General features: G+C 46.3%; 1 protein-coding gene across 2 annotated transcripts; it reads left to right on the top strand.

The window, feature by feature from the left end:
- The first annotated feature begins 29,495 nt into the window (after positions 1-29,495).
- PRKCH (protein kinase C eta) lies at positions 29,496-123,571 on the top strand. Of its 2 annotated transcripts, none has more exons than XM_060271350.2 (14): positions 29,496-30,581; positions 56,875-56,938; positions 67,891-68,041; positions 70,374-70,408; positions 72,331-72,419; positions 73,913-74,042; positions 77,219-77,346; positions 80,080-80,223; positions 81,027-81,200; positions 84,398-84,552; positions 110,111-110,249; positions 112,878-113,066; positions 120,575-120,718; positions 121,832-123,571. In XM_060271350.2, exons 1-14 carry the CDS (start codon positions 30,234-30,236, stop codon positions 121,976-121,978), a joined length of 2,037 nt encoding a protein of 678 aa, XP_060127333.2. In that variant the 5' UTR covers positions 29,496-30,233; the 3' UTR covers positions 121,979-123,571. The 2 variants fall into 2 exon arrangements, with proteins under 2 accessions (XP_060127333.2, XP_060127328.2); XM_060271345.2 differs by having other exon boundaries at positions 29,500-30,581; positions 72,331-72,425; positions 121,832-123,231.
- The last annotated feature ends 20,608 nt before the right edge of the window (positions 123,572-144,179 follow it).

The raw sequence follows: 144,179 nt of genomic DNA, 5'->3' as shown, positions 1-144,179 counted from the left end.
ATTTGGGAATTTAGCTTATATGCCAGGAAGATGGAACACGTTTGTCAAAATGTGGGGGTTATTTATAAAATATTGGAATAATAAGGTGCAAGACACAACCAATATACTTTACTTTGGGGGAAATACAGTGGTGCCTCGCTTAACGAATGCCCTGCTTAACAAAATTTCCGCTTAATGAAAGGTTTTTTCTAGCGGAGGTTGCCTCGCTAGACGAATTCATTTTATGAAAAATTCGTCTAGCGAATTGCGGTTTCCCATAGGAATGCATTGAAATTCAATTAATGCGTTCCTATGGGCAAAAAAAAAAAATCAAAAAAATTTCAATGCATTCCTATGGGATTCGCTAGACGAATTTTTCGTTATAAGAAAAGACCCGTGGAACAAAATAAATTCGTCTAGCGAGGCACCACTCGCTAGATAGAATAATGTAGATAGAATAATTGATCATTGCAGTTTAGTTTGCAAGAATATCCTGTGGGAGTTCCCCCCTCTTTCCTTATGGCAAATAGTTTATGTGGCTACATAAAAATATTATGTATTAAGGAAACACAAGGCTACTAGCTGCAATGGCTAGGTTCTAAGTTCGCCACTGGGACCAAGGCTCACCTTATGTTTATGTGATAATTACTAATCCTCCTCCTTCTCAGTATTATTATTATTATTATTTTTATTATTATTATTATTATTATTGCTATTACATTACACAGAATTGTGGAATCTTAGAGCTGGAAGGGACCCAAGGGTCATCTAGTCCAACCCCCTGAAAAGCAGAAATGTCAGCTGAAGCACCCAAGACAGATGGCCTCCCAACCTCTGCTTAAAAGGACTCTCCATGGAAGGAGAGTCCACCACCTCCCAAGGGAAACCGTTCCACTGTCAAACAGCTCATACTGTCAGAAAAATTATTCATACAGTGGTACCTCTGCTTACGAATTTAATGCGTTCCGAACGCACATTTGTAAGTTGAAAAAAATTGTAAGTCGAATCCCATAGGAATGCATTGGGAGAAAAAATTCATAAGTAGAAGCAACCCTATCTAAAAATTCGTAAGTAGAAAAAAATCCTATCTAAACCGCATCCAAGATGGCGGACGGAGCTCCGTTCGTAAGTAGAAACATTCGTATGTAGAGTTATTCGTAAGTAGAGGTGCCACTGAATATGTTTTGTTAATACGTGGGAGAAGAAAACCGCTTTCCTGCTTTTTTTAAGCTGTAGAGGAGACTCTGCATAATGTCAAACAAAAGGGAGAGGGATGGATGGCACCGGACTTCAATGCAACATGAAGCTTTCTCTGCCCTCCTGGGCAGGGAGAAATTAATGTTTGACAGCAGACAATTCCACGGGGTGGGGGGGAATGTGTAACGTAACACTGTAAAGTATTCAGCGGGAGGGGGCTGGTTGCAATGGGGGTGGGGGTGGGGGGTTGAAGGCTCTGCCTCCGTCAGGGCACAAGCACATGCCTTTGATTTTCTCTTTACGGCCCCCATGTTGAGTGATCTGTCTTATTGGCACCAAGTTGACTATTTTTAAATGATGCAGCAGCTGGCTCAACACATATTTCAAAGATTTATGCTCCGGCTTCTGGCTGGAAGGGGGGAAATTCTGGACCAGTTACTACCGTTTATCCCATATACAGATATGGGCTTCGTAAATTCGTCCCAGGCCATCCAGAGGGCAGAGTCTCCAGGAGCTAAAAACGGGGCAATGAGGTAACGCAGGCAGGCAGGGCAGAAGCAGCCGCACTGGTAAAATATAGGGCAGGTTTGCATTTAAGAACATTAGGAATTGCTATGCAGAGTCAGGCCCGCCAGCCACTGAGCTCAGGGTTTGGCCAGCTGAGTTTGCACAGGTAAGGCAAGATGTGGGGGCCCTCCCTTTTGCTCCTCAATACTTTGGGCATCGTGCCCCAGCCAAAATCCCCGAAAATTGTGCTCTTCTCTGCTAGGCCAGTGGCCGGAGGACATCACTGTAAACTGCTCAGATTGTGGTGCAAATAATGAAGATTGCAATCTTCCTGGTTTTCCAAATCATGTAGTCTTAGAGGACCAATCCTGTTGCAGCGCCTGCTATAGGTCCAAGACTTTCCACACTCCTTCAATATCTCCTCCAACGTTTCTCCAATGAAAATAGGGACGTCCCATTCCATAATGATATTTCCCCCCCCCCTATTTATACCCCACACATCTTACTGGCTTGCCTCAGCCACTCTGGGAGGCTTCCAACACATATAAAAACATCATTGAACATTCATTGAACATAAAAAAGAAACCCTTCCCTATACAGGATTACATTCAGACGGCTCAGGGGTTGGATAACTCCATACCTTCCAACATTTCTGCAATGAAAATAGGGACGTCCTAAGGAAAAGCGGGACAGTCCAGGATCAAATCAGAAACCAGGACGGCTTCTCTAAATCAGGGACGTCCCTGGAAAATAGGGACACCTGGAGGGTCTGCAATCTGGCCTGTGAAGCCTTAATTTATTTTATTACTTGTTTCGTAAAATTTATCCACTGCTTGATTGGAAAAAAGAAAACCACCCTCAAAGCTGTTTTCAAAGAGAACAGAAGAATGAAACTATCAGTGAAAGCAATTCTTTAAAACATTCAGAAGATTAAATCGGCAATAAACTAAAAGCAGACTGAAACATATGCCAACATTCTATTAGTCTTGGAAGGCTTGCCTAAATGAAAATGTTTCAAGCAGGCACCGAAAACAGTATAGTGAAGGAGGCCTGCCTGATGTCAAGAGGCAGGGAGTTCCAAAGTTCCGTCAGCAATTGTGCTGCAGCATTCTGCAAAGACTGCAGCTCCCAGATCAAGCTTGAGAGAAGTGCCACACTAGACAGACAGTTCTTTTCATTTCTCTCCCACGCCATTTCCTCATTTCCTATGTCCTGTTCAAGCCAAGGTTGTTGTTGTTGTTGTTGTTGTTGTTGTTGTTGTTGTTGTTTAGTCGTGTCCGACTCTTCGTGACCGCATGGACCAGAGCACGCCAGGCACTCCTGTCTTCCACTGCCTCCCACAGTTTGGTCAAACTCATGTTCGTAGCTTTGAGAACACTGTCCAACCATCTCGTCCTCTGTCGTCCCCTTCTCCTAGTGCCCTCAATCTTTCCCAGCATCAGGGTCTTTTCCAGGGAGTCTTCTCTTCTCATGAGGTGGCCAAAGTATTGGAGCCTCAGCTTCACGATCTGTCCTTCAAGGTTGTTCTTGAACCCCCGTTAAATAAAGGGACGCTTAGCAGCTGATGTCTAGCAAGTCCGCCCTGGCGCCGTGGTGTGGAAATTGCGCCGGCGCCCCCGCCCTAGTGGGCGGGCGCAGCTTTGCCGCGTGGTGCCCCCCTGCCAGCCCGGCGCCACCCAGCCTACCCCTATAGCCGGCCCTGAAGGCCGCCTCCTTATGCTGAGGTCCTGCGAGGCTTGCAGAGAGAGGATTGCTGCGAAAGGGATTGGCTTCAAGTTTGCAGTAGGCTGGTGCTCTCCAAGCTTACTCGGTGAGAAACAAAGGCCACCAAAGTTTTCAAAGCTGCGGGTTGCGGAGGCAAGAGTCAGAAGAACGGGGGAAAGGCCTGGAGGCAAAAGGTTTCATTCTGGGAGGCCTCTGCAGAAGGAGGCCCACAAGTGGTAAACAACTTACTAGTTGCCAGGGTATGTCCTCCGGAGCGGGCATCATTCTCCCCCCACCCTTTGGCACAAGGGACGTTGAAACCCTTCAAACTGCAAGATAATCTGTGGAGGGTTAAGAGCCAGAGCGATGTATTTGTGATGAGATGAGGGAAGTGAAGTGCCCAGTTATTCATCGCTCCAGCTTCTATTAATGTTATTGGCATCTCAACAGGTAAATTCACTCGGAAACACTTGGCCCATGAGGTCAAGCGGAAGGAATTGACCAGTCTAATTTTAAGCAAAGTAACGTCAGGAATAAGGACCTGCCTCCGCTGTGTTTTTACATTAGTTTGAGAGTCAAACAACACATGTTGAATTCTACCACCTCTCAATAACCCTCTCCTAATCTGATCTTCATATTTTTACTCCTTTGCCCCACAAGCTGGTGCATGTGCAGTTTGAAAATGGAATTAAGTTGCAATAAGCCTTCTAACTAGCGTTGCCGTATCAGGAGAACATACCACCCAACATTTATCCAATGAAAATAGGTACTAAATAAATAAATAAAGTTAATAATGTTAATACCCCACCCATCTGACTGGGTCATCCCAGCCACTCTGGGATGCTTCCAACATACAGGTGAAACTCGTAAAATTAGAATATCGTCGAAAAGTGCATTTATTTCAGTAATGCAACTTAAAAGGTGAAACCAATATATGAGATAGATGCATGACATGGAAAGCAAGATATGTCAAGCCTTTATTTGTTGTAATTGTAATTATTTGTCATTAATTACATTACATTAATGTAATTAATGAAATGTAATAGTGATGTTTATTTTTGTATTATTGTAACTATTTGTTTTATTACTGTGGAATTTCCAAAAGAAATTAAAAGAAAAATATAAAACAATAAGTTGCATTACTGAAATAAATGCACTTTTTGATGATATTCTAATTTTCTGAGTTTCACCTGTATATAAAACATGACAAAACATTAGACGTTTTGAAAAAAACTTTAAACATTAAAAAAAGGCTGCCTTCAGATTTCTTCTAAAGGTTGTATAGTTACTTATCTCCTTGGCTCAGGGGTTGCATAACTCATAGAATCATAGAATCATAGAGTTGGAAGAGACCACAAGGGCCATCCAGTCCAACCCCCTGCCAAGCAGGAAACACCATCAAAGCATTCTTGACATATGCCTGTCAAGCCTCTGCTTAAAGACCTCCAAAGAAGGAAACTCAACCACACTCCTTGGTAGCAAATTCCACTGCCAAACAGCTCTTACTGTCAGGAAGTTCTTCCTAATGTTTAGGTGGAATCTTCTTTCTTGTAGTTTGAATCCATTGCTCCGTGTCCGCTTCTCTGGAGCAGCAGAAAACAACCTTTCACCCTCCTCTATCCCCTCCATCCCCTCTGATGAAAATAGGGACATCCTAAGGAAAAGCGGGACATTCCGAGATCAAACCAGAAACCGGGATGGCTTCTGTAAATTCGGGACTGTCCCTGGATTCTCTCAGCCCCTGATGTTTCAGGACCCAGGCCTAATGATGTCACGGGGGAAGCCCTTAGTCACATTACAGAGTGAGCCCAGGAGATGGAGGTTAATTGGGAGAGAGGAACAGAGGAGGGCAGCCTCCCACCTCAAGTGTCTATCTTTAGCCAGCTTCTGCCAGGCCTAAGCTTATAAACTTCATGCACTTTCTTCTCCATGACATGATTATCAAAGGCCCTCTCACCCACCTGGAGATTCAATCCTTTCACCTGCCACCTGGAGGGGATCAGACAAACCTGAAGACTGCAGATCAGACCTACTTCCAAGTGGAATTTCTTATGCCACTCTGTATATTTGAATTTATTTGAATTTTTTGTGCGCATATACAATTGTGTGCGTGCACATGTGTGTGTGTGGTAAATACTTGTTTTTAACTTTTTTATGAAATTGTTTTGTGCGTTGCTTTCATCATGGTGTGAAATCGCTTCAAGATGCTTTGCAGGAAGCAATGCATAAATTAAGCGATAAAGAAAAACATGCAAACGGCGTTAAAATGCCATGCAAAAGCCATGCGTTGAACGTCAGGTGTAGCTTGGCCCCGAGCTAGTCGTTCTCTAACTGGGAGGATTAAAGCCGGAGCGGGTGGATGAATGAATGAGTTGCATGATCTAAGGCTCTTGTGAGCTCAGCGTAGCCATGCACCGAGGAGGTTGCCCGCTGCATCTCTGAATGCTTTGTTCCAGCTTTAATTCAGAAAAGGTGTCATGATTATAGTCATCAGGAGCTGCACTCTACAATACTGCTGGATGGTTGTATGACCAAATACCCTCCCCACAATCTCACAGGCTTGGGAGAAGTGTTGTTCTCTTCCCTGACCTGCTAGCTTTCTTGAGAGGGAGCCTTTTGCTCTTGGTTAGGTGGATGCAGAGTGGGTTTTTCCTACTCAAGACTCCTTGTGCTCCACTCTGCTCCCCTTTTCATCCCATCCAGGGTGGCCCTGCCCTCTGCTTGCCCCTCAGAGCTGGCACACCATGCAGGGCTGGGCCTTGGCAGTGGCAACCTCTCCTCCTCCTCCTCCTCGCCTGCTCTCCAGCATCCGCTGCAAGCTGCCCACAAGAAGGAGGCTGGCAGCAGCGGCCATGGAGAGGCAACAAGACGTCCCCCCACCGCTCCTCCTCGGGACAAGCACCGGCTCATACTCCTCTCTGAGCTCAGTGGCGGCAGCACTGGCAATAGGGGAATGGGGATATTGCAGGATCAAAGTGGAAGCTGGGATGGCTTTCGTAATTCTGGGGCTGTCCCAGGAAAATCGGGACGCTTGGAGGGGATGCATCAAGCCTGGCTTGTGGGCTTCCTGAAAGCATCTACCATCGGAAAAAGAAAGTTGCACTCAGTTGGGGATTTTCTCATGGGTACCAACGGATGCCTGAGCCCTTTCTGAGCGCGACAGGCGCAGCCTCAAGCTCTGCTTAGATACCAGGTAGTTTTGCAGTTGAGCAGGCCCCTCTTGTAAAATGCTTTAAAGCTCCTTCCTTTAACCTCACCCCCAACCTCTACCCTGTTGCCAAAACGCCCTTCATACTCCCCGGAGTCCAATTCAGCGTTAAATAGAGAACATTGCAACTTGCTGGTAAGCCTTTGGGGGAGCCTTTTTTCTTTCTTTCAGGCTAACAGGGGTTGTGCTAATAAAACGAAAACACAAGGAATGTTTAAGAGGCTGCAGACCACACCGGCTACCTTTATTATTCAGGCGCAAGCTTAAGAATGCTGGTAAACCTGATGTGCTGGCAGGGCAGCCGGCTTGCGGCTGATTCTGCTAATGGCCTCCCTGCTATCTACCATACGGGAAAATGCAAACCACACACACAGAAGGGCTTCGTTTTGATCTGGCCACGAATTCACACAGCTCCCAAGAGGGGTGTGTGTGGGGGAAATAGCAGGGCGGGGAGATGCCCTTGGAAAGACAGCATTATTCCTCTCCCCTGAATGTGCACACATGTGCTTGTGTGCTCAGTCTTTCCTCCGGGGGGGTTCAGAGGAGACTCTGTAAGACAGAGGGATAAGGAACTTGGTGACCCTCAAATGTTGCTGAACAGCAACTCACATCAGCTCCATCCATCAGTTGCTTAGACCAAGGCTGCAGGTTTGACCCCCCTTATGGGACAGCTGCGTATTCCTGCATTGCAGGTGGTTGGACTAGATCAGGGGTCCCCACTAAGGCCCGGCGGCTGGATGCGGCCCAATTGCCTTCTATATCCGGCCCTCAGATGGTCCAGGAATCAGCATGTTTTTACATGAGTAGAATGTGTCCTTTTATTTAAAATGCATCTCTGGGTTATTTGTGGGGCATAGGAATTCTTTTTTTTCTTTTCAAAATATAGTCCGGCCCCCCACAAGGTCTGAGGGACAGTGGACTGGCTCCCTGCTGAAAACGTTTGCTGACCCCGGGACGAGATGATCCAATTGCCTTCTCAATACGGGACGTGGATGGTCCGGGAATCAGTGTGTTTTTACATGAGTAGAATGTGTCCTTTTAGTTAAAATCCATCTCTGGGTTATTTGTGGGGCCTAGGAATTCATTGACCCACCCACCCCAAAATATAGTCCGGCCCACCACAAGGTCTGAGGGACAGTGGACTGGCTCCCTGCTGAAAACGTTTGCTGACCCCGGGACGAGATGATCCTCGTGGTCCCTCCCAACTCTACAATTCTATGATTCTGTGATTCTATCCAGCATGGCCAACGGTCTGTTTCCTGTGGGCATCCAATCAGTGGGATAGCGGGGGTTGCCAGTGCCCGGCAAGGGCATAGCGAGGCGGCACGACACCCAGGGCGGCAAATTGCCATGCCCCCGGGGGGCGCGGCGTCACTTCGTAACGGTGCATGCGTCGCTACGTAGAGGAGGATCACGCCCCCCATGACTTCTAAACGGAGCCTAAACAGAGCGTCCAGGCTCCAGGTAAATAGCCCACTGGCGCAGCCGCTACACATGCATCACTACGTAGAGGGGGATCGCCCCCCCCCGCGGCTTCTAAACAGCCTAAACAGAGCGTCCAGGCTCAGGCGCCAATCGTGGGGTGGGGGCGCAGCCACCCCCCCTCCAGCAGGCAATCACACCTGGCACACCTGCAGCTTTTTTGTTTGTTTGTTTGTTTTCCCCGAGGCTGCCGTGCAGAGGCGAGGGGCGGGGGTGCGGCCCCGAGTGACACCCTCTCCAGGGCGGTGCCCAGGGCACACCACCCCTGCCCCCGCTTGCTCCGCCCCTGGTGCCTGGGGCAGCACAGAGGGAGGGAAACCAACAGAGTGCGCATGAGCATTCAACTGCCTAACAGCGTCTGTGTCACCCAGGAGATCACAGCCATAAGGAAAGAAGAGCCATTGCCTAGAGAGGTCACTTCCTGGTTCACATGGAGAAGCCATTTTCAATGGGGCATGCAGCTGTTTTTAGACAGCACTGGGTGTTGAAATTTTGCACCCCTAAGAATTTTGCACCTGGGGCAACCGCCCCTGTGCCCAACCCCCCATGCTACGCCGCTGCATCCAACAAAGCTGAATGTTGGGAGATTTGGGGTGGACAGAAGAAAACACTTCTTCACACAGCCCATAGTGAAACTGTGGAACTCATTGCCACAAGGGGCAGTGGTGGCCATGAAGAAAGGATGAGATGAATTCACGAAGGACAACTTGCCAAGGTGGCTATTTCCCAACAGCCTTTGAATGCCAGACACCACGGGAGGCGAGAGTGACGCTCTTGTGCTCATGTAATCTGGTTGGCCACTGTAAGGACAGGATGCTCAACTAGGTGATCAAGGGTCTGGAAACCAATCCAGCAGAGGTGAGCTGACCTGAGGGCAGAGCTGTAGCGGTCATGCGCGAGAAATCTGCTCCATGGCATCTCCCTTGCGCTCTGGAGCCAGGCTTCAACAATGGAGCCTGTCAGGGGGGTGCCTGATCTCGCCCCATCCCAAAAATGTGCCTCCCCCTATGCTACACGGAGCAATGGATTCAAGCTACAAGAAAGAATATTCCACCTAAACATTAGGAAGTAATGACAGTAAGAGCTGTTCGACAGTGGAATTTGCTGCTAAGGAGTGTGGTGGAGTCTCCTTCTTTGGAGGTCTTTAAGCGGAGGCTTGACAGGCATATGTCAAGAATGCTTTGATGGTGTTTCCTGCTTGGCAGGGGGTTGGACTGGATGGCCCTTGTGGTCACTTCCAACTCTATGATTCTATGATTCTACACCACTGGGAAGAAATTTCTGACAGTAAGAGCCGCTCAGCAGTGGACAGACCCTTAAGAGAAGTGGCGGACTCCCCTTCCTTGGAGGTTTTTAAGAAGAAATGGTTGGATGGTTGCGGGGTTGGATTTTATTTTATTTTTTGCCCAAAGAAAACATTTAATCTTCCTATTGAAAATATTTAAAAATTATTTAACAATTGAATCCCCCCCCTCCGTAAGTAAGAAACAAAGCAATTTAAATTTAAAGCGTGCTATTTTGGCAAGGATTCTATATGTATTCCGCAAACATTCTCACTCATTTCGGTATCTGGGGAGAAAGTCAGGATGTAGGCATTTTAAATCAGCTGTTGCTCCCCCCCTCTCTCTGCCCCCCCATCCCGGTATTTTAGCTGCCCACAGCATATTCTCTGCCCTCGCTTGCACACACAACGGATTGATTCATCCTGCTTTACAAGTGTCTGCATCTGGTTTATGGATTTTATTAGTCACTGCAGAAATATTTAAGCTTGCGGTGAGCATTTACAAGTGTTATTGCATGAAAAAGTTGAAGAATCAAGGCGAGACGATGGGTTTGCCAGACAAGGGTAATGAGACATAATCACCAAGAGCGAGGGGTGGAGGGTCGGGGGGGGGAAGGTTAGCAATGCCCCCCCTCTTCCAGATATACATCTCCTACAATTCCAGCATGAAATCCAAGGGATTTAACTTCCAGAAAGTTTGGAAAGGGTGCTACGAAATGGCAGCTATTTAGAAAGAAAGAAAGAAAGAAAAGAAACCCCCCCCAAAACAAGCAAGACTTTTCAGATCAATGGTACGCAGGAAGTCACAGACTGCCTATACAGTGGTACCTCGCAAGACGGAATTAATTCGTTCCGCGAGTCGTGTCGTATTGCGAAAACGTCGTCTTGCGAGAGGCACCACTGTATTCCCACTGTATATCCACTAGGTGGCGCTGTGGCTTTAGAAAAAAAATCGTCCTGCGAAGCACGGCCATATAAAACTTCCTTTTGCGAGACAAAACGCTGTCTTGCGAGTTTTCCGTTGCGCAAGGCATTCGTCTTGCGAGGTACCAATGTACTGCTACATCATCTTTCTGATCCATTATCACAATTCACAGTTTTATCCTTGTTATTGCACTTAAATCCCACCTTTCCTCCGAGGAACTCAAGGCTCTTCCACCTCCACAACAACCCTGCGAGGTAGGTAAGGCTAGGAGGCTGTGGCTGGCTCAACTTCATCCAATGGAGGTTCACAGACGCAGACCTAGAATCGTAGAGTTGGGACCCTGAGGGTCATCTAGCCCAACCCCCTGCAATATATGAAAATGCCTTCTTATGTCCTCCTTTTTGGGGGTGGGGGGGTGAGGAGTGGAGGGTGATATATATCCTCGTATTTGGTGACGCCCTACCAGCAATGAAGCATCACAAAACAGGACATGATACTAAGGTTTAATATATACCGGTACATATATATTTAAAATAGTTTTTATTGGGATTGTATGATACAAGACAACACCAGGAACAAGGCAAAAATTAACCAATAAAGAACAGCAAAACCAGATGGGATCAGAATGGAAACCGAAAGTAATCAGTAGGAAGAAATTGTACCAGGTATGCCCTATGGTTTAGGACTGGGGTGCAAGGCTGTGGTGGGACATAGATAACCCTTTAGATGCTCTCTGTCCACATTTTTGAGGGAGGGAATGACCCTTTGTCCAAATACCAGCTTCTCTGTTCCAGGGAAAGACTTGTCTTGCCCTGCAGGCTAGAGAACCAACTGGCGAAGTGTGGAGGGGGATGCTGCCCTCTGCAGGATAATAAGGAGAAGCCTGGCTATCTCAGGCCCCATTTGCACGACAACTTATAATTTTATTTTTTCATTTTCACCTTTTAGAAATATTTTAACAACACACACACCCCGCCAAAACCCAGAATCTTTACAAAATCTAATTTACCTTCCCCTCAACTCCCCTCCACTCCTTTCTGTGGTTATTTATTTTTTAAAAAAATTCTTACTGCATATCCAATTCAAATATATTTATAATTTCCCCCTTATCTTCCTTTTAATTGTCTCTTACTGTGTGTGTTTATTTCAGTCCTGCTAGTGTTTTTATTTGTCTTCAAATAGTCAATAAATTTTCCCCCTTCTATTTTTTAAAAAAATCTCTTTTCTTGATTTCTTATTCTTCTGGTGAGTTTCTCAATTTCTGCGTATTCCATTAATTTCAATTGTCAATCTTCCTTGATGGGAACGGTTTCTTCCTTCATCTTTGGGCAGAAATCATTCCAGCATCTGTAGTAGCATACATAAACTCCCCCCCCCCCAGTTCGTTAGGTACTTCTCCACCCGTTATACACCTAAAAGAAAAACTTCTCTCCCCCCCCCAAAAAAGTTATCTTCACCATTTCTTTCAACTCATTATAAACCATTTCCCAGAAGGCTTTTGCGGGTATCTCTTCAGATCGTATAAATCTTGCGCGACAACTTTGAAACAGGTGATGGTTATGATTATATTGCCCTTCACCTGAAGATCTCAGGGCAGTTCACAAGTACAAATAGCCACAGCTCCCCTGCAAAGAATCTTGGGAATTGTAGTTTCCAAAGGGGGCTGAGAGTTGTCGGGAGGCCCCTAGTTCGCTCACAGAGCTACCATTTCCCAGAGTTCCCTGGGAGGAAGGTTAGAAACACTGGGTCCCCTAACAACTCTCAGCATCCTTAACCTTATCCCATGTCTTCTAGTTACAGGTAGGTAGCCGCGTTGGTCTGAGTCGAAACAAAATAAAAAAATTCCTTCAGTAGCACCATGGAGCCACCTGGAATGAACAGAGACATAGGATTCTTATCTCATTATACATGATCAAGCTTTCCTTAGCACCTCAGCCCTTGCTTCCCCCCCCACAAGACCAATTGCAGTCATTAACAGTCGTTAACAGTCATCTACAGGTTTACCACTCCTATCAGCCCATCACCCATTCCCATCACCCCCCCACCCTCTGAATATACATAAGGGTCTGGTTTCTTCTGTTTCAGTGTATCTGATGAAGTGTGCATGCACACGAAAGCTCATACCAAAATTAAAACTTAGTTGGTCTTTAAGGTGCTACTGAAGGAATTTTCTTATCCCATATGTGTTCTGATTGGCAGAATTGGCACTACTACAGATGCCACACAATACCCGTCCCACATTTGTAAGAACCTGGTTGTTTAGTTTGGAACTCCCCGCCCATTGCGATTAAGCAGGCCCCCTTTGTTGTACTCTTTCCCAGAGGCGTAGGAAGGTCAGGTGCTACCCGGTGCAGAAATTTTCTTGTCAAAACCCCCCCCCCCACTATTTTTTTTTTTTAATCCTGCAAAAATGGTTTTACGTTATTTCATATTTTCTTACAAAGGAATGTGGATTCCGGGCCTCTGCTGACAAGTAGGCGACTATGGACAGATACTTAAATCTACAGGGTGGATTTTGTTTTGGCTTGTGTTATTTTATTTATATTTCTTGTTTGTTTATTTAATAAAATTTATTTTAAAAAACCTGCAAAGTGGTTTACCAAAACAAAAAGCAAAAAACAAACAAACACCACAGCAGTAAAATCAAGAAAAATTAGCATTCCTACCTTGAAACATACAAAAGCTAAAATATTAAAATTAAAATTACTTCACCTTCCTAAGCATCCAGGTATGCTTGCCTAAAGAAGAATGCTTTTGCAGGTCCCCAAAAAAAGAGTCTAGCAAAGGCACGTGCTTTGTTGCAATAGGCGGGGAGTTCCAAAGTGCAGGTGCTGTCACAGTAAACAATCCTACGCACCCCTTGCATACAACTTGTACCTAAAATTCTGCACGAGCCTGCACCAGAGAATTGTAGAGTTGGAAGGGACCCCTGAGGGTCATCTAGTCAAACCCCTGGGGCAATGCAGGAATCTCAACTAGACCATCCCTGACCGATGGCCGTCTGTCTTTTGTTTTCCCCCTCAGCCAGGACACACAACAACAGAGACTGGAGGTGGGGGAAAGATAACTTTTGACAACTAGACCATCCCTGACCAATGGCCATCCTTCTTCTGTTTCCCCCCTCAGCGAGGACACACAACGGATAACGACACAACAATGAAGACTGGAGGTGGGGGAGGGAAGCCCAGCGGAGTGTAGGGAAGTAGGGCAGTTCATAAAAAACATATATTTTTTTAAATGCCTGCTCCAAAGGTCTTATCTTACTAAACGGGATTATATAGCTATATCTGAAATTTCATGCATATCAGTTAATATCTTGACCCTGCTCCACTGAATGGAAATTTCAGCCTTCACGACATAGGAAAATGGCCAAGTAAACAGCTATTTTCGTGGAGGAGGGTCAAGTTATTAACTGATATGCATGGAATTTCAGATATAGCTATATAATCCCTAGTGTAGTAGAATCATAGAATCATAGAGTTGGAAGAGACCACAAGGGCCATCCAGTCCAACCCCCTGCCAAGCAGGAAACACCATCAAAGCATTCTTGACATATGCCTGTCAAGCCTCTGCTTAAAGACCTCCAAAAAAGGAGACTCCACCACACTCCTTGGTAGCAAATTATACTGTACTGCCGAACAGCTCTTACTGTCAGGAAGTTCTTCCTAATGTTTATGTGGAATCTTCTTTCTTGAAGTTTGAATCCATTGCTCCGTGTCCGCTTCTCTGGAGCAGCAGAAAACAACCTTTCTCCCTCTTCTATATGACATCCTTTTATATATTTGAACATGGCTATCATATCACCCCTTAACCTTCTCTTCTCCAGGCTAAACATACCCAGCTCCCTAAGCCGTTCCTCATGAGGCATCGTTTCCAGGCCTTTGACCATTTTGGTTGCTCTCTTCTGGACACGGTCCAGCTTGTCAGCTTGTAGTAAGATAAGACTGTTGGAGCAGGCTTTTTTTCTTTTTCTTTTTAAAGATTTTTATGAACCGCCCTAGTAGGGCAGTAATTGTTCCTCGATAATTTGTCACCCCCCTCCATGATGGCACCTGGGGCAACCTGCCCCCCGCCCCCCTTCCTACGCCCCTGCTCTTTCCTGCACCTGCTGAAAACATCCTTTCTAAGAGGAGTCTACTCGAATGCTTAGAAAGTTGAAGGGCTTTTAATCTCTTTTGGTACTCTAACCCTAGTACTCTAGGGTTGTAAACTGCTTGCAAATCTATATCCGTTGGGCAAAATTGCATGCAAAATGTGCAGCAAAATATTAGTTAATGTTCACAAGAACTTTTTTTTTTTAAAAAAGACAAACTGATGTGCAGCTATGGCAAAAGGAACTTCACATTGGAAAAAATGAGAAACCCTAATTGACAGATCAACCATCCTTTCCTTGGCCCTGGGTTCCTTGGGGAGATGTGGCGAGATATAGATTTAATAAAGAAAATTTGGAGGGCCTGTACGTGGGTGTTTCTTGGTTTTCTGTTTTGGGTTGTGCACTAATAATAGAATAGGACCTACGCATTTTCATTGGAGAAATGTTGGAGGGTAATGCCCTTGGAACTACAGCTCTCATAATTCTTTGGGGGAATCCATGACTGTTTTAAACAGTATGGTAGCACTTTAATTGTATGGTGTGAATGGGTTCCTGGTGGCCATGGGCCTTCATCATGCACAGGACAACATCCAATATGGCGGCAACCGAAGGAGCCATGACAGAGCCATGGAAGACAGGGTCACTCTGAGCATATTGGCTGCGCTCAGTGAATAACTCTTGTCACGGAGAACCGGGTTTGGCCTCTTCGTCTGACTTCCCTGAAGTCAAGAGACTCCAGTATCCAGCGGTGGAATAAACCAGATTCCTTCACTTTGTTTGTTTTGGCCTACTGTGCCTCTTTATGAGGAAAATGGTCAAAGCGAAGTACTTCCCTTGTGTATTTTGACAGGAAGCCCCAGTAATATGCTTTCCTTTTGTTGTATATCTTACTCTTTCCCCCCCTCAATCTTGTTTAAATATTTTCAAGCACAATGACATATTTATTAACCAACCAGCCTCTCCATGAGGTAAGTCTTTGATTGGCGCTTTTTTTTCTTCCTGCAAAGACTCTCTGCAAAGGTGGAGATCTTGCACTCTCTCCCTCTCCCTCCTGCTGTCTCCAATGAGAGTTAATATTATTACTGCTATTTGTGTCGAGCTCTTGAGAACAATCTCTGTAAAAAATGGAGGACGTTTATTTAAAACAGCTGGGCGAAAGAGCATGCAGGCCCAGCTAGAGTCGCCGGGGTCAGCGTTCAAGGCTAACACCAATCTCTGCAGAACTTTGAAGCTGACATTTTACAGATTATATGTGTCCCACCGCACAGTGGGCATGGCGTATAAATTGGGCTTAGAGGCCCCTTATTTGTTCTTTTGCATTTTTATGAGCCCGCAGCGTTCCTCTTTGAAGCGGCACACACAGAAAATAATAATAAAAAAGAGAGAGTTGTTTTAATGCCGTGGAACTATTTGCAGTAAATCATGTTATAGCATCCTGGAAATATATCTGCTGCACTGCAGGGTTATGTTTCAAGTCCTCTTGTTCCTTGCATTCTCGCCCCCCCCCCTTTCTTCTTCCCTCACTTATCAATCATCTTGTGTCTATAGGCGGGAAGAGAGGCCGGCAGATACGTTACAGTTATAATGAGGAGATTAGCAATGGCTGATGCCCCCATCTGAATGCCATTTCTCCGGTGAAGGTCCTATTGTGTGGTGGTGGAACAAGAGGGAAACACACACACACACACACACACACACACACACACACACACACTGCAACAAACACCTCGCCACCACGTGTTCGGGAAGCATGAGATCTCCGAGGGCAGAGAGCCAGAGGTGGTTCCTTGGAGGGCGAGATCCAATGTCTGACACCCCCTTCCCTTCATGGAAACTTCCGCAGTCCTTGCCCTACCAACTCAGGAACTCCTACATCCATACTAGGTGTGCTAGGGGCATCTTGGGTGTGCATTTCTAAAGGAATGCATATTTTCAGCCGAAGGAGATGGAAAAAGGATGGAGGATCATAAGCATGCTGGTATTTCTTTAACTGGCTCCCTTGCTGCGAGAAGTGAGGTTACAGGCGACCAGGCAGAGGGCCTTCTCAGTAGTGGCGCCCTCCCTGGGGGACGTCCTCCTATCCGATGTCAAGGAGATAAGTAACTATGCAACCTTTGGAAGACATCTGAAGGCAGCCCTGCTTAGGGAAGTTATTTTTTTAATGTTGACTGTTTTATTATGTTTTTATATGTGATGGGAGCTGCTCAGGGTACAAATACAGTAGTACCTTGGGTTACGTAACTCTCTGGTTACGTAAACTTCAGGATGTGAAAGCGGCAAACCCAGAAGTATTTGACCAGGTTTCGCTGCGTGCGCATGAGCAGAAGCAGTAGGTCACTTCTGTGCATGCCAGAAGCGGTCTACAGCCACACGCGCATGCGCAGAAGTGGTCCTCAGGTTGCGGAAACCTTGGGATCCGCCTTGACCTCCAGAATGGATCCTGTCCGCAACCGGAGGTATCACTGTCCAATAATAATAATAATAATAATAATAATAATAATAATAATAATAATACCCTGCCCATCTGGCTGGATTTCCCCAGCCACTCTGGGCGGCTCCTAACATAATAATAATAATAATAATAATAATAATAATAATAATAATAATAATAATAATGCGATAAAACATCAAACATTAAAAATTTCCCTAAACAGGGCTACCTTCAGATGTCTTATAAAAGTCAGATAGTTGTATATTTCCTTGACATCATAGAATCATAGAGTTGGAAGAGACCACAAGGGCCATCCAGTCCAACCCCCTGCCAAGCAGGAAACACCACCAAAGCATTCTTGACATATGCCTGTCAAGCCTCTGCTTAAAGACCTCCAAAGAAGGAGACTCCACCACACTCCTTGGTAGCAAATTCCACTGCCGAACAGCTCTTACTGTCAGGAAGTTCTTCCTAATGTTTTGGTGGAATCTTCTTTCTTGAAGTTTGAATCCATTGCTCCGTGTCCGCTTCTCTGGAGCAGCAGAAAACAACCTTTCTCCTTCCTCCATATGACACCTTTCATATATTTGAACATGGCTATCATATCACCCCTTAACCTTCTCTTCTCCAGGCTAAACATACCCAGCTCCCTAAGCCGTTCCTCTTAAGGCATCGTTTCCAGGCCTTTGACCATCTGATGGGAGGGTGTTCCACAGGGCAGGCGCCACTACTGAGAAGGCCCTCTGTCTGGTTCCCTGTAACCTCCCTTCTTGCAGTGTGCCATTTTTTCAGGAAATGCAGTCTGCCATATTTCCAGGGGCGTAGCAAAGGGGGGCCGATAGGGGCGGTCTACCCCGGGTTCCACTCTGGGGGGGGGGGAACAGTCGGTGCCCCACCCAGCGACTCCCAAGACGAGCCCCTCCAGCCTCCTGGTAAAAAGCCCGCTTGGCACGATGCAGCATACAATGTAGAGGGGATTGCACCACCCCGCAACTTCAAAACGCAGCCTGAACGCTGCGCCAGCGGACTATCTGCCTGGAGCCTGGACGCTCCGTTTAGGCTCCATTTAGAGGTCGCGAGGGGTGCGATCCCCCTCTATGTTGTACGCATGCGTCATTTCGTAGCGATTTTCCGCCCCGGGTGACAAAGCGGCTTCCTCCGCCGCTGCATATTTCACTACGAATGTGAAGTCCTTGTGAAAATTCACCAGCAATTTCCACAAGCATATGCACATTTTAAAATGAATGCATTTCGGTATGTTGTTTGCACTAATAAACACTCTTTTTTTTTTTGCACGCGCTCTTCCGCTGGAGAAGTGCGATGACAATTCGGAGAAGTGTGAATTTCAGAGTACAGCTGTGTTTTGGGTTCATATCGGAGTTCCCTAAGTGTGAACTTAATTGGTTTGCATTAAATGTGAATGGAACAACCCCTGCCGAAGCAAAGCCCTGCCACATATGTATACCAAAACACCCGAGGAGATGTCAGGCGCAGCTTTCTCGGCTTAGCCTTCACTGGCAAACGTCGACCGTTTCAGAAACACACTTCTCTTGGGTTATCGGCATTAACGAGTGACGACATCTGCTTTGGCATGCGTCCATATTCACCAGCGTATATCCAGAATATGGGTGGGTGTCCACAACGCCCTGAAGGACTGTTACTAATCCCAGACATTCGTAACTAAAGGTGGCAATGTTTTAGTGACATTCGGGGCAACGTCTCCTTTCATAATACATATGTATGCATTAGGGTGGCCGTTTAGTCACTGCCAAAATAGAGGAAATGCAAAAGCAAAAAGAAAAAGAAAGCACTGCTCTGCATAAGATTTGCATATGCAGATTTAAAAATAGCTGTGCGATTTAAATAGGAACACACCTACATCCTGCAGTAGCGGGAAAGCTGTAGGCAACAGTTGATTTGTGGGCTTGCACAGTTTCCTACTCAGGGTTCTTTTTCATTAAACAGGGCTTGGACCGAACAGCCCTTCAAATAGAAAAATGCTCTCTGGCAGCCTTTGGGATAGGACCCCATCCACAGTTGGCTGCTCTGAAGACAGGATGCTGGTCTAGACGGGCCATTGGCCTGATCCTGCAGGGCTCTGCTAAGGTTCTTACGACATTCTTGACATATGCCTGTCAAGCCTCTGCTTAAAGACCTCCAAAGAAGGAGACTCCACCACACTCCTTGGTAGCAAATTCCACTGCCGAACAGCTCTTACTGTCAGGAAGGTCTTCCTAATGTTTAGGTGGAATCTTCTTTTTTGTAGTTTGAATCCATTGCTCCGTGTCCGCTTCTCTGGAGCAGCAGAAAACAACCTTTCTCCCTCCTCTATATGACATTAGGTTGAGCAATTTCTAAGTAATCGCTCTCTGCCAGGGAGGTTTCCCTATCTATCTATCATCTACCTACCTACCTACCTACCTACCTATCATCTACCTATCTACCTACCATCCATCTATTTATTTATTTATTTATAGTTAATAATTAACTAGCTATTTATTTATTTATTTATCTTGAGGCCATTGTTCTCAGTAGAAATCCATTTTGCACTGTCCCCAAACATTTCCATCCTGCCCGTAAAGCAGGCAGTAGGTGTTAAAGGGGTTCACAGGCTCACAACTCATTGTCAACTAATTATCTTTAAGATGGTGTCACCACATATTTAATCGCTGAGTAATCACTGGTGTGGCTCTCTCTCCGGCAGGGAGGTTTTCCTACTACCCCAGAGCAATTTATTTCTGGCGTGGTCTCCACCTCCCATCTCCTGCCCCCCCTGTCCCCCCCCCTGGACTCCAGATAAGTTCATTAACCTAAACTGGCCACAAATGCAGGCATGCACACATAAGGCTTTTTAGGAACTTTCATCTTTTTTTATATTTATTTAAAGGGCACTGGGAGAAAACCGTGCAATAAACTGGTAGCCTGGCTAGCAGTAGGGGAGAGCTTAGGACACCATGGGTGGCTAAGCAATATGAGAACCAGATGTATGGGCTTTGGAGGGGCAGACCTGCTCTTTCTGTTTACTGACAAATGGAGTGGGCCGTGGAAGGCAATTAAAAAGCAATAACTGTACATTAAAGGCACGACTCATAATAGCAGCAAGAAACACCGTAGCCAGCTCGGGTGTGTGTGTGTGTGTGTGTGTGTTGGTGGAGGAGAGTGCATATTATGTAGCTGAGACAGATCTATAAATTGCCATGAGACTTTAAAATACAGCTAGCTAACTAACTAGCTTTGTAGCTGAGACAGGTAGCTGATTTTCTATGAGATACAGTGGTACCTCGACATCCGAACGATTCGACTTCCGAAGATTTCGACTTCTGAAGTCGACAATCCCGGAAGCCTTTTCGCCTGCGCGAAGCGGTGTGTGCGTTCGGCGCATGCGCAGAAGCAGCGCTTCAACAACTGAAGACTTCGACTTACGAAGACAGCCGCGGAACGGATCGTCTTCGTAAGTCGAGGTACCACTGTATAACTAGCTTCATAGCTGAGCTAGGTATTTGCCACGGGACTTTAAAGTCTATCTAGCTAACTGACTAACTAACTAACTTTGTTGCTAAGACCGAAAGATGATTTGGAATGATACTTTAAAATACAACTAGCAATCATGCAAAATAGTTGCAAAGCCATGTGGCACGGTTTTGCCTTGGGAAGGTCAAAGTAGGCTGGCCACTCTCAACCTAATTTGCCTCATGGAGTTGTTGTGAGGATAAAGAGGAGCTTGTTTGAGGAAGCGTTGAGATACATGTGTTCTAATTGCAGAATAAGTTCTACGAAAGAACATTTCTGCAATTTTGCACGATGCATAGAAGATACAGAATCCAGCCATTCTTAGCAAAGAATTTGTATTTCCTGGACAGAGATTTTCCTTAAATGAAAATTAATTACTCTAGAATCCTTATTGCCCATGAACTCATGCTTGATATTTGAGATTCTGCTGCTTCAGCATGCTGCCTGAAGAAGGCGCTGAAGTATAATCCCAAATTGCAAAATGGGGAAGTGGGGAGATATATATACTTATATATATATATAACATCAGAATGAACAAAGCTTCACAGAAACAGAAAAGGATGAATTTCCCTGACCTTTGCTTGGAATTGGCCATTGCCTGAGTTTTGCTTCAAATCGTGTCTGGTGTCTCCATCTAGTGGTATGTATAAAAACCACAGGCTAGAACCATGCGGCGTTGCAAAGACCTTGCAGAAAAACCTTGCAGGGAATAATGGCCCGACTCCGCATGCCACCTTCGTGGCAACACACCTACACCTGCCCATTCAGAGCCACGTGTACAATCACCACCATCCAGATTTTCCTGTTCTTATTTAGGGCAGAGTATTATTTTTATTATTCTTTTCGGCTACATAATTAGTCTGGAAGGACTGGTTTCAAAGTGGCTCATTAAAGCTGGGAGTGGGCGGGAGTTGAAAGATTTCATGTCAAGGCGCCAACCTCCGTTCAGCATCTTGTTTTACAGAGCTGCTCGACCATGTTTTACTTTGTAGGGATGGGCATATTAGTGGATTTTGGTCTATCTCAGCTTCTCATGATTCCAAATCTATAATAATAATAATAATAATAATAATAATAATAATTTATTTACACCCCGTCCATCTGGCTGGGTTTCCCCAGCCACTCTGGGCGGCTTCCAACAGAAATATTAAAATACACTAATTTCTTAAAGATTAAAAGCTTCCTTAAACAGGGCTGCCTTCAGATGTCCTCTAAAAGTCTGGTAGTTGTTTTTCTTTTTGACATCTGGTGGGAGGGCGTTCCACAGGGCGGGTGCCACTACCGAGAAGGCCCTCTGCCTGGTTCCCTATAGCTTTGCTTCTCGCAGTGAGGGAACCGCCAGAAGGCCCTCGGAGCTGGACCTCAGTGTCCGGGCAGAACGATGGGGGTTCAGGTATACAGGACCAAGGCCATTTAGGGCTTTAAAGGTCAGCACCAACACTTTGAATTGTGCTCGAAAATGTACTGGGAGCCAATGCAGGTCTTTCAGGACCGGTGTTATGTGGTCTCGGCGGCCGCTCCCAGTCACCAGTCTAGCTGCCGCATTCTGGGTTAGTTGTAGTTTCCGGGTCACCTTCAAAGGTAGCCCCACATAGAGCACATTGCAGTAGTCCAAGCGGGAGATAACTAGAGCATGCACCACTCTGGCGAGACAGTCCGCAGGCAGGTAGGGTCTCAGCCTGCGTACCAGATGGAGCTGATAGACAGCCGCCCTGGACACAGAATTGACCTGTGCCTCCATGGACAGCTGTGAGTCCAAAATGACTCCCAGGCTGCACACCTGGTCCTTCAAGGGCACAGTTATCCCATTCAGGACCAGGGAGTCCTCCACACCTGCCCGCCTCCTCTCCCCCACAAACAGTACTTCTGTCTTGTCATGATTCAACCTCAATCTGTTAGCCGCCAATTTAAGTTCAGTTCTCTGCATTTACACACCAGCTTTCAGATTTGTTTCTTTTTTTTTTAAAAAAAAAATGTCCTCATGAAAATTCATCAGCATTTTACTGTGTTTTTCTCCTACTTAACACACATTTGTGTGCAATTTTGCCTAACGTATGCGTTTTGGTAAGCCGATTTACCCTAACAGAATGCACCTTTGCATGTTATTTGTAGCAATATAGGCACATTTAAAATGTGCACATTATCCTAGCAGATGCATTTTTCTGCATGTTATACGTGGCTGGAAGACTGCATTGAAAAATTCAGAGAATAGCAAAATTTGAAGAATTTTCAGACCCCTATTCTCCCACATCTACAGTTTTCAGAGTGGTTTTTCCAATCAATTGCTTTTCCCAGGGAACTCTGGGAATTGTAGCCCTGGGAGGAAAAAATGGCTGATATCCTTCTGAGAGTAGATCTGTTGAAATCAGTGAACCTGAGATAGCCCATGGGCCGACTTTGAATATAGGCAACTTGGATACAGCCCATAATTTCTAAATTCGCATGAAAATTAGCATATGCAAATGTTATGCCGACAAACCTTTTGATCTCTTTTTGGTGCTATGTTTTCTCCGTTTTGGTGATGTGTTTGTGGCCACACCATGCCGAGTACCTTTTAACAGAGCACTCGTGCACTCAGCAAAGAGGTTCAAACGAGGTCGCCACATCTCATATCCTGTTCTGCTGTGTGATATCAGTCACATTTTGGAACACACAGGAGTCAAAATGAGATCGAGAAATAAGCAAGAGAAAAAAGTCCTTTCAGACCAGCAAGGTAGATATTACTACATTTGTTTCTCGAGGTAGCTTTAATAAATTCAGGCAGCTCCACTGATGTTAGCATTTAATGACCACCATGTTTATTAATGGCTGTGAACAAACGAGAGCCCTTGCAATGTAATTTACTCTCCCGTTAGCTGCATTAATGATTAGCCAGTAAGAGGGCGGTTGTTGCTTATTTTAATAAACAACGGCCTACGATTTATAAAACCACATGATATCTATGTTATAAATAGTTTGTGATTTATAAAAAAACCACTTCAGAATCTGAAGTGCCACAATCAGATTTGCAGATGACACTCAACCTTGAAAGATTCCATCAATGGCGTCTCTGAAAAATTCCACACATCACTTGGGAAGACAGGCGAACTAATGTCAGTGTACTGGAAGAAGCAAAGATCACCGATGTCAATCCTTCAACATCAACTTTGTTGGACTGGTCATGTTGTTCGGATGCCTGATTATCATTTTCCAAAGCAACTACTCCAGGGGTCCCCAGACTTACCGCGCGGCGGGCCGGTGCCCACTGCGCCGACCGCGCGGTGGGCCGGAGGGTAGGGGAGTGCGCGCGCAGCGGGCCGGAGGGCGGGGGAGTGCGCGCCCGTGCGCATGCGCACACGCACACGGGCGGGAAAAAAATCGCCGAAAATCGCTTGTGCGCATGCGTATGGGCCTCCCCCGACCCGGAAGTGCACCAGAAATGACCTCTTCCGGGTCGGGAGAGGCCCATACGCATGCGCACAAAGGATTTTCGGCGATTTTTTGCCGATTTTTTAGATCGTCGCTGCGCCGCGCGCCGTGAGAGCGGGCGGCGGCAGCGGGCGGCGGGGGTCGTCGCGGGCCGGATTGGAAGGCCGATTGGGCTGCATCCGGCCCGGGGGCCGTAGTTTGGGGACCCCTGAACTACTCTATTCCGAACTTAAAAATGGAAAGTGTGATGCTTCTGGTCAACAAAAGAGGATTATTATTATTATTATTATTATTATTATTATTATTATTAATTGTTTATACTCTGCCCATCTGGCTGGGTTTCCCTAGCCACTCTGGGCGACTCTCAACACATTAAAAACAGAATAAAACTTCCTCGAGGCAAATCTAAAAACATGTAGTAGAAACACAGACAATTGGGAAACACTGGAGATTGGAGAACAGCCTTTACCAAAGGTTTCGTGGGCTTTGAAGATGCTCAAACTCAGGACGAAAGGGAGAAACGTGCTAAGAGGAAGGCACGCTTGGCAAACCCTCACCGTGATCAACTCCAACCTGGAAACCAATGTCCCCAACTGTGGAAGGACGTGTGGATCCAGAATTGGCCTCCACAGTCACTTACGGACTCACTTTTTAAGCCATGTTTATGGAAGACAATCTTACTTGGCTACGAGGGATCGCCAAAGAAGAAGAAGAAGACAATTTCAACCTCACACAAGAAGAGCCTTGGTGGATCGGGCCAAGGGCCCATCTTGTCCAGCATCCTGTTCTTACAGAGGCCAACCAGGTGCTTGTAGGAAACCCAAGAACATAGCTGTTGTAGCCATTGCTAGCCCCCTCCTCCATGAATTTGTTTGATCTTCTGTTAAAGTTATCCACATTGGTTTCCACCATTGCCTCCTTGGAGAACGAGTTCCATTGTTTAACCATGCAGTGCGTGAAGAAATGCTTTCTTTTACCTGTCCTGAATCTTCCAACATTCAGCTTTGTCGGGTTGAATAATTTCATTTGGGATGAATAATTTTATAAACGTCTAAATACCTTAGAAGAAACAGAATCCAATATACTCTCGGCAGGGTGGAGAACTGGGCCGGAATTAACCAAATGCATTTCATCGCAGGATAAAAGTACAAAGTTCTGCATTGAGAGAGGAAGAATCGGTTGCACAAATGCAGGATAGGTGCTACTTGGAAGAACTTGTCAAAAAAAAAGGGATCAAGGGGTTTTAGCAGATCACAAGCTCAGCATGAGTCAGCCTAGAGGCACAGAAGATTAAAAAACAGAATTCAGTTCTTTGCTGCATAGCACTCAGAATGCAAAAATTAACAATAACACTCTGTTCTGGAACATGTCCAGGGGAGGACAATGAAGATGGGGGGGGGTCCTCACTTGGAGACCAAGACCTATGAGGAAACAGGGGCAGACCTAGGTAATATGGCCCCCTGAGCGAGGACAGAATTGGGCGGGCCCCCCATTTATATATATATATATTATTTTCACAATCGGAGTAGTTGGAAGATTGCGGGGCGGTGGCATGCGTCGCATGTGTGTGACATCACGCGTGTGTTGCATGACTTCACACACATCTCTCGACACCGTACAGGCCTTCTGTGACATCGTGCTGGGCGCCCTCAACATTGTGGGGACTGGGCCCCATTCAAACAAACGTTGAGGGGACTGAAGACACCTCCACCCCCTAGAGTTGGCAATCCTGTTCACAAGAATTCCTTTTGATACAGTTGCTTTTAAAATGGATCTTCTCAGTATGTACCTGTATAAGTACCTGTTGTTGTTGTTGTTGTTGTTTTGCGCCCCCCTCGACTACCTTTTGTGCTGCACCTGCACTTTAAAGCGCTGTGTTTGTTTTCTTTGCCCTGCCGCGTTCCCTGCAAAACCCCGCTTTTCAATGCTGAGTTGGAACCAATGGCAGTTCAGGTTTCCGGGAAGACCCCTGTTCTGTTCACAGAGCGATAATTTCAGATTAGTTCAACCACCAATCCTTCTATAGGGAACTCTGGGAATAGTAGGTCTGTGAGGGGAACAGGGGTCTCCTGACAAGCCTCAGCTCCCTTAACAAACTTCCAGGATTCTTTGGGAGACTGCTGCTTAAAGTGCTTTAAATGTTTGGTGCAGACGGGGTCTCGGTGAGGTAGCTTGATGTACAGAGCTACCACATTTGAAAAAAATACTGCTTCTTACAAACAAAACACTTCTTACGAGTAACACCTCCCCCCCTCTCCCCTGCAAGCCGCAGTTCTGCAAAGCAGGAACTATTCTTTACCAAGTTTCACTATGGGGGCCTATTTATATCTCTTTCCTCCCACACATGTGTCTATAATGGTTCTTAAGAACTCCCCGTTTCCTGGGAGTACTGCACATTTTGAATTTTCGATTATTTACACCATAAAATCTGCCAGGGGGGAAGTTGGCAACCTTACATTGCCAACCTTGTCGCTAACATTTTAGAAAACTGGAATTACTCCTGTGCCTTTAACAGGAGCCTGATGTCTTAGCCTTATCTTTTTTCCAGTTTTTCCTAAGTCCACCCTCCCCGTTTTCCCCCCTCCGGTGTTGAATCAGAGCAAACAGCAGTCCATGGGAAACCCAAATTACTGTTTGTTCCAATTCAGTTTTAAGGAGCCGGTGCGATCACAGACCACACATCCTTTTTGATCTTGGTATGTTTTGTCTTATAGTACTTTCTCCCTTCATTCCTCTCATTTAATATTTTCTCATTATGTTAAGACTCTATTTAAACTCCCCCCCAACAAATTCATTGGAGAATGCTGATTTGGTCGAGGAATAGGAGAGATTACGGGAGATGTTTATTCCTGATAGCTTTCCCCCTGTTTTTCACCCAAAATATATTTAGAGGAGCTTACAGGATTTCAAAGACATAAATGCAATACAGTACTGTATCTATATTTTGGTAAGCTGTCTGCTTGTCTTTTCTCTATGCATTCAGACACCTCTTAAAGTATTGCAACCCAATTTGGCACAATGGTTCCTGAGACTGAGAAGCAGGTTTTCATCTATGTTTGGATACTATTACTATTGGACATGATTCGGAATCAAGATGGCAGAATGAACTGTTGAAAACTGCACACATCTCAACAACATCCTGTCCTCTCAATGGCCAACCAGATGTTGACAGACCACACCTGGAATACTGTGTCCAGTTCTGGTCATCACAATTTATGAAGGATATTGACAAGTTGGAACCTGCAAAGGAGGGCAACCAAGTTGACACAGGATCAGGAAACCAAGCCTTATGAGGAACGGTTGAGGGAACTGGGTATGTTTAGCCTGGTAAAGAGGAGATATGAAAGCCATCTTCAAATACAGTCATACCTCTTGTTATGAATGCTGTGGGTTGCGTATGACACAGGATATGTACGCGCCGAACCCAGAAGTACCCTTACCTTCCAAGTTCCGGACTGCAGAATCCGGGACCGGCAGCCATTTGACACCGGAAGTTGCGTCGATGTAACTTCCGGTGTCGCTTTGCCCTTCTATGGGCACCAAAAATGGCCACCGCTGGCTTCGAAAGTCACTTGTACGCATGTCAGGAAGTGCGCCGACGCAACTTCCGGTGTCGCTCCGCCCATCTATGGGCACAAAAAATGGCCACCGCCAACACCGGAAGTCACGTCTATGCACTTCCGGACATGCGTAGATGCGACTTTTGAAGCTGGCGGTGGCCATTTTTGTTGCCCATAGAAGGGCAAATTGGAAAGAAAAAAAATGGCCGCCGGCAGGAGAAAATAACGGAGAAAAACGGGAGACGAAGTGATACGGGGGACCACCGGGAAAAGGTAAGTTTAAAAGGGGTTTTCCCGGGGAAAACGGGAGACTTGGCAGCTATGAGAAGTACCGGAACGGGTTACTTCCAGGTTCAGCGGTTTGCACATGTGCAGACACGACGAATGACATCATGCACATGTGCCGAATCATGCCACGCACATTCGAAGACGCGGTGCTTCATGTTGCGTACTGCTCATGTTGCGTACGGCGCTCTGGAACGGATCCTGTACGCAACATGAGGTACCATTGTATCTAACGGACTGTCCCATGAAAGACCCAGCAAACTTGCTTTCTCCTTCTCCAGAGGGTAAGACTCGAACCAATGGATTCAAGTTACAAGAAAGGAGATTCTGACTCAACATCAGGAAGAACTTTCTGACGGTAAGAGCTGTTCAACAGTGGAACGGCCTCCCTCGGGAGGTGGTAGACTCTCCTTCCTTGCAGGTTTTTAAGCCGGGGTTGGGTGGCCATCTGTCACGGATGCTTTAGGTGAGATTCCTGCATTGCAGGGGGGTTGGACTAGATGACCCTCAGGTCCCTTCCAACTCTGAGCCCACATGCATGACCTGAGCACAAGAGCACTCCTCTACTTGAGATCCTGTGTCTGGCAGTGGAGATACAACCTAGACATCTGTTGCTGTGTGTTCTGGCCAACAATAACTCTCCAGGGAGTTTTCCCAATCTCGGTGCTTACAGCCATTCAATGGGAGGTTTCTGGGACTGATTAATCCTGGGATTTTCTGAATGAAAAATGTCGTGATGCCTTGCTGCCCCCTTGTTTATCAACCTGTTGTTAAAGCTCTGAACAGCTGGCAAACAGAACCCTCTCCCGTTCTTATGAAATACACTAAACACAGCCCAAACAATCTGCCAGCCGAACCCAGTCTTATGACATGACATGATGGGCGTGTGACTACAATCATAGACCGCACCTCCTTTTTTCACTTGGTATGTTTTGCTGTTGACTCAGTAGACCGCATAGCAGTATCCTGTGGGCGACTGTGTGACAACTTATTGTTATTTTAAAAATGATCTTTCTTTTATTTCTACCCCACTTCCCCGTAACCTGTCTGCTATTAAAGCTTAAAATACTTTGAGGTATTTGATAGTTTGGGGGGTGGAATCAAGGCTTTTTCCGGTATATGTGTGTGTGTGTGTGTGTGTGTGCACGTGCAAAAACCCTGGTTATCAGGGTAGCTAGAAGCCTGACACCTGGGAACTTAAAAGAACAAATGAATTATCTTGCTGGGCCTGACCAAAGATCTACCTCGGCCATCATACAATGATGGACATTGCTATTGTTTATTACATTTCTTACTCAATAATAGGAATTTCTTACTTGAATAGGAATGAATATGGGATGGTTCTTATTTGTTATGATGCCTTACTTATTGTTTTCATGTTTAGCTTTGTAAATTTATAAAACCCAATAAAAATATGCTTAAAAGGGGGGGGGGTAAAGAAAACAATTTTTTATTTTTAAAAAAATGCAAGATGCGCCTCCATATGGGTTGAGGTGTAAAGGAGTTGAGAGGAGGAGAAATTTCACCCACCTTTTCCGGCTGGTCCTGTCCTCTGAGGCAAGATGTTAATTTTGCTGTGGCTCCTCCCCCAAGAAAGTGGGAGGGAGCGAAGTTGCCAACAGAGATTCAAATAAGTGGCTTTGGAGACACGCCTTCCTGGAGGAATCTGAAGGTGCAGGAATTGGCCAAAGACCTTTCTCAGCAAAAGAGCCAGCAGGGGGCGAGAAAGAGAGCTCTTTGCACTACAAGGGGTTTTTTTTAGTGTGTGTGCTTGTGATAAAATGACAGCTGTAGTTCTGAAGAACAGGTTAGAGCTATAGCAGCAGTAGCAGCAGCAGCCGGGACAAGTCCTTGCAGGGTTAGCTGGAAGCTCCACCCCTTGGCCTTCCCTTCTCGTGGGCTAGTCACATCCCTCAGGTGTTCCCCTTGCTCAACAACCACTTGTGTTGGGTTGTTCTCTCTCCCTGTCTCTCAGGAGGAGGAGGAGGAGGAGGAGGAGAAGCTCTTCTCAAACCACCCGGGCAAGAGAAGGAAGGAAGCAAAACCTGAGCAGAGAGAGAGAGGAAGATTCTGCTGAACTGAAGCCAGCTCTCTCTTATCTGTGGATTTGTGGCTTGTGGTTTGGGTGAGCGGCTCAGGAAAGGGGAAAAAAGAGAGGTGTTTTTTTTCCCTCCTCTCTCACTCCGCTGCAGTTTCTTCCTGAACTAAAGGGAGGGGGGAGAAACTGAAGCGGTTTGTCTGTGAGAACCAAGAACAGCCAAGGGTGTTCGGTTGCTGATGTGCACACAGCCGGGAGCGCTGGGGTGTTTGGCACCAGACGGTGGGGCTCTGGGAGGCTGCTTTGCTCCCCCCCTCTCTCTTTGTGTTTCCATGCTCCTGTTATCTCCCAAAGGAGGTGAAGGAATCAGCTCCTCTCCACTGTGAAGAAGAGAAGTGATTCAGCAGCTTGGTTCGTCTCCTTCTTTCCTGGAAAGGGAAGGCAGGGCAAAGGGCTGGGTTTGGGTCGGTGCCCTTGAGACAGCATGGCCCAGAGACCAGGAGCTGCCACCGCAGGCTGCCCTGTCCCCTGAGGACTGTCACGCTACTCTCTGGGCTACCACAGACTCAGTAGTACAGCACCTTCCTTCTCTGAAGAGGACGCATCCCTCTGTTTCTCGGAGCCATGAAGTTCAACGGCTACATGAAGGTGCGCATCGGGGAGGCGGTGGGGCTGCAGCCCACCCGCTGGTCCCTCAGGCACTCGCTCTTCAAGAAGGGGCAGCAGCTCCTGGACCCCTACATCACGCTGAGCGTGGACCAGGTGAGGGTGGGGCAGACCAGCACCAAGCAGAAGACCAACACACCAACCTACAACGAGGAGTTCTGTGCCCCGGTCAACGACGGGCGGCAGCTGGAACTGGCCGTCTTCCATGGCACCCCCATTGGCTACGACGACTTTGTGGCCAATTGCACCGTGCACTTCCATGACCTCCTCCACGGCACCGGGTCCTCGGACAGCTTCGAAGGCTGGGTGAGTCACTGACCTGGGGCTGTTTGGCATCTAAGGGAGCTTGGCACCTGTGCCCATTTGTAATGGGATGTGTGATGTGTCTACCAGGGCTGGGGGAACCTGTGGCCCTCCAGATGTGGCAGGACTACTAAAACTCCCCTTCTCCCTGGCCATTGGCCATGCTGGCTATGGATAATGGAAACTAGAACATCTGGAGGGCCATAGGTTTCCCCATGCACATGTGTATGCTCAAGGACTCTCTTCCCTGCTTTGGGGTATTTGATGCTTTGGGGGGTGGAATCAAGGCTTTTTCCGGTATATGTGTGCCTGTGTGTGCGTGTGCGTGCAAAAACCCTGGTCATCAGGGTAGCTAGAAGCCTGACACCTGGGAACTTAAAAGAACAAATGAATTGTTTTCTGCTGCTCCAGAGAAGCGGACACAGAGCAATGGATTCAAACTTCAAGAAAGAAGATTCCACCTAAACATTAGGAAGAACTTCCTGACAGTAAGAGCTGTTCGGCAGTGGAATTTGCTACCAAGGAGTGTGGTGGAGTCTCCTTCTTTGGAGGTCTATAAGCAGAGGCTTGACAGCCATATGTCAAGAATGCTTTGATGGTGTTTCCTGCTTGGCAGGGGGTTGGACTGGATGGCCCTTGTGGTCTCTTCCAACTCTATGATTCTATGATTCTAATTATCTTGCTGGGCCTGACCAAAGATTTACCTCGGCCATCATACAATGATGGACATTGCTATTGTTTATTACATTTCTTACCCAACCTTCACCATGAGCTTCCAGGAATCAGAGAATCATAGAGTTGGAAGGGACCCCGAGGGCCAGCTAGTCCAACCCCCTGCATTGCAGGAATCTCAGCTGAAGCATCCAGGACAGATGGCCACCCAACTTCTCCCCGAAAACCCACAAGGAAGGAGAGTCCACAACCTCCCGAGGGAGTTCGTTCCACCGCTGAACAGCTCTAACGGTCAGAAAGTTTTTTTTCTGATGTTGAGTCGGAATCTCCTTCCTTGTAACTTGAAGCCATTGGCTGAATTCCTACCCTCCAGAGCTTGAGAAAACAAGCTTGGTATTCAGGCGATGGGCATCTACCAGAGAATGTCCGTATCTCAGTGGTAGAGCGTTTGCTGTGCATGCAAAAAATCCCAAGTTCAATTCCAGCATCTCCACATCAGGCTGGGAAAGGTTCCTGCTTGAAGCCTTGGAGATTAAGATGGACCATAGGTCTGAGGTGGCCTGAGGCAGCTTCCTGTGTTATCCTGCCCTCCGATCATGTGGTATTTGGAGGTTCGTCCTCTTTGAACATGCAAGTACCATCCATACAGTGTGAGTTTTGAACCAGTGGAGGTCCTTATGAGTCCCAATGGGCAGCAGCCCCCAATGGTTAGTGTACTGGGCTATGCCAGTGAGTTTTTCCTTTGGATCACACCATCTTCGGCTGAGGTCTGCTAAATGGCAACATGAGAGGCGGCCTTCTCAGTGGTGGCACCCCAGCTTCAGAACCCCCTACCTTCTGTGACCTAGTTGGCACCTGCTCTTTTAAGTCTTGGGCACCTGTCTTTCAGTAACATCTGATGCCAGTATCGTTGTTGTTAGATGAGGTGCTGCTGATTCGCCTGCCTCGATTTTAGCACCTGTGTTGCGAATTTGAGAGTATTTGAATTGTAATTGCGGTGCAATGAAGAGCACATAGGAAATGCTTCAAATACACGAATCAATAGCACATTTCACCATACTCACCAAAAAGAAGGCAGAAGCCTTGATAGGCCTGTTCCCCCAGGACTTTTGCCTGTTTTTTCCAAAGCCATCAAACCTAATGGCTATCGCTGCACCTTGTGGCAAGGCGTTCCATCAGTTAATTACGTGTTTTCAGAAATCCTTCCTCTGCTCCTTAACCAATCCCAGCGTCTGGTGTTTTTCGGGTGCACCTGTTATCTGGCATTCAAAATACCCAAAGGTGGTGCCTACCATTCTTGTAATATATATATATTTTTCCTGGGTAAGCCAATGTTTATTTCTCCAGGAAATGTGTCTGATTGCTTCTCAGCAGGATCCGCAGGCTTCTTTTTGAATAAAGTCGCATCCAAGTCTATGAGCTACAACATATTAATGAAAAGAAATTGGAAGAGAAATGAATCAGATGAATGGGTTTTTCAATCAGGATTCCATTTCCGCCGAAATCCTTGCATTTTAATGGCTAAAACAAATGGGGCTCATTTGATGGGGGTGGGGAGGGAGGGAGAAGAGAAAACAGTAAGTTTGAGAGTCACTGGAAGCACAATTCAATATGGGTTTATTCAGCTGTAAATATCATTGTTTCTATGGGATCTCGCTGCCAGGTAAGTGTGTGTGGAATCACAGCCTTAAAAACTTTTCAAAATGATTAGCTCAGTCCTGTGAGTGGCCAAGCACGATCTATTTCTATTTTATCTTTTATCCTGTGCAGTTCAAAATCTCGCACGTTTGCAAAAGGTGGAAGATTTGCTGTGCGAAGGCGACATATTTTTTTTGCCAACTATCTTGCACATCTAATCTTATGTTGAGTTTGCATCAGCTTGTGATTTGAAAAATTCACTAGTGTCTCCGTGCGCATTCCTCCTAAAGAAGACATTTTGTGTGTGCATTTTTGCCAGGGCTGGATTTAGGTTTGAAGCTACTGAAGATAATGGGGCCCTTTATATGTCCAGCTGTCCTTTGTCAACAACAATTTTTTGCTGTTTTTTGTGTTGAATATATGGTAATTTATGGACCTAACAGGTATGTAAAGCCATTTGCACATAAATTTTTTTTAGAAATGCACATCCAGGTTTTTTTCCTTTAATTTTTTTGGGGGCCCCCAAGAGAGTGGGGCCCTAAACTATAGCTTGTTTAGCTTATACGTAAATCCGGCACCGATTTTTGCCTAATGTAAATTTTTTTGCCAGCAATTTCCCTTAACAATGCACTTTTGCATGTTGCTTCGAAGGAACATATGCATTTTTTAAAAAAACTACACTTTCCCCATATACAGTATATATTCTTTTTGCAGGGTGTTTTTTTTTTTTTTGAAAACCACATTGCAAAATTCAGAGGCAGTTTGAAACGTACCTGCATTTCGGTTTGTTTTGGGAAGTGTTAATTCAAAACTAGGTTTGCATTGAAATGAAAGCTGGGCGGAATTGTCCCCCATCTCTACGGGGAATCTGTGGGACCCCCCCCCCCCGATCAACACCCATCAGCTCCTGCCAATGTAGCCGGCAGTCAGAGATGATGGGAGTTGTGCTACAACGACAGCTGGAGGTTCACAGGTTCCCCATTCCATAGATAGAGTTGTAAGGGTACCCCAAGGGTTATCTAGTCCAACCCTCTCCAGTGCAGGAATCGCAGCAAGAGAATTCCTTGCCCTGGTTTTCTTATAATCTCCCAAGTCTTCTGCCAGGGCTGACTCCTTCATCCTCTTCCTCCATCATTTCCACTGACACTTAAACATGCCTTGCTTGCAGGCGGCTCCACTGCTGATGGAAGACAAACTTCCTCCTTTGCGATGTAAGTTATTTGCTGCATTTCATAGCTTATTTCGTGGGCCTTTGGACTGCGCCCATGCGACAGAAACTAACAAGGCTGTGAGCTCCCTGGTGAATTCTTCAAATGACCGCTGAGCCTACAGGGAAGGCGGCTGAGATATTCCCGAGGGGGCTGGACCACACAGCAGTCCTCCCTGCATCCAATAATATACACTGCAACGTAATGCCATTGACCTGATTCAGAGATAATGGATAAACTATGGCTTCACCACTGTTCCTGAGGCTTCCAGGTGGCTGTGTCCAAACAGTCCAAGGAGTGTGGTGGAGTCTCCTTCTTCGGAGGTCTTTAAGCAGAGGCTTGACAGCCATCTGTCAGGAATGCTTTGATGGTATTTCCTGCTTGGCAGGGGGTTGGACTGGATGGCCCTTGTGGTCTCTTCCAACTCTATGATTCTATGATCTCTCCTAGCAAACGAGCAGCAACAGGAGTGAGAAGGAGTCAGCTTTGAAGATTCCTTCATTGCAGGGGGTTGGATTAGATCAGGGGCCAGCAACCTTTTTCAGCCGTGGGCTGGTCCATTGTCCCTCAGACCTTGTGAGGGGCCAGACTATATATTTTTTTTGGGGGGGGGAATGAACAGATTCCTATGCCCCACAAACAACCCAGAGATGCATTTTAAATAAAAGGACACATTCTACTCATGTAAAAACACGCTGATTCCTGGACCGTACGAGGGCCAGATTGAGAAGGCGACTGGGCCGCATCCGGCCCCGGGCCTTAGGCTGCCTACCCCTGGACTAGAGGTCTCTTGGGTCCCTTCCAACCCCACAATCCTATGATATAATCTCTCCCTCTGGGCAGTTGTGTGGATTGCGTCCAGAGGGGAAAGCGAAAGTGAATAGGCCGTGACATAACGGCAGCGATGAAGAGGTTTACCCCAAGAAGCTGGCGGGTAGAAGGGTCAGACGAGTAAAAGGAAGTTCTTCTTTCTGCAGATATAACTACCTGCCTGGCACCCTGCCCGGGTATTCATTTACTTTTCCTTCCAAAAGAGCCCAGGATCCAGGATGTCCAATAACAAATCTGCAAAATGGTACACTGAAAAATTGTTGTTGTTTAGTTGTTTAGTCGTGTCCGACTCTTCGTGACCCCATGGACCAGGCACTCCTGTCTTCCACTGCCTCCCGTAGTTTGGTCAGACTCATGTTGGTAGCTTTGAGAACATTGTCCAACCATCTCGCCCTGTTTCGTCCCCTTCTCCTCGTTTCCCAGCATCAGGGTCTTTTCCAGGGAGTCTTCTCTTCTCATGAGGTGGCCAAAGTATTGGAGCCTCAGCTTCAGGATCTGTCCTTCCAGTGAGCACTCGGGGCTGATTTCCTTCAGAATGGATAGCTTTGATCTAATTGCAGTCCATGAGACTCTCAAGAGTCTCCTCCAGCACCATAATTCAAAAGTATTGATTCTTCATCAAAAATAAGAAACATCAAAAACCTCTGACATACCCTGACAGCTAATCATTCCAAGATTGCCAGGACAGGTACCTTTCCGTTGTAAAATGCCTGGGTATAACTGCAATGCATTTCAATTCTTCCTGAATGGTCATAATGAGGAGGAGAGAGAACCCCACAAATGGGGAAGACTCTCTCATGGGCCAGCATCAAGCAGGCAGCCCAAAATGCTGTTAACTTGTGGAACCCTCTCTTGCTACAAGACTGGAATGGTGATGATTGGCAGCTTAGATATCTGTGACAAGGAAGGGTTAGACATTCTCCTGGAAGACAGATTTACTGAAGGCTCTTCACCATGAAACTAAATTGGATCTTCACGTTCAAAGGTGAAGTATCAAGTGCTTGTGGATGACAAAGGGCTGGTTGTAACCGTCCTTCCCGCCCTGTGAGCTGCCAAAGCATTCTGGCTGTCCATCATTGGAAACAGAACACTGGGCTTGGTGGAATTGGTGTGATCTAGCCAGGCAGTGCAATTGTGCCCATACTTATAGATTCTTTCTGAGCCTTTGTCCTTAAAGGAAATGCCGCTATGGGTCCTGCACAGTAAGGAAAGAGTAAGCCATTAAATCATAGCTTTCAAACACAGACGGATGCCGGTAACTGTCAAAACACAGACAAGTGGCTTTGAGAGCTGCGTTGTGAAATTTAGAGCCATGTGAAATTCTGAAGGATGACTCTCCTTTTTGGGGGAAGTGTGAGTTTGTTTAGGTTCACCTTTAAGTGCGAAACTTAATCAAATTTCTCCTGTACTCAGATGAATATTGCAAGGATAGAACACTATGCCTTGATCAAGCCTTTGAAAAGGAGGATAATGTTCAGCGGCTTCCTCTTTTTCATGGCAGTCCTACAGGCCAGGGAGATGAGATAACACATTTATTGAGTTGTTTCAGGGTGGTTTGCCCTGGAGTTTTGCCTCCCCTGGAACTGCCTTACCTGTGGTTTTTGTTAGGGCATCTGTAGTTCCACTTGTGATCTTGCTTCTTGTGGCAGGTATTAGACAAAGGTAAACAAAACTCTTGGCCTCCCTCTGAGTCTCTCCATCCATTATGCAATGTGGGTGGAGTTTGTTTGAACATATTCGTTTCGGCTTAACAAATGAGGTTTTGCCTACACATGACCCATAGAGAGAGCCACGCTCCATGGGGAGATGTAGATCGGCTGGTTCTGTAGCAAGAGTGGGATCTTAGGAGGAACGTCTTTCGTTCTTAACGTTGCATCACGGACCGAGTTCAGTGGTTTCATTTCTGATCTTTTTCGCGTGGGTGGGATTCAATCACGTGCAGGCAAATTCAGGTTGCACGATTAAAGCAAATTTGGTACTGGTGCAGGTCAAACCCGTTCTCTCCCCCACCCACCCGCTGAACTTTTTTGCAGTAAGGTCTATGACGGGGGAACACACTGGAAAGTGTGGGGTGGAAATTTATCGATGCGACATTGTATATAACCTCTCTGCAACCAAATCAAGGTCAACGCACGATAATCAGGTCAGGTTGCCTGGAAGCGATCCAAGTCTCCCTGGTATTCTTATTGCATGGAGGAGCTCAGTGCGCATGTGTTGGCACATGTGTGACATCTCTTCACATGGCAGTTGGATATGTGCCTGGCATGGGGCATAACGAGTGCATGTGCATCACTAGGGTCAGGGACAGGCAAATCTGTCCATTTCAGCTCCTCGTTTTTCCATTCTTGACTTCAGCTCTTCTCATTTCCTCATTTGCAAGTATGCGCATGCGTGTGTCCTCATGAAAATTCACCAGCATTTTAGCGTGAATTTGCCTTAACCAGGGACGGATACCCCTGCTTGTTTCGCTTGCCAATCTCTGCTAACCCCCCACCAAACTTCTTCTTCTTCTTCTTCTTCTTCTTCTTCTTCTTCTTCTTCTTCTTCTTCTTCTTCTTCTTCTTCTTCTTCTTCTTCTTCTTCTTCTTCTGGATCCCCAGGTCCTTCCACAGTGGGGACATTGGTTTCCAGGTGGGAGTTGATCACGGTGTGGATTTGGCAAGCGTGCCTTCCTCTTAGCACGTTTCTCCCTTGCGTCCTGAGTTTGAGCATCTTCCAAGCCCATGACACCTTGGGTAAAGGCTGTTCTCCAACTGGAGCGCTCGCAAGCCAGTGTTTCCCAGTTGTCGGTGTTTATACTACATTTTTTAAGATTTGCTTTGAGACAGTCTTTAAACTTATTTTGTTGACCACCAGCATTATGCTTTCCATTTTAAAGTTCGGAATAGAGTAGTTGATTTGGAAGACGATCATCAGGCATCCGCACAACATGACCAGTCCAACGAAGTTGATGTTGAAGAATCCTTGCTTCAACACTGGTGATCTTTGCTTCTTCCAGTACACTGATATTAGTTCGCCTGTCTTGCCCTATGCTGTTATACTTCATTATGTTATAGGTAAAGGTAAAGGGACCCCTGGGGTTGCGCGCTCATCTCGCATTATTGGCCGAGGGAGCCGGCGTATAGCTTCCAGGTCATGTGGCCAGCATGACAAAGCCGCTTCTGGCAAACCAGAGCAACACATGGAAACGCCGTTTACCTTCCCGCTGTAGCGATTCCTATTTATCTACTTGCATTTTGACGTGCTTTCAAACTGCTAGGTTGGTAGGAGCTGGGACCAAGCAACGGGAGCTCACCCCGTCACAGGGATTTGAACCGTTGACCTTCTGATCAGCAAGCCCTAGGCTCAGTGGTTTAACCACAGCGCCACCTGGGTCCCAATGTTATAAATAAATATATGCAAAAAAGTTAAGAAACTGTTGCATATATAAAAAACAAATTTGTGAACAGTCATAAATATAAAAAGTAGTTTTAAGCATGTGCCTAAAACCAATTCAAATCTAAGACAGACTCCAGCTGAGATAATGATTTTCAAAGGCTCCTTAGAAGACGAACGCCTTTAAGCAGCACCGAAAAAAGCAGGTGCCTGGCTGATTTGCAGTGGCAGGGAGTTCCAAAGGGTGCCACATTAAAGCTCCAGTCCTGACGCCGTGAGGAACATAGCTCCGGATAGGCTGGTGGATGCAGCAATCAATTAGGGGATGAGGTGATCTCTTAGATCTTTGTCTCAAGCTGTCTTCTTCATACACCAATACCAACACTTTAAACCTAGCCTGGTAGCTAATCGACAGCTAATGGCCTGGCTGTATTTAAAGCAAGTTCCTTCTACTTTGGGCTTGCTTGCTTCCAGAACTGAGGCCTTACCAGGTCCGTGACTCATGCAAAAATGCAGGGAGTGGGCTCTTCCGAGGAACAGGTAGTTCTGTTGTTGCACATGCCTCTCCTTTGATAGTCCCCCACCCCCCCCACCCCCCAGAAAGAAGCAGGAAGAGATGTTGCATCAAGCCTGGCTCTCCCTGGGAAGGGCTCCTCTCCCAGACACAACCCACTGGAAATTCCACGAGGCACAACCACAAGGACTTAGTAAATCTCTCCAGCCTTCGACCCAGATCCTTTGCTTTCTTTCCAAAACGAAACCAAAGCAGCAACGAGGCAGTAAGGAAGCAGACATCTGTAATAAGGACTCCACGGCTGTTGTAATTACATCGCAACCTCTTGGTGCCAGAGGGGCATGTCAGATTAGCACAGCTGTTTTGACATATTTTGGCAGAGGTTTTCGTGCGCGGCAGGTGCAGGGCAAAATGTGCTTGGGCTGCGTTGCACGCTTAAAAAAAATTATTTGGCTTTTCAGATTAAAATTTTACAGTCACATATCCAACATACAACATTAAAACAAGATTCCAAGGAATCTCTTGGCCTCCCCTTTGTGGGTCCTATTGCTAATCATTTCCTCCTGCATTTATATTTTATGTTGATCCAAATCATTTTCCTCTACACTGTGTCCAAAATTCACCATTAAACTACAAGTGGTAGTTCGATCCTACTAAGGATTTTAACACTTTACAATGGTTTTTAAGCTATGTTATAATTTCCCCCCATTCCTTATTACAATTTTGGTCTTCCTGATTTCCGATTCTTCCGGTCATTTTGGCCATTTTGCATAGCTGCCAAGTTTTCGCTTTTCTCGCGAGGAAGCCTATTCAGCATAAGGGAAAATCCCTGTAAAAAAGGGATAACTTGGCAGTTATGCATTTTGGCACAATCCGTCAACTTGATCTGCCATTCTTCTCTGGTAGGGACTTTATTTTCTTGCACACTTTAAATTTTGACGCGGGTTTCTGAATTTGGGATTTGAGTAGCGGCGGTCAGAAAACCCTCTCCTTGCGGCCGATCTCCTGTGCTTCACCCGGTCTTTCATGCTGGTCACCCACCCAGGCTCAAGATGCCGCAAAACAGAAAATGGTTCCCCGCCTCCTCATCGTCAGCCTTCCTCCTGTCACACCCCACAGACACTGCTTGAAGTGACTGGAGGTGGCCTGGGTGCAATGAAGGCTGAGGCTCTGGATCTGCTGCGCCTCCTGTCTGTCCCCAGCCTGCCACCTGAGGTGAAATCCTAACCTGGCGGTCACTTGAGCTGTCCCTGAGTGCCATTGCTCTCTCCCATGCACCTAATCTTTCCCAGCAGTTGGGAGAGGGCAGAATTAGCCACGTGGAGCAGTCTGCACACAAGCCAGGCCAGGGCCCAATGTTTGTCCAGGACAAAGCACAGATCCTTCTGGTGATGCAAAGTTCTGTGCCTTGGGGCTGGGCAATATATTGATATATTGTCCAAAACAGGTTTGAAGTCCATAATTTTTGACCTGGCAACATGATGAGAGTGTCTGTGTGCTATGCAGAAATCACAATGTTGGGGGAAGTGCGGAGCCAGCTGATGCCTCTACAGAGCTCCATCCTTATTTCAGACATTGTGATATACCAGTATATCGTGATGCTTAGCTGGTGATATATTATGAAGTTGAAAACCAGATATTGCGCATCCCTCCTGTGCCTGTTTTAAGCAATGAAGCCAAACAGGCAGTTAAGGTCTAAATCCTCACCAAAGGCTTTCCTCTCCTCTGGCCTCTGGGCTATCTCTCACCACTAGATCACATCCCCTGGGATAGCTCAGTCAGGAGAGCATGGAACTCTCAGTCTCAGGGTTCTGGGTTTGAGTCTCACATTGGACCAAAAGATTCCTGCATTGCAGTGGGTTGGACTAGGTGATCCTCGTGGTCAACTCTACAATTCTGTCATTCTTCTGCTTCCCCTCTGCGAGTCACGATGCAGCTGCAAAGGGCTCTTTGACCTGATCCTTCCGAGTGGGAGCAGCAACAGAGTCCGTGGAAGAGCCTTGCCTTTATGAATTTCACTTGCTCTCACCTCCTTGATATGCTAGTCTTCTTCATACAGAGAATTCCCCCGCCCCACTGGTGCAGAGCAGCATTCAGTCATGTGAGCAGCCCCCAGTCTGAGGTGCTGCAGTCCAGACACCATTTCATGTTGTTGTTGTTGTTGTTGTTGTTGTTGTTGTTGTTGTTGTTGTTGTTTGTTGTTGTTGTTCCTCACCCATCTGACTGTAAACCAGGTGTCAGATGTCCTCCTTTACAGAGGCCGCTCTATTTGAAGCAGATGCCTGCAGAATGCAGGATTGAAATCTCCACTCATGAGTTCAATCCTGCTGGGTGCTCCTTCGCCAGTGTGCTCTCTGCCCTCACCCCTGAAGGTACAGGCAGCCGGGGCAACCCAACCTATCAGGCACGTGGCGCCATTATTTGTTTATTTATTTATATTTATATACCACCTTCATCTTCCACGGAGCTCAAGGTGGTATGCATGGTTTTCTCCTCCTCCTCCCCATTTCACCCTCACAAGAACCCTGTGAGGTAGGTTAAGCTAAGAGATGGTGACTGACTCCAAGCCCCGCCCAGTGAGCTTCATGGCTGAGTGGGGATTTGAACCCTGGTCTCCTGGGTCCTAGTCCAACACTCTAACCACTTGACCTCACTGTTGCTAGATGGTGTTTCCATGTTGTTGTTGTTGTTGTTTAAGAAACCGGTGTTGAAAAGTGAAGCATTTAGAAGTCAGTAGATGATAAATGAGTTTTTTCACTGACTTCATGCTTCTGAAGCTTGTGTATCTGGCACCTCAGGGTGTTCAGCGACTGTTTCCCACAGGAACTAAGCTCCGCGCAGCCAAGCGCCCCTGTGGCCCGTTGAGAAACCCACACTGCAGACGCGTGTGGGTGTTTCTCGCGCCTCGCAAGCTTCTGAGATCTTTCCATTTCTCGGCTCTTAATTTTTCCGGTCGGTCATTAGTTTCTTGCACTATTTACCACACAGCTATTTATAGCGGGCGCGACCTGCAGTTGGCTGCGCTCGAGAGGAATCTCTGGCAGAAAGAAAGTGCGTGGTGTGAGGGGGGGAGGAAGTCACTTGGAACAGATGAGGCCTAAACCTGGACAGCGCCTTTTCTCCGCACTCTGGCCCCTATGTGTGGAGGTGGGCGTGCGTATTTATTCTGATTATGATTAAATTTCTTAAATTTATATACCGCCCTTCATCGAGAGATCGCAGGGCATTTCACAGAACAAAATACAAGATAAAACACAAGTAAATGATTGAACCAAAACAATAACCCCACCTCTGACATTGCCAGACGTTCGCGTGGGGGCACAAAGTTTGGAGCACAGCACACGGTGGAACTGTGGAACTCCCTGCCACAGGAGTCAGTGATGGGCCCCCAACTTAGATGGCTTCAAAGGAGAATTGGGCCAATTCATGGAGGAGAATGCTGTCGACAGCTGGTATTATTTATTGCATTTCTATTCCACCTACCCCTCAATGAGCTCAAAGTGGCGTACGTCATTCTCCGCTTCCTCATTTAATCCCGACAAAAGCCCTGTGAGGTATCTGAAGAAGTGTGCATGCACACGAAAGCTCATACCAAAATATAAACTTAGTTGGTCTTTAAGGTGCTACTGAAGGAATTTTTTTATTTTGCTTCGACTGTAACCTGTGAGGTAGGTTAGACTGAGTGGAAGGGTCACCCAGTGAGCTCCATGGCAGAGTGGGGATTTGAACCCTGGTCTACTCTGCTTCCAGGGTCAAAGGCATACAATGCATGTGCCCTGATATGTCTTAATATTGTGGTGTCAGCCCAGGCCTGGCTCAAGAAATACCACCGCACAAGGCAAAGGAAATAACCCTTCTATGTATAAAAGCTCAACTGGTCTGACAACTGAAACTTCAAGATTGGTGATAGGATGGGATATTTCTGGTCAACCGTAGGTGGAAGACATCGCTCAGTATCTTTAAGGCTGCCCCTTTTATAGACACCCAAGCGATCACTCTCTGAAACCTTTGTTCACACAAGCAAGCAGATACACCCGGGCAGAAATGATTTGGTTTCCTTAGAGTGACAATAATAACTTTGTAACACAGAGACAGGCCCTCTACACACTGGCTACCCAAAATAATAATAATCATCGTCATCATCATCAAAACCAGGAAAAAGGAGTTAGATAAAATCACTATAAATTGTTGTGGCGATTCAGAGGTTTAATGTGAAATCCAGCTGGATTTGAGTTTGTTGGGGTCTCTGGTAACTTCTCTCTCTTACATCATTGGGCTTATATTATGGATGGATGTTCCATATTCTTTTTTAATCAATACTATGGCTTGTCATGGCCTTTGCTAAGTTTAAAAGGAAGAATTCAGGAGTTACCCTGTTGTTGAAACGTCAGCCTTTAATTGCAGCGCCAGGAGAAACCACAAGTGTCCCAGGTCAAGCTTGGATGCTATTTCTTTGTTCCTTTATCAGGAATGGCCTAATAATAATACAACAAGTTTACTAAGTGCTTTAAATTATAATGACTCTGTATGGTAGACCAAACATTACCATCTCATTAAAGGTGGAACGCTTTGTGTGCTGTCTGAAGTTGTGTGATTTGGTGAAGGGAAGGTAAACAGCGTTTCCGTACACTGCTCTGGTTCGCTAGAAGCAGCTTTGTCATGCTGGCCACATGACCTGGAAGCTGTCTGCGGACAAACGCTGACTCCCTCGGCCTATAGAGCGAGATGAGCGCCGCAACCCCAGAGTCGGACATGACTGGACCTGATGGTCAGGGGCCCCTTTACCTTTTTACCTTATGAGCTAAAAAACTAAGATAATGGCCACTGGTCCCATCACCTCCTGGCAAATAGAAGAGGAAGAAATGGAGGCAGTGAGAGATTTTACTTTATTGGGTTGCATGATCACTGCAGATGGTGACAGCAGTCACGAAATTAAAAGACACCTGCTTCTTGGGAGAAAAGCAATGACAAACCTAGAGAGCATCTTAAAAAGCAGAGACATCACCTTGCTTACAAAGGTCCGTATAGTTAAAGCTATGGCTTTCCCAGTTGTGATGTATGGAAGTGAGAGCTGGACCATAAAGAAGGCTGATCACCGAAGAATGGATGCTTTTGAATTATGGTGCTGGAGGAGACTCTTGAGAGTCCCATGGACTGCAAGAAGATCAAACCTCTCCATTCTGAAGGAAATCAGCCCTGAGTGCTCACTGGAAGGACAGATCGTGAAGCTGAGGCTCCAATACTTTGGCCACCTCATGAGAAGAGAAGACTCCCCGGAAAAGACCCTGATGTTGGGAAAGATGGAGGGCACAAGGAGAAGGGGACGACAGAGGACGAGATGGTTGGACACTTCTCGAAGCTACGAACATGAGTTTGACCAAACTGCGGGAGGCAGTGGAAGACAGGAGTGCCTGGCGTGCTCTGGTCCATGGGGTCACGAAGAGTCGGACACGACTAAATGACTAAACAACAAACAACAACAACAACTCCCAGTTGAATTGAAATTTAAACTAGGAATCTCTTGCACAACCATTTGCCTGTTCTAGCTGCTACACCTGCTCTGCATATTTCAAATACTTATTTTCTTTCTGTAATGCTTATACAAAGACATTTGAGCACCCCTTTCTACAATATCTTATGACGGAAGGGAAACACCCAGGATTACCGTAATTTGCCTTGTGATTGTCCATGGTTTCTGTAGGGGAACTTATATAACATACTTCCTGCATTCCACTTTTGCGTATTCACTTGAAAGGAAAGTTAGAAAGATGAAATAGCAACTGTCCGCATCTCCCGCCGAAGGAGACCTGTGCCAAATAGAGCAGTAATTTCGGAAGAAGGGCCATCTCTGCGACAAATGGGAATATTTGGATAAGCTGGGGAATTTCCAGAGTCGACAAAAACTAGGCCAGATACAGTATGAGCTGGAAACTTTTTCTTTGGCATTGTTCTCACAATGGGTGTTGTTGACACGTCATGCTAAAAACAGATTTCTCGCTTCTGTAAATTGAAACAGCCAATTTGATGTGAAGAGTCCCCCCCCCTTTTTTGTATAATACACACAAAGAGATGTTTTCTAGATCCATGTGTGCTTCAGCATCCTTTGGGGCGGGGGAAGAGAACGCCTTGCATCTCCGCATCAAAGGCTCTCTTCCTAGGATTCCCAACTGCTGCAAACGCCATCTGTGCCACCCTGGTGTGGCAGAACAAGGTGGTTTGTAAATCTCCTCCTTTTTTAAGAACCTTCCATGTGCTGAGCTTTTCGGCAGGGCTGGCCCACCCATGAGGCAAGGTGAGGTGGCTGCCTCAGGCGGCAGGATCCACAGGAACAGTCTCCTGGACTCTGAACGCACCTGGCATGATTCTGAGCAGGCCTCCCCCCCACCCCCCATTACGGCCTCTGATTCCCACTTCAACTATTGTGTGAGGTTGATTCGATTCCTTCTCCTTGTTCCTCATCTTCACTCACCCCCTTGTTCTCGATGTTAACCTTTATTAGGCTGCCAATGGCAACTAACTATGATGCCAATCTTTTATATCCACCGTGGGAGGAGTGTCACAATTGACAATTTTTGCTACCCCATCCCCTGCCTGTATGAATTAAGGTTTATTTCCCTCCGGTTTACATCCCTTATTCCTAGGGTTTCTGTTTATCAGGGAAAGAAGACCCTTGCTGTTACAAGTCGTTAGCAATTAAAGTAGTGCTGCCGTATGTCCACAGTTTTCTGGACATCGCCGGGATTCGTCTTTCAAGAATGGCGTCTGGGCAGAATTTCCGAATATCACTTTACATGTCCTGGAAAACCCAGGCATATGGCAGCCCATATCGTAAGTGTTGGGTGTTTTTTGTTTGTTTTGCAAATTTCCAGAAAAAAATAGCTCAAAAACTTTGGGCAAACCCCCTCCCCCTCAAAAAAATAAATAAACAACTTTTGTTTCCGGATTTTCACTTCTTGAAATATGGCAACCCTATAACAGAGCTTTGTAGCTTCGTTTCTGGTCTGGTTGTTTATCCTGGTATCTTTGCATTCCCTTTTGGCAGAGAAACATCCCTGAGTCATGTGTCTGGTTGGCCACCATGAAAACAGCAGGCTGGACTAGGTGGTTCATTTGGCCTGATCCTGCTGAGCTGCTCTTCGTATATTCAGAGGGAGATAGCTGCCCTGGGCAGCAAAAGATAAGGGCTAGGGCTGGGTGATTTTATTTTTTTGGGTTCCATGATCACTGCAGATGGTGACGCCTGCTTCTTGGGAGAAAAGCAATGACAAACCTAGACAGCATCTTAAAAAGTGGAGACCTCACCTTGCTGACAAAGGTCCGTATAGTTAAAGCTATGGTTTTCCCAGTAGTGATGTATGGAAGTGAGAGCTGGACCATAAAGAAGGCTGATCGCCGAAGGATTGATGCTTTTGAATTATGGTGCTGGAGGAGACTCTTGAGAGTCCCATGGACTGCAAGAAGATCAAACCTATCCATTCTGAAGGAAATCAGCCCTGAGTGCTCACTGGAAGGACAGATCCTGAAGCTGAGGCTCCAATACTTTGGCTACCTCATAAGAAGAGAAGACTCCCTGGAAAAGACCCTGATGTTGGAAAAGATGGAGGGCACAAGGAGAAGGGGACGTCAGAGGACAAGATGGTTGGACAGTGTTCTCGAAGCTACGAACATGAGTTTGACCAAACTGCGAGAGGCAGTGGAAGACAGGAGTGCCTGGCGTGTTCTGGTCCATGGGGTCACGAAGAGTCGGACATGACTAAACGACTAAACAACAACAACAACAGGGCTGAGTGATACATCCATATATCGCCCAAAACTGGTTTGAAGTCCATATCGTAATTAACTCTGCTGGCTCAGCTGTTCCTTACCTCATGCAGGAAGCAGCGAATCGCAGGCACTGACAAAAATCACAATGCCGGGGGAGGGCATGAAGCCAGCCGTTGCCTCTACAGAGCTCCATCCTTATTTCAGACATTGTGATATATCAGTGTATTGCGATGTTTAGCTGCTGATATATCACATTGTTGAAAAGACAGGGTGTGGAGTGATGGCAGCTATATGTAACATGGAGCCTGGACTGGCCTCCTGCCCTCGGGTGCGCTGTGCTGTTCGTTTCCTCGTTTCGAAGTAAGCTTCAGCTGCTTTTGTATGTGGAATTAGGGAACCTGCCATCTTGTCCTTTGCCTCAGGCAGCAAAATGCCTTGGACCTGGCCTCGTGCAAACAACCTGTGATTGGAATAGTTCTGCATCATGCAACCCTCAGCCTTTCTAAGAATCTGGCACCTCTACAGGCATTCACCTACATGCATGGGGCAGGCGGAGTCACTTTTTGCACCCTGCAATGCACTCCATGAGTCCTGCTTGGGACATGATGATGATGATGATGATGACGATAATTTATTATTTATACCCCACTCATCTGGCTGGGTTTCCCCAACCACTCTGGGCGGCTCCCAACAGAATATTAAAAACACCAAACATTACAAACTTCCCTAAACGGGGCTGCCTTCAGATGTCTTCTAAAAGTCAGATAGTTGTTTATTTCTTTGACATCTGATGGGAGGGCATACCACAAGGCGGGTGCCACCACCGAGAAGGCCCTCTGCCTGGTTCCCTGTAACCTTACTTCTTGCAGGGAGGGAACCACCCGAAGGACCTCAGAGCTGGAACTCAGTGTCCGGGCTGAACGATGGGGGTGGAGACGCTCCTTCAGGTATACAGGGCCAAGGCCATTTAGGGCTTTAAAGGTCAGCACCAACACATGATCGGTCACAATGGCAGCTTGCTTGCAGGACAACAGAAACGGCTTAACGATGGATGAAAGGTGCAACTTAATGACACCATGTCATGTGCTTCAGAAACTTGAGCTCTAAACAGGGTCAAGTTCAACGTGTTATCATTCATCTCTAAAGTCCTGAAAAACCTGGGGTGATTCTGTCTGCAATATTGCCTTTACCCATTTTTGTCTGCTCAACCACCCACTTCGGTCTGTGGAACTGGCACCGTTACAAGTGCCACAAAATGTTCATTCTGCATTGGTAAGGAATAAATCTTTGGAACTCCCTGCCTATTGATATCAGACAGGAGCCTTCACTGTACTCTTTTCAGCAAGGGCTGAAAACATTTTTGTTCAGACAAGCCTTCCCAGATACGGCGAACATTGACATGTGCTTGAATCTGTTTTCCGTCTATCACTATTTATTTATTTTTGGAATGTTTTAAATACGTAGATGTTTTAAACTGCTTTTACCATTAATTTCATTGCTTTATTTTTTTTGTAAACCGACGTGAGGGTTTTTCCTATCATCAAGCGGTGTATTAAATCAATACATTTAAAGCACATGACGAGGAACAGTAGTTTACTTCACAGCACCCTTAATAAACTACAGTTGTTCCCAGAATTCTTGTGAAATACCACATGCTTTAAATGCATGGACAAAGTCTATAGGGGCTATGGGTTAGAGCTTAGATGTAGGGTTCACCCCCTTTTTTTGCATTTCTCAGTGACCCACCCCATTCGGCATGAGATTTGTTCATTTAAAAGCTGAGGTGCGGCCCACTGCTGTGTCCATCCAAGTTTCACTGAATATCTGAACAAGTAATAGTACCACTGTATTCTGCTCTGGTCAGACCTCACCTGGAGTACTGTGTCCAGTTCTGGGCACCACAGTTCAAGAAGGATACTGACAAGCTGGAACGTGTCCAGAGGAAGGCAACCAAAATGGTCAAAGGCTTGGAAACAATGCCTAATAATAATAATAATAATAATAATAATAATAATAATAATAATAATTTTTATTTATACCCCGCCCTTCCCAGTCAAGACCGGGCTCAGGGCGGCTAACAACAAATAATATCAACACAAATATAAAAGAAACAATTCAGTTAAAACAACAGAATAATACAATGTTAAAATTCAATTTTAAAATTAAAAATCTACGAATAAGATAAAACCATTATAAATAAAACCTTAGGGGAGGGTAACCGTGGGGTCAGACTGCGTCAGTCCGAAGGCCAAACGAAACAGCTCTGTCTTGCAGGCCCTACGAAAAGATGACAAATCCCGCAGGGCCCTAGTCTCCTGAGACAGAGCGTTCCACCAGGTCGGGGCCAGTACTGAGAAGGCCCTGGTCCTGGTCGAGGCCAGCCTAGCCACCTTGTGACTCGGGATCTCCAATATGTTATTATTTGTGGACCGTAATGTCCTCTGTGGGTCATACCGGGAGAGGCGGTCCCGTAGGTACGAGGGTCCTAAGCCGCATAAGGCTTTAAAGGTCAAAACCAGCACCTTGAACCTGATCCTGTACTCCACTGGGAGCCAGTGCAGTTGGTAAAGCACTGGATGAATATGATCCCGCAGCCGGGACCCCGTAAGGAGCCTCGCCGCGGCATTCTGCACCCGCTGGAGTTTCTGGAACGTTATGAGGAACGGCTTAGGGAGCTGGGTATGTTTAGCCTGGAGAAGAGAAGGTTAAGGGGTGATATGATAGCCATGTTCAAATATATAAAAGGATGTCATATAGAGGAGGGAGAAAGGTTGTTTTCTGCTGCTCCAGAGAAGCTGACCCGGAGCAATGGATTCAAACTACAAGAAAGAAGCTTCCACCTAAACATTAGGAAGAACTTCCTGACAGTAAGAGCTGTTTGGCAGTGGAATTTGCTACCAAGGAGTGTGGTGGAGTCTCCTTCTTTGGAGGTCTTTAAGCAGAGGCTTGACAGGCATATGTCAAGAATGGTTTGATGGTGTTTCCTGCTTGGCAGGGGGTTGGACTGGATGGCCCTTGTGGTCTCTTCCAACCCTATGATTCTATGATTCTATGAAATCTCCCCCTTTGCGAGTTGTGAGTAAGAAAAGTGTCAGCTAACTGGCCCGGTCGGGCAGGATGTAGCACTCAGAGACGTGGTTAACACCCATGTGATTACACAGAGATGTCGCACGGTGACATGAAATGCACCTGGTCCCAGCCAAGACTATGCAACATCCACATTCAAGGCGGTTGGCTGCAAAGGAGGGAGAATTCACTTGATGCATTGCAGAGAGATACGCCTTTTCTTCTTCTTCTTTTTACACAACTGGAGAAGTGTCTTCTATGAAAGACAAAGGGGCCTGGCACTTGCAGAATTTTTGTTTATTTCATTCTTTCTGTAAAACTTATGCACCCCTTGACTGTAAAATGAAATTTAAAAACCCCTCAAAGAAGATAAAACAATAACACGAAGGAAAAACCTACCTGGGAATGCCGGGGATCGAACCTGCGACCTTCTGCATGCAAAGCAAATGCTCTGCCACTGAGCTACAAGTTCCCTGTCCCTGACTCATGATCTGATGCTTCAGTGTGCAACTTTTTTTTCCTGCTCATAGAAAACCAGCACCTCAGGAAGGACTCTAGCTTCACCACCCCACTGGCACGCTAGCTTTCTACATGTGAGGAATTTAAATTATGTATGGGAGAGCAGGTTAGCGGAGAGCTTTTGCCCCTGGCAGGCTAGTTTTCTACATGCAGGGATATTGCTTCGTACGCAGGTGAGCATATTGGAGCGCACTTAGTTTCGGTCAGAGGTGAGGAATACGGCACCTCTCTTTAGAGAGAGGAGGATTGTGAGAATCAGTTCCTCACACACAGGGCCTCTGTGTGTGTTTGAACAGGCTCTCAGTATAATCTCTGTTTCTGGTATTACCTATTGCTAAAGGCAACAGCTGCTGAATGAGACCCCATAATAAAAGCCTTTGGGGGGGGGGAATCTTGACTTCTGTTCCTTTTGAATAGGTTTCAAGGGGCCGATCAAACAGGTTTGTCAGGAGACACAAGTATTTTATATGAATGCTCTGGCTGTCTTTGTAGGGCGAAACTCACCCTGGAAGCTGAGGACAGACTTTTCTGAGTTACAACTTGAGTCAAAGCAAAATAAGACGGAGGGGGGGAAAGACAGTCCGAGGCCTCTTTTTGTCCATGTTGCAAATTCCTAAGTTACAGCTCAGGAGAAGCAGCAAAACGTAAGCAACTAGACAACTGGATGCCTCCATTTTTCCAGACTTAAAGCTGGGGATGGGGGGGGGGGGGAATTGGATTTAGTTCTCACTGAAAGGCAAAACTCCTTGACTGCAGCGGTTTTCATTGACATTGGGCTCCCAGCCCCCAGTTTGAATCAAGATGGCGACTGAAATCTCACTTTGGCATGACTCAGACTGGTTATTTCTCGAGATATTGTCACCAAACTTGGCATAAGTGACCCAGAGGTGGATGTTTGTGTGCCAGGTTCCATTTTCAATCAAGATAGCTGACCAAAACATGATTTTGCATTGACTTCGCTTGATTTTTTTGGGCACGGAACTCTGAAATTACACGCTCCACTTAAAAATCACATTATATTTTGGGTTTCCAAAATTCCTCGGCGTCAGTAGGCACTCCCCACTAGCGTATTATATCAGGGGAAACTGCATTACATAAGTTGTTTATTAGGAAGAATTGCATATAAACTTGCTTACAATGGGAGAAATCCAGCAATGAATTTTCATTAGGACTTGGAACAAATAAAATTTGCAAACTGAGCTGGAACATCGATAAACTGAGAAAAACAAAAATGGACACATTTAACCAGCCCTCCTCCTGGCTCTGAAAGCTGGTGGTTTGCTGCTTTAGCAAGACTCCCATATCCTCTGGTGCAAGCGAGGCTCCTTGCAGTCTAGTGCGACCACTTACGCGTTGCCAAAAAAGAGGTAATGCATCTTTGAAAAAATGCTTGTTCATATTTCACCTATCTTTGTATTCTAGAAACCTTCTCTCTCTTGCAAGGTCACCACACATCTCCAACAATCCTGGAGACAGTTGTTTGTTCAAAGGATGCTGGAAGTTGTAGCTCTGTTAGAGGTAAACTAGGCTTCCCAGGGGGACCCAGGTGGCGCTGTGGGTTAAACCGCAGAGTCTAGGGCTTGCTGATCAGAAGGTCGGCAGTTCAAATCCCTGTGACGGGGTGAGCTCCTGTTGCTTGGTCCCAGCTCCTGCCAACCTAGCAGTTCGAAAGCACGTCAAAATGCAAGTAGATAAATAGGAACCGCCACAAGCGGGAAGGTAAACGGCGTTTCCATGTGCTGCTCTGGTTTGCCAGAAGTGTCTTTGTCATGCTGGCCACATGACCTGGAAGCTGTAAACCGGCTCCCACGGCCAATAATGCAAGATGAGCGCACAGCCCCAGAGTCGGTCACGACTGGACCTAATGGTCAGCGGTCCCTTTACCTTTACACTTCCCAGGGGTTTTTTGGGGGGGCGGGGAGATATGTGCTTTAATTGTACGTTGTGGATGTGAGCGGGGTGCAAATGAAAGCTTAGTTTGCCGTCTTTCTCCTCCCCTTCTCATCACAGCAGTGAAGTTTCTTTTGGCGGAAAAAAAAGAGCCAAGCTTCATTTTCTCACATCAACCGGTCGTACCTGCTCTCCCACTTCAGTGAGTGCCTTGTTTGGTTGTCTGTGTGTTGCCCTATTCTCTCGGTGTAAGGTCTCTCTCTCTCTCTGTGTGTGTGTGTGTGTATGTGATGCTTTGAAACCCTCTACCGGTGATGACTAATCTGCAGCCAGCTGCTGTTACGTATGGGAGATGGGCCGGTTTAAAAGATCCCTCGGCGTTTCGGTCTAGCAACTTGTTTCTCCTTTGGGTTTTTAAGGGGCATCCTCGAGAGGTGGAAGAGGCAAAACATGTAACATCATAGAATTGTCGAGATGGAAGGGACCCTGAGGGTCATCCAGCCCAACCCCCTGCAATGCAGGACTATGCAGCTGTCCCATACAGGGATCGAACCTGCAACCTTGGCATTATCAGCACCATGCTCTAACCAGCTGAGCTATCCATGCATGCAGAAAGATCCAGGTTCGATCCCCGGCATTTCCAATTAAAAGGATCAGGTAACAGGTGGCATGAACGCAGGAAAAGGACTTGTGCCAGCCTGCCAACCTGGTGACCCTCCAGATATAAATGTAATAATAATAATAATAATAATAATAATAATAATAATAATAATAATACAGGGGACGCTCGGGTTGCAAACATGATCCGTGCGGGAGGCACGTTCGCAACCCGCAGCATTCGCAACCCACGTCTGTGCACATGCAGGTTGCGATTCGGCGCTTCTGCGCATGCACAAAGGGCGATTTAGTGCTTCTGCGCATGCGTGCATGCCGAAACCAAAAAGTAACCCGTTCAGGTACTTCTGGGTTCGACATGGGACGCAAGCTGAAAAGATGCAACCTGAAGCGCCTGTAACCTGAGATAAGGTAAAGGTAAAGGGACCCCGGTCCAGTTGTGACCGACTCTGGGGTTGCGCGCTCATCTCGCATTATTGGCCGAGGGAGCCGGCGTATAGCTTCCAGGTCATGTGGCCAGCATGACAAAGCTGCTTCTGGCAAACCAGAGCAGCACATGGAAACACCGTTTACCTTCCCGCTGTAGCGGTTCCTATTTATCTACTTGCATTTTGATGTGCTTTCTGAGATATGACTGTAATTTATTCCAGTGGTTTTCAACCAGTGTGCTGTGGCACCCTGGGGTGCCTTGAATGCTGGTCAGGGGTGCTGGGGCAACACTGGCCTCTGTCCCTCTTTCTTCCCTCCCTCCTCTGATGCCCTCTCACATCTCTGCCTCCCAAATGCTTGCATAGCTGTTCGTTGCAGCAGCCCTGGCTACAAGCTCCCCAGGCGAATGGCGCCTCTGGGGCTGGCCAGGGGGCGCTGGGTGCCAGGAGCTGAGGTGGCCTCAGCTGAGTTAGCAAGCAAGTGGGTGAGGGAGCCCAGCCAGCTAGTCCACCAGCCCTTGCTGTTGGGAATGGACAGACCAGTCCCAGGCCCCTGTGGGGCAGTGTGAGGAGGCACCTCTCTTTGGGGCAGCTCAGAGACCAGGGGCGGCAGCAGCGGCTGCCCAGAGGACTCCCAAGGAGAGGAGGCTGAGGGAACCCTCCACAAGGGAGGGTGTTTGAAAAGGGGTGAGGGGGCTGCCAGCTCTGCAGGCAAGGGGTGGCATAACTGGGCTCCTGAGCCCCACAGGGGGGCGGGCCGCAGAAAGAATGTAGTTGGTCAAGGGAGCCGTGGTCTCAAAAAGGTTAAAATTGTGTATTCAATGCTAGACCGACTCAGAGTAGACCCATTGAAATTAATGGGCTGAAGTTAGGACAAAGCAGCTTTCTCTGTGCATGGCCCACAGCTCAGATATACAGAGCACATGACTTGCTGTAAGGTGTTGAACTGGGCATTCTGGCAGCAAGGGGCAGCTGTCTTGTTCTTTACTGCATTTGCTAAGCAGACTGAGATTCTTGCATCTTGAGGTTGGACTAGATGACCCTCAGGGTCCCTTCCAACTCTGTAATTCTGTAATTCTATGAGCGAGATAGAATTCTGCCCACTTTTGTTCTCACCCTACATGCCACTAGTGTCAGCCCCCCCCCATCCGCCACTGATATGCATTCCCCAACAGATCACCCTTGTGGGGATGTAGTCCTCGTCAGAAAAAAAATATTTCCCCAACCTCTGCTTTATAAGTTTGACCTCAAACCATCTCCTGGAACAGCTGCACTTCTGTACAGCTGCACCAGAAATATGGCATATTTCCTTCCATGCTAAACTTCAGAACGAATGGGCAGAGTAGGTTGGGTTGGGTGCTTTTCCTCGTTATTTTTTTTAAATTGTGGCTTGTTAAAACAAAACACTTATTTTGGGTCTGCTTGCAAGTCAGGGCATGAGGACAGACTGTGGGAAGAAGCTGAGTCATCCCTCCAGAGAACTTTATTTTCAGAATCTTTCAACTGTTGCGAATATTGCATGCACCGTGAGGCTTATGTTTACATTTATCAGCTGTGATTAAAAAAAAACAAATTAACCGGGAGCCTTTTTATAGATAGCACGTCATGGGGTGACTTGAACTTTGCAGATCTCAGCAGAATTGCACTAAAAAGAAAGCTAAACAAAAATTTCCACAGATTGCCGACCTGTATTCTGCTCAAATAACAGCTAAAAACTAATGGAGTCTCTGTAAAGAACCTGTGGGAAATAAGCTAATGGTTTTATTTAAAACAGGGGTGAGCAGAAACTGGATTTGCAGGGTCGGGGTTTTTTTTAAAAAAAACCTGGGAAACAGAACTAATTGCCTATTACTAGTGCTTGGAATGCCTATTTTAAAAAGGAACTAGGTGTAGTTCAAGTTCATCCTGTTCAAAAATGAAATCGTTCTGGTTCCAGTTAGTTTCTAAAAGCTCAGTCTTGGCAATCTCAGACTCCCTTCCCAGCATTCAGATTGTTACAAACTGCTGTGCCGGTTTCAGAAAGTAAAACAGGGACCACACACAATTAATACAGTGTATGACAGGCAGAATATCAACAGGTGAAGCTTTCACCATAATCATAGTTCCATGCTAAGAAAGGGTTAACCTGTTTAATTTGGGCCATCCACACAAGGTGTCATTTGCTTTATTCCTGTGCTTCTTGTGACAAGCTGTTCCTTTTGGAAGAGACCAAAAGGGAAGATACAGGAAATGCCTCACATTCCTGCCTTCTGTTGCTTGGCAACAGTGATTTAGTGACTAAGCATCCTTAGCAAAAGTAGCACCTCCCTAGCTGCCTAATAGGTCTAAGAAGGTTGCCTCCACACTTTACTTTCTAACTTCCTTTATAGATGACCTATTTATTTGCTTGTTTGCTTTGTTGCTTTCTTTCTTTGTTTACAGTGAAAGCTGTGGGTCTGGGGGCCCTGCTGGGGTGCAAGTAAGGAGAAAATGATTGCGAAAATGACCAGAAATTGTTCAAAGGTGAACCTGATTCTCCTTTAGTTCACCCAGCCTAATTCAGAAATTTTTGAGCTTCAAAGAAGTGCCAGTTGGACACATGTTGTACAGCTATTGCCTGTCATTATTCCCTCTGTTTCTAGTGTTCAGGCTGTGAGTGTTAACTGGCTTATGTAGCCAAAATAGCACCATCCATGCCCAGGAAGATGGCCATCCAACCTGTGCTTATGAGCCTCCAAGGAAGGAGAGTCCACCGCCTCCCAAGGGAGACCATTCCACTGTTGAACAGCTCTTACTGTCAGAAAGTTCTCCCTGATATTTAGTTGGAATATATGTTGTGCATGCAGCCTTAGTTACAGACTCGGTTAAGCTAGGGCACTTCCTGGAACAAATACATGAACAGAAATGCTGCTCTCTTGATGATGATGATGATGATTTTGCTGCTCTTCTCTGAATGTTGTGCTTTGTCTCTCTATGCTAAAATATGTTCAAAAATACCTGTATATTCGTGAAAGCGTGCAAAATCCGTTGCAAAATTGTGTACAGGATGCAAAATTGCGTAGAAAAATCTACTTATTGGGAGAAATGCAGACGATTTCCTCTGAGTCGACTGGGAAAACCAGGGAAACTGAAACTGATTGATTTGTCCACCCTCCAATTAGCACTAAACTTGGTCTGGAAAAACAAAAGCCCTGATCTTAACTGGTGGCGGGGAGCTGAAAGCGATGGTCTGGTCCGTTCCTATAATGTGATGGTTGAGATTTTCACAGTGGGGGGGAAGCAGTCTACAAATATTGAAAATAAACCAATACAGTGGTACTTCGACTCACGAACAACTCGACAACTGAATTTTTCGACTTACGAATGGGGGTAATGGGCGCGCGCTTATGAATGTCTCGACATCTGAAAAAAAAAACCGTGGCGGTTTTAGATAGGGATTTTTCGACTTGCGAATTTTTAGATGGGGTTGCTTCGACTTACGAATTTTTCCGTTTCCAATGCATTCCTATGGGAAATCGCGTTTCCAATGGCATTTTCCGACTTACAAATTTTTCGACTTACAAAGGTGCCTTCGGAACGGATTAAATTCATAAGTCGAGGCACCACTGTATTGGGAGTGAGGAGAACAATATGCAATACTCTGAGCGCACTTGAGAAAAAGTAGGGTATAAAGGGAATTGCAATAAATAGATATCTTTCCGCATTATAGTAAGGGACGTTCCCTGCCTTTGGGCAGCTTGCATTCAATAAATTAATTTAATAATAATAATAATTAATATTTTCTCCCTTTTTTGCAGGTGGACCTGGAACCAGAAGGGAAAGTGTTTGTAGCAATAACTCTCTCAGGAAGCTTTACTGAAGGTAAATGGAATACCATTTCCCCCCTTGCCTGCCAGCTATATTTTTAGAGCTTACACAAAGCACACCATTAGCCTCTAGCTGCCGCAGTCAAGAGTCTCTTGTGGCCACTGAGCAGAATGTAAGGATGTCATAATTGCCAGGGGTTCACATAGCTTAAGCACCCTTGTCGGAATAAAAGCAGGGGATACCTGGATGGGAGCAAAGATCTCCTTTAACAAGCTCAAGCTGCAGAGCGAATTCGAAGGGCATATCTGAGCCCTGGTGGTGTCTTTTTAAAGAGCAGATTCAGAAGGGGAAAACTTAAGGTGGAATCTAGATGCGCTAGGAAAGGAGAGGGTGCGTAAAATCCTTTCAATCCTGCAGTCTCTCATGCCTTGGGGTGGATCTGGGGCCTGGAACAAGTCCTCTTCCAGGAAAATTAAGAACAGTTTGGTCTCTTTCTTTTCTTTTATAATTTTTTAAGTTTTCCATTTCCCCCCAATATTACATCCTAACAAATAGCATGATTCACAATTCCAAAATTTCCCCATCCCCCCGCCCCAGACTTCCCTCAACTTTCTTCTCTGGTTTATTTCAAAATAATATCATTTCCTGCGTATTTCCTTTTTCACTCCTTTAAAAAAATATTTTAACTTATAAATTATATAATTTTTGCTAATTGAAAATGATTACTGGATGAGTCCAATTCTTTGCATTGATTCTTTATGTAGGCCGGAAATGGTTCCCAGTCTTACTTAAAGGATTGTTTTGTCCTTATTTCGAAGTCTTTCAGTTTTGTCATTTCAGCGTATTCCCAAAGTTTTTCTTGCCATTCTTCTTCGGTTGGTATTTTATCGCTTTTCCATCTTTGTGCCAGTAGCATCCTTGCTGCGTTTGTAGCATACATGAAGAGTTTTTGTTTGGTATTTGGCAAATCTTGACCTATGGTTTGGTCTCTTTCATTCAGGAATAAAAAGGGCAAGTAAAGAGGAGCACGATAAAAGTTTAGAAAGTTACGCACAGCAAGAAGAATAATCGGAACCACAGTTACCTCCCATGAATGATGTTCAGGGGACATAAGAGGAAGAACTTACTGAGGCTGATCAGCGACAGAGCATTTGATTTGCATACAGAAGGTCCTAAAAATTAAATAGCCGACATCTCTCAAGTAGGTCACCCTGGAGAGATGCTTCCAGGCAGTGTGGGCACTACTGAGCTAAATAGACCAATGAGCTCCTTCTCAAAGCCCAGGAAGTGCTTGCCGGGCTTTGGGAAAGAGGTAGGAGGTCTCTAGGACGCCGCCAAAGCCTTGTGCCTCCTCCCCCAAAGTCAGGCGCCTTGTTTACCTGGCTTAAGTCGGTGCCGCTGGGACTGGTGGAGAGGGCGACAAATGCTGGCCTCACACAGGGCAGCATATTACCAAGGTCTGCCCCTTGCAGCACATGAAAACCAGGAAGGAATGACTTCACTAGCTTCCCAGAACAGTAGCTGTACTCAAGGGGGTGCGAGGGGAGCGGGCCACCCCAGGCGCCACCCTGGAGGGGGGGTGACACTCAGGGTGCCGCTTGCACGGCAGCCTATACGTCCGCCGTGCACCAGTGGCAGCCCGTACGGACTGCGCATGTGCGGCACCCCGTGCGGAGTGCACATGCGCGGGATGCCACACATGCGCAGTCCGTACAGGGCGCCACACAGGCGCCACACCGGGTACCACCTGGGCTTGGTACGCCACTGGCTGTACTGGGTTGAAAAGATAATCAGATAAAATTCTTTTATTTATCTGGCACTCCGTCAAACCCAGTGGGCCTTGCTTCTCAGTAGGCCTGCATTGGGTTGAAAATTCTCATCTGAGTAAGCCGTGGTTGAAAATTGAAGCAGGGTGGTTTTAATTCCATTTTAGCTAACCCAGAGCACTTTTGTCTAGGCTCTGCCCATTGACAGTATGCAAGCGCCTGGCAGATGAACCCTAAGGGTTCTGCCTCTCTTGACAGAATTAAGGTTGTCAAGAATGCTTTGATGGTGTTTCCTGCTTGGCAGGGGGTTGGACTGGATGGCCCTTGTGGTCTCTTCCAACTCTATGATTCCTGCTGACAGCATGGATATTGGCGATGGCGGTGATGTGTTTGGACCGTGCTTTGAACACTCTGAAGCAGCCTTGTGCAACCTGGAGCCCTTGGGATGTTTTGGACAGGAGCTGAAGTTCAAAACATCTGGGGACACCAAGTTGCTCTAAAGCACTAAGGTTCCTTGGTGAATTAATAGCGAAGGTGAGATTTGAATGAGGATCTTCCCAGAACACACTCCTTTCCCTGCCATGCTGTTTAGCCTTTCTCTGTGGCTTAACAGAGCAAATAATGTTATGCGTGCAGGGGAATATTGGCTCAGAGTCCCATCCCCAGTTTTAAGACAAAAACAAATGGAGGCTGTAGGCAGCACAAGCAGATCAAAGGGAGCAAATTCAGAATTTACTAATGCAATTTTTATGGGGTTGGTTGCTGAATATTTCATGCTCGGCTATATTTGCAGAAGGTGTACCTACCTCTGAAGTACAGACGAATCTGTCTGACACGTTGCTTCCAGTCTGAGCAAGTGAGATGTGCTTGGAAATGCTGACAAAGCCCTGAGAAGGGGGGTTGGTGGGTTGGTGATAAACAATATGTTTTGAGAAGGAGACAGACAATTTTCAGCTTGCCTTGGGTCCTGGAGTGTATCGTTCTTCCCTTCCGCAAATGCAGAGCATGTTTGTCACCTTGTGACTTTGGGCTGTGGGAAACTTCGGCCACTTGTTCCTTTCCGTTTGCAAAGCTTTTTGCCACTGCTAAAAATATGTAGGTCACATCCGCAATGTACATCTTTAACACGTGCCCCCCCCCCCGAATCCTGGGAACTATAGTTTAACCCTCACGGAGCTACAATTCCCAGTAAAATAATCCATGACTGTTACAGTGGCATAAGTGCAGTAAGAACTGCAGAGAGGGTAATTGGTGTTAGTTTGCCTCCAACAGAGATACTTTATGCTGCTCGAGTCAGGAAGAGAGCAGAGAGAATTGCAGTGTAGACCCTTTGCATCCTGGTCACCACTTGTTTGATTTACTCCCATCCGGACGTTGGTACAGGACTCTATATACAAAAATGTCTAGGCACAGGGATAGCTTTTTTCCTTGTGCCATCAAATTGTTGAATCTGTAGTTATGGGCGGAAGGGAGGCCAGTTGGTGGTATGGGGTCTTTTCGCTGTGCTGTTGTGTTGTAAGCGGAATAGTGTCTGTATGAGATACATTTTTTCTTTACATTGCAATGCAATGTAGTTGAAGCACAATTCCAAGTATGGTTGATACTTGGCCAATAAATTTCTATTCTATTCTATTCTATTCTATTCTGTTCTGTTCTGTTCTGTTCTGTTCTACAGTGGTACCTCGGTTTGCGAACTCAATCCATTACGCGGAGGCGTTCACTCGCCGAGGTGTTCGCTCGCCAAAGGCATGCTTCTGCGCGTGTGCGAAGCACTGATAGAGCGCTTCTGCGTATACGCACACTGCGCAGAGCGCTTCTGCGCATATGACATCGCGAAACCCGGATGTAAACACTTCTGGGTACGAGGCGTTCGTTAACGGAGGTAGGCGTAAACCAAGGTTCCACTGTATTCTATTCTATTCTATTCTATTCTATTCTATTCTATTCTATTCTATTCTATAGCACCCTAAATATGTGTTGTAGGTGATCTGCTCAAAGGCAGAACATGCTTAGCAACATGGGGAAACCTGAAGCACAGAGCCAAACACTTCCTCTCCTTAATCTGGCCCAACCTCATCCTTGCAAAAGAGAGTGAGAGAGAGGTAAAACTGGTGTCATATGCAATGCCTTGCCCAGAGATGCTGAATGACTTCTCTGCCTCCGTAATGACATTTTTTGGGTGCTCTAAGATGCCAAGCTTTCACAAGCTCAGCTGAAAGTTCCTCTCAAGGAGTCAGTAACCTATATGACCCTCTCTCTAGTAAGTGCAGACTTTCCCCATTAAATTGTCCAAGTGTTACAGCAAGTTATTTAGTTGCTTGTTTTATTTTTATCCTGCCTTACTCCCAGGACAGTACCAAAGGTGGCTCAGGGCATAAATTAAAACAGGTGTAAAACACGTAATTACAGATATGAAAAAAGGGGGGGGGGAACCACCAGTTAAAGAAGTGAATCTATTTTTTTAAAAACGGCACTGGAAACACTCTTTTTTAAAAAATGCAAAAACACACTCACAAAAAACCCAACACTCAGGGGTTCCTGTGACAACAAGCATCTGCTGGGCTGCTGTGAGAACAGGATGCTGGACTAGATGGGCCATTGGCTCGATCCAGCAAGCTCTTCAGGGCCAGCTCTAGGTAGAGTCCCGGTGGCGCGGTGCGCCAGGGCTGGTAGGCGGTGCGCTGCGCGGCAAAGCCACACGGAAACCATGCTGTGCCCTGCGAGGGCGCCAGAGCGATCTCTGCCCCTCAGCGCCAGGGCGCCCGACCTGCTCGAGACTGCCCTGAGCCTCTTCTTATATTTTCATGACATTTGAAATTTGCACCTTAGCTCAGCTTGCCATTCCAATTTGGAATTTCCACACATGCAAACAGGGCGGCTGGATTTGCCTGCTCATGCTGCAATAGATCTCCACTTTTTGTCGAGAGAACCTTTTGCTTAATGCTTTTCCTGGGGGAATGAGGCAGTTGTCTGGGCAAACCCAAGTGTTTCTACTCTTCTCCGTGTTTTCCGATTATATGTCTCCTGCCCATGTGAGTGTAGCAGTTCCAAAAAAGAGGCAGGCAGGTTGCTGCGCTTGCAGGCATCTGAGACATCGTTGTGTTATGTATTCAGTGGTCGGTGTTGCCTGAGCTTTGGTCTAGACCAGGCACCCCCAAACTGCGGCCCTCCAGATGTTTTGGCCTACAACTCCCATGATCCCTAGCTAACAGGACCAGTGCTCGGGGAAGATGGGAATTGTAGTCCAAAACATCTGGAGGGCTGAAGTTTGTAGATGCCTGGTCTAGGCTAAGGATTCCGAGCTCCTGTGTTCTGATTCACTGCATGATGTCCAATCACAGAACATTTCAAGATTTGGGCCTCTGCCATTGGCCCTTAAACTCTGAGTCATGATTCGCAGCTTGGATGTTTACACAGCCAATCACGCTGGGAGTAGGAGTGGTCCAGGCCCTCAGAAATGTATATTAGCAACTGCTTTGTCCCTGTTCTTCAGTTATGATAAAGGTTCTTGCTGTTATCACTGTGTCTTGCCTTGTGGGAACCTGCCTACACTTCAGTTGTTAGAGATGTTCAGGTATCTTGTGAGAAATAAGGAACTATTACTCCTATAATCATTGGCCTGGTTGTTGTTGTTTAGTCGTTTAGTCGTGTCCGACTCTTCGTGACCCCATGGACCATAGCACGCCAGGCACTCCTGTCTTGCACTGCCTCCCGCAGTTTGGTCAAACTCATGTTCGTAGCTTCAAGAACATGGTCCAACCATCTCGTCCTCTGTCGTCCCCTTCTCCTAGTGCCCTCAATCTTCCCCAACATCAGGGTCTTTTCCAAGGAGTCTTCTCTTCTCATGAGGTGGCCAAAGTATTGGAGCCTCAGCTTCACGATCTGTCCTTCCAGTGAGCCATTGGCCTGGTAGGTTTAGCCAAATGCACTTGTTCTGAATGTGAAATGGACTGGGGAGGGAATATTCCTGCTTCCCTTCCTCTACGTAGGAGTCAAGTTGGGAGAGGGAAGTGATAGAAGCACCTGACAACCAGAGGAACCCGTATTGTATCCTAGTTCCCCATGTGGCATGTGGAAATCACAGATAATCCATCTAAGGTATGCTGCTGGATCACCTTGGCCTACACCTGCTTAGGAATTTGGCTCCTTTGGGAAAACCCGGATGCTGCAGGAAGGAAGAGGAGGGCTGGTGTGAGTCAGGATGAAAGCTCTGCCATTTTCCGATGAAGTATAAAGCCTACTTTGTCCTCACTGAGGAAAATGGTCAAGCTCTTTAGCTGAAAACCAGTGGGTTGTGTGTGCGCGCGCATGTGTGTGTGTGTGCGCGCACACAGACACACACACACCCTTCAGTTCTGGGAGACAGGGAGGCATCTAGACAGCATTGACATGACAGTTTATTCCATTTCCGCGACATGTTGCGATTTCCACACTATATTTGAGCTTGTACACAATGTAAAAGGCTCTTCCACAACTATCGTGGAATATGATGGAACCGTTGTGGAGTATAGCACAATTTTAGTACTCATTCCCATATTATGTTCTTCATATTACATTTTCTACAGTGGCTCCCCATTTGTGGAATGCTCTCCCTAGGGAGGAGACTCGCCCGACGCCTTCATTATACACCTTTAGGCGCCAGGCAAAAATGTTCCTCTTCAGCCAGGCCTTTGGCTGATTGACATCCAATGCCCTTTAAAAATGTGTTGTGGAAGCGGGGAATATTGGTTAGCTTTTGTTCCTATATTTATTTTGCATTTTGTGTTTTTCATATTGTCATTTTACGTCGTGATCCGCCCAGAGATCTATGGGCGTAGGGCAGTATGCAAATGAATGAATGAATGAATCAATCAATCAATCAATCAATCTGAAAACAGATCCACCCCCCGGGAAGGCAATAACATGCAAATGAATATTAACCTTGCACCAGTATTCCACTAGAGTTCCAAAAGAGGCTTTTGCAATGTGTGAAAGCTCAAATATAATGTGGAACTTAACAGGTAGAGATATTGGGAGTGGAATGTTGAACAATCTCAGGACTGGGCAAGGCATATACGGTAGGTCCCAACACTTTGCAGAAGTTGGCTGTTAGCACCAGTGGACCAAAAGTAGGTGTGCAGCTGGAACCAGGCACGGATCAAGAACTAAAGCAGCAATTCAAATGCAGAATCATTGGCAGAGTTCTCATATGCAAAAAGACAAGACCTACCCTGTTTCTCATATTTTAAGACATACCCATAAAATAAGCCATAGCAGGATTTTTAAGCATTCAAGGAATATAAGCCATACCCCGAAAATAAGACATAGTGATAGGCACAGCAGCAATGCCGGCCGCAGCAGCAGGAGGAGGAAAAAAATAAGACATCCCTTGAAAATAAGCCATAGTGTGTTTTTTTGAGGAAAAAATAAATATAAGACATGTCTTATAATATGAGAAACACGGTAATAACACAGTTTTGTTTTGTTTTGTTTAAACACACACACACCTTGCAATACATTTCCATGTATGTACTGTCCGTCGTCTTCTTTCGCAATCACTCATAGCTGAGTAAGATTGTCTTCCATGAACATGGTATTAACAGTCAGTTGGTAAGTGACTGTGGAGGCCAATTCTGGATCCACACGTCCTTCCACAATGGGGACATAGGTTTCCAGGTGGGAGTTGATCACGGTGAGGGTTTGCCAAATGTGCCTTCCTCTTAGCATGTCCCTCTGGGACAGAAACTCACAATGGAGAATTTCATAGAGTTCCGATTTTAACTCTAGAGCGCCATCTGGTGTGACAACGCATTTATAATGTTTTATTTTTACTAATGTAGCTGAGTCCCTGGTATGTTGTCATGGAATGGATCGTTGACATCAGTGTGTAACGCTGGAAAATGTTGATCACTATCTTTCCACAAGAGGGACGTGGGTGGTGCTGTGGGTTAAACCACTGAGCCTAAGGCCTGCCGATCAGAAGGTCGGCGGTTCGAATCCCCACGACGGGGTGAGCTCCCGTTGCTCGATCCCTGCTCCTGCCAACCTAGCAGTTTGAAAGCACATCAAAGTGCAAGTAGATAAATAGGTACTGCTACAGCAGGAAGGTAAACGGCGTTTCCGTGTGGTGCTCTGGTTTGCCAGAAGCGGCTTTGTCATGCTGGCCACATGACCTGGAAGCTGTACGCCGGTTCCCTCGGCCAGTAACGCGAGATGAGCGCCGCAACCCAAGAGTCGGTCATGACTGGACCTAGTGGTCAGGGGTACCTTTACCTTTTTATCTTTCCACAAGGGCCGACATTGATGCCGAAATCCAGCATCACCTGAGCTCTGCAAGTGCAGCTTTCTCCCAATTGAAGTGCAGAGTGTTTGAGGACTGGGATATTTGCAGGGAAACCAAAATGCTTCTTTACAATGCTAATGTACTACCAACCTTACTATATGCTTGTGAAACATGGACCACTTATAAATGCCATCTCCAACTCCTTGAAAGATTCCTTCAATGGTGCCTTTGGAAGACAGGTGAACTAATGCCAGTGTACTGGAAGAAACAAAGATCACCGGTGTGGAAGCAATGATTCTTCAACATTAACTTTGTGGGACTGGTCATATTGTTCAGATGCCTGATGATCGTCTTCCAAAGCAACTACTCTATTCCAAACTTTAAAATGCAAAGCGTAATGCTGGTGGTCAACATAAGATGTTTAAAGACTCTCTCAAGGAAAATCTTTTTTAAAAGTACCGGTAGTATAAATACTGATAACTGGGAAACACTGGCCTGCGAGCAGTCCTGTTGGAGAACAGCCTTTACCAAAGGTGTCATGGGCTTTGAAGACATGCAAACTCAGAACGCAAGGGAGAAACGTGCTAAGAGGAAGGCATGTTTGGCAAACCCTCACTGTGATCAACTTCTGCCTGGAAACCTAGGTCCCCACTGTGGAATGATGTGTGGATTCAGAATTGGCCTTCACAGTCATGTATGGACACACCGTTAAGACCGTGTTCATGGAAGACAATCTTACTCGGCTACAAGTGATCACCAAATAAGAAGAAGGAGAAGATGTTGTCTAATTCATGGAATGGATCATTGACATCAATGGACTTGAGTAACTTGATTTCAGTTGGTCTATTCTGGGTAGGACTTAACTGGACGCAAACAATTATTGCTAAATTTGCATCTATGCATATAAATCAGCATATGCAACTCCTTTCCTTGCTCACTTTGGCAATACATAAGTGGCCACCCTAGACAAACAGATGTCAGTCCAAATTCTTCACTGTGCAAGAATCCAGTTCCCAAGCCCTTTTCCTGATGCGCGATGTCCAAGTGTGATCTGGAAATAGCTACCTGGCTCTTTCCTTGGCCAGTCATGGAGCAGAATGACAGACAAGTGGGTGTAAAGGCACTTATAAGAGCCGTGTGTCAGTGTGGAAACAGGAAGTTTGTGATGTGCAGTTTTAAAAATAGCCATTCTGAAGAACTGGAAGAAATTAATAGCAGGTTTTGGAAACCATCATTCAATGCCTTAACACTCCTCTTGGTGTTTCTGAGAACTCTGGGGTTTTTTTCTACTCATATGCAAATTTAATCAGTTAATCAGTTAATCATCTTGAAACTCAGTTAATCTGATGGTAGCCTTAATACAGTGTTATGTGCACTTCATTTCTCCAATATTTCAGGGGTGCGGTGCTTACACAGGTTTGATTTCCTTTGGAAGGAGGTCACTGGAGGCTTCCTGGTGTTTGGCGATGTTTGCATGTATTTACAAATATACAGGTTGAATATAGGTGGAGGCACACAGCTTAAAGACTGCAATACATCTTCCCCAATCCAACATGTTGCCCAGATGTTGCTTTCTGGCCCAACTGGTGGAGGTTAATGGGAGGTAGCCTCTGCCATCAACATCTGGAAGGCCACAGTTTCCATACAGCAGTGGTTCCCAACAGGTGGTCCGCGGACCCCCAGGGGTCCGCGAGCTATGCCAGAGGGGTCCGCAAGATGCTATTAGAATAAAAAAAATATTAAATATATTTCGTATGATAACAGATTTTTTGTTTTGGCCGCTTCCTGCATGAGCAGAGTCTAGCGCAAAACTAGAATTAGATAGAGGCAGTAGTTCTGCTGTATGCCGTTAGGTGGCGCTTTACAAACACTACTGTTTTGCAAAGAGGCAGCGCGCGCATTCTACTAACGCTCACCTCCCCAAGATGCTTTGCGCGCGTTGGCTTCATTTGTGCGCTACTGCGCAGGTACCCTGTCTTCTCCATTCCCCTCCCTCCTCCCTGGCGCGCGCTGCCTCTTTGCAAAACAGTACTGTTTGTAAACAAAGCGTTGTTTTTCGCGGAAGCTACAGTTTGCGTAGTTAAAAATGGACCGTTGGTTAAAAAGTGGTTCATCTCATTAAGAACTGAAAATTAAAACTAACTGTATACTGATGGAGTACTCTGTTGTAACTGTAAAAAACGTATAAATATAAAATATAAGAAGACTCTTAATTTGGCTCTCACTTTTTAATTTTAGGATTAGGAATTAATGGGGGTCCTTGTCACAATAGCGGCTCGATGAGGGGTCCTCGAGAAAATTTTGTTGGGAACCCCTGCCATACAGTATAGTATGATTGCATCTTGTGAGGGGGGGGGTATATTCCAGGGGTGGTGCATATACGGAAAAAGTGTATACTCGAATCTGGAAGTGCCCTTGCCCGGGCATCCTTACCTTCTGGCACGCTGCTCTCGCAAGCTCTTGCAGGGCTGTCCGAGTTTATGCATGATCTCCTGAGAGCATCCTAGAGCCTGGTAAGCAAGGTGGTCAACAGGGTGGAGAGCTTGAAAGCTTTTTCCTCTTAAAAGCGCAAAAAGAGCTTTTAGGTTCTCTGCAGTTAACTTGCACAATTCCAGCCGGCTGGCATCCAACTGCACAAGATTGAAAGTTGGGTGATCATACGATGTGATCACACTGCAGCGATTCAAACAGAGCTTTGAGACAAAAGGAAAGGATCTGCAAGCAAAAAAGACAGGATAGGGACCATATGACCGCAGAAGTGGCAATCCTGGGTTTCAGAAGATGATTGGGTGGCTGATGGAGCAGAGAGAATGAGGGGGAGGAGAGGAGATAAGGAAGAGCAAGGAATGAAGGTGCTTAAAGATAGTGTGTTTGAGATAACTTGCGGTTGAAAATTAAAAGAAAAGAGTGGCAAACGTGTACTGAGAAGCATTTGCTTCCCTGTTCTGTCTCCTTTATCTTTATCTTTGTACACACAGGAACTCTCCAGAGGGACAGAATATTTAAGAACTTCACCCGGAAGCGCCAGCGGGCTATGCGGCGTCGAGTCCACCAAGTCAACGGGCACAAGTTTATGGCTACCTACTTGCGGCAACCCACGTACTGCTCGCACTGCCGGGAGTTTATCTGGTGAGAGTCTTCCCATTGTCTCTTGCTAATCCCTTGCTTGCCTCTATCGGAGTGAAGAGGAGCAAGACACATGAATCCATTGGTCTTTAAACTGCTAAGAGGGGCCTCTGCCTGATGCAGTGACTCCTATGTGTATCTGAAGAAGTGTGCATGCACACGAAAGCTCATACCAATGACAAACTTAGTTGGTCTCTAAGGTGCTACTGGAAGGATTTTTTTTTATTTTGTTTCAACTACGGCAGACCAACACTCCCATGGGGGAGTCAGCTTTGAGCCGAGAGAGTATAAAAATAGCAAGCCTTCTTTAAATGTATGGGTTTGGGTTTTTTTACATACACGAGAGAAGCCTATGAACCTGCTATGTCTGTTGTTATGGAAATCACTGGGGGGGGCACATCTTTATTATAAATATTATGCATAAATTTATCCTTTCGACTTGACAGCTCAGGGAAGTTACCTAGCTTTAAAAATCATATAAAATCAACTCCAGTTTTCCCCATTCCAACACTATTTTGCCCTTGAAAAGGGACTCCAGGAAGTGCCCAGAGGCACTTTGCTGAGCTGATTTTTGGCCTTACCGTGCTGGAGGAGACTCTTGAGAGTCCCATGGACTGCAAGAAGATCAAACCTATCCATTCTTAAGGAAATCAGCCCTGAGTGCTCCCTGGAAGGTCAGATCGTGAAGCTGAGGCTCCAATACTTTGGCCACCTCATGAGAAGAGAAGAATCCTTGGAAAAGACCCTGATGTTGGGAAAGATGGAGGGCACTAGGAGAAGGGGACGACAGAGGACGAGATGGTTGGACAGTGTTCTCGAAGCTACGAACATGAGTTTGACCAAACTGCGGGAGGCAGTGCAAGACAGGAGTGCCTGGCGTGCTATGGTCCATGGGGTCACGAAGAGTCGGACACGACTAAACAACTAAACAACAAATCCCATAATCAGACCCACCCAGGTGACAGACGGTGCAAAGCCAGGACCTTATTGTTCTTTTTCTGTGGATACTCAAGAAGTTCCTCCCAGTACTTATCACACATTTACTTTTGCCCTAACCCTTATGTTAATTTTGTTTACCAGTATGTTAATATTGTATGTACCTCTCCTTTTCTGACGTTTAGCTATGTAACTAAATGTAGGAATGACGCTTTTGAAATGCCTTATGGGATTCAGGTGGGAAGTTTTAAAAGTTCTTGTAACCCTGTTCTCAGTGTTCAGTCTTGGCTTGAACCTATTGTACAATAAACCTTGTTGCGGTTCGAGGACCCGCCCCCCACGATAAATAAAGACACAGTGACACATGGTATTAGAGTTAGTTGGAAGAATAAGGCCACAACTTTATTGGTTAAAGCAAGTGAGAGGTATTGGCTTAGGCATTGGACTCGCTAGCAAGCGTGACTCCACCCTGCTCAGCGGGGGGTCATATCAGGTTAACACCCCAAGGAAGGAGCCTGTTGATGCAAATACAACTGAAAGCTCACCCTGGTGCCACCGGGGGTCGTGCCATGGCCCTAGCCCCCAGCAGGGCGTAGGACGGGATCCACGACTGCCGGATCCCTTAAGGGGATACCCCTATAAAAGGAGGGTTGGATGATGGCCACAACCAGTCCTCGAACACACCAGACAACTCCATATTCCAATGCCTACTGCCAAATACTGAAGAAGTTGTGACGAATTGCTATGAGGCAGGCGAAAAAACCAAGAGGCCGGTGCCAATTAGCCAATTGGATAAAAAACTCCTACCAGGCCCCTTGGGCAACCAAGGCGGCCAACCGAAGTCCATAGCAAGGTCAAAGAGAACACCTTAAGGGGAAACCTAAAGGGAGGGTGGGCGGGAGATCCGATGAGGTGCAGCTGGGCGAAAAGGGGCGATCTGGAGTCTGCCGCGCTCTTTTAAAACCCCGGTAGCCCCGCCCCCAGCTGGCCCTATTGGCCAGCCCAGAGCGCGGCAGGTAAAGGTGGAGCAGGGGGCCGGACACGCCCCCTGCTCGCAGCGTAGAGCGGGATCCTATTTTGCTCCATGTGGTGGCTGGACTCCTTCCTTTTCATTCCGCAGTGGACCGCGGGCTCATGCCCAACAAGCTGGGTGGCAGAGCAGCCTCGCACCCAGATTTTTCCGTAACACTGTCCAGGGGACAGGGAAGCAAAAAGGATTAGCCGTGATTGCATCAGTCTGCTCTGACTCTGCTCAAGGAGAGGTTGTTTTCACATTTGCATTGTAAACTCTGTCATTGCTGCTTTTCCAGCCACTGTGTTGTTGTGTACAAACATGACCTGATTCTGGCTCTTTTATCTGATCCTGAGTCATGCGTTTTCTCTGTTTTGTCTCCAACAGGGGAGTATTTGGGAAGCAAGGATACCAGTGCCAAGGTACCGTGGCTCGTCTCTCTCTCTCGCCGAAATGCACTTGCCACAAATATTTTCTATTGCCGCACAGACCCTGTTAAAATGAATGGGAGATATACGCAAGGCTGGTTCTCGGTGAATCGGGCCCATGTTGACATTGAGGCTGAGGTTATGCACCTCTCTGGGTGTGCTGGTAGCCAACATTAGTCATACCAGCTAAGGCCATTTTGATTTGAAAGGGTCCTTTCGGAGTCCATATGACGCAGGTGGATATCGCCAAATAATTTCTCTGCCTCTCTGTTGATATAAAATTTAAAAAAATGTCCAGTAGCACCTTAGAGACCAACTAAGTTTGTTCTGGGTATAATAATAATAATATATTATTTGTACCCCACCCATCTGGCTGGGTCTCCCCAGCCACTCTGGGCGGCTTCCAGCAAAGATTAAAATACAATAAAATGTCACAAATTAAAAACTTCCCTAAACAGGGCTGCCTTCAGATGTTTTCTAAATGTCAGGTAGTTGTTTATCTCTCTGACCTCTGATGGGAGGGCATTCCACAGGGCGGGCGCCACTACCAAGAAGGCCCTCTGCCTGGTTCCCTGTAGCTTTGCTTCTCGCAGTGAGGGAACCGCCAGAAGGCCCTCGGCGCTGGACCTCAGTGTCCGGGCAGAACGATGGAGGTGAAGACGCTCCTTCAGATATACTGGACCGATACAGTGGTACCTCGGGCTAAGAACTTAATTCGTTCTGCAGGTCCATTCTTAACCTGAAACTGTTCTTAACCTGAAGTACTACTTTGGCTAATGGGGCCTCCTGCTGCTGCTGCACCGCCAGAGCACGATTTCTGTTCTCATCCTGAAGCAAAGTTCTTAACCCGAGGTACTATTTCTGGGTTAGCGGGGTCTGGAACCTGAAGCGTCTGTAACCTGAGGCGTCTGTAACCCGAGGTCCCGCTGTACCTTGCATGCACACCAAAGCTTATACCCAGAACAAACTTAGTTGGTCTCTAAGATGCTACTGGACAATTTTTTAAATTTTATTTCGGCTGCGTCAGACCAACACAGCTACCTACCTAAATCTAGAATCTCTGTTGATAGTTATATTGGTTGCAATTGATGGTCAGTCTATTCTGGAGTAGTCCCGTCTGTCACTTCTTCTCACCTCTATGTGGTGGACAATGAGCCTATGGAACTCCTTGCCACAAGATGTAGTTAGTGGCAACTTAGAGGGTCTTTTGGGGGGAGAGCAGGGGAGGGATTAGACAAACTGATGGAACATAGACCTGTCATCAGCTATGAATGTTGCAATTGCCTTGATGTTTGTATCCTACCCCTGCCCCTGTAGTTAACAGGCAGCTTGGGGGGTTTCATAGAATCTTAGAATTGTAGAGTTGGGATGGACCATGAGGGTCATCTAGTTCAGTGTTTCCCAACCAGTGTGCCTCCAGATGTTTTGGGACTACAACTCCCATCATTCCTGACCACTGGTCTTGCTAGCTAGGGATGATGGGAGTTGTAGTCCCACAACATCTGGAGGCACAAGGTTGGGAAACACTGATCTAGTTCAATCTCGTGCAACGCAGGAATCTTTTACCCAACGTGGGGCTCAAACCCACAACCCTGAGATTGTGGTAGAGCAGTCTAATGCTCTACCAACTGAGCTAGGGTGCTGTTAGGGGATCTGCACAGGGGCAAATGGTTAAGACTACCCCTTCCTCCTGTGCTTTGACTCCAGTCCAGCACCTACCCACCACCTCCACAGCTCCTTTGAGAACAGGATAAAAATGTTGGTGCTTCCCTTTTCCAGGGCAACTAGTAGATGTCGACCCTGATTTGTGTAATACAGACCATTACCTGCAATGGGCTTCCAAGTGATTCTTGTCGATCTCATCTTCCTGTTCTCTTTCAACCCATTTCCCCCCCACGCCTGCGTCTGTTTTCCAGTTTGCACGTGTGTCGTGCACAAGCGCTGCCACCACCTCATTGTCACGGCTTGCACGTGCCAGAACAATAGTCACAAGGTGAACACAAAGGTAAAGGTAAACAGTTGCACATTGGGGGTTCTGTAGCTTATTGCAATGTAGTTTATTCACCTCTCTATCCCTGTTTAGGGAGGCTTTTAATGTTTAATAGATTATTGTATTTTATTTTTCTGTTGGAAACTGCCCAGAGTGGCTGGGGAAGCCCAGCCAGATGGGCGGGGTATAAATAATATATTATTATTATTATTATTATTATTATTATTATTATTATTATTATTGGGGGACCCAGGTGGCGCTGTGGTTAAACCACAGAGCCTAGGGCCTGCTGACCAGAAGGTCGGCGGTTCGAATCCCTGTGACGGGGTGAGCTCCCGTTGCTCGGTCCCAGCTCCTGCCAACCTAGCAGTTCGAAAGCACATCAAAGTGCAAGTAGGTAAATAGGGACCGCTACAGTGGGAAGGTAAACGGCGTTTCCATGTGCTGCTCTGGTTTGCCAGAAGCGGTTTTGTCATGCTGGCCACATGACCTGGAAGCTATACGCCGGCTCCCTCGGCCAATAATGCGAGATGAGCGCGCAACCCCAGAGTCGGTCACGACTGGACCTAATGGTCAGGGGTCCCTTTACCTTTACCTTTATTATTATTATTATTATTATTATTATTATTATTATTATTATTATTATTTCGCCTGTTTCTATATAGCAACACACTTTGTTCAATGCATTTTCGGGCTGTGGGTTTGCATGTGTACTTGGTGCCAGGATCTGTTGGTTTTGTGTGATAAAAGAGGAATGGGTGTACCCTGCGGGGATGGAGCAACTTCATCCTATGTTCCTATTCCACATCCACCTTTGTCCTGAAGCCCACCAACACAACCCCCTGAGGTCCATTCACTTCAATGGGCTTAATCCTCTGACTTAGGCAAAGTCTGACCCTTGGCCTATCGAGCAGAATTGCCCACAAAATTGTCCAGCAGTGACTTTCCAGGGTTTCAGGCAGAAGATATACCTGGTCCTTCCTGGAGATGCCAGGGATTTAACCTGGATACCTTCTGCAAGCAAAGCAGATGCTCTCCACGAGTGATGGCTCTCCCCACATTTGCGAAGTAGTTTGCCCTTGAGCGGCTGGTTTTATTTGCTAGTGTATATGGGAGAACAGACCGGCTTCAATCCTTTACCCTTGTCCCAGTTGCAATGGCGATTTGCAGTGGAAAGAAATCTCCTTCGTACCAGCTCATGGCGGATGCCGCATCTTGTTTGTCCCCCAGTTCCTTTCCCTACCCGTGAAATGGGCGTAATAGTTGTCCGCATCACAGGGTTGGAATTAAGACTTTAAAGACAGCCAATCTATAAAAAATAAAGGATGAAGTTAGAAAAGCATTGCATTGTTTCTGAAAGGCAATGGAAGTTGTAGTCCTCCATTGGCTATTAATGGTATTATTATTTTTTGCTGGGAGGGAGAGGAGGATATTCTTGTGTGTATTTTTACTTGATTTCCCATCTCCCCAACTAACCAGCCTTTCCTCTATTGCTGCTACCTCCTCAGATTTCTGAGCAGAGATTTGGAATCAACATCCCTCACAAATTCCGGATCCACAATTACAAAGTGCCCACCTTCTGCGACCACTGTGGGTCTTTGCTTTGGGGCATCATGAGGCAAGGTCTACAGTGCAAAAGTAAGCCAGAATTGATATCACTTTCTCACTTCTTGTTGTTTTTTTTGCAAAAGGCCAACAGCCCCTTCCTCATTTGATGGTTTGCATTTCCTGTTTGCTACGGAAAGCTGTTGAACATTCATTCAAGTTTGTACTTCCCCTCAAACAATGAAAAGTCCCTAGTCAGTGCTCCCTAGGGTTTGGTTTCTTTTGGCACCAGAGAACTACAGTGTCTTTGTAATAATTCTTTTATTTGCAAATATACAAACTGAGCATAAGTGGGAAGGGTTGTGGCTCAGTGGTATAGACCATTTCCAAGTACGGTTGGGAATATCTCCTGCTTGAAACCTTGGAGAGCCGCTGCCAGTCAGTGTAGACCAGGCACCCCCAAACTTCGGCCCTCCAGATGTTTTGGACTACAATTCCCATCATCCCTGACCACTGGTTCTCTTAGCTAGGGATCACGGGAGTTGTAGGCCAAAACATCTGGAGGGCCGCAGTTTGGGGGTGCCTGGTGTAGACAATACTGAGTTAGAGGGACCAATTGGTCTGACCCAGAACTAGGCGGCCTCTTCTGTTCCTATCTAAATCACTCTTCAGAACCACGAGGGCTGGAATCCTATTAAAATTGAGGGAGATGCGATGGTGTCAAGAGCAAGTGGACAGTAAATCACACTGTGCGAGTTGGAGTTAACTCTTTATTAGCCAAAACACAATACCCAGAGACTTGGCTGAGTGTCAGGCCTAATGAGCACAGCAACTCATCCCTGGGAGGTCTTGCCCCATGGATCAATTGCTGAGACTGAAAGTCCCTGCCTCCCCACAGCCGTCTAAGTCCCTGCCTCTCCAGGGTTCTTCCCAAGCAATGGTAGACTGCACTTGCAGACACCCGTGACTCTTCCCCAGCCAGACTCATCTCTGCCTCTTGGCCTCCTTCCTCTCCTGCTTCAGCTTCTGCTTCTGCTTCTGACCCCGGACTTCTCTCTGCCACAGACTCTCCCCGCTCACGAAGCCTTGTTGCCTCCCCAGCTTCCAACACTTCCTTCTCCCCGTCTTCTCCTTCTTCTCCCTCTGACCACTCACCATCCCACCACCAATCCCTGGGCTCTGGGCCTTCTTCTCTTGGAGGTTCCCCAGCTGGTTCCTCCTAGCATTCCTCTGCATCCAACCAGTCCATGACGCGTAGCTCAGTAGCAGGGCATCTGCTTTGCATGCAGAAAGTTCCAGGTTCAATTCCTGGCATCTCCCAATAGGACTAGGATTGTCAGCTATCTGAAACCCTGGAGAGATGTTGCCAGGTCAATGTTGGCCATATTGAAGTAGACAGTCGCAGACCAATAGTCTGGCTCAGAATAAGGCAGTTTCCTCTGTTCCTATGAAACATCATCTTTCAGTATGGGGAACCAGAAGAAAACCTTATAGTAGGGTCGTTGTTTTTTAAATGCATCGGCCAGGAGTAAGCACCTGCACTGGAACAAATGAGACCCCCATACTTGTCCTTTATAAGGTGGGGCTCGTGTCTCTTGTCTGAAACCTGGAGAGCTAGTCACAGCCAACAGCGCTGAGTTAGCTGGGCCGATATTCCGATTCCAGATAAGGCAACTTCCTATATGTTCTCCAGGTGGTTTGCTCTCTCTCTCAACTCACATTCTATACAAGATCTCAAAGTAGCTGTTTTATTACAGAAAAATTTCAGAAACAGACTGGAAAGAGAAGTTGCTGAATTGCAACTCATTACCAAGCTTAAAACCATGGAGAGACCTGGTCTGAATAGAGACATTGGATTCTTATCTCATTATACATGATCAAGCTTTCTTTAGCACCTCAGCTTTTTCCTGCAAGACCAATTGCAGTCATTAACAGTCGTTAACAATCACCAACAGGTTTACCACTCCTATCAGCCCATCACCCATTCCCATCACCCCCCCACCCTCTGACTATACATAAGGGTCTGGTGACTTCTGTTTCAGTGTATCATAGCTGCCAAGTTTTCCCTTTTCTCACGAGGAAGCCTATTCAGCATAAGGGAAAATCCCTTAAAAAAAGGGATAACTTGGCAGCTATGCAGTGTATCTGAAGAAGTGTGCATGCACACGAAAGCCCATACCTATGACAAACTTAGTTGGTCTCTAAGGTGCTACTGGAAGGATTTTTTATTTTTATTTTGACTGCGTCAGACCAACATGGCTACCTACCTGTCTCTCAACTCACCTCAGTTTGAAATTGGGTAAGAGACAGACAGACAGGCAAATTCAGGTTCTCATAACTGGCTGACAATGAGAAGTCTTCAACCAGGCCTTTGGCTGATTAACATCCTATATCCTTCGAAATGTGCTTTTTTGTGGGGTCTTGGTTTGTTTTGTTCTTGTTTTTATTATGTATTTTATGTTTTTATCTTGTATTTTTACGCTGTGAACTGCCCTGAGATCTTCGGATGAAGGGAGATACAGTGGTGCCTCGCTTAACGAACGAAATTTTCGCTTAAAGAAAGGATTTTTCTAGCGGAGGTTGCCTCACTAGACGAATTCGTTTTATGAAAAATTCATCTAGCGAATCGCAGTTTCCCATAGGAATGCATTGAAATTCAATTAATGTGTTCCTATGGGCAAAAATTTTTTTAAAAAAAATTCAATGCATTCCTATGGGATTCGCTAGACAAATTTTTCGTTATAAGAATAGACCCGTGGAACGAATTAAATTCGTCTAGCGAGGCACCACTGTGTATACGAATTTTAAAAATCACATAACATAAACAGCTGGGCAGAGGTGCCTGAGGCAGATGCCATTGCCCTTCTGCCCTTCTAATTCAGGTACAGTGGTACCTCAACTTACGAACGATTCGACAACCGAATTTTTCGACTTACGAATGGGGGTAATGGCTGCGTGCTTACGAATGTCTCGACATCCAGAAAAAAAACCGTGACGGTTTTAGACAGGGATTTTTCGACTTGTGAATTTTTAGATAGGGTTGCTTCGACTTACGAATTTTTCTGTTTTCAATGCATTCCTATGGGAAATCGCGTTTCCAATGGCGTTTTTTGACTTACGAATTTTTCGACTTACGGAGGTGCCTTCGGAACGGATTAAATTCGTAAGTCGAGGCACCACTGTATATGGAAATATTACCTTGTGCATTGCTCAGTTTGATTCTGCCCCTCTCACTCTTTGTCCCCTTTCTTTCTTTGTCCCTCTTTCAGTATGCAAAATGAATGCACATATTCGTTGCGAAGCCAACGTAGCACCGAACTGCGGCGTCAACGCTGCGGAGCTGGCCAAGACGCTGGCGTGTATGGGCTTGCAACCAGGAAACATTTCTCCAAATGGGGTAAGGCTTTGTTTGTCCCTTCTCTCTGGCCCTTCCCTCTTCTCTACGCCAGGAGCTCAAATCGAATCCCGCAGCACAGAGGAGCACACAGGCCAGATGAATAGTCACTCGTTGTGTTGCTTTTTCTAAAGAGCTGTGGCTCTGAAGGTGTCCTTGGGATACAGTTCCCAATAGCCTAAGCCAGGCATAGGCAACCTTGGCTCTTCAGATGCTCTCCAGATGCTCTCCAGATGCTTTGGAACTACAACTCCCATGATCCCTGACCACTGGCCCTGTTAGCTAGGGATCGTGGGAGTTGTAGTTCCAAAACATCTGGAGAGCCAAGGTTGCCTGTGCCTGGCCTAAGCCAGCATGTCAAGGATATTGATCTATTGAACATTAAAAGCCTCCCTAAACAGGGCTGCCTTCAGATGTCTTCTAAAAATCTGGTAGCTGTTTTTCTCTTTCACATCTGATGGGAGGGCGTTCCACAGGGCGGGCGCCACCACCGAGAAGGCCCTCTGCCTGGTTCCCTGCAACTTGGCTTCTCGCAACGAGGGAACCGCCAGAAGGCCCTCGGTACTGGACCTCAGTGTCCGGGCAGAGCGATGGGAATGGAGACGCTCCTTCAGGTATACTGGACTGAGGCCATTTAGGGCTTTAAAGGTCAGCACCAACAGTTTGAACTGTGCTCGGAAACGTACTGGGAGCCAATGTAGATCTTTCAAGGATGATGGGAGCTAGAGTCCAAAACTCCTTCAAGGCACCAGGTTGGCAGAGGCTGATGGCAACACCTAGGCAGTGTTCAAAACATCTAGTGAAACACAATTGGAATCATGCAACACAATAAATCCCAAGGGAGCAGAAAAGACTATTTATGTACCGTGTTTCTCATAAAATAAGACGCACCTACAAAATAAGACATGGCAGGCTTTTCATGAGTTGATTAAATATAAGACATACCCCAAAAATAAGCTGTAGTGGGGGGGCAGGTCTGGCAAGGAAAGGAAGGCGTTTAAGCGCCTTCGGAAGAGCTGGCAAGAGGCAACAGCATGCTTGCTGGCAGCCTTCTTTTCATGCCACTCGCAGTGGCCGCCTCCGCCACCACCGTGCTTTGGCGCTGGGCACGTGCCCACATCCACCTCCGCAGCTGCTGGGATCACTGTCGCTGTAGCCACGCTCCTGGGCACTCTCGGCGCTTCCCCCGCCGCCGCCTCACTGTGTTTTGCGGGGGCGGGGGCTTCCCGACGATCAGCCGAGAGGTGGGCTGATCGGGCGCCTCTTTGCTGCCGCCGCAGCGCTCAGAACACTCGCCCACGGAGATCACGGGCTTTACCTGCAGCCGCAGCTGCCTCTCACCAGGCTCTTTGCGCTGCGCTGCGCTCCCCGAAGCGGCTCCCATGCAGCCACCTCTTGCCGGACCCTCCGCCGCCGCTTCTCTCACAGCCGCCTCCACGGCTGCTTCCTGCTCTGCCAACATAGCCGTGCTCCTTGGATCACGGTGTTTCTTCTTCTCCTCAGCAGCACACAAATGGGGAGGGCAGCCTTGCCGTTTTTATTTTCTGCTCCCCGGCTCTCCCCGGGTCCCGCGCGGCGCGTGCTGCTGGCTCTCACTGGGTCCCGCTGGGTCGGGGCTCGGCGCAGCGCACTGTTGCTAGCTCCCACTCGAAAAAATAAGACATCCCCCGAAAATAAGCCACCGTGGGGGGTTTTTTGAGGGGGGGAAAAATATAAGACAGTGTCTTATTTTATGAGAAACACAGTATGTGACCACGGCTGTGCGGATGTTATTGGCCCAGAGATGGAAAGAAGATAAAAGTCCATACCAGAGAAGAATGGCAGTTGAAGTTGAAGGACTATGCCGAAATGGCTAAAATGTCTGGAAGAATCAGAAATCAGGAAGACCAAAAATTTAATAAGGAATTTGGGAAAATTTATAACTTATCTTAAAGACCATTGTAAACAGTTTAAATCGTTAGTAGGATTAGAATAACACTTGTAGTTTAACAGTGAATTCTGGACACGATGGAGATGTAAAATATTTGGATCATCATAAAAGATAGATGCAGGAGGAAATGATTAATAATAGGAGCCACAAAGGGGAGGAGGAAAGTCCAAGAGATTCCTTGGAATCTTGTTTTTATGTTGTATGTTGGATATGTGACTGTAAAATTTTAATCTGAAAAACCAAATAAATCTATTTATTTTAAAAAAGAATCAAACAACACAAACACACTTTAAAACGACGCCACACTAAAATATATAATAGCAGGCTTGATAATCCCACTGGAGATCCTTGTTTTTAGAAGTATTTTTTTGGGGGGGGGGAAATATGGGTGCCCCCTTTGCCTGAAGTGGCAGCAAGGTTTTCTTTTGCAGGAGTTAAAAAACAAATGAAGGGGGATTTTTTGGGCCACCTTTTGTGCTAATTTCGACCCTGAAAATTCTAAGAATGTGCCTCCCCCAAATGTCACCAAATACAGTATCTTTGTGAGGGACAAGTGTTTCCACAAAAGTTGAGGGCGGGTATTCAGCCCGCCTCAACCGCAAAGCCTCCAAACAGTCCCCACAGTTGCTGTTAGATTACTCCATCGGACGGAGCAAGTTTCTGTCCCTCATTGTTACAGAGGAAAAAATGCAAACGTCATGTGGGTGTGAATACATCAGCTATGGCACTTCCTTGAAAATAATAATAGTAATAATAATAATAATAATATAAGTGATGGCTTGCTGCCTTCTCTCTCCCCCTCCCAGAAACTGGTTTCCAGGTCAACGCTGAGGCGACAGAAAAAAGAGAGTGGAAAGGATGGCGACGAGGTGGCTGAAGTCTCGGCGAGCAAGCTCAAAATTGAGGATTTGCTGTTCATTAGAGTTCTGGGAAAGGGCAGTTTTGGAAAGGTAAGGGTTCTTCGTTGACACCTGAAGTATGGGCAGAATGTGCTCCTCAGTTGCTTCTGTGCAACTTCCATTTCATTTCCACAGGGTTTGCATGTGGGGGGAAGGAGAATTGGGTTGCACCCAACTTCCCGGCCATTTGGTTCCACCCTTGCTTAGTTACTTATTTAAGGACATTTGCAACCCAGTTAAGATTGAATAAAGATATCTAAATCGTGTACGGAACTCAATATATAAAACAACAACAATTAAAAGCCATTCTTCTTTGCATCACTACTTATTTAATTAACCTATATCTCAGAAGGTCGGCGGTTCGAATCCCTGCGACGGGGTGAGCTCCCGTTGCTTGGTCCCAGCTCCTGCCAACCTAGCAGTTCGAAAGCACGTCAAAATGCCAGTAGATAAATAGGAACCGCTACAGCGGGAAGGTAAACAGTGTTTCCATGTGCTGCTCTGGTTTGCCAGAAGTGGCTTTGTCATGCTGGCCACATGACCTGGAAGCTATACACCGGCTCCCATGGCCAGTAATGCGAGATGAGCGCGCAACCCCAGAGTCGGTCATGACTGGACCTAATGGTCAGGGGTCCCTTTACCTTTACCTTTATTTGCGCCCATATTTAATTATTTTTAAGGTGAGAGAAAAACAGAAGAAATCAGAAGCCCCTGCCCAGCACCAAATGAGCTCAAATTCTAGCATTCTAAAGATTAAAAAATCCCTCTACCCAGTTCCCCCACAGCGTCCATAGTTTTATAAACTCGTGTCTCCTTTCCCTGCAAACTAAAAACATTTCTTTCTGCCCGGTTAGGTGATGCTAGCCAAAACAAAACAGACGGGATTCCTTTATGCCATCAAAGTCCTGAAGAAGGATGTGATTCTGCAAGACGACGATGTGGAATGCACTCTGACGGAAAAACGGATCTTGACCCTGGCCAGGAACCATCCATTCCTAACCCAGCTCTACTGCTGCTTTCAGACACCTGTAAGTGTATTTTGCAACCTCCACAGCAATGTCAGCATTAGGGACGCAGAGGTCCTCCCTTCCTAAATGAGCTCTAAGTCTTCCTTATAAAACAGGCCTGGGGACCATAGAGTTTTCTGGGTATCCGGGAGTTATTCTCAAATAAGCATAGAGAGGATCCCGCTGGGATAGCTCAGTCGGTGGAACATTAGACTCTTAATCTCAGGGTCGTGAGTTCGAATCCCACATTGGGCTAAAGGTGATTCCTGCCTCAAATTTTTTGTGATTCTATCTGCAAAAGGCCGACAGCTCTGGAGATGAATCTGCTTGTGTCTCGATTGCAATACCGTTTCTGACTTTGTAAGGAACGGCTGCGTTTTCCTGAGAGTGAGCACTAGGTGGCAGGCGTCGCAAGTGAGAAATGCATCCCACGCCGGTCACATGGCCCTTAAAAAAAAAAAAAATTCCCAGGAAAGGTTAGCTGAGGAAACGACTCACAACCACAGACCATATTCTTGCCAAAGGACAGGCTTCTGAGTCCCTCGGCATTAACTTTCCTCACAAGCCTTTCAATAAAACGGGATTACTAGTTTTCCCTCGGAGAGACTCAGTTTTTGCTGCATCGTTCCCCACGATGTCTGCCAAGGCTGCCTCCATGCCATACCTTTAAAGCACACAACTTCCCCCACCCCAGGGCCGGCCCACCCATGAGGCAAGGAGAGGTGACTGCCTCAGGCGGCAGGATGCAGAGGGACAGCAAATCCAAGGAATGCAACACTCGCTGCCGCTGTTCCCGATGTAGTTCCTCACTCGCCCCTTCTTCCCTGGCCGGGGGAGGGGGGGATGAGCCGCCATTTTGTGGTTCGCCTCAGGTGCCAAAATGTCTTGGGCCCCAAAAGAGTTCTGGGAGATGCAGTTTGCCACTCACACAGCCACAACCCCCAGCACCCTTAACAAACTACAGTTCCCAGGATTCTTTGGGGTAAGCCATGTGCTTTAAATGTGTGGTGTGTACGCAGCCGTGGTTGTTGCTCACGGTCAGCAAGGCTGTTTTCAAAACTTGCGCTGTTGATTCCTGGGGGGTCTTTGGGCAAGACAACTCATCTGGGCCCCCACCCAAATGAGTCCATATTATAACGTTATAAGTGTGTTATAAAAATGTGACACCAGATGGCGCTGTAGAGCTCAGTGACAAATTCCATATACAGTCGAACCTCCGGTTATGTAACCCTCTGGTTACGTAAACTTTGGGATGCGCACGCGGTAAACGCGGAAGTATTTTACTGAGTTTCGCCCCGCGCACATGCGCAGAAGTGGTCCTCAGGTTACAGAAACCTCAGGATCCGATGGGACCTCCAGAACAGATCCTGTCCGCAACCGGAGGTAGCACTGTATATATTATAGAAGATTTTTTCATAGCGTTATAAAATATCTGTGTAGATCCAGCCCACATCTTACAGCAGGGTCATATCAAGAGGGGCTTGTTCCCCATAGTGTTGCGCCCCTGAAGCCAACACATCTCTCTCAGCTTCCCTTCAGCCAGCCTCGGAGAAACTCCTGGGCTGAATCTAAACACAGGGGTGGTGGAGGAAATAAGTAAGAAATTAGATCATTTTAACAAAAGAAAAAAATCTCTATGAAAAATCGAGTTTTAAAACTTTCTGCTCTCTGGCACCACCTGGTGTTGCAAGTTTAAAGCTCATTCAAATCGCTGTTTCTTTACTAATGTAGCTAAGTCCCTACCTGAAACCCTGGAGAGTCACTGCCAGTCAGTGTAGACAATACTAAGGAAGATGGACCACGTTCCTCTGTTCTTCCTGTTCCTCCTGCAAAGTACTGGCAGCCTGGAGGGAACCTTAGAGTGTCGTGTGAACATTCATTCATTTGTGACTTTCTCCCTCATTGTTTTTTTTAATGAAACACTTTCATGAATGCCAAATTGCAGAGACTGGGGTGGGGATACGGTTTCTTGGGCTGTGCACACACAATGCATTTAAAGTACAAGAATCTTGGGAACTGTAGTTTGTTAAGGATGCTGGAAATGGTAGCTCTGGGAAGGGTAAACTACAGTTCCAAAGAACAGTTTGATTTAAGTGTATGGTTGTATACACAGCCTTGGTTATGTCATGGGAGCTAGCCAATCCGTGCTGTGCACAGCCACTGCTTTGTGCAAATGTGCAGAAGCTCCACTTTGGAAAAGAAAGGTGTGGTTGGGTTGAATGGGGCGAAAGTGCTTCCACAGCGGCTCCCACCACCCTACAAATGTTGTACCCTTCTTCATGCACAAGTTGCAGTGTAGTTGTGACCTTCTTAAGAAGCCCATTGTGGGTAGAAAGGACTGTAATGGAACAGCTGCTGTGTGTGATAAAACTGAGATAAAACTTAGCCATGTGGTGATTTCAAATATCTGCGGTGAATTTTTAGGTGGCTGGACTTGATGCCTAACTTTGGCTCTTTGTGTTTGAACTTGCAGCGGACGGCTCTCTCAGGGTGTGGGAACGCTGATCACATTTGAATTCCCTTCTCATGTGCTCAGGTGCCTACCATGAGATAAAAGATCCTTGCCTGGCTGGCTTTCGTTTTCTTCTGCAAGATAACAAACAAGAGTAGCTCTTTTTAGACTGAGGCAGTGCCAGATTTACGTATAAGCTAAGCAAGCTATAGCTTAGGACGCCACTCTCTTGGGGCCCCCAAAAAAATTTAAAGGCAAAAACCACTGGATGTTCATTTCCAAAATATAAGATAAAAAACAAATAAATTAAAACCTACATACAGCAACAGTGTTTTGTGTTGTGTAGGCTTCAATGATGTAAGTAATGGGCCTGCCTGCTAGCCTGCTCCCTAAAATATCACTGGTTTTAGATACCTATTAGGTCCATAAATTACCATATAGCATGTATTAAATACCAAAAAAGCAACAATTGGTTGTTGAGAAAGGACAGCTGGACATATAAAGGGCCCCATTACCTTCAGTAGCTTAGGACCTCATCAAACCTAAATCCGGCCCTGGACTGAGGGAGGGTCTGAGAGCAGCCCATAGGGGCTTTGCCGATGCTTCTCAAGCATTCAACACTTCCAACACTTCATGATTATTTAAAATGAATTTAATCAAAGCAGCATGTGAAATTTCAGAATGCGTGTGACGTGGTGCCTCAGTGCATTGCCAGAGTTACCAAACGGGCTCCCGTTGAACATGGTGTCTCAATGTCTCCTGTTAGGACCGCCTCTTCTTCGTCATGGAATTTGTGAACGGAGGGGACCTGATGTTTCACATCCAGAAATCCCGGCGGTTCGACGAAGCCCGAGCCCGGTTTTACGCCGCGGAAATAATTTCGGCCCTCATGTTCCTCCACGAAGGAGGCATCATTTACAGGTGAGCAAGAACACCATGCAATATTTTGTTGTTGTTGTTGTTGTTGCTGCTGCTGCTGCTAATTAAATTAAATGAATAAATTACATTTATACCCTGCCCTTCAACCAATGATCACAGGTGTGTTCACAGCATTAAAACACCCCAAAAATGAATAGACATGGGATAGCACAATCAGTAAAGCACAAGACTCTTAATCTCAGGGTCATGGGTTTGAGCCCCACATTGGGCAAAAGATTCCTGCATTGCAGGGGTTTGGACGAGAGGACCCTCGTGGCCCCATCCCAACACCTCCTGCCAGCTTTTTTTCTTGAAGCTATTGTACTACCAACCTTACTGTATGCCTGTGAAACATGGACCACTTATAAACGCCATCTCCAACTCCTCAAAAGATTCCATCAATGGTGTCTCTGAAAAATTTCCCACATCAGTTGGGAAGACAGGCCAATTAATGCCAGTGTGCTGGAAGAAGCAAAGATCACCAGTGTTGAAGCAAGGATTCTTCAACATCAACTTTGTGGGATTGGTCATATTGTTCGGATGCCTGATGATCGTCTTCCAAAGCATCTACTCTATTCTGAACTTCAAAATGGAAGGCAAAATGCTGGTGGTCAACAAAAGAAGTTCAAAGACTGTCTCAAGGCAAATATTTAAAAATGTAGTATAAACACCGACAACTGGGAAACACTGGCCTGCGATTCTCCCCAATTGGAGAACAGCCTTTACCAAAGGTGTCATGGGCTTTGAAGATGCTCAAACTCAGGATGAAAGGGAGAAATGTGGTAAGAGGAAGGCACGCTTGGCAAATCCACACTGTGATCAACTCCTGCCCGGGAACCTATGTCCCCACTGTGGAAGGACGTGTGGATCCAGAATTGGCCTCCACAGTCACTTATGGACTCACTGTTAAGACCGTGTTTATGGAAGACAATCTTACTCGGCTATGAGTGATCGCCAAAGAAGAAGAAGTTGATGGCAGTCCTCAGAGCAGGTGAGCGTCTGGAAAGCAGAAGGGCAGAAGTGGCTCATCCTGACCTGTCATGGCCGGCTATAAATCAACAGAGACAGAAGCAGAGCTCTAAGGAGGTGGTGCTGCGAATTACCCAAGTTCTTAAATACTGACGATGCATTTATCACTCCCATCATACCCAGCTAGACCAAAGAAGGGAGCTACACCAGCACAGTGTTGGGTGGTGCCCATTGCAGCTGGCAGGGCACAAAGCCAACCGGAGGTGGAGCCAGTGGCAGGCAGAGGAAGCTGATTCTGGCTGTGTCCCCATCTTCCTTCTGAGTTTTACAAGTGTGACACAGAGAAGGAAGCAGGCAACCGTGGCCGCCCTCTGGTCTGGTTGCAATTCAGATGATAGGCAGGTTGGGGCTTGTTGAGGGCTGTTGGAGGTTGATGGGGCAGTGCCCCTTCACCCTGTTAGACTAGCCTCCATTCCCCCAGCAGTTGCTGACTCTAGTGCTGCAGCTCAACATTGCATCGGGGGCCACTCATTAGTGGGCAAAGGCCCCACTCATCAGGCTTGTCACAGGCTGGTTGGTGGCTTGGAGCCTGGGGAGCAGTGGTGAGTGGTCAGAGGGAGAAAAGAGAGAAGACTTGGAGGAGGAGTGTCGGAAGATGAAGAGGTAACAGGGCTTAGTGAGATGGGAGAATCGGTGGCAGAGGGAAGTCCAAAATCAGAGGCAGAAGCTGAAGCAGGAGAGGAGGGAGGCCAAGAGGCAGAGACGAGTCCTGCTGATGTCATGGTGTCTTCCCTTTCTGCTGCGACAAGTACCACTCCCCCTGGTCTTGCAGAACCAAAAGAGGCATGAAAAGGGCGGAGGAGAGGTTGGCTTCCTGCAGGCACAGTCTCCAATTGTTTGGGGAAAACCCTGGAGAGGAGGGGACCTTGACAGCTTTTTAAGGCTGACATATTCCTCAGTCTGCATGGGAAACATTGTCAGAATTCAAGGGCACAGCATGTTTGCAAAACTAAACAGGGTCAGGCAGGGTCTCAAATTGGATGGGAGACCAGAGGTTTGATTCCTGCATTGCAGGGGGTTGGACTAGATCAGGGGTCAGCAACCTAAGGCCCATGGGGCACAAGCGGCTAGCCCACGGGGGTTGTTTAACTGGCCCACAAGCCACCCCCAAATTGAGCTGCTTGCTTGGCAAATCCCCGTGCACTGTGCTAAACTTGCGCAGAACGGTGCAGGGACTCGCTTCGGCATCACCAAAAATTGCGCCTGCGCAGACAGAGACGCCGGAAATCGGGGGGGCGCTTATGCGTGCCCACGATCCAGCCCACAGAGGGGGCTTAGCAGCAGTGAACTGGCCCAGGCAAGGTAAGCCTTGCCGACCCCTGGACTAGATGATTCTGTGATCCTAGACAGGCCCAAACATTCAATGAGGTGTGAATCAGGGCTGGCAAGAGGCATGACTCAGGAGGCTGTATGGCCTGCAGAATGTCCCCAGGGTCAGGCAGAGAGGCCTGGAGGGTCATATTTAGTCCCTGGACGAAGGTTCCCCATCCTTGTTCAAGGACAGTGATGTTTTTATAGTATATTTGAGTGAAAAAACAGACACATGAGAGATGTTTGCAGACTGGATGAATGCAACGCACAGAGCCTTAGAGAAAATACCATGAGGAGCTGCAAGAGGGGAAAGAGATCAGGTGTGAGAGCAGGGGCCTTTCAGGAATGCAAGCACATCCACATTTTCACTGGCCAAGTGTTGTTGGCCATACAGTACAGATCTTCCTCCCGTCTGCAGCTCGAGCAGGCGCCACGACACTCTCATAGCAGCCAGACTCTGAGACTGTTTTTACCAGGGAAATTGCATAAATAATTCTCCCGCTCCAGCATAACATTTTGCCTGTAAATATGGAAGCAAAAGCTGGTTGCTGCGGGCACAGGCCCCCTCTGGCAAGGCGAAAGGAAGGAAGAAGTGTCCTGTTAATACAGCACTCATGTCTCGTTGTCACTTCCCCTCTCGCGCTTGATGCCAAAGCCCGAAGGAGAGGAGACGCCAAATGATTACGCAACCGAGACCCCGTTTCAAACAGCGAAGAGCGATAGCCATTGACATTCATTCAGTCCTCCAAAGAGATCTGTTTACACCAATCGGAGCGCCTCCAGGCTTCTGCCTGCTCTCGAATGTATTCTCCCAGAGACTGCGGAATAAATTATTTTATGTCTAGGAGCCCTTCAGCGCATGCAAACACAAACACACACACTTGCGCCAAGTGTCACAATAAATATTTGAAGGGGAACTGATGGCAGCAGAGAAATAGGCCCTCCTACTTTTATGCACACCCAGAAACAAACTCACATACCAGATATTAAGCCATTCCGAACACAGAAGGGATGGGTAGCTGGCGGTATTGTTTTGGAAAACAGCTGTGGAGTTGCCTGAGAGTGAATGAGGCAGGGTGGGGAGGTTGTAGGGTCAGCCGTATATTTATTTATTTATACAACAAAAAAAGGGGAAACGTAGGTACAGAATTACACACAAGAATAACAATAAACACAAAATTTTCTTAACAAACAATAAAACATAAATTGGTTGTAACACTATAGACCCGACCTCCCGCCTATTCCTTATTTCAATTTCCTGTTACTTATTGCCAATACACACTTTTACCATAATTTAACTTCTTCTTAATATAGCTTAACGCTTACGTCTAACTTGCAACTATTACTGAAATTCCTCAAATGCTGCAACATTTGAGTTTAAACTACTGTAATTATATTTCAAATATTCTTTGAAAACCTCCCATTTTGAAACAAATTTCTGTTTGGGTTCATTATTTTTTTCTGGTAGGCCATCTAGTTCAGCATATTCTGTCAGCTTTTGGATCCATTCATGTATAGAGGGAATTTCAATACTCTTCCATTTTGCCGCGATGAGAACTCTTGCTGCCGCCGTAGCTTATAGAAATATACCCTTCATTTTTTGCCGAATACCAAAATCTGTAATTCCCAGGAGATAGGCCTCTGGTTTTTTTATTAAACTTTAGCATTTTTTTGCAGTTCTCAGAATACCTGTATTTTCTTACATAAACTAAGGCCCATGGGCCATGGGGGTCGTTTAACCCAGTGTTTTTCAACCACTGTTCTGCGGCACACTAGTGTGCCGCGAGATGTTGCCTGGTGTGCCGTGGGAGAATTACTTTATATATAGTCAATATAGGCACAGAGTTAATTTTTTAAAACATTTTCTATGGTGGTGTGCCTCATGATTTTTTTCGTGAAACAAGTGTGCCTTTGCCCAAAAAAGGTTGAAAAACACTGGTTTAACCGGCCCCCGAGCTGCCCCCGAACTGAGCCGCCTGTTTGATGAGTCCCCGCGTGCTGCGCTAAACCAGCGTGGCATGGGGACTCGCTTCCATGGTGCTAGAAATCACGTCTGCATAAACGCAGATGCCAGAAATCACGCACACGCGTGAAGAAGAGAAGAAGAAGAGTTTGGATTTGATATCCCGCTTTATCACTACCCGAAGGAGTCTCAAAGCGGCTAACAATCTCCTTTCCCTTCCTCCCCCACAACAAACACTCTGTGAAGTGAGTGGGGCTGAGAGACTTCAGAGAAGTGTGACTAGCCCAAGGTCACCCAGCAGCTGCATGTGGAGGAGTGGAGACGCGAACCCAGTTCCCCAGATTATGAGTCTACCGCTCTTAACCACTACACCACACTGGGTGTGATCCAGCCCACAGTGGGATCTCCGCTGGAGTGAACCGGCCCAGGCAAGGTAAACCTTGCCGACCCCTGCCTTAATGGCATGCTGCAGAACACACCTGCTGTGAGACTCTTAAGCACAGGGTCGTGGGTTCGAGCCCCACGTTGGGCAAAAGATTCCTGCATTGCAAGGGGTTGGACTAGATGACCCTCATTTAAAGAAGACTGGGAAACGTTCATTAACTGTATGGGAAATAACTGTGTACAGCTGAAAATGCTGGCAACATTAAGATAAATTCAACAGTATAAGCAAGTTTTGATGGATGCAATAATGGAATACTGAATGGTATAGTTTTTTGTAAAATATGCAGGGATTTTTGTGATATGTAAACTGAACCATGGAAAGAGAAGAAGGGAAGTCATTGATATCTTAAGGATGTAAAATGAGTATTTTAAATTGTAAAACAGAACATTTAATAAAAATTAGAGGGGGGGAGGGAGACGCGATGACTCTCGTGGTCCCTTCCAATTCTATGATTCGATGAAAGTCTGGAGAGACCCTTATAGCACATTTACCCTGCTTTTCAGACCATGGTTGTCTCCCAAAGTGGCCCTCGCAGACCCTGCCATCAGGCATAGAAAATAAAAGGCAGGACACACAAGGAAAAGTGGAGTGGAGGGAAAAGTTAGATCAGCAGGTGGGAGGTCAATTTTTCATGGCCAGAACAAAGTGGCGAGTTCTAAGCAAGCACATTTATTGAGTTTGAAGCAGGCTAATCTCCCCTTCCTTGTATTCTTGCTCGCATAGCACCTGGCGACTCTTCTTAATAATATTATTAATAGTAATGATTTTATTATTTATACCTTGCCCATCATGGCTGGGTTGATTTGGTGAAGCAAGCTTGTTTCCTGCTGCTGCAAAGGATAAGACCCAAGCCAATGGCTTCAAATGTCAAGAAAAGAGATTCTGACTAAACGTTAGGACGAACTTTCTGATGGCAAGAGCTGTTTGACAGTGGAACGGACTCCCTTGGGAGGTAGTGGACTTTCCTTCCTTGGAGGTTTTAAAGCAGAGGTTGGGTGGCCATCTGTCATGGATGCTTTCAGCTGAGATTCCTGCATTGCAGGGGGTTGGACTAGATGGTCCTTGGGGTCCCTTCCATCTCTACAATACTAGATTCTAAAATGGTCTCCCATCCCTTTTGATCGGCTCACCTTTTAGCAGATTAATCTGCCAGCGAAATGGTGCTTATAGTTATGACCTTGATTTGCACACTTTGAAAAAGATTCAAAAAGTTTCCTCCTATTTTGTTCCTGCATTTTGTGGGTTGGCAGGGCACAGATTTTGCCTTAACCTCTTGCCTTGAATGGGTATCTCCTCCCGACTGAGGTTTACAAGCTCAGGGCTTCAGGGTTTATTCTCTTCTCCTTCTTCTTTTATAGCTTTTTTTAAAATACAGGACATGCTTTTTATCAACATGTTCATAAACTTGATGGCTGAACTGCAGCTGCTGACATTTAGAAGGTGCCTTATATAACAATCCTGGTTGTTGTTGTTGTGTGGGGGTTCTTTTTTAAGGCAGAAGATTTGTAATAAAGGGCAGATAGGACACAGTCGTGGATTTCTTTCTGCTCGGGGAAAGGCAGTTCATAAGAAAAAGATATTAAATGAGAGGAAGTAAGTTTGCGAAATCCTTTCCCTGAATTTATTCAGTCACCTTTTCTGTTTAAAATGACAACAGCAATCTTGCTTCCCATCCCCTTTGGGTGCAAATGAAGGAGCAGAATTAGCAGTCCGATCTGATACATGTTTACTCAGAACTAAATAACCCTGATTTCAAGAAATTCCATGCTTGTCTTATGCCAGGCTCCAGCACTGTCTTTAGCATATGCGCCGCTGGGGTGCAAAGATCCGCCCAGCACCCCTAAATTTAGTTTAGCCCCCAAATTAACTTTTATTATGCTTATGTCAGACACCATGCTTACACCTTATCTCTTGTTTACGAAAGAACGGAGGAAAAAGAATCAAACTTTTTTATTTGCTCATTTATTTACAATACAGTGGTACCTCGGTTTACAAACACAATTGGTTCCGGAAGTCTGTACTTAACCTGAAGCGTACTTAACCTGAAGCGAACTTTCCCATTGAAAGTAATGGAAAGTGGATTAATCCGTTCCAGACGGTCCATGGAGTACTTAACCTGAAGCGTACTTAACCTGAAGCAAACTTTCCCATTGACAGTAATGGAAAGTGGATTAATCTGTTCCAGGCGAGTCCACGGAGTACTCAGCCTGAAGCGTACTTAACCCGAGGTATGAGTGTAATTGGTTCCGGAAGTCTGTACTTAACCTGAAGCGTACTTAACCTGAAGCGAACTTTCCCATTGAAAGTAATGGAAAGTGGATTAACCCGTTCCAGACAGGTCTGGTCTGGGGAGTACTTAAACTGAAAATACTCAAGCTGAGGCGTACTTAAACCGAGGTATGACTGTACACTTATACTTAAGCATACTAGACCACCACACTTAAACTTACAAGTATTGTTTAGGCACCTACTTAGGAGAAACATCAGTTGTGTCAAATGTGCCGCTGACCCCACTGCCGCATAGCAGCTCGATACAATACATAACACATTATTTTGATGTAAGAGTTAATTCCGCGTGCATGGTGCCGTTGAGAATGACAAGCGCCGTCGTTGAGAATGACAAGCGCCGCCGCTGGCGCAGCGCATCTTTGGTAAATCAGTGCACAAAGTCGAAAGTCCTTTAGTGAAACAGTAGGCATACATTTCGGTAATACCGAGGTATATACGTATTTTGTTTTCCTAGCTTGATCAAAATTATTTATTATTTCATAACAGGTAGATAGTTAAGAGCTTAGGCGGCTTCAGTGGCGGGCGCCTAGGCTGCCCCCCCCAGGAATTCTGCGCCCGGGTGCCCTGCACCCCTTGCACCCCCAGGTAAAGATGGCCCTGCCAGACCCGGAGATACAGATCTGCTACGAATCTTAGGCTCTCTCAGCCCAGGAGGGGAAATATTGCTTGGGCTAAACCAAACCAAATTACACTAGTTTGAAGAGGGTGTGATTTTGGCAGGGAGGAGATGGGTTGGGTGAGGAAGCTTGGATTCCCCAAGAACATAGCTGTCAAGTTCTCCCCTTTTTTAAGGGAAATTCCCTTATGCTGAATAGGCTTCCTCACGAGAAAAAGGAAAACTTGACAGCTAAGCCCAAGAAGCTGTCTCCCCCATGAATTTGTCCAATCCTCTTTTACAGCCAGCTGAGTTGCCTCCTCTGGAACTGAGTTCCATAGTTTAACTATGCGCTGTGTAAAAAAACAAAAAAACTTTCTTTTATCTGTTCTGAGTGACTCCACTCAGGACCTAGGGTGGAGAGCACCACACCCCGGACATGTCCTGGGGAACAAAGTGGTAAGAGTGGAACATAATATATAATTTGAATAGTGAAAAAACCAGAGAGGTACATTTTGGCCTCCTAACATTTTTTTAAATTCTTATTCATACTTACCAAAAGATATACATACCCAGTACTAAGTATCTTTTTATAATACACCAGAATAAAAGAAATCTAATCTAAAAAGAAACAAAAGCAAAGACAAAGGAGAAGAGGGAAAGAAAAGAAAAGACAAGGGGGAAAGAGAGGGAGAAAAGATAAAACGATGAAAAGACTTCTGATTTTCTATCTATAGCAACTTGCTCAAAGTATTCACTCAAACTGATATCCAACTATTCTATTTTCCAGAAGCCAGTATTTTTTCAATCTTCAAATCCAGTTATTATATTTTCTTTTTCATGCAAAAAGTCCACAAGAAGCTTCCAATCCTTAATAAATGTCAATTATGACTAGAGAGGGACATTTTGGGTCGTTTGAAGAGTGATGATTCCGCCCCCCCCCCCGGTTGTGTCTCAAGATTCCTGCAACATTTGCAAGACTTGTTTCCAGCCCGTGTTAGCCGAGTGCCTGATAGCTGCGAATGCTTCCAGATTATATTTTTACACACAGGCTTCAACATGTGTGAATCGGTGGCTGAGTTGAAAGCTGGCATGTAATACAGTGGCTTTGGGGAGGAGGAGGAGGAGGCGTGAGGTTGGCACCGCACTCATTCTGGCTCCTATGAGCACCTTTTCCTTTGCCGCTTTAGAAAAACCAGCGCCGAAGAGGCTCGTTCGGCTTGTCATGCAATCTGAATTTATCACCTTCTATTGCTCTGAAAAAGTTTGCACCACTCTCAATATTCTTCTGCCCGCCTCACCGCCTTTCCCTGCTCCAGCTCAGGCGTCTCACCTGCCTTGGCAAGCTTCTCTTAAGCTCTTGGCACCACTCGAGCCTTCCCTTATTCTGCTTAGTCTTTTAATGTTCACCCTCCCTTGTTTGGGCATGTCTGTGCAATGTTTTAATAGCCCTTCTGGGTCATAAGCGCCGTGGACATGGCAGGCAGAGCACAGCAAGTCTCGCAGAGCTCACTGTGGAAGAGGAAGCTTAGGAGAAGCAGGGTTCATGCCCTTGGTGGATCATGTTGGCTCAGAGGCTGCAAGGGGAAGTGGGTTTTTTGCTCAAGAGCTCTCAACCCACTTTAATCCACAGGCTTGATTTGCCGGTATGTGACCGAATCCCACTCAAAAATTGCGACAGTCCAGAAGGGCCCTGGTTGGTGTCAGAAGCGGACTTGGTTGTTCCAGCACTTGGTTGTTCCAGCATGCTGTGCACCGGGGGGCAGGGCCATGGGGGCAGGGTCAGCATCCCTGGGGGGTGCCGCAGCGAGCGTCCCAGGAGGCGAGACAACCCATGGGGGGGGGGGAGGATGGATGGAGCGAACACCCATGGCAGGGTGTTTCCTGGGCGGGCGGAGGAAGGAGCCATACCGCTTTGCCATCAGCTTTCCTTCCTTCTCTCTTTGTTTTGACAGCTTGGGGCAGGCCCCCCCCCCAGGAAGCAGCCCAGGAGCGGGGGGACGGGACGGTGCACCTCCCGCCCACAACTCCCAATCCTCTCCCGAGCTGTCTAAATGAAGAGGGAAGGGGGGAAGGCCGCCAGCAAGGCGGTGGAGCTCTGCCCCTTCCCCCAACGGCTCGGGGTAGGCTTGGGAGTCACGGGCGGGCAGCGCTCTCACCCCCTTCAGTGATGTCACCCAGGGTGGGCTGCCCCCCACTGCACCCCCTTCCTCCGCCCCTGGACGATGTCGATTTTAGCATTTCAGCTGGAAGATCTACTGCATGCATTTAAAGCACATTTAAAGCATGTGATTCCCCCTGAAGAATCCTGGGAACTGTAGTTTCCCCCCTTACAGAGCTACATGCCACAGCACCCTTTGGAAAACTACAGTTCCCAGAATTCCTTGGGGAAGTCCCGTGCTTCAAATGTGTGTCGGGTGTCTTGGTGGAAACCTTTTGGTGTGCCTACTGATGAGTGCTTTGGAAACCATGACTGTGGGGGGAGAAGCTGGTAAAGAGAAGTGGAGATGGGCATTTGAAGCCTCCTTTGGCATTGTAATCACAGAGCCAGTGTCCGAGTCACAAGTGGAAAAGGTTCCTGATCCATCTCCACACACACACCGGGACCTTGTGATCTGCTAACAATCCACAATTACTGTAAATACAGCTGAGTAATCTGTGTCCTGGGAAATATGCGTGTTTGTGTCTGTGAACATCTTGGAAAGAGGACTTTTCAAATGACCTTTCCCCTGCCAGCTGGCAAACTGCAGAACGCTTGGCTTGTGGCAGAGTTAAGAGGAGGCCAAAGTTCAGCCTGAGAGAACAGGCTTTGCCCATGCAAGGTCCTGGGTTCAATTTCCCATCACAGGTTCTGCAGCATCTGCACCTTTACGTAGCTCCTGCTAGACAGCCAAGAACCAGGACTGGCCAATGTGGTGTATTCCCTCCCCAGATATTCTACAGCTCCCATCATTCTTGACCATTGATCATGCTGACTAGGGATGCTGGGAGTTGTAGTCTGCCAATGTGGAGGACATCACATCGGCTGTCCCCAGGGCAGACAACGCTGGCTGGATGAACCAATGGGCTGGCAGCAGAAGGCAGTTTTGTGTGCTCATGGGTACCAATAGGGCATTTACAGGCCAGTTTCCCTTCACTGAAATCTCGGGTCTAGAGTTATAAGTTGCAAAGTGAACCCAGAGCTCAGCGCCCTTTGCAACTCTGCTCAGCTTGTTTGTGTTCTAATGGGCTGCATGTTGTATCTCCAAATAAATTCAACCACACTCTGCAGTGCAGTGCGTGGTGGCGGTCAGCTCAGCAGGATCCCACCTTCGTCGCCAGTGAAATATACTCGGAGTCGAGAGTGAATTTCATGCTCTTTATTCAGCTCATAGTCATCAAGGAGGAGAAGAGAAGACGAGTGGCTCTTTTCCCAAAACCATCTGCTTATATACATTATTTACACAATGGGCCTTGCGTGATTGGCTACTTCAGGGCTACACCTGTGGGCCAATTATATTGTGGATTGACTTCTGCCTGCAGCCTGATTGGCTGCTCCTACAGGCCAATCAGGTAGCAGATTCACTTCTGCCAGCCGCCTGATTGGCTGCTCCAGCAGGCCAATCAGGTTGCGGATTCACTTCCACCTGGAGTTGGATTGGGTAGCTCCCGCTGATTCTGAATCCTATTGTTCTAGGATTCAGCTCAGTACATAACACAGTCCTTTCCCGATAGGTGCTGGGTCAGGGTTTGAGCAGGAGCTGTTTTAGCAGTTGGCACCATGCAGCATGCTGGAAGCAGGGAGGCAAAATGATGTTATCTAGGACCTGGAAGAGCACCCAGTAAGCTCTCCAAACCTGCAGGTGCTGGGGGTTGTACCTGGGACCATGCAAAGCCGATGCTCTACCACTGCACTATGGACCTTCCCCTAACTTTTAAGCTGCCCCCATTTAAACCTTGCAGTAGCCCCAGTATATGTAATGGACTAGCTGGATGCAGAGGAGTGGATGGAGGAAACAACTGGGGAACCGCCAAGGGAAGAAGACTCAGAGCCCAGGGAGTGGTGGTCGACCATGGGTGGTCAGAGGAAGAAGCCTGAGAAGAGGAGATGCTGGAAGCGGAAGGGGCAACAGGGCTTAGTGAGCTGGGGGAGTCTGTGGCAGAGAAAAGTGCAGAATCAGAGGCAGAAGCTGAAGCAGGGGAGGAAGGAGACCAAGAGGCAGAGGTGAGTCAGGCTGCTGAAGAGGCATGGGTGTCTCTCTCTCTCTGGCTGCAACAAGCTCCCCTCCCCCCTGATCTTCCAGGACCAGGAGAGGCATGAAGAGGGAGGAGCAGAGATAAGCAGGTTGGCATGGTCTCAGATTGCTTGAAAGCAGTGGCATAGTAATAGGGGGCGGGGGGCGCCTCCCCGGGCAGCAAGCTGGGCGGGGGGCAGCAGGCTGGATGGGGCTGACCACCTCCGACGGCAGCCACGGCCGCAAACCGCGGCTGCCGCCATGGAGGAGAAGCCCCAATGCAACCAAGACTGCCTCACTCCACGGCTTGCTCGTGCCGCGGCGCATGCCTCCTGTGTGTGCATGCGCAGCGCAATGCATGCGTCGTGCATCATGATGCATGCATCGTGACGCATGTGCACAACAGACACCCCAGTGGGGTGCTTTCGGGTTTGCCGCCCCGGGCAGCCAGGCGGCTGGCTATGCCGCTGCTTGAAAGGTCAGCACCCCTGCAGTGCTCTCCAGAAGTTGTCATCCCCAGCCAGCATGTCCGGAGAGCCGGGGTGATGGTAGTCGGAGTTCTACACTCCCCGGAGGGCCACAGCTTCTGATTCACAAATGTATCTCAACAGGAAGCCCTGTTGAAGTCCATAGGGATTACTTCTGAGTAGGCCTGCCTAGGATCGCACTGTAATTCCGTGGCATGATTCTCTCTCCTGCAACTCAGTAATAGGAGTGAGTCACTTTTTTGGCACCTCTGAAGGGTGCCATCTCACAGCGCACGTTTCCAAAAGCGTTTCCACATCAAGGAGCGATGGTTTGACATGCAGAGGTGGCAAGAAGCAACAAGCAGCAAAGAACAGTCTGGCACAATCTGACCTTATGGTGCTCTAGGCTCAGATCCCCACACTTGCCATTGTTACACACATCAGACTTGCCTAATAGCTCAGAGACAGGGCATCTGCAATGCAGGCAGGAGGTGCCGAGTTCAAGCCCTGGCATCTCCAGGTAGAGCTGTGTTGGGAGCCGCCCAGAGTGGATGACATATAAATGTTGTTGCTGTTGCTGTTGCTGTTGTTGTTGTTGTTGTTGTTACTTAATGCAAGGCAGATGCGCCTCCATTGAGCTATGACCTGTTCCCATACTTTGTTGTTTAGTCATTTAGTCGTGTCCGACTCTTCGTGACACCATGGACCATAGCACACCAGGCACTCCTGTCTTCCACTGCCTCCCGCAGTTTGGTCAGACTCATGTTAGTGACTTCGAGAACACTGTCCAACCATCTCATCCTCTGTTGTCCCCTTCTCCTTGTGCCCTCCATCTTTCCCAACATCAGGGTCTTTTCCAGGGAGTTGTTATAAGGAGTCTTCTCTTCTCATGAGGTGGCCAAAGTATTGGAGCCTCAACTTCACGATCTGTCCTTCCAGGGAGCACTCAGGGCTGATTTCCTTCAGAATGGATAAGTTTGATCTTCTTGCAGTCCATGGGACTCTCAAGAGTCTCCTCCAGCACCATAATTCAAAAGCATCCATTCTTCAGTGATCAGCCTTCTTTATGGTCCAGCTAGCAAATCTAATTCTGTATGGGACTGAGGTGATGGTTTGTTTCCATTGGAGTCTACTTTTTTGGCTTCATAGATTCCCATCTGTAAAATGGGTACATTGTTTCCCAGAATCTCTCCATGCTTACCGTAATTCCTTCATAAGGCGCAGTGCATATATGTGCATTTATACATGTGATTTAACACGCAAATTGCATGTTGAAGGTAGAATTTACTGTGGTAAATCCACAGGATTTTGGGCAGGGGATGGCGTCGGGGGTGGGGTGGGGTGGGGGGTCTGACCCACCTAGTGCCTGAGAAGTGTGATTGTCAGTACTAGGCAAGCTACTTTTCCCTCTGTGACTTGGTTTCCTTCTCTTTCTGCTCCCGTTCTGATTTGACTGTTAACTTGCCCATTGTGGGTGCTACTCTGGTTAGCTGCTGCACTTGTGAACTGAAATTCAAGAGGCATAAAACTGTAGAGCTGGAAGGTACCCCAGGGATCATCTAGTCCAACCCCCTGCAATGCAGGAAACACAGCTAAAGTGATGAGCTGCCCTCTTCTTCTTCTTCTTCTTCTTCTTCTTCTTCTTCTTCTTCTTCTTCTTCTTCTTCTTCTTCTTCTTCTTTGGCGAGACCTCGTAGCCGAGTAAGATTGTCTTCCATAAACACGGTTTTAACAATGAGTCCGTGAGTGACTGTGGAGGCCAATTCTGGATCCACACGTCCTTCCACAGTGCTCTTCAATCTGAAAAGGCTGAAAGCAAAGAGTCAGGTTACAGTAACTTCCATGATAGAGCTTCAGTATGCTGATGACAACGTAGTGTGCGCAGAGGATCACCTCCAAACCATCCTAAATCTTTGCAGAAGCTTACGAAAAGCTTGGCCTATCACTCAACATCCAAAAATACAAAGTGCTGCACCAACAAGTACAAAATAACCCCTCTGCAGCGCCACAAATCCAACTCAGTGGTGTAACATTGGAAAATGTTGATCACTTCTCCTACCTAGGCAGTTACCTTTCCACAAGGGCCAACACTGATGCTGAAATCCAGCATCGCCTGAGCTCTGCAAGTGCGGCTTTCTCCCGATTGAAGTATAGAGTGCTTGAGGACCGGGATATTCACAGGGAAACAAAAATGCTTGTTTACAAAGCTATTGTACTACCAACCTTACTATATGCTTGTGAAACATGGACCACTTATAAACGCCATCTCCAACTCCTTGAAAGATTCCATCACCGGTGTCTCCGAAAATTTTTACACATCACTTGGGAAGACAGGCAAACTAATATCAGTGTACTGGAAGAAGCAAAGATCACCTGTGTTGAAGCAATGATTCTTCAACATCAACTTCGTTGGACTGGTCATGTTGTGCAGATGCCTGATAATCGTCTTCCAAAGCAACTACTCTATTCCAAACTTAAAAATGGAAAGCCTAATGTTGGTGGTCAACAAAAGAGGTTTAAAGACTGTCTCAAGGCAAATCTAAGAAAATGTAGTATAAACACTGACAACAGGGAAACACTGGCCTGCGAGCGCTCCAGTTGGAGAACAGCCTTTACCAAAGGTGTCATGGGCTTTGAAGACACTCAAACTTAGGAAGCAAGGGAGAAACATGCTAGGAGGAAGGCACGCTTGGCAAATCCACACCATGCCCTCTTACTCACAGTGTTGTTGGATTCCCAGCTCCTGTCATGGCCAATGGTCAGTGAAGAAGGGATATCGAGGCCCACATCATTCTTTTCCCCCTGCCACACCGGGAAGCATACATGGGATTATTCCACCCTGACTAGGAGGATTCCTGCCCATGATCCTGGAATCATGAGATTCTTAATTTCAGTGGTTGCGGTTTCGAGTCCCACGTTGGGCAAAAGATTCCTGCACTGCAGGGGAGTTGAGCTAGATCAGGCACCCCCAACCTTTGGCCCTCCAGATGTTTTGGACTACAGTTCCCATCAGCCCTGACCACTGGTCCTGTTAGCTAGGGATCATGGGAGTTGTAGGCGAAAACATCTGGAGGGCCGCAGGTTGGGGATGCCTGAGTTAGATGATCCTCATGGCCCTTCCAACTCTAGAATTCTATGAGCCATTCACATGCCTTTTCGAGTTGTGAATGAAGAGCTGCCGTGTGGAAATTTAGCTGAGGAAACATGCCCAAAAGCCCAAAAGATCTACTTTGTTCGTGCTGTCATCAATGTGCTTTCCATGAAGGCCTCCAGCTTGCGGATTTGCTTGCCCCCCCATCCCCTCCCCCGCTTGCCATGCATAAAATAGCAGCACTGTTAAGAGCAAATTAGCTCCCTCGTTGTTGTGTTATTGGATAGGCTAGAAAAAATTCCAGCAGCTCAGTCCAGTGGGATGAAAGAATTTGCTACATTTCTAGGTTGCTGGTTATTTGGTCAGCAGGAGGTTTGCCCAATCCGCATGCCACAGACTTCCAGGAAGGATTTTCCCCATCCCGGTTTGTGTCTGTTATACATTCAGTGAAATTGCATCCCCCACCCCCTAGCACTTCTGAGAAATGATTGCGTGTCTCAGTCTGTATGAAAGAAGCAATGATTTGACATATATTTAAACAGCAACCATTAGCAGAATGTGGGGTGTGAATTGCCCCTTGGTTGTTTTAGAAGCCATGGGATGGTTCAAGGCAAAGGGCCTGGGCCTGTTCACTCCAGTGGAGATCCCTCTGTGGGCTGGATTGCATGCACGCAGCCGTGATTTCAGGCATCTGCCTCTGCACAGACACGATTTCTGGTGTCTGAGCATGTGCAGACGCGATTTCTGGCACCACGGAAGCGAGTCCCCACGCCGCGCTGTGCCAGTTTAGCGCAGCACGCAGGGACTCGCGGAGCAGGTGGCTTGGTTCGAGGGCAGCTCCTGGACCAGTTAAATGACCCCTGCGGGCCACTTGTGGTTGCCTACCCTGGTTCAAGGCATCAGAATTCAAAACAGCCTCACTGCAAAGATCTGTTGCTGGTGGACAAGCTTGCTTTTGAGGAGACTGGGCTAGACTGACAAATGGTTTGTGTAGGTGTTGGGGCAGCTTTGTATATTCATAAGTGGAGAAGTGGGTGTTTTTTTTCCTTTGAGTGGGACTCTGAGAAGCACATTGCCAGAGATTGTTAGCAGCTAAACTTACTGCTACCACATTGGACGGAGGGCTTAATGGCCTCATGTCTTTCATCACAGGTAGGCACCATCCCTAGCTTGCTAGGACCAGTGGTCAGGGGTGATGGGAGTTGTAGTCCAGCAAAGCTGGAGACCCAAGTTTGAGAAACACTAAAGATGGACTTGTGTTCGTTCCTATTGCCTCCTTATTTCCCCTAAACTTTGAAGTGTTTCCACTCTCCCCGCGTCCCCATCTTTTGGTGTAGTTTCAGAATATTTGGAAGAGGCAATATGTTGTTTGACAAAAAATAGCTTGATGGGTCTGGGTTTGGTTACGTTTTCCGGGTTTTATGGCTGGAGAAAAAACAAGTTGTTCCGCTGCCAGCTGTCGTGAGAATAAATTGGGAAGCTTCTGTCATATTCATGTAATGGCCTGCTCCACAGAGGGCCTTTATTCCAGATTGGTTAAACATTTCTGCTTCTGGCTCTACCCACGATCAGTTCTGGCCCTCCCCTCTGTCAGAATGGGAATCCCCTGAAAGACTACCCTCAAGGGATTGCACCCCCTGGCATAAATAAGGTTTCTCGCAACCATCCTCCCATGTAACATCTTGTTATAATGGGTTGTACGCTGTAATTACTCTTCTTCTTTTTTTGCAATATTTTTGACAGCAGTCCGTACGTTTGTTTTGCAAACTTGCCGATTCCCACCAAAACTATCTAACCACATCAATGAAACAAATAGATTCTGCTGCAGTTTCATGCTCCCGTGTTTTGTTCTGGATGCTGTAGTTTGAGCAGTTCATAATAAACACGTCAGAAGACTTGAAAGAACCCTTGCAATTGCTTCAACCTGTAGGAATGTTCATTGCAATCCCTCCTCGGCAGCTGCCTTTTTCTATGGTGCTCTGTTAAATGGAATAGATTTGGGCAGTTGCAACACTAATATTCCACTTGCTAATGCTAAACAGATATTCCTTTCTTCTCCCTCTCCCTCAGAGGATTCGGGCTGGCCAGTCTTCTCATGACGGCTTAGCGGTTTCCTCCGGCGGTGTGGAACTTACCACGTTCGCCGTGTCCAAAGTTAGCGACCCCATTATCCAGCAAGCAAGGTTCTTCCAACTGATGAGAATGAGCGCTCCTCACATCAAATGGGGGGGGGCGTACTTTGCGTGGACGCGCACAGCACCCCTGATCCTACATGGCCCCTAGCAGTTTTGCCTGGCATCGCCCCCCCCCCCCCCCCGGCTGGACACCTGGAGGTTTCCGCCCAACCTCGGACAGTTAACCAATCTTGGTGGGGGAGGCATTGCAGGGGAGTTGGCCAGGTAGGGGGTGGAACTTCCCCACCCACACAATAGAGGATGGAACTTACCTGGGGGGGGGTCACAGTTGGCTCCAGAGCTTCTCCCATCCCGCCCGCCCTCATTTAAGCCTTCTTTTGCAGGTTAACTTCTTCTTCACAGGTGTGCTGGCACTGCTACGTACTGGTCACTGTTAAAGGGACAGAAAGGAATTTTCCTCCATTGGCAGGTTATGCCTTCCCCGGAGCAAAACGCTGGCAGTTTCAAGCCTTGGGTGGAATCCTTTAGTCTTTCTTCCCTAAAATTGGGGAGGGGGCGTGAAGCGGTGACCCATGCCCCCCCTGCGGCGGCAATCCCAGGGTTCCCCGTTAAAGGAGTTGTTCAGAGGGGAGTCATTGGCGATATGCCGAGAGGCTGTCATTGGTCTCCCCCGTGTTGTGGCGAATGGGGGGGCAGGCCAGTGTGGTGTAGTGGTTAAGAGTGGTAGACTTGTAATCTGGGGAACCGGGTTCGCGTCTCCGCTCCTCCACATGCAGCTGCTGGGTGACCTTGGGCTAGTCACACTTCTTTGAAGTCTCTCAGCCCCACTCACCTCACAGAGTGTTTGTTGGGGGGGAGGAAGGGAAAGGAGAATGTTAGCTGCTTTGAGACTCCTTAGGGTAGTGATAAAGCGGGATATCAAATCCAAACTACTCTTCTTCTTCTTCTTCTTCTTCTTCTTCTTCTTCTTCTTCTTCTTCTTCTTCTTCTTCTCCTCCTCCTCTGCTTGAACAGACGTTCTCCAGAGCCAGTTCAATCCCCACTCAATCTGGATAACCCTGATGTTCCCCAGATCCCCGGCTGGGGATTGGAGGGATAAATGCCCAAGGCCTAAGCCAAGGTCTCCCTACATCTGGATCTTAAATAAAGTTGTGGCCAATTTTAATCCCATAACGCAGTGTCGTGTGTCTTTATTCCACACGGGAGCCGGCCTTGGATTGGGTGTGTGTGTCTCCGCCTATCCACGCAATAGAACACAAAAGCCAGCAGGGACGGTTCTGCTTAATTTGGCTCCCTGGATTCACAGCTTCAAGGTCTGTGGTTTGCAAAGGAGCACGTGACAGCAACCTCTTTCTTCCTCCCTTCTTCCCATAGTCCCTCCTTCCTAGCATTGCTGCTAAAGAATGCCCAAAGCATACATGCTCCAAACATAAGAGAGAAATATAGCCTTGCAGAGCAGATGACTCCAGCCCACTGCCCGCTACAACCCAGCACCCTGGACAGCGTGCTGACCATTAGAACATAAGAAGGGGCATTCGAACATTAGGGAAGGGGGAAGGGTTGTGGCTCAGAAGGTCCCAGGTTCATTCCCCAGCATCTACAAGTAGGGATTGAAAGGTCCCTGTTTGGAGTTCCAAGGAAGACTCAGGTGGAATCTACACATATATAAAAAAATTCTGGGAAAATGTTTTTTTTAATATAAAAAAAAAGTTTAAAACATATATTGAATCTGTCATTAGCTCACCATCGCCATCTTGTTTCACATTCATATAATGCACTTAAAACATTATATTTGTAGCTGTATAGCTGAGTCCTCAGTATAACCTTGTATGTAGACTTCCGCTTGGATCGCCGTAGAAGATGGTTGAAAGTTCCATCTCTCCGACCCCCATGGGGAAATTTACGAGGCTGTAGAGGGGAGTATGCAGCTCCCGAAGTCTCCCCAGGTTATGGGGAGATGCAGTCTCATCCGCAGTTGCCTACCACCAGCTTCAACTTCGGAAGGAGGGAGAAGCTGGGGGCTCTGGATGGTAAGCCGCCATGGGAGCCCGGATCCCCCGGACGCCATCTATACAAGCGAAAACAGGCTCCACGACAAGAGAAAGATTGGATATAAGCTGTGGACATGCTTCAGACAAGGAAAGAAGATTTATACTGCCAATCTCAGCAGTATAAGAGAAAACAAAAGATAACAGAGGAATGCAATCAGCAAGGAATGGTATGTGGCGGACTGAAGGAGAGAGCTAGAACTTTATAATTCTGCTTTATTGTACTTTACAATTCACTTAACAAAACTCTCACCTGAAGAACCGTAAATAACATTTTTAAAGCAAGCAAGATTGGAAAGTGGGAAATTTACTGAATTAATATGGTCTTTTTAAATATATAAACTGTGTGAATTGAAAACATAAATAATCAAAGTTGTATTCTTGGATTCGCTTTGAATGTGGTTGGAGATTCCTCAACATATGGACATCAAAGAGAAGCTTTCTCATTAGCGGTTGGAAACTTGTCAATAAACTTTTGAGTTATGACGCAGCTATAATTTAGAGTCCGCCATGTTGGTAATAAAGCCGGCTACAATATTAGTCAAAGGGGGAGAGAGCCATAAATAAGACATTAGATGTGTGTTTATAGTTTTGGTCTGGCAAATCTCCCCTGAAAAGACTATATTGAGTAGCGATCTGGAGAGAAACATCACAGGAGCTTAAAGATTTGATTTATGGGGACTGCTCGAAAGATGGCTGCTGCTGGCTGTGAGAAGGATCTTTGGATTTTTGGACGGACTTGGCAAGATACCAGCGTGCAAAGAGACAGTGCTAATTTATAGAGGAATCATAGGCATAAATTCACACAGAAACATATTGGTTTAGTTAAACTTGCTTGCTCGAAAAAACTCAGGATTTTAACAGATTATTGGATAAGATCTGGATTTTTTTTATTAGAAAGCAGTGACTGTAAGAGGACTAGGCTTTCTGAGTCTGAAGCATGGGAAGTCAAATTTAAATTAGTATAATTTGGCAGAAGATTTGGATTAATTGTTTAAATGATATTTGTATAATTTGGAAATGGATTAGATGTTTAAATTGGAAAATCTAATAAATATATGTGTGTGTGTGTGTGTGTGTGTGTGTGTATATATATATATATATATATCTTTTGATCATTCAAAACATAAAATCAACAATAAACTAACAACAGGATTAAAACATCCACATTCTAAACATATGGATAGGCTTGACTAAACAAAAATGTTTTTAGCAGGTGCTTGACTTCAATAGGCAGGGAGTTCCGGAGGAACTAAAATATTGGTTTCTTACAAATGTTTGAATGGGTGTTACATGGCACCTTTAACAGTGCCAGTTCCGTGATCGAAGAGATCAAGTGGGCATATATGGGGTATGGCGATCTTGCAGGCAAACTGGTCCCATATTTTTTTAAATAGGCTTGAGGGTTCATTCCATTTCCCTGCTGAAGCAAAACAGGAGCTTTATGTTATCCTAGGGTTGCCATATTTTGAAGAGCAAAAAAGAGGACACATTTGCCAACTTCTGCTTTTAACTACGGATCGCTATGACAACTATCATTTTAAATACCCCTGCTATATGTAAGGCTATAGAAGTTGTGCTATATTGCTAGTAGCAATGTCCTTAACTTTCACAAAATAAGAATAATAATTGCTCCCTCACTTGCCACATGAAAGCATTTGGCCTCGTGTTCCCATCTTCTGTGTGCACGGAGCAATTTATTAAACCGTTTAACATGTACAGATGGACTCTCCTTAAGGGCAGGGGGATGTTAACTCTTCCCCTCCCAGACTCCTCCTCCTAGATTTTGTAGCTGAGCCAGCGTCCTTTTAGTTCAGTCGCAAGAGAAGGGATTTATACAGTATGCAGCTAGTTTAAGATGCTGTTCTGTTGTGATTCTCTGCTGCAGACAAGCTTACCCGGGTGCCTTCGATCAAAGTCTAATGCAGTAAAAAAAAATCATTGGGTTACTGTAAACAAAAAAACCAAACTAAAAAACCTGGACATTCTTTTGCCAAATTTTAAAAATCCTCCTGGATAGAAATTTTAATCCTGAAAAAAAGAGGACATGTCCGGGGAAAAGAGGACATATGGCAACCAGACCTGGAAAAGAGGATGTGTCCTGGAAAGGGAGGACATATTTCTGCCCATTACTGAGCCTCTCCGCAGAACCAGAGCACAGAGTCCATGTCATACAGTAAAGAAATAAGAAAGAGCAGTACAGGAAAGAGAATGAATTCTAGCTCCTCCAGAAGCACAGGGGAGGCATCTGAAGATGGATGGGAGCCAGTGTTTCCGTTGTCACGGAGACAGGCAAGAAACAGAGACAGGCCTTAGGCTGGCCATGCTTTGCCCTTTTCAGAGAGAAGGCGAGTGATGCCAAGCTGGACTAGAGGACTCAGGTGCATCACCTAAGCGAGCCTTGAAGCAAAGTCTCCCAGAGGCCGATGTGTCAGGAAGGAGATGGTGAAAGTTAAGAGAATGACAAAGCCAAGCAGAGAGGCACCCAAAAGAGCTGGAGGGGATAGGGGACAGAAAACGAAGCTTTCAAAAGAGGGAGGAAATTTTGGAAGCTGTCGTTTGTTGGGGGGGGAATAATAGTTAGGGGACCCTGTATTATCCCTCACAGAGCTCCCTGGGAAGAGGAATTGATTGTTAAAGCACTCTGGAAATTATAGCTCTGTAAGCGGGACTTGGGGTCTCTTAACATCCAATGACACTTCCCAGAATTCTTTGGGGGAAGCCATGCTTGTTTAAAGTTATATGAGTAACTTTAACATGAGGAAGCTTAGCATGAGTCCACAGTGTGATGCAGCAGCAAAAAAGCTAATGCTGTTTTAGGCTGCATCAACCGAAGTATAGTGTCCAGATCAAGGGAAGTAATAAGTACCACTCTATTCTGCCTTGGTCAAACCACAGTTCCCAGGATTATTTGAGGTAAACCATTCACTGTTTAAAGTGGTATGATACTGCTTTAAGCAGTATACCGTAAAAAGGTAAAGGACCCCTGGACGGATAAGTCCAGTCAAAGGCGACTATGGGGTTGCGGCGCTCATCTTGCTTTCAGGCCAAGGGAGCTGGCGTTGGTCCTCAGACAGTGCAACGGAGGACCGTGACGGAAACCAGAGCGCATGGAAACACCATTTACCTTCCTGCCGCAGTGGTACCTATTTATCTATTTGCACTGGTTATCCAGTGATGGCCAGACTTGGCCCTCCAGCTGTTTGGGGACTACAACTCCCATCATCCTTAGCTAACAGGACCAGTGGTCAGGAATGATGGGAATTGTTGTCCCCAAACAGCTGGAGGGCCAAGTTTGGCCATCACTGGGTTATGCTTGCAAACTGCTAGGTTGCTCGGGTTGCCATATTTCAACAAGTGAAAATCCGAACACAGAAGTTGTTGAGCTTTTTTGGGGGGGGGGGGGAGACACTGCTTCTGACTGCGGTATTCTGTGTATGTCCGGATTCGAACTGTCAACCTTCCAATCAGGAATGTGGCCCTCAAGTCAAGAATTATTCTCCCCCTCCTGCCCTATGGCAATGTGGGGCAGGGAGCAAGTGAGATCACTCCAGTCAGGAGTGGGTGACAATTCACCCCTTGAAATTTCAGGGGGGAATCTTAGGGCAATGGGTTAGAAACCGGGCAGGTGCAGGGGGAGCTGTTTTCCCCGTTTCCAGTTCTATAGTGTTGTTGTGGTTTTAAAACTTGCCTCTCGGAACAGGCTGTCACAACAAATAAGCTAAAAGAGGAACAGCAAACTAAAAATGACTGCGGTGCAGCTTTAGAAAAAAGCCTCCCCAAACGATTTGCTGTTGGAAACTTTATCTGTGAGCAAGGCTTGATCTGGGTGACTTATTGGGCGAAATTTCTTTCCCCCTTCCCTCCCCAGACGTAATGTATTGACTGGGGTGGTAATGTTGGTCTTCTTTTGCTTGTCATTAAGATCCGTCTCTCTTTTTCCTTGTTCCTTGTTCCTTCTCTTTTGAATTACTGGCTCTGCTTGGCTCATCTCCCCTTTTAAATCTTCTGCTAGTTGTTATTTGTCTCCTGCCTGGGCCTGTTTTCCAACCTCACAATGGATCCCATTGCTCTTTTCCTCTTCCCGAGATTAGGGTTGCCAGACTCAATAGAGGACAGGACTTCTGTGCCTTTAATTGCCCTGCTCTCTTTTGAGTCTGGAAACCTTAAAGAGAAACCAGCAGACCCTTTGTTTAATTTCCAAGCAAAGGGTCTGCTGGTTTCTCTTTAAGGTTTCCAGACTCAAAAGAGAGCAGGGCAATTAAAGGCACAGAAGTCCTGTCCTCTATTGAGTCTGGCAACCCTACCTGAGATTGCAGTGGAGGTCTCATTCACACCAGTGGCCCAGCTAGCTGCTGCTGCACTCAGAGCGGTGGCGCGATCACAGCGTGGCAGTGTGATCCTGGGGGGGGGGCGATCACAGTGATCCAACCAGGGGTGATTTTGTCACCTCCCTCTAGGATTGCACACGGGGCGAACCGCAACCACCGCCCCCGCCTTGGTACGCCCCTGATTCACACCACACATTTATAGCGCACGGAGGCCACCTTAAACAACCATGGCTATAGCTTACCTCCCCAGTGCTACAGTTCCCAACAGAGGAGCCTTTAATGGATGCTGGGCTATATTGTTTTTTTGCTGACGTTTTTATGTGTGCTTCCTATCACATTTGTTTTCGACTGCATCGTAGGGATCGATGGCTCTTCCCAAATGACAGTGACTCAAAGAACACAATAGGTGCTATTCAACTTAATTTTACTCGGAGCAGACTTACTGAAATTAATGGCCCTAACTTACTCATCTCTGTTGATTTCAGAGGGTCTACTCTGAGGAAAGTTGAGTACCACCTGCATGGTATTCATGTGACTCATGATAGGCTCACTGGTTCCCACCGTGGGCAGTGACACCCTCTGTGTGTGGGGGGGGGATTACCTGGGGAGGGCATTAAGAGGCAAGGGGGCACCAGGAGAAACTGTAAATAGCTATGACTCTGAAAAGTGGATATTGCTGGGTCAAGTCCATCATTTTTGTTGAATTAAACTAAATAGTTTCAACTGGATTTTGAATAAATGTGTGATCAATGGTCACTGTTTTGAACTTTATTGTGTTTTTTTTAATCTTCCTTGGTGGGTCACGCAAACTGCTATTTTGAATGATGCTTTTTAGGGGGTGGGGTAGGGGGCACTGGGGATGAGTTTCTGGAACCAGGCAGGGTGGCCTGGAAAGATTTGGGTACCACCAGTCTGGATGATTCAAGCATCACTTGGGGAGGGCAGGGGGGGGAACAACTGAAAACAGAATTTGTGGTAGCATCTATGTTGGGGTGTGTATAATTAATTTTTTGGTTTTACAATTATAAAAAACTCATCCTTAAAATATCAGTGACTTCCCTTCTTCTCTTTCCATGGTTCATTTTACATATCATAAAATAAAAATCCCTGCATATTTTACAAAAACTGAACCATTCAGTATTCCATTATTACACCATCAAAACTTATTTGCACTGTTGAATTTATCTTAATGCTGCCCGCGTTTTCAAGTGTACAGTTTTCCCCCATTGTTTCAATAAACGTTTCCCAATCTTCTCTAAGCATATGTTCTTCTTGTTCTCTTATTCTGTATGTTAAGTCTGCAAGCTGCGCATATTCCGTCAGCTCAAGTTGCCATTCTTCTTTGGTTGGGACCTTGCTCGTTTTCCATTTTGGGGCTAACAAAACACGGGCCACAGTTGTTGTTGTTTAGTTGTTTAGTCGTGTCTGACTCTTCGTGACCCCATGGACCATAGCACGCCAGGCACTCCTGTCTTGCACTGCCTCCCGCAATTTTGTACTTGTCCTCCGCTCTTCCTCAGTAGCATGTTGGACGGCATACATAAATATCCTTTTTCTTTGGTGTTGATCTTCAACTTGTTGTCGCGCTTCCTTTTTGTCTCAATTTACCACCTGCAAACTGACGTGTGTCTCCACTGTTGCAGGGATCTGAAGCTGGATAACGTGCTGCTCGATCACGAGGGCCATTGCAAGCTGGCCGACTTTGGGATGTGCAAAGAAGGAATCCGCGACGGGGTCACCACGGCGACCTTCTGTGGAACACCTGACTACATCGCCCCAGAGGTACAGGAAAGATGTCGCCTGGGCAGGACCCCTGCTTTCTCAAACCCTGCATTTCCCCACCAGGCTAGGCTCGGCAGTGCAGAAACCGAGCTAGGCCAGGTTATGTGGCAGAATAAATGATTCCAAATTAGAAATGTTTGCACAATATTTGCGAGGCGTTTGGATAGTATGCTTGCACAGGGTTTACATATGTAGTTGCCTCAAACCTGTGAGACTCTTCTGCATGCAGTCTGGATGTTCTACTGCCAACAGGGCAGTGGTTCTGTGCATGCCCCAGAAGCTCACTGCATGCAGATAAAGCATTGTGCATGAGTAATGAACATCTGCAAATGGGAGTGCATGAGCTGATGGGGGGGGGGGGGAACCCTGCACAATGGTTGCGCCTCAGCGAGGGCCAGTATGTTCCCCACCACAACAGTCGTACCTTGGATCTCAAATGCCTTGGCTCCCGAACAAATTGGCTCCTAAACGATCGAAACCCAGAAGTGAGTGTTCTGGTTTCCGAACAATTTTCAGAAGCTGAATCTCCGGCGCGGCTTCCAATTGGCTGCAAAATGCTCCTGCAGCCAATCAGAAGCAGCACCTTGGTTTTCGAACGGTTTCGGGAGTAAGACAGACTCCCGGAACGCATTCTGTTCGAGAACCAAGGTATGACTGTATCTGTGTGAATTTGTATCAAATGGACCCTGTGTCCCATTTTGCGCAGGTACCTCTGGATCAAGTCTAGGGTATTCTCATTGAACATTTCAGGGGGTTTTTTATGTCCCGTCCATGGGCCAGTTCACACGTTAAACTTGCTCTTTCATCGTTCACACATGCATCTGTAGTGCTCCTCTTGGTTTCTGAGCACATGATGATTCGCAGCCTAGGCTCTGTGGTTTAGACCACAGCGCCACCTGCATCCCGGAACATATATTTAAGCTAGTCTAAACCACTGAGCCTCTTGGGCTTGCCGATCAGAAGGTCGGCGGTTCGAATCCCCACAACAGGGTGAGCTCCCGTTGCTTGGTCCCAGCTCCTGCCAACCTCGCAGTTCGAAAGCACACCAAAAAATGCAAGTAGATAAATAGGTACCGCTCCGGTGGAAATAATAATAATAATAATAATAATAATAATAATAATAATAATAATTTATTTATACCCCGCCCATCTGGCTGGGTTTCCCCAGCCACTGTGGGTGGCTTCCAACAGAAGTATTAAAATACAATAATTTATTAAACAGTAAAAGCTTCCCTAAACAGGGCTGCCTTCAGATGTCCTCTAAAAGTCTGGTAGTTGTTTTCTCTTTGACATCTGGTGGGAGGGCATTCCACAAGGCGGGTGCCACTACCGAGAAGGCCCTCTGCCTGGTTCCCTGTAACTTGGCTTCTCGCAGCAAGGGAACTGCCAGAAGGCCCTCAGCGCTGGACCTCAGTGTCCGGGCAGAACCAAGGGGGTGGAGACGCTCCTTCAGTGGGCTGAGGACGTTTAGGGCTTTAAAGGTCAGCACCAACACTTTGAATTGTGCTTGGAAACGTACTGGTAGCCAATGTACGGTAGGTCTTTCAAGACTGGTGTTATGTGGTCTCGGTGGCCACTCCCAGTCACCAGTCTAGCTGCCGCATTCTGGATTAATTGTAGTTTCTGGGTCACCTTCAAAAGTAGCCCCACATAGAGCGCATTGCAGTAGTCCAAGCGAGAGATAACTAGAACATGCACCACTCTGGCGAGACAGTCTGCGGACAGGTAGGGTCTCAGCCTGTGTACCAGGTGGAGCTGATAAACAGCTGCCCTGGATACAGAATTAACCTGCACCTCCATGGACAGTTGTGAGTCCAAAATGACTCCCAGGCTGCGCACCTGGTCCTTCAGGGGCACAGTTACCCCATTCAGGACCAGGGAGTTCTCCACACCTGCCCACTTCCTGTCCCCCACAAAGAGTACTTCTGTCTTGTCAGGATTCAACCTCAATCTGTTAGCCGCCATCCAACCTCCAACCGCCTCCAGGCACTCACACAGGAATGATAAACAGTGTTTCCGTGTGCTGCTCTGATTTAGCCAGAAGCGGCTTAGTCATGCTGGCCACATGACCCGGAAAAACTGTCTGCGGCGAGATGAACACCGCAACCCCAGAGTCGCCTGCGACTGGACTTAACTGTCAGGAGTCCTTTACCTTTATCTACCAATGCAACTTGTTGGATCTGCTTGCCATTCAACTCCCATCTTATGGTTTTCTCCTTTCCATACCTACCAAGATTTCACTTCCTGCATCAGAAGAAGTGGGTTTGAGTCTACGAAAGCTTATTCCATTGTTCAGTCAGTAGAGCATGGGACTCTTAATCTCAGGGTCATGGATTCGAGTCCCACATTGGGCACTGCAGGTAGTTGGACTAGTTGATCCTTGTGGTCCCTTCCAACTCTATAATTCTATGACCCTAATACATTTGTTGGGTTCGGCTTGACTCCTTGTGATTGTTTTTGCTGCAAGAGCCTAACATGGCTGCTCTTCTGGAAACAATTACGAAATCTCACTGGGCTTTGGTCTGTGGTCCTCTTTCACACATATGCCATCACTCGTATTGCAGTGTGCAGGGAATAAGAATGACTGGGTAGCATTGTTGATTTTGACCCCTGCTCATCTTACGGCAGATTTTACAAGAGATGCTGTATGGTCCCGACGTCGACTGGTGGGCAATGGGAGTCCTGCTCTACGAGATGCTCTGTGGCCACGCTCCCTTCGAAGCTGAAAATGAAGATGACCTCTTTGAGGCCATCCTTAAGGATGAAATCTCCTACCCGTCTTGGCTCCCAGAAGATGCCGTTTCAATTCTGAAGGCCGTATGTATATACACTTCCATTTGGCATGATTGTCTTGTTTGCACAACGTCCCCCTGACTTACATCTTTTGCTAAACAGTAAGAGTCGGTAGGAATTTTAAACTAATCCCTGTTCACCCAGGCATTTGCAGAGGAGGGCAATCAAGACGGCAAAGGGTCTGGAAACCAAGCCTGATGAGGAACGGTCGAGGGAGCTGGGGAGGTTTTGCTTGAAGAGAAGACTGAGAGCTGATGTAACAGCCATCTTCAAATATCTGAAGGGCTGTCACATGGAAGATGGAGCAAGCTGGTTTTCTGCTGCTCCAGAGGGTAGGATCCGAACCAATGGATTCAAATGACAGGAAAGTAGATTCCGACTACACATTAGGGCAGTGATGGTGAACCTATGACACGCGTGTCAGACGTGACACACAGAGCCCTCACTGCTGGCACGCACCCCATCGGTCCATTCACGCTGCTGTTGGTTCCCCCCCCATTTGTTCTCCCACTCCTCCTACAGCTTGTCTCCGCTACACCTTGTCTCCGCTGTTAAAACCCGGATCCTTTGTTGTTGTTGCTGGTAGCCAGAGATTGGTTTTTTAACCCTTTCTGTGCTGTTTTTTCTGGTACTTTGGCAGACGATGATTGGGTGTAACAGCGTTCATTTTTAACCCGTTCCGTGCTCGGGGGTTTTTTTGCGCTTTGGCAGACTATGTTGGTGCTGCGTGTTAGTTCCAGCGAAGGTATTATTCGTCATTTATTTCTGTTCTCTTCCCCCCCCCCCAAAAAAAGGGCAGCAGCTTTGGGGCATCCCCCCCCCCAAAAGCAAAGCAAAAAAAACCCTCCAAAACTTTGGTCAGCAGCTCCCCCCAAAAAGCCCAACAACTCTGGCTACTTTGTGATAAATAAGGGGTTTTTGGTTTGGTTTGGTTAAATAATTAGTTTTTGGTTTATTAAATACAGTTATATATTACAATTATACATTTTTGTTATTTAAACTATAAATATCATGAAATGGTGGGTTTTTTCTCGAAGTGACACACCACCCTAGTTATGCTCAGGTTTTTTGGCGAATTTTGACACGCCAAGCTCAAATGGTTGCCCATCACTGCATTAGGGAGAACTTTCCAATGGTAAGAGCAGCAGAACAGACTCCCTTGGGAGGTGGTGGACTCTCCTTCCTTGGAGGTTTTTAAGCAGAGGTTGGATGGCCATCTGCCAGGGATGCGTTAGCTGAGATTCCTGCATTGCAGGGGGTTGGACTAGATGACCCTCAGGCTCCCTTCCAACCCTACAATTCTCTATGATTCTGTGATTCTATGAAAGATACTGTTCCTGGCAACCTTGGAAATATCAGCTGCGGGGATATATGGCTGTTTTAAAATGTTTTCAGGTGTTGTCATTGTTTTGATTCTTTAAAATTGCATCGTTTTGCTCCTTTGATAGTTCATCTGGGCGAATGGAACATGGTCCCACCAGTCTCAGTCTTCCTTGTTTACAACTGGCCAGGATGTGGCTGTCTGCCTGTCACTGCCTCTCCCTCTGCCTCCACCTAATGCAGATCTTCCCTGCCTTTTGCCCTATCAGTCCCAGTGGGAACAAGCCACTACTGGGCAATAACTGTTTTCATGAAATGTTGAGTTCACAAGTATTGTCTCTCACAGCTACCCAAAGGGGGAGTGGGGCCAGGGAGGCAGGAGCAGAAGCATAGAATTGGAAGGGACCAAGAGGATCACTTAGTCCAAACCCCCAGCAATGCAGGAATCTTTTGCCCAACATGGGACTCGAACCCATAACCCTGAGATTAAGAATCTTATGGTCCACCGACTGAGATATTCCAAAAGACAAGTCTGCCGTTCCAAGTTTGCTGCTCCTTTGAAGGCAACCTCCTCCTTCCCTTGGGCAGCAGAGCTGTTTCCTCTTAGGAACCATCTGAATTTCTCCAGATTCCTCTTGGTGTGGAAGTCTTAGAAGGTCACTTCTCTTCCTGGAATATTCCTGAGAACATTCTTCAGCAGGAAAGCGGCTGTGACCTATAATGCACAAGGGGGAAAACTGAGCAAGGATCCAAAAATCCCTCCCTTGCTCCGGCTTCAGTTATTTGTTTTTGACGGACAATTTATCGTCAGCTTTCCAAGGCAAATAACATTTCCAAACAATAGAATAATCACTGGCCACTGTAAAAACATCCACTGTAAAAACAGGATGCTGGACTAGATTGGCGAATCTGAACACTGATAGCCTACAAATCAATATTAAATCAACTTAGGGTTGTCATATTTCAAAATGTAAAAACCAGGACACCCCAAAAGCGTTGAGCTTTTTTAAAGAAAGACCCCCCCCATGGGCGTACCCAGGATCAAAACTAGGGGGGGCAAGGGGAGGGGCCAAGGCACGGAAGGGGAGGGGCCACAAAGTGGGCGGGAACGGCAAACTCGCGCTCCGCCGGGCTGTGCCCCTCCCTAGAAGCAGGGCTGGTGGGCGGAGGCGGAGCCCAGCGCGAGGCACGGAAGGGGAGGGGCCACAAAGTGGGCGGGAATGGCGAACTCGCGCTCTGCCGGGCTGTGCTCCGCCTCTGCCCACCAGCCCTGCTTCTAGAGTAGGGCAGCTGCCCTAACTTGCTCCGTGGTGGGTACGCCCTTGCCCCCCCCCCATGGTTTTGGAGCTTTTAAAGGCATTTTCGGCACAATTTAACCCCCACTGCCAATTTTCCAGGACATTTGCCCAATTTCCGAAAAATAATCCAGGACACCATTTTTGAGACAAATTCCAGGACATGTCCTGTAAAATCAAGATATAGGGCAGCCCTAAAGGTAAAAATAAAGGTGCCCCTGACCGTCAGGTCCAGTCACGGACGACTCTGGGATTGTGCGCTAATCTCGCTCTATAGGCCGAGGGAGCCGGCGTTTGGCCGCAGACAGCTTCCGGGTCATGTGGCCAGCAGGACTAAGCAGCTCTGGCGAACCAGAGCAACGCACGGAAACTCCGTTAACCTTCCCGCCGGAGCGGTACCTATTTATCTACTTGCACTTTGACATGCTTTCGAACTGCTAAGTTGGCAGGAGCAGGGACCGAACAACGGGAGCTCGCCCCGAAGCGGGGATTCGAACTGCCGACCTTCCGATCAGCAAGCCCTAGGCTCTGTGGTTTAGACCACAGCGCCACCCGCAGCCCTAGGCTAACTTAACCCAACAACACTCTCCTCCCATCACACACAAACAAATCATACTGCAGCCAACTAAAGACACCCAACCACACTCTGGGGCTCCCCAACCTCTTTCATTACCAAGGAAATATAACAAACGAGTAGAAAGAGAACCTACCGAAGGGATACTGACACAACCCCCCCAACACACACACTAGGTTGTGTGTTAGAATGCAAGTTTTACCACCCCACCCCCTATCCCTTCTCTCCCCCACCTTTTCTGTTCAGTTTCTGTTAATTGGGTCTCATGGGAAACTTACAGATTCTTGCTTCATACAATTAACTCAAGGCAGTGTCAATTTACTCTTGGCAAAAAGCCAAGGTCTGCCTGGCCTGGAAACTACTCTCTGATTGGTTAACGGCCAGCACTGAACTCTGTTATCTAGGAATGCTAGCACAGTTGTTTCTTGTTGGGTGTTAGGAGTAGGAGTGCTGCGTATGGTTGGAGAGAGAGAGAGACAGAGAGGATTTATTTTGCTTTGCTTTGTATGCAGAAACTCTGTTGCTTTTATTTTCTTTTAATAAATCCTGTAAATAGTTATTCTGCATCTAGCCGACTACTCATTTCCACCTCAACTAGCTTCTGCGCTGTGCAGGAAAACTCTGCTACGTTTGGGCTAAAGCCACTAGAGCTATGCCTGACACTTCAAAATTCTAAGATTTTCCCTCCTTCTTCCCCAACAATATTCTGTTCACAACACTAATGTTTCACATAAAATGTAACTGATCTGTAGAAAAGACTCTACAACCCGAAAAAGAGACAATGCAAGTACTCTTGTAAACAAAGAAAAGCTTTAATATATTTCTTTTCTTTTTCTTTAATATTCTTTTTTTCTTTTCTTTTCTTTTTAAAATAATCTGAAGCAGTATATGTCTGTCAATATTTTAAATGTCTTAATTTTTTTAAAGCAGAGGCATTGGAGTATACTTTCAGACAAATCCAAAGGGTATTTTCTGATTAGTTGATCAATTGATTAAACTTCGGAATTAGTTCCCATGAAGCATCACAAAACAATTTCACTATATAACTTTTTTAAAAAAATGCAAAACTGTATTTAAAAAGCTGCATATATGAAAACCAATTGTAACCCAACCAGATGGTCGGTCGGGGGGGGGGTATAAACAATGAAATCATAATCATAATAATATATAGAAACCAATTGAAATTCAACACAGGTGACTGTCTGGAATAAAAGAAATCTCCTCTTAGAGGGCTTGTTGAAAGTAGAAGGTCTTCAACAGGCATCAGAAAGACAAATAAAGAAAGTGCTTGTCTTTTGTGCAACAGCGGGGAGTTCCAAAGAGTAGCTGCTGCCACACTATTTCGATTTCCAACATTGCTTTGGGGATACCCAACATATTTGGGCTTTTCCCTCCTTCAAAAAAATTGCCTTGGCTTTAAAACACTGCCCAGCTTGCATTTTGCAGCCGTTAGATGCACACACGTGTTTCTGCAATTGCAAATTTCCCCCAAAGGTGCATTCATGAGTCCACAGAATTTCCAGAGCTCGGCATTACATCTCTTCTGCAGTTTGCTTCGCTGTGTTGCTCCTCTGTTAAGAGCAGTGCAAGGGAACCTGACTTTTATAGCCTCATCCTTAGGCACTGTTGCGACATTTAAAGGCTGGCGTTCTTCCTGTGCATTCATTGCCCATCTGGGATTTGTCCTGTCTCATTCCGGCTCCCAGGACAGGAACTGATTTCCAGGGACAGCAGACTGTGCTTCCTGGTTGATCCAAATCAACTTCAGGGACGGGGTCATGAGAGGCAAGGGAAGGGTATGCACTGACCCCAAGATTTGGTTTGGTCCTCAATTCAGGGCTTTGTAAAAACAGCCTGATGCACCTCGTACTCATTTAGTGGCTGGCCAGTTTGGTTTGGGGGGTCCAAATCTAATTTGTCATCCCCACTCCACTCCTGGGAATTCTAGATGGATATAACCTTTTTCCTTTTTGACAAAAGTGGGTGGAATTTGTAGGCTGGGCCCTCCAGAGTGTGTAAAGCCTGTCAAATTGCAGGAAAATAAATCGGAGGGCTTTTGTGATAGGCACCTCTAAAAGTGACCTCAAAGTCTTTAAACTTTTTTTTAACTGGGGGGAAATTGCATGACGTTTTCAGGCAAGGGCGTCCTTTCTGAGGGCATAAGCCAAATTTAGCTGGGAGAAATTCACATTTAAACTTAGTGGGAATTACAACTCAGTAGACCGGTGCAGAATTGGGCTGTTAACCATCTGCTTAGCTTATTTACACTGCTCCCAAGCCGAGTGGTAAAACAGCAACCTTTTGAAACTAGTAAGGGGTGTCTGCTTGGCAGAACAGACACACTAAAGGGAGTGTGATTAGGTATTTCTCAACAGGAAAAGGTGCCAGGAAGGAGATAAAATCAGTCTGTGGTTTACAGTGTCAAAAAGGAGAGTTCTCACTGACTCACAAGGGGCAAAGTTTATGCTCTGGGCTGCAGATGGGAATTTCTGGTGTGAGCTGTTGCTGCTGCAAAGTTCACGTCCTGAATTTTGGAGAGAGCTCTTTTGTATTTTGGAGAGCGAGGTGGTCTAGGCTGAGAGATGGCAACTTGTCTTAGGGCACCTGGTACATTTTTCAGCAGAAACGGAACCCCAGGTCTGACTCCAGTCTGCTCCAGTTTATCTGTCTTATTTTCCAACCACAAGCAAAGCACACAATGAACAGCAATTTTCCCTGCTTCTCTCCACCCATTTTCCTTGCATAATAATCTGATGGAATTGCTTACAGGACATTCAGCCTCCAGTCCTGGGGCAACATGGAAGGAAGTCTTAATTAGAGTAATTGCTCTGTTTGAATAACTATTCTCTCTTTGTTTAAAGGCCAATGGATGTTAGAGCGAACCTCTCTTCTCCCCTTCTCCTGCCTTTCTCTTCCCTTCTGATCTAATTCATCCCTCATTCTTTCCGGCCATTCATTTAATGACTATCTCTCCCAGATATTTCTCCTTCTTCTTTATTTTACAAGGGCAATTAGGTGGCAGATTCTGGCTCATCTCTCCTCCTTTTGTCGTCACTGCTTTTGTAACGAGGAATTTACAGCTCTTTGCTGAGGGCAGCAAGGGAAGCTAGCTTCCCACACACACAATTTGCGAATTTATTTACAAGGCACCAGGAAACTTTTCACCAATGTCATTAAACCAGCATCAGACCCAGCATACATACCTACAGTATCCTGAATTTTTTGCAGAAGCTCGGGCTCAGGGGCAAAATGTGGCTCTCCATACCTCCCTATCTGGCCCTCGGGATCCTTCTCAGGCCACACACCCTTCTCCCCAGGCCACACCACCTCAGCAGCCCTGGTCTGCACCCTCCTTCGCTGTATTTGCCTGGCTGGAATGTGTCCTTGAACTCTCTTAACGTCTCTTGCTTGCCTGGGTGGAGGGCAGAGAGGAGCCTGTGTGGAAACCAGCCTTCTGTACAAGGGCAAAATTAACATTCATTGCTCTGCCAACTTTTGCATCTTGCCCTGCCCACAACTTGCACGGGAGTGGCCATTGAGCCTAGAAGGAAAAGCAGGTCTCCAGCTGGAAAAGGCTCCCCGCCCACTGGCTTAAAGTGATTACAAGCAGAGGGTTGGACTAGATTACCCTTGGTGTACCTTCCCACTCTACACTCCAGTGCTGAGGGCCTTCTGGCAGTTCCCTCACTGCGAGAAGCAAAGCTACAGGGAACCAGGCAGAGGGCCTTCTTGGTAGTGGCACCCGCCCTGTGGAACGCCCTCCCATTAGATGTCAAAGAGAAAAACAAGTACCAGGCTTTTAGAAGACATCTGAAGGCAGCCCTGTTTAGGGAAGCTTTTAATGTTTAATAGATTATTGTATTTTAATCTGTTAGAAGCTGCCAAGAGTGGCTGGGGAGGCCCAGCCAGATGGGCGGGGTATAAATAATAAATTATTGTTATTGTTACTCCTATGATTCTAATAACAGAAGTATTTAATTTGGTTCAGAAACGGTATCTATTGGTCGTCAAATGTCTTGGCAAACAGCAATGGTTTTTAATTCCTCCTGAACTCTAAATGTGAGGGGGGGGAACAGGCAGGGCATTCCACAAATGGGGAGCCACCACCCAGAAGGCCCTGCCACTCTTTGATGTCAACAGGGCTTCCCCCAGCATCTCCAGATAAGCAAGGGAAAGACCCCTGTCAGAATTTCTGGAGATTCATTGCCATTCAGAGCAGGCACTTCTGAACACATGGACCAAAGATACGGCAGCTTCCCATGTCCCTAATTAATAGGACCTGATAGTGGATGGCTAAGAGCATCACTTTCTTCCTTGCTAATCCTCTCTTCTTCTTTTTGCAGTTCATGACCAAGAACCCCAAAATGCGCCTAGGCAGCAGTGCCTTGGGTGGAGAGAATGCTATCCTATTGCACCCATATTTTAAGGAATTGGATTGGGATCTGCTGAACCAGCGTCAGATAGAGCCGCCTTACCGGCCTCGAATTGTGAGTGATTAGAATTCTGTCAAGTGTGCACGTACTCGGAAGTAGATACCATGCATTACATGAAAAAGTTCCCTGGATTCAATCCCTGGTAGCTAAGGATTGAACCTGGTACCTTCTGCATGCAAAGCGTAACCACATTCACATCAATGACCTGGTTTGCTCTTAACACCAAACCATAGTTTACTGAACTGTAGGTTATTAAACGGTGGCTTAAAGTTATTGGTGAACCCTGCTCGGTAGCTTAACAATGCTTTGTTTGCTGCCAGCAAACCAGTCTGAAACTAGTGTTTGTTTACAAACCTTGGGTGTTACGTGTGAATCCAGCACCCTCAGTTAACCATGGTTTGCTGGATCAACCCTTCCCATCACCAAGAGACAAAACAAACATTGGAGAAACAAGAATTGTTTGATAGTCTGTGGGACAACTTGTTAAGAAAACCATGGTTTAGCATTATGTGCAAACCAGGCTAGCATGTTGTTTTCCTGGGATAAGCCTTTCATGTAATATTTTGACTAGATGGTTGTTGGTTTTGGGGGGCTGAGTACACACTATACATTTAAAACACACGCCAAAATTTTCAGAACTGTTGTTTACCTATCATAGAGCTAGTATTCCAACACTCTTTTTTTTAAAAAAAAACTACAGTTCCCAGGATCCTTTGGGAGGAATGTCTTTCAAATGTGGTTTAAATGTCTGGTGTGTACGCAGCCATTTCTGTAATCCACTTTTGGGGTGCTTTTAACAGAAAAGCTGAGTACAGCTAATTTCTAATATATAAGCCTAACAGATTGGACCCAGGCTTAAAGTAGTCACTGTTTTGTTGTTTAGTCGTTTAGTCGTGTCCGACTCTTCGTGAAAAGTAGTCACACTTAGGTCCTATAGAAATCACTGTGTTAACTACCTTTTCACACTGATTTCTGTGTGGTGTAAGTACTTAGTGTGATGTAACAAACTTAGTCAGGATTCTGCCCAGTTTTAAGAAAATTAAAATCCCGATTTTTCAAAATCCTCAAAATACTGAGCAACCAATGTCACCCTTGTTAATAGGTGGGGGGTGGGAGGGGAAAGAGAACGAAAACCTAATATATTTGTTTTATATTTGCACATGACAGAAATCGAAAGAAGATGTGAGCAACTTTGATCCCGAATTTTTAAAAGAGGAGCCAATATTAACTCCCATTGAAGAAGGAATTCTTTCTATGATCAACCAAGATGAATTTAAAAACTTTTCTTACACAGATCCAGAACTGGAGTCTTAGCCACGTTTGGGGGTGCCAACGGGCCTTTCCTCCTGAAAAAGAGGAACAGAGGCCATTTAGGCTTCCCTGAAAATTTGTCCAGCTGGGAGATCGAAACTCGACAGCCCAATATTAATGCCTCACAGACAAGAGAAGTACTGTTAGTTTAATATCGGAGCAGAAGGACCGTCCTGGAATTTTTGAAGCAGCAAGAACAAATATTTATAGCAGGGCAACGAATCTCCTTCGGTAAATGGATGGTGTGGATGTGGGAAGAAGAAATTATTTGACCTCATTGACTTGGGACAGCTGGCTGGGAAATTCGACTTTGCAGTGTGTCTGGAGAGTCACCAGAAGGGTGAAATAACCCTGAGCCTGGCCAAGTTTTTATACACCCTGCAAAGCACCTTCCACAAAACAGGGGTAACAAAAAGAGGGGAAGCCAATGACTGGGTCAAACTTCATCCAGAAAAACGTTATCCATGGCATTACCTTGGTTAAAGAATTCATATAGTACTGTATACTGTTCTTCCTCCGAGGAAGAATGCTGTAGATCCCTCGTGGGCAAAAATGGGTCTCTGGAATGTTTCAGGCTTCCATTTGAAGAGATATTTCATTGCACAGATTGTCAAAATCATTTTTAAACAAAATATCATTGAGGTAAGGAAGTCTTCCACGGTATATGGGCCCAGATCCAGGCCCAGTTCTGATTTGTTGTATGCTAGTGGTGGCTCTGGATGGGATTGTACTGTCCTCGTTTCCATCACGTGCGTCCTGTCAAGTAAAAGGAGGATTAAACATGTTTTCATATCTGCTCTGAGAAAGAGAGAGAGAGAGGAGGAAGAGGAGGAGGAGGTGGAGAGAATGAATATTCCTTGCTGAGTTGGGGTGAAACTGCTGAATCTGAGAAAAACCCAATAATCCACAGCAAACCCAGTTGACTTTTGTTGTGATTCACCGGTAAACTGTTGGGACAAAAACATTACCCTGCTTGGACCCATGCCTACAAAGCCTGGATGAGCCCTTATTAACCATAAGATGAGAGAGGAAATTTATTTCCTGTGTTTGTCAAATAACTGAGATGATCTGGGGATTCCTAATCATTTCCTTCTCCCATCCTCCGTGCTTCCTCTCCTGTTTAAAACAGACTGTGTAAAGTACTCTCTGCCTTTTACCTCAAAGAGGATTTTTTACCCTGATTCCCTTGAAATAGAAATGGATGTTTTCTTCAGGGCTCATTAAAAACAGAAGAAAAAACCCAACTGAAGTCAAAATGGTGGTCCCTCAAATTATTTCGCCACTGGTGGCCTGATGACCTTTCTGCCAGGCACCCAGTTTACAACTTCATCTTGGGACAAAGCAGGGGACTTTTACACAAGTGGAAGATAAGGTTCTTAAGCCACAACTATTTAGTTCCCAATGTGCTTCTTTATACCAGTTGCAGGGAATCGGAAGTGGGGGGGGGTGTTGGTTTGGGGGGGCCCTTGCAACCTTCCAGTGGGCACTTGGCTGGCTAGTTTGAGAACAGGATGATGGACTAGATGGGACATTGGCTTGCAGGGTTCCTCTTGGTTTCTTATGTTCTTAAGTTGATTAAAAGTATATTTATTTTAATGAGTAATGTTAGTTTATATGGGTTACGTGGGGGTACTGATTTAGGCTAGCAGACTGTGTTCAGTACAGGTGTCCCCCTCCCCAATTTACGCAGGGGGGTGGGTTATATTCCGGGCCCCAACATGCATAAGTGAAATTGTGTATAGTGCATAGCTGCCAAGTCTCCCGTATTCCCCGGGAAATCCCCGTTTTTCCAGCTGTTCCTAGCTGAAAAAACGGATTTTATTTTGTTTCCCCCCGGTTTATTCTGGCGCAACGGCCATTTTGGAACTGGGCGGAGCATGCTCAGAAGCGACTTTTGATGCTGCTCTGCCCAGTTCCAAAACGGCTGCAGTGCGACTTCTGGTGCGGCGGCCATTTTGGAACTGGGCAAAGCAGCATCAAAAGTCACTTCTGAGCATGCTCCGCCCAGTTCCAAAATGGCGGCAGCACTACTTCCGGTCTTCTACTTCCGGCCGGTCCCTTATTTCTCCGACAGCAACTTGGCAGGTATGGTATAGTGGGGAGCACCCCACTTTAATAGAGAGGGTGCGCTGGGAAGAGAGAGAGGCAACTTGGAAATTGTCCGTGGGCCGCTTCCCCTATCCCAAGCCTGCCTGCATGCCTGCCTGCCAGAGGGGAGCCACAGCGCATGGAAGCAGCAGCTGGACACAGAGTGCAAGGGCCAGGAGGAGGCGCAAATGCATGGCAGAGTGGCAGAGCCAGGGAGAAGGTGCCCCTTGCCGCTGGTCAATCAAAGGCCACCTTCCCTGGCTTGGGCAGCAGCCCTGAGCCAGGAAAGTCCTATTTATTTATTTATTTATTTATTTATTCATTCATTTATTTGCGCACCATGACTTTAGCCAGCTTATCATGCCATCAAAACCATGCTCCTTGCCACCAGACTCCCAGCATATGGCTTCTGCTGCATCACTGCGAACCACCCTGGGTGTGGCATTTGCCAAGAGGTAACCCATCGCGATATGCCTGGTTTCCTTGATACATCTTCGGGTTGCTCGACTTGGCATAAGCCCAGCAAGTGATGAAGGAGAATGGCACCTGCTTGCCTTCATCCCCGGATTTCTGATTGAGCGAGGGTAGCCAACATGGCACCCTCTGGATTTCATGGACTACAACTCCCATCCTCCCTCGCTATTGGCCATGCTGTCTGAGGCTGATGGGAGCTGGAGCCCAACAACATCTAGAGGGCAAGAGGTTCGCTATTCCTGTCCCGTATACAGACCCTCCAAATGTCCCTATTTTCCAGGGACGTCCCCGATTTAGAGAACTTCCTGACAGTAAGAGCTGTTCGACAGTGGAATTTGCTGCCAAGAAGTGTGGTGGAGTCTCCTTCTTTGGAGGTCTTTAAGCAGAGGCTTGACAGGCATATGTCAAGAATGCTTTGATGGTGTTTCCTGCTTGGCAGGGGGTTGGACTGGATGGCCCTTGTGGTCTCTTCCAACTCTATGATTCTATGATTCTATGGTTTCTGATTTGATCCCTTAATGTCCCACTTTTCCTATTTTCATTGGAGAAAGGTTGGAGGGTATGGAGTTATGTGACCCCCCCCCCCACAAGCCATCTGAAGGCAATCCTGTATAGGGAAGCTTTAATAATAATGATGATGATGATGATGATGATGATGATGATGATTTATTATGTTTTTATATACATGTATGTTGGAAGCCGCCCAGAGTGGCTGGGGCAACCCAGTAAGATGTGTGGGGTATAAATCGTAAAAAAAAAAAAATTCATTATGGAATGGGATGTCCCTATTTTCATCAGAGAAATGTTGGAGGGGATGTGTATATGGTTGCAGGCACCTGTGGTAAGTGAATGGCTCAGCCGGTGGAAGTCTGTATTCAACCAGAAATGCTGCTGAATTATTTCACCACTGGCACTAAAATGCTGCTGAATGTGGGTTTGTGAGGTGGCAGCGTAATGTTCTTGCGTTTTTTTAACAGAGCATTGGCTTCTCTCCCCGCTCCCCTGTCCTGCCACCACTCTGCAAATTTAAGCATGTCCCATCCTGCGGTACTTCAAAAATATGTGCTCATGTACCACGCTAAGTACTTCCAGGTGTCCAAGGAGCCCAGTTAGAACCAACCGCTTCCTTGCAAACGTCCAGCGCTAGGGCAAGCCCTTTCTCCATCTTTGCAAGCCCAGAAGAGTCTCATCTGGAAATTTCCTTTGTGAGTTTGCAACCATGCCAGAAAGTGTGGGGTGGGGATGGGGGAGGAGGAACCGCAACAAGCAGCAACATTGCCCTTACTGGATTTTGCCATAAACGTTGCAACATAACTTCTCGACAGAAGGATTCGCTTGTTGTCGCCCGCCCCCCCTGCGGTTTGCGGGAAGGAGCGAGCTGTAAAAGTTGAGTAAGCATTGCAGCTAAACCTGACTCAGCGTTTTATCGCCACTAATAGGCTGGCGGCTTATCTGCTGCTGTCTGAATTTGTTCTTTCAGTCTCTCCTCTTAAGTCTGCTGGGGGTTTTCCCTTTCTTTCTTCCAGTCCCGCTTCCACTTAATCTAAACATTCTTTTGTCCCTGCCCTGTTCTTTACCCCAGGCAAGTTTGCACACATCACGATCCTGTCTCTCACTTTTCTGAAAAGGTCACCAGGTACTATGTGAAGCAAGGCGCTCCCTCTCAGGCCCCTAATCCATCCAGCCCATCAGGAAGCAATCAATGCAGTGTCCTTCGGAAATTCTTGGACTACAACTCCCATCAACCCTGGGCCTTTGGCCATCCTAGCTGAGGCTGATGGGAGCTGGAGTCAGACAGCAACTTGCAGGTATTGTGTCGGCTACCCCTGGTCTATATGGGCAGGCAGGAGCCCTCCAGAGACTCAGGCACACTTCTCTCATTGAATCATAAGAGTTGGGAGGGACTGTAAGGGTCATCTAGTCCAACCCCCTGCCCAATGCGGGGCTCAAACTCACAACCCTGAGATTAGGAGTCTCATGCTCTAGCAACTGAGCCAACTGATGGTGTGGGACCCACTGCACTGCATTGCTTTTTAGCTAACATGAGATGCCCTGGGGCCTCATGGGAATACCGCAGGTCACAATGCAGCTCCTCTCGCACCAGCACAGATTTGCATGAAAATTGCACGTGCTACTTTACATGTATGCAAATTCAGAGGTAATTGCACGTGCTACTTTACATGTATGCAAATTCAGAGTAATTGCTGTCATTTAAATAGACATACATGGGGGGGGGAGAAGACTTTGGCCAAGTGTGCCTGTTGAGTCTTCAGTGTTGCCACGGCCTGTTGGTGGCTAACTCCCTTCTTACAGTTCTTTCCCTTTAAAGCAGACTTAGACTGGAGAGCCCTTCAGAGAGGAGATCTCTTTTTCACATAGAGGTCTTTAAAGTAGGTCACATGCTGCCAATGATGTGGGAGGAAGAGGGTTCACTGAGCCCCCATCTCCCACCCTGAGTGCAGATGTGACCAAGACTTGCCAGGACCCAGCATACATGTGCATCAGGTCTTTCTGGTGACGGTGCATGGCTCGAAGCTGCTCCCACCCACTATGCACTGGGAGAAAAGGGTTCCAGTTGATTCCGGAGCCAGCTGCCCTGCCTCTCCAAAGGGACTCATGAATGAGTTGTACTTGAGCCTTTGTCGTGATAAATGTAAAATTTAGAGTTGCTCTAAGTTCCCTGTCAGAAAGAACACACAACTCCAGTTGCCCATTGCCCAGAGACTGCGGGGTTAAGAGACAGCTCCCCGTGGCTGTCAGGAGAGTACATCAAGACAAGGGGAGAGATCACCCTGGCCCTATTCATCAGCCAGAGAGAGGGCAACTCCAGGGCACATCCTTTACCCCTCTCTCCCTGTTGAAAGAAAAAAAACCCAAAAAATTTAAAGAACTTTGTCATGGAAAGATCGCCCACATTCCTGCTTGTCCCACTGCTTTCTCCCGGGAAAACCAGCTGTATACCACTGAATCAAATCAAACATCAATTGGGTATATACCGTATTCTACAGGCTGACATTTGTTTCAATTCAGCGGTAAACAGCAGGTTTTCCCCAGGGAAAGTGGTAGGGCAAACGAAAAACCTGTTGGGTGAGCCTTAAGACCTAGTATCTGAATCTGCATTTTTTTCCTCCTCCCTCCCAGTCGCTTTTTCCTTTTGTGTTGCGGCTGTGGACTGCAAGTCCAAGGGTAGGTACTGCCTTATTACTGATCATGGTAAATTGCCCTGGAAGCCTTTCTTTTAGCAAAAAAAGAAGGGTAAGAATACTTTAATTAAATAAAGAAATGCATATGCCCCAGTCAGGAGGCTCATGATGTTGCAGGGACAACCTGTTCTTTGCTGCCTCCACCCATTTCAGACGCCCTGACCTTGGACATAATGAACAAGTTTTGTGCGCAGACTATCTACCTTGCATACCAGATAGAAATAATGATTGGTTGGTGTGCATGAAGGGAACAGAAAGATATTGATGTGTGTTAATTTGATGGAGCACATGAGGACTTGGGGTGGCTCTTGTTGATACTAATACAGAATTGTGGCCTTGAACTTTTCCAGACTCATGTTTAAACCTAGTCAGGGTCCTGCCCTCCAGAGCAGGAGAAAACAAGTTTGCTCCATCTTACATGTGACAGCCCTCTAGATACCTGCTCCTCTTTTCCAGGCTAAACATACCCAGCTCTCTCAACCAGTCCTCATAAGGCTTGGTTTCCAGGCCGTTGATCATCTTGATTGCCCTCCTCTGCACACCTTTCAGCTTGTCGACATCCTTCCTAAATTGTGGTGCCCAGAATTGGACACAGTATTCCAGGTGTGGTCTGACCAAGGCAGAATAGAGTGGTATTATTACTTCCCTTGATCTGGACACTATACTTCTGTTGATGCAGCCTAGAATAGCATAAGCTTTTTTGGCTGCTGCATCACACCAATGACTCCCACTAAGATCCCCAAATCCTTTCCCCATGTACTATTAACAAGCCAGGCGTGCCCCATCTTAGATTTGTGCTGCTGGTTCTTTCCTGCTAAGTGTGGAACCTAACTTTTAATAATAATAATAATAATAATAATAATAATAATAATAATAATAATAATAAATTTTTATACCCCGCCCTTCCCAGTCAAGACCGGGCTCAGGGCGGCTAACAACAAATAATATCAACACAAGTATAAAAGAAACAATTCAGTTAAAACGCAGATTAATACAATGTTAAAATTCAATTTTAAAATTAAAAATCCGAAGGCCAAACAGAACAGCTCTGTCTCGCAGGCCCCACGAAAAGATGACAAATCCCGCAGGGCCCTAGTCTCCTGGGACAGAGTGTTCCACCAGGTCGGGGCCAGTACTGAGAAGGCCCTGGTCCTGGTCGAGGCCAGCCTAACCACCTTGTGACTCGGGATCCCCAATATGTTGTTATTTGTGCACCTTAATGTCCTCTGTGGGTCATACCGGGAGAGGCGGTCCCGGAGGTACAAGGGTCCTAAGCCGCATAAGGCTTTAAAGGTCAAAACCAGCACCTTAAACCTGATCCTGTACTCCACCGGGAGCCAGTGCAGTTGGTAAAGCACTGGATGAATGTGATCCCGCGGCCGGGACCCCGTAAGGAGCCTCGCCGCAACATTCTGCACCCGCTGGAGTTTCTGGGTCAGTTTCAAGGGCAGTCCCTACTGAAATTCAGTTGGGCTTGGGCCCAGTTCTCCAACCAGTTGAATCCTGATTCTGCCTTCTGTGACACAAACCAACCCCTCCCGGTTTGGTGTCATCTGCAGATTTGATGACAGTCCCCTTAATTCTTTATAAAGACAAGAAAACAATGCCAGGCACATTCGCTCACTTTTGCAGCCTCTATTAGGTAAGTATAATGAGATAGAAAGCTAATTCCCTCTCTTTCAAATCCAACAATTAGCAAGAGCGTTAGAGGGCTATGTATCGTAGATACAGTTCAGTGCTCAAGATTAGAGGGATATTTAAACCATCACGTTCTGACCTCAGTGATTATTGTGTTAAGTGATGTTTCTGGAGGTCATACTATAAATGGGGCCAAAATAAGCAGCTCACTCCATAGCTTTGCATCTTCTTAACCATTAATCCATTTCATCTTTGGGATCACTTTTAACCCAGTGACAAAGCCAGATAGGCAGAAGATTTCGAGCAAGCAGCCCAGTTGCCTTGGATCCCTCCAGAGAGCCACCAGGGTGACATGAGGCCATGACAGTGAATGTTTTGCACCTGGTGTTTGACCGGCAATGCCTCATTCACTCACCTGCAAATCTCCACTCAAGTCACGGGCCTTGCATGTGCAAAAAGATTTTGATTTTGATTTTTAATGGAGATTTCACACTCATCCAAAATTGGGTGTGAAATCTGGACATGGTGTTCTAAAGGAGCGTCTCCACCCCCATCGTTCTGCCCGGACACTGAGGTCCAGCTCCGAGGGCCTTCTTGCGGTTCCCTCCTTGCGAGAAGCCAAGTTGCAGGGAACCAGGCAGAGGGCCTTCTCGGTGGTGGCGCCTACCCTGTGGAACGCCCTCCCATCAGATGTCAAAAAGGAAAACAGCTACCAGATTTTTAGAAGACATCTGAAGGCAGCCCTGTTTAGGGAGGCTTTTAATGTTTAAGAAATTAGTGTATTTTAATGTTTCTGTTGGAAGCCACCCAGAGTGGCTGGGGAAACCCAGCCAGATGGGCGGGGTATAAATAATAAATTATTATTATTATTATTATTATTATTATTACTATTATTATTATTAGAGATCTAACACTTTCAGGTTTCGCTTTAGGAGTTTGAATCTCTGGGAGCCTTTGAAAAATTACAGTAACTATGCTCATAATGCCAAGATCCAAAGATTTCTGCATATATTGGGGAGGTATGTTTTAGGAACACCCAACTCGCCAGTGGCTTTTGAGAGCAAAATTAAAAAATTCCTTCCAGTAGCACCTTAGAGACTAACTAAGTTTGTCATTGGTATGAGCTTTCGTGTGCATGCACACTTCTTCTGATATCGATGTTGCATCATGCATCATGTCTGCTGTTCAGGGAGGAAGAGCTTAAATGCTTTGCTCAGCCCAGAGACACTTGAGAGGTGAAGGGTCAGGCTGCAGTCCACAAACCACAGGAACCTTCTGGGGTAGTCCTGTAGACGTCGGTGGGGTTTCAGAAAGGCAGGTCTCAAATCAGTGGTTGGTCGGGTGGAGCCAGGGAGGTGAGGCATCATTGCTTGGCTCTGTTTTGGTAATGTTTTTTGCAAATGTTTTTCCCTCCTGGACTCTGTGCCTTAATGGAGACTGACTCATCACAGCAGGGTACATGGTGCAGCCACAGTGTTGGCAAATGGGAGTGCAGAAAGACTCCGGGATGCAAAATCAAAGGAAATTCATCATCATCATTCTTTATTCGACCGTCAGTCAGAAAAGATACATTTCTCAGTACAAAGTTAAAACACCTATAACATCTAAAAACTAAAATAAAACATGGGCAGCACCAATAAAGGCTATACAGATAAACCCGCATCAATGCAGTCATAGAATCATAGAATCATAGAGTTGGAAGAGACCACAAGGGCCATCCAGTCCAACCCCATGCCAAGCAGGAAACACCATCAAAGCATTCCTGACAGATGGCTGTCAAGCCTCTGCTTAAAGACCTCCAAAGAAGGAGACTCCACCACACTCCTTGGTAGCAAATTCCACTGCCGAACAGCTCTTACTGTCAGGAAGTTCTTCCTAATGTTTAGGTGGAATCTTCTTTCTTGTAGTTTGAATCCATTGCTCCATGTCCGCTTCTCTGGAGCAGCAGAAAACAACCTTTCTCCCTCCTCTATATGACATCCTTTTATATATTTGAACATGGCTATCATATCAGTCGATTTTACTCTTATGACGCTTGAGAGCTAGGAAGAGAAATTTGGCCACCAAGAAAGCTGTTTTCCCAGTGGGATTATTCAACAAATGTACAACCTGACTTTCTCTGGATAGACAGCTAAGCTGAGATAGGCATGGGGCTATGAGACATTGTCTTAAATCTACATAGAAAGGGCAACTCGGGAGGATATGTTCGGTGGACTACCTCTCCCAAGGCACAATGGCAAGTTCTCTGATCGTATGGAACTCCCCTGTACCTTCCCCATAATACCGCAGATTCGAGGACGTTCAGTCTGGCCGCAGTGAGGAGTCTGCGGTATTCCACATAGTGGATTACCACGAGATAAGGGGCTGGGGTAACCTGATAGATCTGCTCCCCCAGGAACATCCCTGGTTTCACGCAGGCTATGTCCTCTTGTCTAGCAATATCGCCCAATCTCTGAGCAATCGCGGCTCTAGCTTGACTGTATGTCATAGACTCCAAGAAAAGGTGTGACAGTAATCAAAGGGAATTCGTGATTCAGTGGGGTGGGAGATCGTGACTCAGAAAATCTTAGAAAGAAGTGATCCAAGATGACCTCAGCCATCGTGCTCAGTGAAGGGCCGAATCCTGGTTTGAGCATTGAGCATATTCTCTCTGCATATTCTCAGTCAGCTCTGGTGGACTTACCTGGCTGTGGAGGCAGAACTACCGCTGCAAGAAATCTAGCCCCCTCCGTTGATTTCCCACAATGGCCCTAAGATGGGCTGATCTGTCAATTCCTGTCGAAGTTTCTCGTTTAAAAAGTGCTGTATTAAACGGGAGCATGCAATTAAACAATCACCATCCTGCTGGAAGAAGTGATTAAACCTTGAAGCCAAATGCTTCGCTGAAGATCGAAGTGTCAGATCCCGTCAGCCTATGAACCTAAGAAGCTTTTACTGTCATTTTTTAAATTTTGTTTACAGCTGACAGTAAAATGGGAAATGAAAAGGGCAAGGAAACCCTGCATCTTCCACACACAAAAAGAGAAGAATGGGGAAGGCAGGATGAAAGGAAGGCATTTGAAAACTGGAAGCAGATTAAGGCTGCCTGTCTGATTTGTGCTCTTTCCCCTCCTCTGCTAAGGGCCATAAACAGAAATTAGACCCAAGTGACCTCAGAGGCTCTCTCGGCTGGACATCCTCAGGTGCTTTTCTCCTTACATCCCCTCTGTTGTGTTATAGATTGGAGACTTACACTTTGACGCTGGGATATTGACACTCAAGATGGATCTGAGTGGCTTCCAACATGTACAGCGGTACCTTGACATCCGAATGACTCGACTTCCGAAGGTTTCGACTTCCGAAGTCGGCAAACCTGGAAGTCTTGTTGCCGCACGCGCGTTCTGCGCCTTCGCAGAAGCGCAAGATTGCACTTCGTGCGTGCGCAGAACGGGCGTTTCGACAACCGAAGACTTCGACAACCGAAGAGTGCCGTGGAACGGATCGTCTTTGTAAGTCAAGGTACCACTGTATAAAAACATAATAAAACATTTTATATATTTTAAAAAAATCTTCCCTATACAGGGCTGCCTTCACATATGTTCTAAAGGTTGTATAGTTACTTATCTCCTTGGCTCGGGAGTCGCATAACTCCATACCCTCCAATATTTCTCTGATGAAAATATGGACATCCTAAGGAAAAGCGGGACATTCCAGGATCAAATCTGAAACCGTGATGGCTTGTGTAAATCCAGAACTGTCCTTGGAAAATAGGGGTCTGGCCTCGTGGTTCCTCCCAACTCTACAATTCTATGATGCTATGCTTCTACACCAGTCATGCATCATCCCCAAGGTTGTTTGCCCGGCTGGAATGTATACCTAAATTCTGAGAATTCAGTGAAACCTCAGGAGCAAAAACAAGACGAGATGTACAAGTGAAACTCAGGAAATTAGAATATTGTCAAAAAGTGCATTTATTTCAGTAATGCAACTTATTATTTTATGTTTTTGTTTTAATTTTTACAAATGCTTTCTTTTGGAAATTCCACAGTAATAAAACAAATAGAATAATACAAAAATAAACATCGCTATTACATTTCATTAACAACATTCCATTTATAATTGACCCGTCTAATGACAAATGCATCTATCTCATATATTGGTTTTACCTTTTAAGTTGCTTTACTGAAATAAATGCACTTTTTCAACGTATTCTAATTTTCCAAGTTTCACCTGTAAGTGTGGATAAACCCCCAGCCCACTCCTTTTGTTGGAAGCTTGTCCCATTTGGCAGATTCCATCCCAAATTTGTTGGGGTTTTTAAAGCCTTTGAACTTTGACCATTTGGGCTTCCTGCTTACTCAGAGATAAATATGTATTTGTGAGTGCTTCTTGTATCTTCCCCCACCCGCAGACATTGACCTTAGTTTGGCCTCTCCTGCCAAAGCAATTTCTGCCTTGCGTCATTTTCACAGGCCACAGTCTGTCACAAAGTTCTTCAACGAAAAAACACGCTGGTGAAATTAATTTGAACTGCACAGGAGCTTCCACCTGCAGTTGCCGAATTACAGAAACACAGTGGCTCTCGAGTGTTTAAGGCAGAGAGAAGCTGGGGGTTGAACCTGTGACCTTCTGCAGCAAAGCAGGTGCTCTACTACAAACGGGACACCTGGATATTCATGCATTCCTGTATCATCATCAACAACAACAACTGAATTTATATACCGCCCTATACCCAGAAGTCTCAGGGTGGTTCACAGAACAAAATCAAAATATAAAACCACAAAATATATAATCAAAATAAAAACAACCCAATAACCCCCAGGAGATTGGACTAGAGGACCCTTGGGATTCCTTCCAACTCTATAATTCTATGATTATATACTGAGCTACGACCACACATAGGGACCCAGGTGGCGCTGTGGTTAAACCACTGAGCCTAGGGTTTGCTGATCAGAAGGTCGGCGGTTCGAATCCCTGTGACGGGGTGAGCTCCCGTTGCTTGGTCCCAGCTCCTGCCAACCTAGCAGTTCGAAAGCACATCAAAATGAAAGTAGATAAATAGGAACCGCTACAGCGGGAAGGTAAACGGTGTTTCCATGTGCTGCTCTGGTTTGCCAGAAGCAGCTTTGTCATGCTGGCCACATGACCTGGAAGCTATACGCTGGCTCCCTCGGCCAATAATGCGATATGAGCGCGCAACCCCAGAGTCGGTCACGACTGGACCTAATGGTCAGGGGTCCCTTTACCTTTACCTTACGACCACACTATGCAATTCTGGGCTGCATGAATAGGAGTATAGCATCTGAATCAAGGGAAGTAATAGTACCACTGTATTCTGCTCTGGTCAGACCTCACCTGGAATACTGTGTCCAGTTCTGGGCACCACAGTTCAAGAAGGATACTGACAAGCTGGAACGTGTCCAGAGGAGGGCAACCAAAATGGTCAAAGGCCTGGAAACAATGCCTTATGAGGAACGGCTTAGGGAGCTGGGTATGTTTAGCCTGGAGAAGATAAGGTTAAGGGGTGATATGATAGCCATGTTCAAATATATAAAAGGATGTCATATAGAGGAGGGAGAAAGGTTGTTTTCTGCTGCTCCAGAGAAGCGGACATGGAGCAATGGATTCAAGCTACAAGAAAGAAGATTCCACCTAAACATTAGGAAGAACCTCCTGACAGTAAGAGCTGTTCGGCAGTGGAATTTGCTGCCAAGGAGTGTGGTGGAGTCTCCTTCTTTGGAGGTCTTTAAGCAGAGGCTTGACAGCCATCTGTCAGGAATGCTTTGATGGTGTTTCCTGCTTGGCATGGGGTTGGACTGGATGGCCCTTGTGGTCTCTTCCAACTCTATGATTCTATAATTTCATACCCTTCTATCATGTCCCACTCCTCATCTTTTTTGCTAAAGTAAACCCCCACACACATCTTGCCCTGTTTAGGGAAGCTTTTAATGTTTAATAAATTATTGTATTTTAATATTTCTGTTGGAAGCCGCCCAGAGTGGCTGGGGAGGCCCAGCCAGATGGGTGGGGTATAAATAATAAATTATTATTATTATTAATTATTATATATTATTATTATTATTATTATTATTATCTTGTAACCTTTCCTCTTAAGTCAACCTGGTAAAAGCACTCATTGAATAACTGGTGCTGCCTCAGGAGCCGTCATTTTCTACCATGCACCACCTAAGGGACGTCTAGCAAAAAAACCAAAATAGATCCTGAACGCCTGAAGTGTCTGTCTGTGGCTGGTGTAGAAGCTGGAAATATATGCGGCTTGCTGGTGAAGGGAGAAGAATAAGAAGATGTGTATGCTTTTGGATGTTTTATTATGTTGCTAATGACATCTGGATCATTATCTTAAAACGAACATCACTTCGAGGGCCTCGCAAGCAATCACGCAGGGAGCTGCAATTGTTTTTCTGGGGCTGTTGGGTATTCGTAGGGCTTGTTGAACAACTGGCATGTTGAAAACCTTACAAACCACAACAAGTTGAGAAAGATTTGGGAAATGCCTTGTGGCCTGCACCCATAACACGAGAAAGCAACAGTGCGTTCTTGAGGCTTGACACGAGCATGTGCTGCTGTTGTGGCTACAGTTCTCCTCTGACAGCAAAGAGGAGAAGCGTGGAATCACAGGGTCCAAACCTAGCCTCGAAGTCAAGAAATACAGCACTAGGGCAGCCTTTTCTCAAAGACTGAAGGAGAGCCCCCTCTCCCAGGTCATGGTTAAATTGCTTGGATCATCACAAAGCCTCCCCTCGCTCTCAACCAAAATCTACATCTTGTAGCTTAAAGCACACATTAGATCTTTTGTTGTTGTTGTTTAGTCGTTTAGTTGTGTCCGACTCTTCGTGACCCCATGGACCAGAGCACGCCAGGCACTCCTGTCTTCCACTGCCTCCCGCAGTTTGGTCAGACTCATGTTTGTAGCTTCAAGAACACTATCCAACCATCTCGTTCTCTGTCGTCCCCTTCTCCTTGTGCCCTCCATCTTTCCCAACATCAGGGTCTTTTCCAGGGTGTCTTCTCTTCTCATGAGGTGGCCAAAGTATTGGAGCCTCAGCTTCAGAATCTGTCCTTCCAGTGAGCACTCAGGGCCGATTTCCTTAAGAATGGATAGGTTTGATCTTCTTGCAGTCCATGGGACTCTCAAGAGTCTCCTCCAGCACCATAATTCAAAATGATCAATTCTTCGGCGATCAGCCTTCTTTATGGTCCAGCTCTCACTTCCATACATCACTACTGGGAAAACCATAGCTTTAACTATACGGACCTTTGTCGGCAAGATGATGTCTCTGCTTTTTAAGATACTGTCTAGGTTTGTCATTGCTTTACTCCCAAGAAGCAGGTGTCTTTTAATTTCGTGACTGCTGTCACCATCTGCAGTGATCAAGGAGCCCAAGAAAGTAAAATCTCTCACTGCCCCCATTTCTTCCCCTTCTATTTGCCAGGAGGTGATGGGACCAGTGGCCATGATCTTGGGTTTTTTGATGTTGAGCTTCAGACCATATTTTGCGCTCTCCTCTTTCACCCTCATTAAAAGGTTCTTTAATTCCTCCTCGCTTTCTGCCATCAAGGTTGTGGCATCTGCATATCTGAGGTTGTTGATATTTCTTCCGGCAATCTTAATTCCGGCTTGGGATTCATCTAGTCCAGCCTTTCGCATGATGAATTCTGCATATAAGTTAAATAAGCAGGGAGATAATATACAACCTTGTCGTACTCCTTTCTCAATTTTGAACCAATCAGTTGTTCCATATCTAGTTCTAACTGTAGCTTTTTGTCCCACATAGAGATTTCTCAGGAGACAGATGAAGTGATCAGGCACTCCCATTTCTTTAAGAACTTGCCATAGTTTGCTGTGGTCGGCACAGTCAAAGTTTTTTGCATAGTCAATGAAGCAGAAGTAGATGTTTTTCTGGAACTCTCTAGCTTTCTCCATAATCCAGCACATGTTTGCTATTTGGTCTCTGGTTCCTCTGCCCTTTCGAAATCCAGCTTGCACTTCTGGGAGTTCTCGGTCCACATACTGCCTAAGCCTGCCTTGTAGAATTTTGAGCATAACCTTGCTAGCGTGTGAAATGAGCGCAATTGTGCGGTAGTTGGAGCATTCTTTGGCACTGCCCTTCTTTGGGATTGGGGTGTAGACTGATCTTCTCCAATCCTCTGGCCATTGCTGAGTTTTCCAAACTTGCTGGCATATTGGGTGTAGCACCTTAACAGCATCATCTTTTTTAAATTTTAAATAGTTCAGCTGGAATATCATTAGATCTAGTTTTACATAGTCCCAGATTTACAGAATCTGTTTTACATACAGAATCTGTTTTACATACAGAATCTAGTTTTACATAGTCCCAGATTTACAGAAGCCAACCCAATTTCTGATTTGATCCCGGAATGTCCCACTTTTCCTTAGGATGTTCCTATTTTTATCAGAGAAATGTTGGAGCGTATGGAGTTTTACATAATGGTGGTCACATTTAAAGCATATTACATATGACTTTAACTTGCTCCCCCCCCCCATAATTACAAGAAACCACTAAAATCGAAACAACCAAGATTGTCAGCAAAAATACAATACGCAAAATGCCGCAGGCTATGCAAAATTATTGTTATGAAGGTTGTGTGTCACCCCCAATCTTTGCCGAGCAGCAACAAGATTCCAGGGGGTTCAAGGAGCTCACCCAGGGTTTACGTTGGGGAAATTGAGGCACAGCAGGTGCTGGTATCTTGAATAAATCTGGTTTATTTTGCACGCATTTACACCTGAAGTCTTCAATGGAGGAGAGGCAGATGATGTAATGCCTGTATCATTTTGTGGTCCTGTCTTTTTTAAGATGTGGCATCCATTTTGTATTATGCCACACACGCCACCACAGCCATTCTGTGTTATGCCATGCCCCCATGGCAGCCATTTTGTGACTGGCACCCATGGCACTTACTCAACAATGCACATGGGCGTAATACGTCAAAAATGGTTGGTGACTCCTGTTGAAAGGTAAGGTCTTTGCTGCCTGCAGGTTCACAATCTAACAGATGTGATCTAAAAGGAAAAGGAAACGAGGAGGGAAGAATAAAGCAAGCACTGGAGCAGCTGCTTCTTTACTGCCCAATGGACGTGGCCAGTTGGTCTCCCCCAGAGCCCAGACCATAATATTCTTTCAGGAGGGAAACTTCCCATTGGCCCTGGGTCAGCTGGCTGATAGCAGTAGCCAGAGTAAGCCTCCGTTCAGCTCTCCTGTCTGTTGGAGAGAGATGTATAAATGAGCTTTTCAGCAATAGAAGACAAATCCGTCCATTTCAGTTTCACTCAAGTTTCTATTTCCTCCCCCCAAATCCCGAGTTGGGCTCACCGTACATTTCTGCCTCACGTTGCAATTTTTTTAGCTCATTTTTTAAAAAGCTGAAAATTTCTGTTACTTCCAACATGCAGTTTTGTGAGCAATGTTTCCCGATGTAGTGCATCTTTGTACATTGTTTTTAGTTACTTGCATTTTAATGCATGCTTCCACCTAATATATTCATTCCTGCGTTCATTTTTCGGGTTGGACAGCTGCATCGCGAAATTCAACGAAGCGTGGCTTTTGAAGGACATCCGCAGTCCATTGCGTGTGTTGCTCCAGGAACCGCGAATTAGGTAGCTTGGCATTGGTAGCCAAACCAAATCCCACCTCCATCCCTAATGAGTAGTGAAGGTGTCCTGAACTGACATTTGCTCCACATTTCGGTGGACTGGGTGACGAGGAAGTCACATGCTGCGTTAGATACCGATTCTCTCTCTCGCCCGCCCCGTTTCAAGAGAGATGCGCAAATGTCCAATTGTGGCATTCCCCTAGTAATGCTACGAGAGCACCCTCACAATCCCAGCAGCGCCCCACAAATGGACAAAGCCATCTTTATCTATAAACCGAGCCCTTTTCTGCTGGTTGGCCTGCATTTTAACTGCACTCTTGCATTGTTACATGAATGAATGAGTTTAATTAATCCCTGCCAGAGGGAGGGCAGCAACTTAGGCGGCCGAAGAGCAAACAAGGTCAGCTTCCCCACTGGCGGCCGCTGAAGAGCTGCGCATCAGTGATGTTTGGGGCGTGGGGGGGGGAGATAATATCATATGCTCTTTATTTTCAGCGCGGTATTCGCTGCTCGCCTGCAAGCGATGACCTCTTCATGAGGACAATGCAAAGCTGAGCGGCAGAGGAGTGCAGCTTCTCAGCACACAAGATAGGTCAGTGGAACCGAGGGCCTGGGTATTGCTGGAGGAATCATGGCCGCAGCAGAGCCAAGTTGTTGACTTTGCAAATGTATATGCCAAGCTTCAGTCTTTGTAACATGCCCTTTGGCTCAGAAGCAAGCTCCTTACAGGGTTTCCAGTGCCATTGTTTTGCGCCCACAGTTGCTTTGTAAGCATTTCAAATGCAGATGAAAAACAGAAGTACAGTGGTACCTCTGGTTAAGAACTTAATTCGTTCCGAAGGTCCGTTCTTAACTTGAAACTGTTCTTAACCTGAGACACCACTTTAGTTAATGGGGCCTCCTGCTGCTGCCGCCGCGCCACCGGAGCACGGTTTCTGTTCTCATCCTGTCATAAGCTGCCCAGAGTGACTGGAGGAACCCAGTAAAATGGGTGGGATATAAATGATAAAAGCATTATTATTATTATTATTATTATTATTATTATTATTATTATTATTATGGAATAGGACATCCGTATTTTCATTGGAGAAATGTTGAAGGGTATTCACAGTCCTGACACCAGGAAGATTCAACTGCTGGTCTGGTTGGACTCTGTGTACATAGAATGGGTCGAGCACCATATTGTCCTCGGGCAGCAAAATGCCTTGGGCCCAGGTGTGGCACCAGCAGTTGGCCAGCCTGAGCTCTGGCCGAGGGTCCCAGGGCTTTGAAGGATCTGTCACCCGCCAAACTGTGCTAAGAGCCCCCCGCTAGGTGTATATTCCATGTCAGGGCCCCACAATTATGTTTCTCTTCAAAATAAAATTGCCCAGTTTAAGCACTCTTAAATGTGGATAGCATACTGTGTCATTCGGCCCTTAAGTGACTACTCCTCTACAGCAGAAAAAGCTCATTTAAGGGACTCTTACAAAACTGCTAAGAAAAATAATAAATCTGCATACTCCCAAAGCAGAGGTTCCCACTTTTCTCCAGAAAATGTTTCCCAAAAGCAGATGAATGCTTGCTTCATTCTGTTGCCTCTGGGCCAGTTCATGTGAGAAGCAAATGCATTGATGTTGCACTCTTGCCTGAGCAGAAACCGCAATTTCTCACAACCCCCAGTTATCGTAATGTGTTTGCTTTGCCGCCAACATAAATGTCAGAAGCACTTGGAGAGCCTGTGAGATTTTGCAGGAGCAGAATGATCGGCCTTTTTTAACTAGTATAAACGGTTGTCGGTAGAAATTTAAATATCGTATATACTAATATACACTAATAGGGAAACTCCAATAGGCAAAATGACGTCATCTAGGTGAACGAGGATAGCGCTGGCTGACTTGGGAGAAGCCAAAGTTTTGCAGAATTCCAAGAAAATCTTTATTTAAAAAATTCCTTCAGTAGCACCTTAAAGACCAACTAAGTTTTTATTTTGGTATGAGCTTTCGTGTGCATGCACACTTCATCAGATACACTGAAACAGAAGCCACCAGACCCTTATGTATATTCAGAGGGTGGGGGTGATGGGAATGGGTGATGGGCTGATAGGAGTGGTAAACCTGTTGATGACTGTTAACGACTGTTAATGACTGCAATTGGTCTTGCGGGGGGGGGGAGCAAGGGCTGAGGTGCTAAGGAAAACTTGATCATGTATAATGAGATAAGAATCCTATGTCTTTGTTCATTCCAGGTGGCTCCATGGTTTTAAGCTTGCTAATGAGTTGCAATTCAGCAACTTCTCTTTCCAGTCTGTTTCTGAATTTTTTCTGTAATAAAACAGCTGCTTTGAGATCTTGTATAGAATGTCCTGGGAGATTGAAGTGTTCTCCTACTGGTTTCTCTGTCTTGTGGTTCCTGATGTCAGATTTGTGTCCATTTATCCTTTGGCGTAGGGTTTGGCCTGTTTGTCCAATATAGAGAGCTGAAGGGCACTGTTGGCATTTGATGGCATACACAATGTTAGAAGATGAGCAATTGAATAAAATCTTTGCATTTTAAGTATCTTCTTCTTTTTAATGGGTCCAAAGGTCATGTACTGAATAGTTGCAGAAGGAAAAAAAATCAGAAAGCCAGGAAGGAAGGGTGTGTGTGTGTGGAGTATTTGAACAGAAGCACTCTACATTGTATATCAAATTCTACTTGTGTATGCTGAATTCTGCAATGGTGTGTGTGTGTGTGTGGTTGTTTGGTCGCGTTCCTGCCCACTTTGCTCGCCAACCCCACCTTACCCCATGTCCCCGCCAGCCCCCTCTGCAAAGCCAGCCACCCTCTCCAACGGACATATCAATATCTAGGGAGACAGGACTAGTCCTATCACGACTCTGTACAACCTATGGAACTTGAACTTGCTCCCACGGGAGCAGTGATGGCCACCAACCTAGGTGGCTTTAAAAGAGGACCAGACAAATTCATGGAGGGTATGGATGTTGATGTCTTCTAGCCATGATGGCCATACTCTTGCCTCCTTAGCTGGAGGCAGCAATATGAAATGGGAAAAGAATTAGAACACCATTTCTGAATGTGGTGCATGTTGTGTAGTGGGTCTTCAGTGATTTCAGCTCAGTGCAAATAAGAAGCAGGAGGCGAGGATCTGGTACAACATCTCTTTACTTCAAAGAACAAGTAAGAGCCAGAACACAGGGAATGGGGAAAACTGGGGCTTATATAGTAACAGAGAACTAGCAGGGAAAAGATACATTTTGGCGGGAACCAATGGCAAGGATTCCCTCCAGCGTAAACCAGTCCAGCAGCGGATCCAAATCCTGCACTCTGAACCAGCAAATGATATACGTTCCTGCTGGAACTTATGCATTCAAATAAACTCTGCAATGCAATACAATAAACTCTATACTGTATATTATATTACAATGCATACTTGGCTGTGCTATTACTTTAATACACAACAGTGCCTTCCATAGTTCAAGTTACAGGTAGGTAGCCGTGTTGGTCTGAGTCGAAGCAAAATAAAAAAATTCCTTCAGTAGCACCTTAAAGACCAACTAAGTTTTTATTTTGGTATGAGCTTTCGTGTGCATGCACACTTCTTCAGATACACTGAATAAAATCACCATTTTACAGTTCAAATCAGGAAAAAATAAATACAGCAAATGGACAAAATTACAAAGATTCACAAAATGTTTAGGGGCATGCATACCCCCAGAAGAAACCATTGGATTCAGTGTTTGCATGGCACCTACCTCACAGGGTTGGTGTGAGGTTAAACTGGGGAGGGAGGGAGATCCCACTTTGAGCTTCTTGGAAGAAAGGAGGGATATAAATGTAATATTTTTAGAAGACAACTGAAGGCAGCCCTGTTTAGGGAAGTTTTTAATGTTTGATGCTGTACTGTTTTTAATATTCAGTTGGAAGCCGCCCAGAGTGGCTGGGGAAACCCAGCCAGATGGGCAGGGTATAAATAATTAATAATAATAATAATAATAATATACAAAAACAAACAAAAAGTGGCAAAAACAGAAAGGCTCTCATCCCAATTATGGAATGCTTTCCTCGCAATGGAGCTGCTTTTCTGGTGTACAACCTGAAAAGTAATAGACATCTTTTTATTTTTTATTCCCTCACACATTTGACTGGTTTGGGCTGAATAAACAAAAAAATGTGGTGCCTTTCTGATGTTTGCTTTTTATTCCGCTTTATTTATATAGTTGTTAGCTGGTTCCTTGCTGTCTTTAAGCTACGTTTTTTCAAAGCTGTCTTGAGAATTTTGATTTAAGAGCTTATTTAAGCAAAGAAGCAAACCAATGAACAGTGCCATTTATGCCCAGTTCTGTTTTTTTTTGTAAGTCAGAGGCAAAGGTCCCCTCACTTTTAGAAAGGGTTCTGGGTCGTAACCGGTGGAAGCAGCATTTTTCTTGTGAATAAACCTATAATTTTTTTTCCCTTTGCTGGAAGCAGAAAATGACTAGGCTGTCTTGACAAGACAAACTGGTGAGGGTGAGAATATCTGGAGCTGTTTTCGGTGCTTGTTGCTGTTTGTCTTGAGAAAGAAAAAGAAAACCTAAGTCTTAAAATAAGAGGATAAACTGAGGAGTCATTTTGTGGCTCGATTCTGGACAGTGCAAATGCTAAGTTGCAAGGAACAGAGCAGAGTACAGAAGCAGGTTTGTTCACTTCGTTTTGGATGACGGCCTAAACAACCCTTTGGGCCAGTGGGCACACTTGAAATTTTTGGAAGGTGACTTAGGTTCCAGACCATAGCTGCCAAGTTATCCCTTATTTTAAGGGATTTTCCCTTATGCTGAATAGGCTTCCTCGCGAGAAAAGGGAAAACTTGGCAGCTATGTTCCAGACACAAAATGGCTGCTGGGTGTGTGTGTGTGTGTGGCAAAACACAAAATGGCTGCTACATCTGAAAGAACAGAAAACACAAAATGGCGGTGATGTGCCCCTCCCATCAATGGAAAACTGGCACCCACATCAGCTGCTGCCACACTTGCCCACAGAGAAAAAAGCTCTTTGGACCTCTCCTCTGTTTAGAATGAGTGTCCAACCCTGAAATGTGGGCATGTTCAATTTATTTATTATATTTATATAATGTTCAATTTATAATTTCAATTCAACATATTCAATTTATTTATTATATTTATATAATGTAGGGTCTATGTAACGTAGGGCTGCCCTATTTCAAAAAG

This window comes from Zootoca vivipara, chromosome 1, assembly GCF_965207765.1.
Source record: "Zootoca vivipara chromosome 1, rZooViv2.hap1.1, whole genome shotgun sequence".
NCBI classification, from domain to species: domain Eukaryota; kingdom Metazoa; phylum Chordata; class Lepidosauria; order Squamata; family Lacertidae; genus Zootoca; species Zootoca vivipara.
This window is presented reverse-complemented; position numbering and strand designations above follow the sequence as displayed.

Coding starts and splice junctions, on each gene's coding strand:
- PRKCH (XM_060271345.2), top strand. CDS start 30,234: ATGAAGTTCAACGGCTACATGAAGGTGCGCATCGGGGAGGCGGTGGGG. Junction 70,409..72,330: donor GCAAGGATACCAGTGCCAAG/GTACCGTGGCTC, acceptor TCTGTTTTCCAG/TTTGCACGTGTGTCGTGCAC. Junction 84,553..110,110: donor GAAGGAGGCATCATTTACAG/GTGAGCAAGAAC, acceptor CCACTGTTGCAG/GGATCTGAAGCTGGATAACG.